At 43.0% G+C, this 144,179-nt stretch overlaps 8 protein-coding genes and 2 long non-coding RNA genes across 11 annotated transcripts in view; 3 read left to right on the forward strand and 7 right to left on the reverse strand.

Moving 5' to 3' along the window:
- The first annotated feature begins 5,005 nt into the window (after positions 1-5,005).
- Positions 5,006-8,619, forward strand: tsen34 (TSEN34 tRNA splicing endonuclease subunit). Its single transcript, XM_055879364.1, has 5 exons — positions 5,006-5,089; positions 5,313-5,609; positions 5,905-6,043; positions 6,134-6,418; positions 6,618-8,619. Exons 2-5 carry the CDS (start codon positions 5,313-5,315, stop codon positions 6,818-6,820), a joined length of 924 nt encoding a protein of 307 aa, XP_055735339.1. The 5' UTR covers positions 5,006-5,089; the 3' UTR covers positions 6,821-8,619.
- Positions 8,620-15,759: 7,140 nt separating this feature from the next.
- On the reverse strand, positions 15,760-64,528 carry mindy4b (MINDY family member 4B). Of its 2 annotated transcripts, XM_055879365.1 has the most exons (13): positions 64,379-64,528; positions 48,078-48,181; positions 47,891-47,918; positions 39,578-39,757; positions 36,249-36,368; positions 34,765-34,862; positions 32,621-32,786; positions 32,208-32,273; positions 31,984-32,054; positions 18,357-18,429; positions 17,906-18,082; positions 17,004-17,184; positions 15,760-16,613 (listed from the first exon to the last, which is right to left on the reverse strand). In XM_055879365.1, exons 2-13 carry the CDS (start codon positions 48,179-48,181, stop codon positions 16,471-16,473), a joined length of 1,407 nt encoding a protein of 468 aa, XP_055735340.1. In that variant the 5' UTR covers positions 64,379-64,528; the 3' UTR covers positions 15,760-16,470. The 2 variants fall into 2 exon arrangements, with proteins under 2 accessions (XP_055735340.1, XP_055735341.1); XM_055879366.1 differs by lacking the exons at positions 47,891-47,918; positions 48,078-48,181; positions 64,379-64,528 and adding an exon at positions 46,505-46,696.
- Positions 64,529-64,978: 450 nt separating this feature from the next.
- Positions 64,979-80,167, reverse strand: clrn1 (clarin 1). The gene is made up of 3 exons (XM_055879367.1): positions 79,606-80,167; positions 67,631-67,810; positions 64,979-66,200 (listed from the first exon to the last, which is right to left on the reverse strand). The coding sequence occupies exons 1-3, from the start codon at positions 79,856-79,858 to the stop codon at positions 65,935-65,937; spliced, it is 699 nt and encodes a 232-aa protein (XP_055735342.1). The 5' UTR covers positions 79,859-80,167; the 3' UTR covers positions 64,979-65,934.
- On the reverse strand, positions 72,536-74,601 carry LOC129821748 (uncharacterized). The gene is made up of 3 exons (XR_008754401.1): positions 74,533-74,601; positions 74,234-74,369; positions 72,536-73,732 (listed from the first exon to the last, which is right to left on the reverse strand). It is a non-coding gene; the product is annotated as an uncharacterized LOC129821748 (long non-coding RNA).
- Positions 80,168-96,644: 16,477 nt separating the features above from the next.
- Positions 96,645-98,428, reverse strand: gpr171 (G protein-coupled receptor 171). Its single transcript, XM_055880986.1, has 3 exons — positions 98,216-98,428; positions 97,653-98,061; positions 96,645-97,494 (listed from the first exon to the last, which is right to left on the reverse strand). Exons 2-3 carry the CDS (start codon positions 98,024-98,026, stop codon positions 96,864-96,866), a joined length of 1,005 nt encoding a protein of 334 aa, XP_055736961.1. The 5' UTR covers positions 98,027-98,061; positions 98,216-98,428; the 3' UTR covers positions 96,645-96,863.
- Positions 98,429-98,826: 398 nt separating this feature from the next.
- LOC129822620 (P2Y purinoceptor 14) lies at positions 98,827-101,841 on the reverse strand. Its single transcript, XM_055880987.1, has 2 exons — positions 101,035-101,841; positions 98,827-100,487 (listed from the first exon to the last, which is right to left on the reverse strand). Exons 1-2 carry the CDS (start codon positions 101,472-101,474, stop codon positions 99,749-99,751), a joined length of 1,179 nt encoding a protein of 392 aa, XP_055736962.1. The 5' UTR covers positions 101,475-101,841; the 3' UTR covers positions 98,827-99,748.
- Positions 101,842-113,947: 12,106 nt separating this feature from the next.
- On the reverse strand, positions 113,948-124,494 carry LOC129821749 (P2Y purinoceptor 14). Its single transcript, XM_055879368.1, has 3 exons — positions 124,177-124,494; positions 122,414-122,484; positions 113,948-119,027 (listed from the first exon to the last, which is right to left on the reverse strand). Exons 2-3 carry the CDS (start codon positions 122,480-122,482, stop codon positions 118,092-118,094), a joined length of 1,005 nt encoding a protein of 334 aa, XP_055735343.1. The 5' UTR covers positions 122,483-122,484; positions 124,177-124,494; the 3' UTR covers positions 113,948-118,091.
- Positions 124,495-133,011: 8,517 nt separating this feature from the next.
- LOC129821750 (transmembrane 4 L6 family member 1) lies at positions 133,012-138,856 on the reverse strand. Its single transcript, XM_055879369.1, has 5 exons — positions 138,680-138,856; positions 138,223-138,291; positions 137,620-137,774; positions 137,214-137,406; positions 133,012-137,049 (listed from the first exon to the last, which is right to left on the reverse strand). Exons 1-5 carry the CDS (start codon positions 138,854-138,856, stop codon positions 137,035-137,037), a joined length of 609 nt encoding a protein of 202 aa, XP_055735344.1. The 3' UTR covers positions 133,012-137,034.
- A 3,332-nt stretch (positions 138,857-142,188) lies between these two features.
- LOC129822621 (uncharacterized) lies at positions 142,189-143,357 on the forward strand. The gene is made up of 2 exons (XR_008754494.1): positions 142,189-142,435; positions 142,932-143,357. It is a non-coding gene; the product is annotated as an uncharacterized LOC129822621 (long non-coding RNA).
- A 43-nt stretch (positions 143,358-143,400) lies between these two features.
- LOC129821751 (uncharacterized) overlaps positions 143,401-144,179 on the forward strand; it is an 8,191-nt gene continuing 7,412 nt past the window's right edge. Inside the window, exons 1-2 of the mRNA XM_055879370.1 lie at positions 143,401-143,579; positions 143,813-144,179. The exon at positions 143,813-144,179 is cut by the window's right edge and continues 7,412 nt beyond it. The gene's annotated coding sequence lies outside the window, so the exon portion shown is untranslated. The remainder of the gene's footprint in view (positions 143,580-143,812) is intronic.

Here is a 144,179-nt window from a genome sequence, read left to right on the forward strand (position 1 = left end):
TTGTTGGGGAAGACGTTTGCTAGGGTACATAGTGGGGTTACTTTGGATGAAGTATATAAGCAATGCAGGTGTGAGATTAAAAATGCTCATGTTAATGTGTATAAGAAAAGGGATACTGTTGACTCTTCTTTGGATGCTGTTTTCACCATACATGAGATGCGTTCAGCCTTAAAAGGCTGTGGATACACAGCACCAGGTCATGATCAGTTGTGCTATGTAATGTGTAAGCATCAACCTGATGAGGTCATACATGTTCTCCTGGGATTATTTAATACGATTTGGAGTGAGGGGGTTATACCTTCTGTTTGGAAATGTGCAATAAAGCCTGATCACCGACAACGAGGAGACAGCCTACAGGGAGGAGGTCAGAGACCTGGCAGTGTGGTGCCAGGATAACAACCTCTCCCTCAATGTGATCAAGACAAAAGAGATGAACGTGTCCACATCACCAACGAACTATCATGCTCCAAACACACCAAGAGAGTCTTGAAGAATCCCTCAGGAGATTTGGCATAGGTCCTCAGATCCTCAAAAAGTTCTACAGCTGCACCATCGACAGCATCCTGACTGGTGGCATCACCGCCTGGTATGGCAACTGCTCGGCCTCCGACCGCAAGGCACTACAGAGGGTAGTGAGTATGGCCCAGTACATCACTGGGGCCAAGCTTCCTGCCGTCCATGACCTCTATAACAGGCAGTGTCAGAGGAAGGCCCTAAAAATTGTCACAGACTCCAGCCACGTTAGTCATAGACTGTTCTCCCTGCTGCCGCATGGCAGCAAGCGGTACCGGAGCGCCAAGTCTAGGTCCAAAATGCTTCTTAACAGCTTCTACCCCCAAGCCATAAGACTCCTAAACCGCTAACCAAATGGCTACCTGGACTATTTACATTGAACCCCCACACACACACACATTTGCTGTTGCTACTCTTTGTTTATTGTCTATGCATAGTCACTTTACCTATACCTACATGTACATATTACCTCAATTACCTCAACTAACCTGTGCCCCCGCACATTGACTCTGTACCGGTACCCCCTGTATATAGCCTCGTTATTGTTATTGTATTGTTGCTCTTTAATTATTTGATATTTTTCTATTTTCATATTTTTTTTTTTCATTTCACTTTTTTTTTTAAATCTGCATTGTTGGCTAAAGGCTTGTAAGTAAGCATTTCACTGTAAGGGTCTACACCTGTTGTATTCGGCGCATGTGACAAATAAAAGGAGATTTCATATTACCTTTTGTAAAGCCTGGTAAGGACCCTTCATGTGCTGATAGTTATAGACCAATAGCACTGACCTCTAACTTGTGTAAACTGGTGGAAAAGATGATAGTCAACAGATTGTCAAATTTCCTGGAACATAAAGGTTTATTGAGTCAATGTCAAAGTGGATTCCATAAAGGTAGATCTACTTTGGATGCATAATTAAAGGTGAGCAATGAAGTTGAAAAAACCCTGGTCATGAAAGATGTAATGGCTGTTTTTTTTATATTGAAAAGGCATACAACTCTATGGAGAGAAGGCCTACTGATTAAAATGGAAAGACTTGGTATTGGTGGGAGATTATATAACTGGGTTTTGGCCTTATTTAATCACTATTTTTGACTTAAAATAGGCTAAGTTGTATCTGATGCCTATGGAGTTGACAATGCCATTTGTCAAGGCAGTGCTATCAGTCCTATTGTGTTCAACATTATGATTAACAATGTGTTTTCGGCCTCCCGGGTGGCGCAGTGGTCTAGGGCACTGCATCGCAGTGCTAACTGCGCCACCAGAGTCTCTGGGTTCGCGCCCAGGCTCTGTGACGCACAATTGGCATAGCGTCGTCCGGGGTAGGGAGGGTTTGGCCGGTAGGGATATCCTTGTCTCATCGCGCTCCAGCGACTCCTGTGGCGGGCCGGGCGCAGTGCGCGCCAACCAAGGGGGGGCCAGGTACACGGTGTTTCCTCCGACACATTGGTGCGGCTGGCTTCCGGGTTGGAGGCGCGCTGTGTTAAGAAGCAGTACGGCTGGTTGGGTTGTGCTTCGGAGGACGCATGGCTTTCGACCTTCGTCTCTCCCGTGCCCGTACGGGAGTTGTAGCGATGAGACAAGGTAGTAATTACTAGCGATTGGATACCACGAAAATTGGGGAGAAAATGGGATAAAATTAAAAATAAAAAAAACAATAAAAAAAACCAATGTGTTTTCGAATGTAGGTAGGGGTATTGGGGCTTCCCTATATGCTGATGATGGAGCTATTTGGAAGAGGGGAGGAATGTCTCTCGTGACCAAATCTATTCAACAAGCTATAGTGGATGTGGAAAGATGGTCGATCGACTAGGGTTTTAAATTGTCAGTGGCGAAGTCTTTCGGAAATAGGAAGTTGCTGATAATATACAGTTGTTTCTCTATGGACAGCTTATGGGGAGGGTTTCTGAGTACAAATATTTGGGTCTATGGTTCAATGAGGGATATACATGGAAAGATCATGTCATAAATGTTGAAAAAGTGTAAAGAAGGTGGAGAATCTTATGCGCTCGGTCTCAGGTTATGAATGGGGTACTGACAAACAATTGTTGATGGATATTTATAGAGCTCTGATCAGGACGGAAATTGATTACGGGTGTATAGTTTATAGAATGGCGGCGAAGACATGGCTTCAGAGGCTGGACAGAATCCAGTATATAGCTTTAAGGATATGTATTGGTGCATTTAAATCAACATCTGTATGTGCCTTACTAGTGGAGGCAGGTGAGATGCCTTTGGATATACGACGTAAAAAAGTGTCATTACCTTATTAGGTTAGGCTGAAAGGCAGTGAGGTTGACCATCCCACTGCTACTGTTCTAGATGACTGTTGGGAATATACTAGTAGACATGGTTTTGGTTGGACAGTTGTAAAGCTTGCTGATGAGAGTGGTTTGAGGGAGTTGGAGGTTGACCCTTCTGTGGTGATAGGGGATGTTCCTCCACGGTTACGCCCAGATCCTGTTGTTGATCTAACCTTGGCAGAGAAAAGGAAAGATTGGTCAGAAGTCAGGGATATAGGGAAACTGGTTGATAATTACAATGGTAGAAGTTTTTATGCTTTTTTCTGCTTTTCACAGATGGATCCACAGGAGCACAGGAGCAGGCGTTGACGTTCCTGAATTTAATGTGCAGATATGTAGAAGACTAACAGATGAACTGTCAGTGTACAGTTGAACTGTTTTCGATAGTAGTTGCCCTCTAGTGGGTGGAGGACGTACAACCTGTCAGAATTATAGTAGGCTCAGATTCCCTGTCTGTATTGAATAGTTTATCATTTGGCAAATCTAATAGGAGTGACATACTATTGGAGGTATTAATGTTATTATGGAGAATTGAGAGACTGGGTGTAGTAGTGAGATTCTGCTGGGTCCCAGCCCATTTGGGTGTGGAAGGGAATGAAATTGTAGACCATTTAAAATGAGATATATAAATAATATTAATGTTCCACTGGGTAAAGGTGAGGGCAAAAGTAAGATCAGAGCCATTTTGATAGTGTGGCAGAAGAGATGGGTCATTGAGGTTGGGGGGTTAGGAAGGGATTTGAGGGATGGGGTCTATTAAAGGTTAATAGGGCTGTTTTTTATTTTCCCAGTAGTACTGAGTTAGGTATGAGGATTTAATATTGTAAACCGTGATTGACCACACACTCCAGCACGGCATGCACCTTTAACGTTTGTTTGCGGACTGCAATCATATAATAGAAGAAGGTTTTTCCCACACAAAAGGCTTTGCCCAAGTCTTAGTCTTAAGTAAATTCTAGTTGCATATAATAAACGTTGTTGTGGTGAATTCTAGTAATTGTTCTAGGAGGTGATCCTGCGGGGTTCGTGCTGATTGTACAGAGATTGTGACAGCCGGTTAAATGGCGTCCCTTGAGAAAGCAAGAACAAGATATATGTCAGGAGAAGTGCAGTATTATCATAAGGAGTCGTGTACTTGGAATACGGAGGAGGAATGGACGGGAAAAAGAGAGGCAGAGGAGGTCTAAGAGAGGGAGAGAAGAAGATGGTCGGTTAAAAATGGCAGAAGAATGGTAGGAAGTGTAAGCAGAGGGAGCTGAAGACAGGAGGAGGAATGGAAGTGAATGAGGTCGAAGTATCAGAAGTGGTAGGTGTGGTGAAGTTCTCGGAGCCCGAGGCTTGCACCGAGGGTCAGGATAAAGATGAGTCTGTGACAGTAGGAGTGAAGTTTTGGGAAAAAGGGCCTTTTGGCTGATCCATTTGTGGTTTCAGGGTGGGTGAAAACAGATTTGGGTATTGTAACCAGAAGAGGTCTTGTGATAGTTTGTGTTTCTGCTGATCAGAGGGAGAAGGTGCTCGGCATTAAACAAATGGGGGCAAGAAATGAGAATTGTTTCGCTCTCAAAGGGCGCCATTGAAAGGAGTGATTACAGGGGTAGCAGTAAATGTTAAAGTTGACCAACTGAAGGGGAAGATTCCTGTTGTTTGTTGTGCTCGTTGTTTATTGTGTGACGCAGACAGGGTGGCAAGAGTGGTGAAACAGAAGAGACATTGTCTGTTATTTTGAGTGAAGAAAGTAGAGGAAGATGGTTCAAGGTGGAGGGATCCTGAGAGGAGTGTGTGACTAGTAGATCTGTACCAGTACAGAGGGATAGGCCAACAAGTGATATATGTTTCAGTAAGATTGGATTTTTAGCATTTATAGCAATGGTTATCAATTGTACTGCAGGGATGGAATGTAAGTTGCAGAAAATTGAGGTTGTGGTGGCAGCTGCAGAGAGGTATTTGGGTGTATGAGACTTGACATCAGAAGAGTTACATGGTGTGTTAAGAGGTGATGTCCTATCCTATCAGGTTGTTGGCATGAGGTAGGTCTAAATAGATTTAAATAGTGGAGTATTTATTCGGTGAATAAAAAAATGTGAGTGTAGTGTTAGATGGTAGGGTATTTATTTATTTTACAAGCAAAGTATAAGAGAGTTGTACTCCAGTCTAGTAGGTGGCGGTAATGCAACATATTGGATGCCATCCGCCGTTAAACCTCATCGAATAAGAAGTTGTTCCCACACAACAAGGAAGTACCGGAACTCACCCGCACTAGAATTGCACGTAAGGTACGCTCAATATTTAAGAGATTGTCTTGTCGTTTCTCTCGATATTACTGTTGCAAATAGCTTCTTAAACCCAATGAATCATTAAATGATTGTGCTTTTCAGCCAATACGCATCATGATAACTCATGTGGACACCACCCTGGTGTATGCGACAGTTAAGTGCGTGAACATTTAATTCAAAATCGAACTCAAAAGTATCATATGTTTGGGTATGCTACATTCAGATGGATTCGCCGGAGCAAAAGATAACGAAAACTGTGTCCAGAGAGGACGCGAGTAAAGAAAGCATGGCGAACAGCCGGCATGTCATCGGAATACATTTCTGTGGGCCCACGCCTCTGGTGTGGCGTGCGGACGAGTTGAAATCGGCCCGTGAACTGGGTATCATAGGGACCCTGGTGGGGTCTCTGGCCCGACAACCTAGGCAGAACACCCGGCTGGGGAGACCCCTCGAGCTGCTGCCGGAGGAGGGACGACTGCTGGCGGACATGGGGAGAGCTGCAGTTATTCCTGACTCGACAGTAAACACTTTTTTTCACTTGTTCAGTACTTTCAAGTGTAGTGGTGATGCTATAATAATTAATTGGCTGTAAATACTTTGACATTACGATCTGTACTGTATAAATAAAGCAATTGGTGGTTGGGATTGTAAAATACAGATCTAGCCACTTAGTGAGCATAGTATAGCCTCTGCCAAAGACATTTATGGCACAGGGGGTAGTGTCTTACCATATAACTGGGTTGTGGGTTCAAACCCTAATCCGGCGTTTCCCCCTCAAGGCCTTCACGCTCAGTTTGGTTAATTGATCCTTACAGAATGAGGATCCCGAGGTGAATCCAGAGCAAGTGGAGCAGTACCATGCAGGACTGGAGAACAGCTTTCAGGAACAGGGTGCCATGGCCTTGGCGGACAGGAAGACAACATTACTGAGAGTAATGACTGAGAAACATAACGGTGAGTGGACATCATCACTCACATACAGGCATTTGTGCGAGACAAGTGAATCAAGTGTCCTGGCTCTGATGGCGCTATGTTTTCTCTTAGAGGATTCTGGAAGCCAGGTGGATTCAGACGGTGCGGTGAGAGACCGTCTCGAAGCTCTGGAGCACGGCTTCTCATTCCCTCGCATGGCCATGGCGGTGCAACTGTGCACAGCCCGAGCAGGACTGTCTCACTGTCCGGAGGTGCGCCGTTTCCTGGCCGCAGACTGGCCCACACCACGGGACGAGAGGTCCGAGACCCGGTTCCGAGTGTTCAGGGACCTGAGGCGCCAGGGCTTTTACCTCACCTCGGCCGGGAAGTTTGGGGGAGACTACCTGGTGTACCCAGGTGAGCTCCGTACTTCAATCACATTGATCTATGGTTAAATTTGATTGAGCTCAGCTGAGTGCACGATTCCAGTAGTTTCAAAGTGGCTTTTTTTTTGGTCCCATCTTGCCGACTTGGGTAGCCTATCATTCTCTACAAAACAGAACCTATGGTCGTGTCAGTCTTTCTGTTCCTCTCTTCTGTATCCCCTTTCTCTCAGGTGACCCCCTCCGTTTCCACGCGTATTTCATTGTCGTGTGCATCTCCATGGACGAGTCGATGCCCCTGTGTGACGTTCTGGCCATTGCCAGGCTAGGGTCCAATGTGAAGAAGACTGTCCTCCTGTGTTCGTCGGGGGAAAGCCAGGAAGATGACAGGGAGGAGGTGGTGTACACGTCACTACAGTGGAGTGGAATGGTGTAGGATCACAGTTGGGAACTATAGGTGGAAGCAATATGGCGACATCTCTCATCTAGCCAAGAGGCTACACGTCACTACAGTGTAGTGGAATGTTGTAGGCAGCACCACAGTGGGACACTATATATGGCGATATCGTTCACCTAGCCGGAAGTTGTCATAATGCTTATATCTTTCAAATTCATTCAACACAACAGGAGTGCCAAGGGTGTAGAGTCTAGGGTTCGTTTGTAATTTCAGCCACTGAACAGGTGGGACGGTTACAGACAGCAGGGGTTGTATTCACTAGGAAGCAAACGGGGCGGAATTTATCTGAATTTGTCCAATAAGAAACTTGTTTTCGTTGCAAAACATTTAGCTAGTGTCCACTAATGAATACACCCCCGGTGCGTTGCTCTCCAGTCCAGTGGGGAGGCTACTATTATTGTACAACAATTAGCAGCGGTACAGTAGGAGTTTGTGAATAAGAGTTTATGATTTTGGTAAAGTAGCTTGGTTTTTTATCAAAAATGAAAAGTCGATAATACTGCCAACGGTCATGGCTTGGCTTGAGTGGTGGGGGGGGGGGGGGGGGGGGTTCCTTGGAAAAATATTTACTTTGAAGTGTGTGTGGATTGTAATGTGACAATTGTTGAAAATATATTTGAAGACGATTCACTTTTGTGTAACCATTGTTTGAGTGCCGATTTGTGTTCAGAAATACCTGACAGAGAGTTGCCACCACAGAAGAAAAGGAAAGCACTTGCATTAGGAAATGCAATTGAAAACATTTTGTGGTGGAAAGCAAAACAAAAAATGAGTGTTTCTTAATGAACGCTCCAGGTAGTCCCAGTTTCAGTTCGGTTTTCTTTTTGGTGCTTAATGAACACGACCTTGGACTGCCCCACATAAAACTGTTGGCTTCTTGGAGAATGGTCAACGGTGTGAAAAAGCATGTATATTTACTGTACATGACACCAAATAGATATGACCAAACATCCACGTTAGAACAATACATCGTAATGTGATCAGAGGAAGGGGACCGGTTGTCCCAATTCAACCAGAAATGCTCTCCACATTTTGCTGTTGGCTTGTATTCAAAATTGATTAAATAGATTTTTCTCACCCATCTATCAACAATACCCCATAATGACAAAGTGAAAATATGTTTTGGACATTTATTGAAAATGAAATATAGAAATATCTAATTTACACAAGTATTCACACCTGAGTCAATACATGTTAGAATAACCTTTGGCGGCGTTTACAGCTGTGAGTATTTCTGGTTAGTCTAACAGCTGGTCTAAGTCTAACAGCTTTGCACAGCTGGATTGTACAAAATTCTTCGAGCTCTGTGAAGTTGGTTGTTGATCATTGCTAGACAGCCACTTTCAAGTCTTGCCATAAATTTTCAAGACGATTTTAAGTAAAAACTGTAACTGCCACTGGAACATTCCATGTCGCCTTGGTAAGCAACTCCAGTGTCTATTGCCTTGTTTTAGGTTATTGTCCTGCTGAAAGGTGAATTTGTCTCCTAGTGTCTGATGGAAGGTAGACTAAGTAAGGTTTTCCTCTAGGATTTAGCCTGTGTTTAGCTCTATTCCATTGTATCCTAAAACACTCCCTAGTCCTTGGCGATGACAAGCATACCCATAACATGATGCAGCCACCACCATGCTTGAAAATATGAAGTGGTACTCAATGATATGTTGGATTTGCCCCAAACATAACATAATTTACATAATTTGTTAGTATTGTGGAGTAACTACAACGTTGTTGATCCATCCTCAGTTTTCTGCTATCAGCCATTAAACTCTTAACGCCAACCTTTTCTGAAGAAAAGTAATTTCAACGATTTTACTGAGTTACAATTCATACAAGGACATCAGTCAATTTAAATAAATTTATTAGGCCATATTCTATGAATTTCACATGACTGGGCAGGGGCACAGCCACGGGTGGTTCTGGGAGGGCATAGGTCCACCCGCTTAGGAGATAGGCCCAGCCAATCAGAATAAGTTTTCCCCCACAAAAGAGCTTTATTACAGACAGAAATATTCCTCAGTTTCATCAGCTGTCCGGGAGGCTCGTCTCAGATGATCCCGCAGGTGAAGAAGCCAGATGGAGGTCCTGTGCAGGCGTGGTTACACATGGTCTACGGTTTTGAGGCCAGGTTGGAAGTAATTCAAAATTGTTTTAAACAGTGTTGGAGGTGGCTTATGGTAGAGAAATGAACATTAAATTCAGCTCTGGTGGACATTCCTGCAGTCAGAATGCCAACTGCACGCTTTGGCAAAACTGGAGATTATCTTGACAATGGAGAAATGCTCGCTAAGAGGGATGTAAACACATTTCTGGCCAAAATTTGAGAGAGAACTTTTCAAAATGTGCGTATGGAACATTTCTGGGATCTTTTATTTCAGCTCTTTACATGTTGCGTTTATATTTTTGTTTAATATAGATTATTTAGCTCTTAGCTTTTTTTGGGCCAATCTCCAGTCTTACATTCTTAAGCAATAAAATTAGTTTTCAAACACCTAAATAATTTTTTATGTTCCAACTTTATTTTGGAAAAATTCCAGTCTGGTTTTTGGGCCCACCACAGCACAGAGACAGCCTTCGTTAAAGTGGTAAATGATGAGCTCTCTGTCCTTGTACTCTTGGATTTAAGTGCTGCATTCGACACGGTTGACCATGATGTCCTTCTAGACAGACTGAAGAGGTGGGTTGGCCCCCAGTCCAGTTCTAAATTGGTTTAGGGCCTATTTAACCAGTCAAGAGTTTGTAACTCTTTGTGAACATAACTCAGAGGAAATACATATCACGTGGCATTTCACAAGGTTTGATTTTGGGTCTAGTACTGTTCAGTTTATATATGTTCCCTCTAGGCAGCGTTATCATAAAGCACCGCATTGATTTTCACTGCTACGCAGACGATACACAACTTTACATTTCTGTGTCAGCATTTTAGCTCCACGGATAAATTATTAGAGATTTAAATACTTGGATGGCTCACAACTTCCCCCAGCTAAATCAAGACAAGACTGAGGTACTTATTGTTATAGCAAAGCACAGAGAGAGAATCTAGCAGAACATTTTAATTTACGGGCAATAAAGATAAAACACCGGGTAAAAAAACAAGGTGGTATTTTAGATTCTGAACTCAATTTCGATTCACACATTAGAAATGTGACCAAAATAGCTTTTACCACCTGAGGTGTGGCCGTTTCTCTCTCAGGCTGATACAGAAAGACTCATCCATGTTTTTATTACAAGCAGGCTTGACTACTGTAATGCTCTCCTGTCTGGTCTACCCAAGAAAGCCATTGGTCAACTGCAAAACATACAGAATGTTGCAGTATTACACTGGTTTTAAGGTGTGTTGGGTAATTTTGCTGTTGAAAAACAAATGATAGACCCACTAAGCCCAAACCAGATGGGATGGCTGCAGAATGCTGTGGTAGCCATGCTGGTTAAGTGTGCCTTGAATTCTAAATAAATCACAGACAGTGTCACCAGCAAAGAACCCCCACAGCATACCACCTCCTCTTCCATGCTTTACAGTGGGAAATATACATGCAGAGATCATCTGTTCACCCAAACTGCCTCTCACAATGACACAGCGATTGGAACCAAAAATCTCAAATTTGGACTCCAGACGAAAGGACAAATGTCCACCGGTCTAATGTCCATTGCTCGTGTTTCTTGGCACAAGCAAGTCTCTTCTTATTATTGGTGTCCTTTAGTAGGGGTTTCTTTGCAGCAATTTGACCATGAAGGCCTGATTCACACAGCCTCCACTGAACAGTTGATGTTGAGATGTGTCTGTTACTTGAACTCTGTGAAGCATTTATTTGGGCTGCAATTTCTGAGGCTGGTAACTTTAATGAACTTATCCTCTGCAGCAGAGGCAACTCTGGGTCTTCCATTCCTGTGGCGGTCCTCATGAGAGCCAGTTTCATCATAGCGCTTGAAGGGTTTTGCAACTGCACTCGAAGAAACTTTCAAAGTTCTTGAAATGTTCCATATTGACTGACCTTCATGTCTTAAAGTAATGATGAACTGTCATTTCTCTTTGCTTGTTTGAGCTGTTCTTGACATAATATGGACTTGGTCTTTTACTAAATAGGACTTTCGTCTGTATACCACCCCTACCTTGTCACAACACAACAGATTGGCTCAAATGCATTAAGAAAGAAAGAAATCCACAAATTAACTTTTTAAGAAGGCACACCTGTTAATTGAAATGCATTCCAGGTAACTACCTCATGAAGCTGGTTGAGAGAATTCCAATAGTGTGCAAAGCTGTCATCAAGGCAAAGGGTGGAAGAATCTCAAATCTCAAATATATTTAGATTTGTTTAACACTTTTTTTGGTTAATACATGATTCCATATGTGTTATTTCCTAGTTTTGATGTCTTCACTATTTTTCTACCATATAGAAATAGTACAAATAAAGAAAAACCCTTGAATGAGTAGGTGTCATAAAACTTTTGACCCGGTAGTGTATTTCGACATAACCTGAAAGGTCGCTCAGCAAGGAAGAAGCCACTGCTCCAAAACCACCATAAAAAAAGCCAGACTATGGTTTGCAACTGCACATGGGGACAAAGATCGTACTTTTTGGAGAAATGTCCTCTGGTCTGATGAAACATAAATAGAACTGTTTGGCCATAATAACCATCATTATGTTTGGAAGAAAAAGGGGGAGGCTTGCAAGCCGAAGAACACCATCCCAACCGTGAAGCACGGGGGTGGCAGCATCATGTTGTGGGAGTGCTTTGCTGCAGGAGGGACTGGCACTTCACAAAATAGATGGCATCATGAGGAATGAAAATGATGTGGATATATTGAAGCAATATCTATAGACATTAGTCAGGAAGTTAAAGCTTGGTCGCAAATGGGTCTTCCAAATGAACAATGAACCCAAGCATACTTCCAAAGTAATCAGAAGCTTCTAAAGCCATGACATCATTTTATGGAATTTACCAAGCTGTTTAAAGGCACAGTCAACTTAGTGTATGTAAACTTCTGACCCACTGGAATTGTGACACAGTGAGTTATAAGTTAAATAATCTGTCTGTAAACATTTATTGGAAAAATGACTTGTGTCATGCACAAAGTAGATGTCCTAACCGACTTGCCAAAACTATAGTTTGTGAAGTGGTTGAAAATCAAGTTTTAATGACTTCCACCTAAGTGTCTATAAACTTCCGACTTCAACTGTAAATAATAGGACGAGCAATGTCATCGTGGCATTGACTAAAATACAGTAGAATAGAATACAGTATATACATATGAAATTAGTAAAGCAGTCTGTAACATGTCTATATTGGGCAGCAGCCTCTAAGGAGCAGGGATGAGTAACCGGGGGGTAGCCGGCTAGTGATGGCTATTTAACAGTCTGATGGCCTTGTTTTTCAGTCTCTCGGTCCCAGCTTTAAAGCACCTGTACTGACCTTGCCTTCTGGATGGCAGCGGTTGAACAGGCCGTGGCTCGGGTGGTTGATGTCCTTGATGATCTTTTTGGCCTTGCTTTGACATCGGGTGCTGTAAGTGTCCTGGAAGGCAGGCAGTGTGCCCCCGTTGATGCGTTGGGCAGACCACACCACCCTCTGGAGAACCCTGTGGTTGTGGACGGTGCAGTTGCCGTACCAGGCGGTGATACAGCCTGATAGCAGGCTCTCAATGGTGCACCTGTAAAAGTTTGTGAGGGTCTTAGGGGCCAAGCCGAATTTCTTCAGCCTCCTGAGGTTGAAGATGCGGTGTTGCACCTTCTTCACCACACTGTCTGTGTGGTTGTACCATTTCAGATTGTCAGTAATGTGTACACAAAGGAAGTTGATGCTTTTCACCTTCTCCACTCTCGCCCCGTCGATGTGGATGGGGGCGTGCTCCCTCTTGAAGTACACGATCTTGAGGGAGAGGTTATTTTCCTGGCACCACTCTGCCAGGGCCCTCATCTCCTCACTGTAGGCTGTCTTGTCATTGTTGGTAATCAGGCCTACCACTGTTGTGTCGTCTGCAAACTTGATGATTGAGTTGGAGGCGTGCGGGGCCACGCAGTCATAGGTGAACAGGGAGTGCAGGAGGAGGCCGAGTACGCACCCTTGTGGGGCCCCTGTGTTGAGGATGAGCGTAGTGGAAGTGTTGTTGCCTACCTTCACCACCTGGAGGCGGCCCATCTGGAAGTCCAGGACCCAGTTGCACAGGGCGGGGTTCAGACCCAGGGCCCCGAACTTAATGATGAGCTTGGAGGGTACTATGGTGTTGAAGGCTAAGCTGTAGTCACTGAAATGGCATTCTTACATAGGTATTCCTCTTGTCCAGATGGGATAGGGCAGTGTGCAGCTCGATGGTGATCGCACCAACTGTGGATCTATTGGAGCGGTATGCTAATTGCAGTTGGTCTAGGGTGTCGGGAAAGGTTTCACTTTTTTTTATTTTAATTGAATCTTTATTTAACTAGGCAAGTCAGTTAAGAACAAATTCTTATTTACAATGACGGCCTACCCCGGCCAAACCCTAACCCGGATGACGCCAATTGTGCACCGCCCTATGGGACTCCCAATCACGGTCGATTGTGATACAGCCTGGAATCAAACCAGGGTCTGTAGTGATGCCTCTAGCACTGAGATGCAGTGCCTTAGACCGCTGCACCACTCGGGAGCCAACGTACTTAGCTCACGTTATTCCATTGTAACCAGGATGGTTCAGAACCACACTTGTGCGACAATTGTTTAGTCTCCCCAAGTTAATGCCTTCAGGCTTTAGCTCAGTGGGCTAATACGCTCTAGTGGAGTGCAGTAGACCCAAGGGGTATACGACAAAGCAGGATCAATGAGTTAGCCAACCATCTTTGATAAACAACCATAAATAACTATTTATTTTCTGGTTCAATAAGAAAGCTAGACGTATGTGTTTTCGGTTGATGAGTCAATTAGACCATGTCAATTTCATTTTTTTTGTTTTGTTTAAAAAAAAAAAAAAAAATTCTCCCCAGTTTTCGTGGTATCCAATCGCTAGTAATTACTATCTTGTCTCATCGCTACAACTCCCGTACGGGCTCGGGAGAGACGAAGGTCGAAAGCCATGCGTCCTCCGAAGCACAACCCAACCAAGCCGCACTGCTTCTTAACACAGCGCGCCTCCAACCCGGAAGCCAGCCGCACCAATGTGTGGGAGGAAACACCGTGCACCCGCCCCCTCGGTTAGCGCGCACTGCGCCCGGCCCGCCACAGGAGTCACTGGAGCGCGATGAGACAAGGATATCCCTACCGGCCAAACCCTCCCTAACCCGTACGACGCTTAGCCAATTGTGCGTCGCCCCACGGACCTCCCGGTCGCGGCCGGCTGCGACAGACCTCCCGGTCGCGGCCGCCCCACGCCCTCCCTAACCCGTACGACGCTAAGCCAATTGTGCGTCGCCCCACGGACCTCCCGGTCGCGGCCGGCTGCGACAGAGCCTGGGCGCGAACCCAGAGACTCTGGTGGCGCAGCTAGCACTGCGATGCAGTGCTTTAGACCACTGCACCACCCGGGAGGCCGGACCATGTCAATTTCAAGCTCATTATTGCAGAATATTTAGGCAAGTTTGCTGGTTGACTCATTGATCCTGCTTTGTAGTATGTCCCTCTGGGTTCGACACTTGTTGATCACACCATTATCACTATCAGGAATCATTTATTGCTGTTATTGTTGCAGTTCCACTGTACCTCAAAATACTAACAGAAGAACAAATGCAAAACACAAATGCATTGAACATTCATTCTGTTCATCCTCCTCACTGAGGGTGAGAGGGAAGCATACTGGATACACACCTTGAAATTGCACCGTGGATGCCACTTTCCTCCATGGCCAGGTTCCGGATGTTTGGGGTGAGTGAGCCCCTGCACATCGAGCAGCTGCTCAGCTTCTGCCGACATTGGTTGCAGACTAGATGGTCAGCTCGACACTGCAGGATCAGAGATAGAACATAGTCGAAGCTGCAGGGACACTGCACCCTGTTCAGGGATGAGGCCCGCCGAGGTTGCCGTTTGGTTGTATCGTCTGGGTGGCCGGTGAGGGCGAGAGATGCTCTTTGATGCAGGTCTTGGCACGGGTACTATAATGGACGGGCCACTCATCGTTGGTAAAAGAACTCCCAAAGTTGCTACTGATTTGGCTGACAACCATGAATATCTAAATCTACAGTCAGGAGACTACTGATATCACTCACTCAGCTGCGCGATTCCTTATTAAAATCACCAAGGACATGAAAATTATATTGCAATAGCGTCTAATTTCGTCAATATCGTCATCTTTCTCATGATTATGGTGGACATATTTAATTCCCAGGTTGTACAGTATTTTCTCTCAATGGACTTCCACGGCTGCGTTTAGACAAGCAACCCAATTCTGATCTTTTTTTTATTTTTACGTATTGGTCTTTTGACCAGTTAGATCAGGCCTGAAAAACATCTGGTGTCAAAAAATCTGATGTGATTGGTTAAAAGACCAATTAGCGGACAAAAAAGATCTGAATTGGGCTGCTTGTGTAAACAAGGCCCACGGCACGAGGATTACACAAGAAAGTAGGCCTATAGTTTGAGTGTGTACAGTCCCCGCCCAACAGTTAGGCCTATTGTGTTTGTGTAATGAAATGTAATGTAAAATTGCAAAGTAAGGGATCATTTTCTTTCAATATTTTGTAGCCTGGTTATAGACCTATTGACATACAGAGTAACAACATTGCAAATATTGTCAGATTCACTGTCTGACAAGACTGGATAAAGGGAACATAGTACACATACAGTATACCCTACAATCACTTTTTTACCTTTAACATACAGTGCTTTCGGAAAGTATTCCGACCCCTTGACTTTTTCCAACTTTTGTTACATTACACCCTTATTCTAAAATGGATTTTAATAAAAATCCTCAGCAATCTACAGACAATACCCCATAATGACAAAGCGAAAACAGGTTTAGACATTTTACCAAATTTATTACAAATAGAAAACAGAAATACCTTATTTACATAAGTATTCAGACCCTTTGCTATGAGACTCGAAATTGATCGTCCTTGAGATGTTTCTACCACTTTGATTGGAGTACACAGTTAAATAAAGGTTAAATAGAAAAAAAACACCTGTGGTAAATTAAATTGATTGGACATGATTTGGAAGGGCACACAACCGTCTATAAAAGGTCCCACAGTTGACAGTGCATGTCACAGCAAAAACCTATGATGGTCAACAACATTGAAAGTATAGTTCTATTTTACAGAACATCTTGTAAAAAAGTACAATAGAATGCCTGACAAATCATACACAGTAGGAAATTCTTTACATTGACCTCTTATCTTTCTATGACCGGGATCCGATCGCGTTTTATCGATAACGCTCCATTTAAAGGTAATTTCCGATTAAGCTGACATACTGTATATGCAGTGTTTACTGTGAACGCAGGAATATAGCCATTAAATGGTGCATTTACGCAAAGCATGATAGGTTGAATCCCGGCCTAAGCTGTAAAAGTTGCAAACACACTTTTTGTGTTTTCGGCTGGAACTGAACATTTAGTTGCTTTCTTAAATGGGTTGGTAGCATAAGGACGCCTTCAAACCAGACAAACGAATGCATTAAAAAAATGATTAGAAATCCAGAACATTACGATCATCAAGTATCTTCCCTGGTCAGAAAAAAGGCATGGTTCCGTTCCAGTCGATGGCAGCTCCCTCCCATTTGGTCCTAATGGCCATCTCTACAGAGGGAAACCTCTTCTCTGGGTCTCCCTGGGTGTCCTTGATCCCTACCTCCCAGTGGTGGGAGTGAGTGTCTGTAACAAGAGAGGTGTTAATTAACAGTAAAGACACGAGTGCTGAATCCCAAATGAACCCCTAGCCCCTAACCTCTAGGCACTTGTATAGATCTGAGAGGATTGAATAAGCTAATAATAATATATTATATAATAGTATATATATAATAGTATTAATAGTAAGCAGGGAATAATTCTGGGCCCTATGCCCATTGTTATTTGTGAGATGACACTCAAGCCATCATTTAGCTTTGATAAGCAAAAGTGTAATCACTTAGACCTATAGATTATTAAGATGCAATAAAATTCACATCACACATTATATTATACTCAATATTGATACTGAGGGGTACATGTATGTGAATATATCAAATGGTAGTCAGAGATACAGGTACATGTAGTCCACCCTACCGATGGTCAGCAGGGCTGTGCTTTGTTGCGATGGCTGGCCATTGTAGAAGTACATGTGGAACAGGTGCTCCATCTTCCAGTCAGAGAGCAGGGAGCGGTTGGGACTGAAGAGGACGCTGTAGGTGCCATTGATACTGCACACCCAAATTGGCAACCTTGGTGTTTTCAGCATGCTTCCAACCTAGAGGGCGCCATAGGGCACAGATGAGAGATCTACACCTGGACCCATATTTACAAAGCGTCTCAGAGTAGGAGTGCTAATCTAGGATCAGGTCTCCCATGTCCATGTAGTCTTAAGCTTTGTTTAAATTGGGGAGACCTGGTCTAAAAAGGCAAACTTGATCCTCGATCAGCACTCCTACTTTGAGACGCTTTATGGATATCGGCTTAGAGCAGTGCATCTCATCCTTTTTTGGTGCAAGGGACCAGCAAGCTATGATGCTGCCTCTTTGGAGGACTGTAGATCAAAATGAACACTGTAGAACTGACAAAATCAGTGTCAACTAAGCATCTGGGGTTCCGATTAGCAACATCCTAAGGACCGGTGCCGGGCCATGGACCAGGTATAGAGAAACACTGATCTAGGAGATCTATTGAGTCATTTCTAGTAGCTCAGCCTCAGCCCTTAAATGACTAATGAAATATCAAAGGACGGGCTAAGAAAGCATGGACAGTTTAGTGCCTGTGGGACCACCATGTTAACTTTGGAAGAGTGATGCTGATCAACAGATCAAAGATTGACAGGCAGGCAGACAGGCTGTAGAGCTGTAGATGCAGTGTCAGCAGCAGGTTAGTGTCTCGTGACAAAATTAATAATTAGCTGGCGAGTGCGCACGAGATTCGGTTCTGGGTGCTGAGATTAGCAGCAGTTACGAAAAGACAGGAAGGCACTGTTACTGTACCATGGGCAGCTTTGTACGTTCCATCAGCTCGCGGCTCCAGTGCAGGTAGCCTACGGCGCTGCGAGCCAGGACCCCGTGTAGAGGCTTCTCCAGAGGGCTGCCGTCATCACCACACTGCAGAGTTCCATTGAATACATTGGGACTGGCTCGGCCCGTTAGCAGCAGATTCATCAGTGCCTGGTGAATACATAGGGACACAGCAGACGCATGATGCTTGTGTGATGGCTAAGCCTTATTGCAATACAAAGCAACAGCAATTTACTGTATATAAAGATATAATGGAATCCGTTTTTGCACAATAACACATTTATGCCAGGAGGTCTATCTTGAGGGAGGTCATAAAGTAGGCTCCTTTAAACTGCTGTGCAACTGTTGATAAAGCAAGGTGTTGTTTCTACATGAAGCCCACAAGCAAGAGTATGGCCCACAAATAAACACTCTTCACACTTACCTGACGACACACAAAGTTGCCAAGGCTCAAATGGAGCAAGTGAGAGGTGGTACAGTCAAGATCCTCCCTCAACCTTTCAAACAAGATGCCTTGATTTAGTTAGTGAGTTAAGTCTTTTCTCTCCAAAAAATGAGATTAATAGAAAATGTCAAGATTAGTCAATTATATTGTTGTCAGGGTGGTGTGTAACGCCACAAAGTCTTTCTTACATGGAACATACTGTATTAACTAACTATCTTTACATTCCCTGAATTATTCACAAACCACGATGCACCTATCATTAAATGGTTGGTGCATTGTGGCTGTTGCTAAGGAGTCGCAAGTGTCAAACGCACGTTAGTTTGCAATTTCGTCATGTAAAAACTGGCACACTAGCATTTTTCACCCCTTACACCAGGCTCGGCAATTTACCTGTAACATCAGGGCCCAGATTCACAAAACTCTATACTTAAGAAGAAACTTGGAAATATGTGAGGTGTGACCTTAAAAATGTGCGCCAATATGCCAATTTCAGTCAGCGCAACTAGGAATATTTAAGGTCGACCAGAAGCTGGTCTTAGTGGTAACGCAATAAGGTTAAAGCATTGATTTTGCAAGAGGAGGCGCACACAGTAGCCTTATGTACCCATTTTATAAAAACATCACAACATCACAAGCAGCAAAACAGTTTGCATGTACCTTTTTTACTTATATTGGACATTCATATTTGTCCAGCTTCTGTGAAAAGTTTGGAGTCATAATGTGTGATACCCTTTGCATGAAATGTGTCAGTGACTGCACTATAAGAAGCCTGTTTAGGAACATCAAGTTATTTAAAGAGACTGCATATTGTTTTTCATTTATCATTTTGTAAAAACAAATGCATCTTCCACTTTCCTCTTTTGGACCTACAGTAGCTGGCAAATTGTGGGAATTCCGATCGCTGTCCGTGGTGCTGAATCCACTTGTAGGCTATATTTGCCTGTTTGTTTACCTTTCATGTGGTAAAGTCATTACTAGCCATATCAACGCCGATGTTAGGCTATACTGTATATTTATTTGGGAGCAGTATAATGGGGAGTGTACATTACCCCTTTAGCTTGGATATTTTTCCAGCTCCTGTGAAAAGTATGGATGTGCGTAAAACCCTCCATAGACTAAGTTGTCTTAATATTATATGCCCACGGAGAGCCAATATGGTGCCTGAAACTGTATTTAGACATAGCCTATTTAAAAAGTTGTTTCATTTTATTAGTGAATGATTCTGTCTTTTTAGGTCTTATTAATAGTGAATTTAATCTTGCTTATTGAAGTTAGGCATGTCCATGGCTCAGACATAATTGTCCTGTTAAAATATACACACACACACTACCAGTCAAAAGCTTTAGAACACCTACTCATTCAAGAGATTCTTCATTTTTACTATTTTCTACATTGTAAAATAATAGTGTAGACATCAAAGGAATGAAATAACACATATGGAATAATGTAGTAACTAAAAAAGTGTTAAACAAATCTAAATATATTTTATATTTGAGATTCTTCAAATAGCTACCCTTTGCCTTGATAACAGCTTTGCACACTCTTGGCATTTTCTCAACCAGCTTCACCTGGAATGCTTTTCCAACAGTCTTGAAGGAGTTCCCACATATTCCCATATGCACTTGCTTTTCCTTGACTCTGTGCTCCGACTCATCCCAAACTATCTCATTTGGGTTGAGGTCGGGGGATTGTGGAGGGCAGGTCATCTGATGCAGCAGTCCATCACTCTCCTTCTTGGTAAAATAGCCGTTACACAGCCTGGAGGTGTGTTGGGTCATTGTCCTGTTGAAAAACAAATCCCACTAAGCCCAAACCAGATGGGATGGCGTATCGCTGCAGAATGCTGTGGTAGCCATGCTGGTTAAGTGTGCCTTGTAACGGTATGACTTGAGGTTATTGTTTGTAGAGGTGCCAGGTAGGTTGTGCTTACCAGAGAAAATATTGATTTCTCCTTTTGATTTGGGAGGGAATGAGTCCCGTCTGGTCTGTCAAGTCTACACCAATACAAAGGACTCTTGTAAAAGTCAGGACGGACATACACTTTTCATAAACACTTAAAACATTGGAAATAACTTCAAAACAACTGTATTATTTTGCATGGGTTGTATTAGCAACATAAATGATCACACACACACAATAATATAACAAATAAATGAGCTCTGGTTCCTCCAGAAAAGTCCTGTACCTCAGGCCTAAAAGAGTCCAGACCGGTAAAGGAGTTCAGGGAACTCAAGTGACCTTAGTCACCCAATGTTTGTCCATTCATAAAAGTATAGCGTAAACCCAGTCTCAATCCTACAATCAAAATATTTTACCACACAACCATAAAGAGTATCAAATCTCAAAACGCCTTCAACTACAACTGACCACATAAATCATCATGGTATACATCACACTAAAACAAATGAAATACCGTATGCAAAAAACGTGTAGTCAGTCGGTCAGTCAGACAATCCAATTCGCCAACAGAGGGGACAGGCCATGAAGAACCAGCGGAGACCAACTGAGATGTGTAGTCCAAAAGGAAGCAGTGAGTGGATCCGATCCTGGTTAAACTTGAGACAAGGCTGCAAAGCACACTTTTAAATACAACAAAACAAACGGAGTGAAGAAGCTTCGGAAGTGAGGGTTGAACACATCCTCATTCTCACCACCATCACAAAACGCACTTTTGCGCAGCTGATGCTGGCTATTTAATTGGGAATTAAAGGGGAAGCCTCCTATTGAAAGGAGAAGCACTGAGACGGTTCAGACAAATTTAGGGCCGTCACAGCATTGAATTCTAAATAAATCATAGACAGTGTCACCAGAAAAACACCCCCACACCATAACACCTCCTCCTCCATGCTTTACAGTGTCAAATACACATGCAGAGATCAACCGTTCACCCAAACTGCGTTTCACGAAGACACAGACGTTGGAACCAAAAATCTCCAATTTGGATCCAGAACAAAGGACAAATTTCCACCGCTCTAATGTCCACTGCTCGTGTTCCTTGGCCCAGCAAGACTCTTATTCTTATTGGTGTCCTTTAGTAGTGGTTTCTTTTCAGCAATTCAACCATGAAGGCCTGATTCACACAGTCTCCTCTGAACAGTTGATGTTGATATGTGTCTGTTACTTGTCTGTTACTTGGGATGCAATTTCTGAGGCTGGTAACTCTAATGAACTTCTGGGTCTTCCATTCCTGTGGCGGTCCTCATGAGAGACAGTTTCATCATAGCACTTGATGGTTTTTGCTACTGCACTTGAAGAAACTTTCAAAGTTCTTGAAATGTTCCGCATTGACTGACCTTCATGTCCTAAAGTAATGATGGACTGTCGTTTCTCTTTGCTTATTTGATCTGTTCATGCCATAATATGGTCTTGGTCTGTTACCAAATAGGGATATCTTCTGTATACCCCCCTACCTTGTCACAACACAACTGATTGGCTTAAACACATTAAGAATGAAAGAAATTCCACAAATTAACTTTAAAGAAGGCACACCTGTTAATTGAAATGAATTCCACGTAACTACCTCATGAAGCTGGTTGAGAGAATGCCAAGAGTGTGCAAAGCTGTCATGAAGGCAAAGGGTGGCTATTTGAAGAATCTCAAATATAAAATATTTGATTTGTTTAAATAAATTGGCTTACTACATGATTCCATATGTGTTATTTCATAGTTTTGTTGTTTTTACTATTATTCTACAATGTAGAAAATAGTAAAAATAAAGAAAAACCCTTGAATGAGTAGGTGTTCTAAAACGTTTCGGTAGTGTATATATATACACATACACTACATTTGTTGTTGTTTCTCTCTAATACTTCTAGCCACCTAGCAATTTATGAAGTTGGCTTTAGTTAGCCCAGATAGGTTCCCATTCTCCCAACCTCCTCCAATTTCAGGCTATCAATCAAGTAAGTTAGACAGACTAGCTACTCTATCTTAAATCAAATAACATTTTATTGGTCACATACACATGGTTAGCATATGTTAATGCTAGTGTAGCAAAATGCTTGTGCTTCTAGTTCTGACAATGCAGTGATATCTAACAAGTAATCCAAAAAATTCCTTATACACACACAAATGTAAGGGATGAATAAGAATATGTACATATAATATATGGATGAATGATGGCCGTGCGGCATAGGCAAGATGCAGTAGATGGTATAGAAAAGTATATACATATGAGATGAGTAATGTAGGATATGTAAACATTATTAAAGTGGCGTTATTTAAGGTGGCCAGTGATACCTTTATTAAGTCCATTTATTAAAGTGGCCAGAGATTTGAGTCTATATGTTGACAGCAGCCTCTCTGTGTTAGTGATGGCTGTTTTAACAGTCTGATGGCCTTGAGATAGAAGCTGTTTTTCAGTCTCTTGGTCCCTGCTTTGATGCACCTGTACTGACCTCGCCTTCTGGATGGTAGCAGGATGAACAGGCCGTGGCTCGGGTGGTTGTTGTCCTTGATTATCATTTTGGCCTTCCTGTGACATCAGGTGCTGTAGGTGGCCCGAAGGGCAGGTAGTTTCCCCCCGGTGATGCGCTGTGCAGACTGCAATACCCTCTGGAGAGCCTTGCGGTTGAGGGCGGTGCAGTTGCCGTACCAGGCGGTGATACAGCCCAACAGGATGCTCTCAATTGTGCATCTGTAAAAGTTTATGAGTGTTTTATGTAACAAGCCAAATTGATGTTGCGCCTACTTCACCACGCTGTCTGTGTGGGTGGACCATTTCAGTTGGTCCGTGATGTGTATGCCGAGGAACTTAAAACGTTCCACCTTCTCCACTACTGTCCCGTTGATGTGGATGGGGGGTGCTTCCTCTGCTGTTTCCTGAAGTCCACGATCATCTCCTTTGTTTGGTTGACGTTGAGTGAGAGGTTATTTTCCTGACACCACACCCCGAGGGCCCTCACCTCCTCCCTGTAGGCCGTCTTGTTGTTGTTGGTAATCAAGCCTACCACTGTAGTGTTGTCTACAAACTTGATGATTGAGTTTGAAGAGTGCATGGCCGCGCAGTCATGGGTGAACAGGGAGTACAGGAGAGGGCTGAGAGCGCACCCTTGTGGGGCCCCAGTGTTGAGGATCAGCGGAGTGGAGATTTTGTTGATTACCTTCACCACCTGGGGGCGGCTCGTCAGAAAGTCCAGGACTCAGTTGCACAGGGATCCAGGGTCTCGAGCTTAATGACGAGTTTGGAGGGTACTATGGTATTAAATGCTGAGCTGTAGTCGATGAACAGTATTCTTACATAGGTATTCCTCTTGTCCAGATGGGATAGGGCAGTGTGATGGCGATTGCATCGTCAGTGGACCTATTGGGGCGGTAAGAAAATTGGAGTGGGTCTAGAGTATCAGGTAGGGTGGAGGTGATATGCTCCTTGACTCGTCTCTCAAAGCACTTTATGATGACTGAAGTGAGTGCAACGGGATAGTCATTTAGTTCAGTTACCTTAGCTTTCTTGGGAACAGAAACAATGGTGGCCATCTTGAAGCATGTGTGGACAGCAGACTGGGATAGGGATTGATTGAATATGTCCGTAAACACACCAGCCAGCTGGTCTGCGCATGCTCTGAGGACGCGGCTAGGGATGTCGTCTGGGCCGGCAGCCTTGCGAGGGTTAACACGTTTAAATGTTTTACTCACGTTGGCCACGGAGAAGGAGAGCCCACAGGCTTTGGTAGCGGGCTGTGTCGTTGGCACTGAATTGTCCGCAAAGCGAGCAAAGAAGTTGTTTAATCGATGTCCGCGACGGAGCTGTTTTTTTTTTGTAATCCGTGATTGACTGTAGACCCTGCCACATACGTCTCATGTTTGAGGTGTTGAATTGCGACTCTACTTTGTCTCTATACTGATGCTTTGCTTGTTTGATTGCCTTGTAGAGGGAATAGCTGCACTGATTGTATTCGGTCAGGTTTCCAGTCGCCTTGCCATGATTAAAAGTGGTGGTTCGCGCTTTCAGTTTTGCGCGTATGCTGCCATCAATCCACGGTTTCTGGTTAGAAAATGTTTTAATAGTTGCAGTGGGTACGAAATCTCCGATGCACTTGCTAATAAATTCGTTCACCGAGTCAGCGTATACATCAATGTTGTTGTCTGAGGCTATCCGGAACATATCCCAGTCCACGTGATTGAAGCAATCCTGAAGCGTGGAATCGATTGCTCAGACCAGCGTTGGACAGACTTGAGCACGGGCGTTCCCTATTTTAGTTTCTGTCTATAGGCTGGGAGCAAAAAAATGGAGTCATGGTCCGATTTGCCGAAGGCAAGGAAGTTAGAATAGCAATGATCCAGAATGCTAGTAGCCTGTGTCGCGCATTCCATATGCTGATAGAATTTAGGAAGTCTCGTTCTCAGATTAGCTTTGTTAAAATCCCCGGCTACAATAAATGCAGCCTCCGGATGTCTGGTTTCCAGTTTACATAGAGTCCAGTGAAGTTCTTTCAGGGCCGACGAGGTATCTAATTGGGGGGGATATTCACGGCTGTGACTATAATCGAAGAGAACTCTCTTGGAAGATAATGCGGTCAGCATTTGATTGTAAGGAATTCTAGGTCAGGTGAACAAAAGGACTTTGGTTCCTGTATGTTGTTGTGATTACACCATGAGTCGTTAATCAGAAGGCAGACACCCCCGCCATTCTTCTTACCAGAGAGATGTTTGTTTCTGTCAGCGCGATGCATGAAGAAACCCGGGTGGCTGTACTGACTGACAACATATCCCGAGTGAGCCATGTTTCACAGAGAATGTTGCAATCTCTGATGTCTCTTTGGAAGGCAACTCGTGCCCTAATGTCGTCCACCTTGTTATCTAGAGATTGGACATTGGCGAGTAATATGCTCGGGAGCGGTGGATGGTGTGCTCGCCTTCTGAGTCTGACCAGTAGGCATCTCCGTTCTGCTTCTCCTGCGGCGACTGCGTTGTTTTGGGTCGGCCTCTGGGGTAAGATCCCATGTCCAGGGTGGAGGTCCGAACAAAGGATCCGCTTCGGGAAAGACATAGTCATGGTCGTAATGTTGGTAAGTTGTCATCGCTTTTACAGTGGGGCAAAAAAGTATTTAGTCAGCCACCAATTGTGCAAGTTCTCCCACTTAAAAAGACGAGAGAGGCCTGTAATTTTCATCATAGGTACACTTCAACTATGACAGACAAAATGAGAAAAAAAATCCAGAAAATCACATTGTAGGATTTTTAATGAATTTATTTGCAAATTATGGTGGAAAAAAAGTATTTGGTCACCTACAAACAAGCAAGATTTCTGGCTCTCACAGACCTGTCCTTCTTTAAGAGGCTCCTCTGTCCTCCACTCGTTACCTGTATTAATGGCACCTGTTTGAACTTGTTATCAGTATAAAAGACACCTGTCCACAACCTCAAACAGTCACACTCCATACTCCACTATGGCCAAGACCAAAGAGCTGTCAAAGGACACCAGAAACAAAATTGTAGACCTGCACCAGGCTGGGAAGACTGAATCTGCAATAGGTAAGCAGCTTGGTTTGAAGAAATCAACTGTGGGAGCAATTATTAAGAAATGGAAGACATACAAGACCACTGATAATCTCCCTCGATCTGGGGCTCCACGCAAGATCTCACCCCGTGGGGTCAAAATGATCACAAGAACAGTGAGCAAAAATCCCAGAACCACACGGGGGGACCTAGTGAATGACCTGCAGAGTGCTGGGACCAAAGTAACAAAGCCTACCATCAGTAACACACTACGTCGCCAGGGACTCAATTCCTGCAGTGCCAGACGTGTCCCCTTGCTTAAGCCAGTACATGTCCAGGCCCGTCTGAAGTTTGCTAGAGAGCATTTGGATGATCCAGAAGAAGATTGGGAGAATGTCATATGGTCAGATTAAACCAAAATATAACTTTTTGGTAAAAACTCAACTCGTCGTGTTTGGAGGACAAAGAATGCTGAGTTGCATCCAAAGAACACCATACCTACTGTGAAGCATGGGGGTGGAAACATCATGCTTTGGGGCTGTTTTTCTGCAAAGGGACCAGGACGACTGATCCGTGTAAAGGAAAGAATGAATGGGGCCATGTATCGTGAGATTTTGAGTGAAAACCTTCCATCAGCAAGGGCATTGAAGATGAAACGTGGCTGGGTCTTTCAGCATGACAATGATCCCAAACACACCGCCCGGGCAATGAAGGAGTTGCTTCGTAAGAAGCATTTCAAGGTCCTGGAGTGGCCTAGCCAGTCTCCAGATCTCAACCCCATAGAAAATGTTTGGAGGGAGTTGAAAGTCCGTGATGCCCAGCAACAGCCCCAAAACATCACTGCTCTAGAGGAGATCTGCATGGAGAAATGGGCCAAAATACCAGCAACAGTGTGTGAAAACCTTGTGAAGACTTACAGAAAACGTTTGACCTCTGTCATTGCCAACAAAGGGTATATAACAAAGTATTGAGATAAACTTTTGTTATTGACCAAATACTTATTTTCCACCATAATTTGCAAATAAATTCATTAAAAATCCTACAATGTGATTTTCTGGAATTTTTTGTCTCATTTTAGTCTGTCATAGTTGAAGTGTACCTATGATGAAAATTACAGGCCTCTCATCTTTTTAAGTGGGAGAACTTGCACAATTGGTGGCTGACTAAATACTTTTTTTGTAACGGCTTTCTTCCTGGGGTGAAGGAGAGGACCAAAATGCAGCGCGGCTAGTGTTCAACATGATTTAATAAAGAAGAGACAATAACGTGAACACTATACAAAATACAAAATAACAAATGTGAAAACCGAGACAGTCCTATCTGGTGCAGAACACAAAGACAGAAGACAACCACCCACAATCCCCAACACAAAACAAGCCACCTATATATGATTCTCAATCAGGGACAACGATTGACAGCTGCCTCTGATTGAGAACCATATTAGGCTGAACACAGAAACAGACAAACTAGACACACAACATAGATTGCCCACCCAGCTCACGTCCTGAACAACACTAAAACAAGCAACACACATAAGAACTACGGTCAGGACGTGACATTTTTGCCCCACTGTATATCCAATAGATCTTCCCAGGTGTATGTAATAACACTTGAGATTTCCTGGGCTAACAATGTAAGAAATAATACGTAAAATAATACATTAAAAAACAAATAACTGCGTAGTTTCCTAAGGACCTGAAGCTGGGCGACCATCTCTGTCGGCACCAAGCGCGTAACGTCTTTGTTTCCTCTGCACGAAACAAAAAAGCTGGCAAGGTTAGTACGCTTTAGAAAAGCAAGCAATTACTAAATGTACTAAATGTCCTTTCAATCTTTTACCCAGACTTTAGCAGAGATGCGGAGAACCATTTTTATTTCATTTAGACAAACTAGCCAGCTCAAGAGGTATGCAGAGAAATATACAGATTTTTTTTTTTACATAGAATTAAGTATAATAACTATGGCTCTAGATTGCAGGAAAAGTGGTTTCAGGTGTTTTAAAAATGCTAAATTCTCCAATTTCCACCCGCCCAGCCATCATCACGTACTTTCTCCCCCCTCAGATTTTTGCCCGAGTGGGAATGCCAGTATATTTCCATTATGAAGCCATGCAATTATTTAGAATATGCAATTATTTAGAATAATGTGGACCACAAATATGTTCAACATGTTTAGCAAATATGGGACAGGCCTACATTTTGTCATTTCGAATTGGAGTTGATGTCACACCCTGGCCTTTGTATTCTTTGTTTCTGTAATATTTTGGTTAGGTCAGGGTGTGACAGGGGGGATGTTTTTGTATGTTTTGTCTCATCTTGGGTGGTTGTATTGTATAGGGGGTTTTGTTGAGTGTATGGGGTTGGGTTTAGTATAGTTGTCTAGGCAAGTCTATGGTTGCCTGAACGGTTCTCAATCAGAGACAGCTGTCATTCATTGTCTCTGATTGGGAGCCATATTTAAGGCAGCCATAGACGGTAGGCTTTCGTGGGTAATTGTCTATGTCTATGTTGCATGTGTGCACTTAGTTCGTTTTAGCTTCACAATCGTTTGTTAATTTGTTCGTTTAGTAAGTGTTTGTTTTTCTTCATTAAAAGAAGATGTCTTTTTTCCACGCTGCGCCTTGGTCCACTCATTCGTCTTATAACGATCGTGACAGAATTACCCACCTGCCCAGGACCAAGCAGCGTGATAAACAGCAACAGGAGCAGCGCATACAGGATTCTTGGACTTGGAAGGAGATACTGGATGGAAAGGGACCTTGGGCACAACCGGGAGAATATCGCCTCCCTCGTGAAGAGCTGGAGGCAGCTAAAGCCGAGAGGAGGCGATATGAGGAGGCAGCACGGAAGCAAGGCTGGAAGCCCGTGAGTAAAACCCAAACATTCCTTGGGGGAGGCTACAAGGGAGTGTGGCGAAGTCAGGTAGGAGACCTGCGCGTAACTCCCTATGCTTACCATGGAGTGGGAGAGTATGGGCAGACACCGTGTTATGCAGTAGAGCGCATGGTGTCTCCTGTACGTGTGCATAGCCCGGTGCGGGTTATTCCACCTCCCCGCACCGCCAGGGCTAGATTGAGTATTGAGCCAGGTGTCATGTAGCCGGCTCAACGCGTCTGGTCTCCAGTGCGTCTCCTCGGGCTGGCATACATGGCACCAGCCTTACGCATGGTGTCCCCGGTTCGCCTACACAGCCCAGTGCGGGTTATTCCACCTCCCCGCATTGGTCGGGCGACGGGGAGTATACAACCAGGTAAGATTGGGCAGGCTCAGTGCTCAAGGGAGCCAGTACGCCTGCATGGTCCGGTATATCCGGCGCTACCTCCCCGCCCCAGCCCAGTACCACCAGTGCCAACACCACGCACCAAGCCTCCTGTGCGTCTCCAGAGTCCTGTGCGTCCTGTTGCTGCTCCCCGCACTAGCCTTGAGGTGCGTGTCCTCAGCCCGGTACCTCTAGTTCCGGTACCACGCACCAGGCCTACTGTGCGCCTCAGCCGGCCAGAGTCTGCCGGCTGCCCAGTGCCGCCTGCACTGTCCGTCTGCCCAGAGCCGTCAGAGCTGCCCGTCTGCCCAGAGCCGTCAGAGCTGCCCGTCTGCCCAGAGCCGTCAGAGCTGCCCGTCTGCCCAGAGCCGTCAGAGCTGCCCGTCTGCCCAGAGCCGTCAGAGCTGCCTGTCTGCCCAGAGCCGTCAGAGCTGCGCGTCTGTCCCGAGCCGCTAGAGCCGTCCGCCAGACAGGATCAGCCATAGCCATCAGCCAGAGCCGTCCGCCAGACAGGATCAGCCAGAGCCGTCCGCCAGCCATGACCAGCCAGAGCCGTCGGCCAGCCATGACCAGCCAGAGCCGTCGGCCAGCCATGACCAGCCAGAGCCGTCGGCCAGCCATGACCAGCCAGAGCCGTCGGCCAGCCATGACCAGCCAGAGCCGTCGGCCAGCCATGACCAGCCAGAGCCGTCGGCCAGCCATGACCAGCCAGAGCCGTCGGCCAGCCATGACCAGCCAGAGCCGTCGGCCAGCCAGCATCTGCCAGAGCCGCCGGCCAGCCAGCATCTGCCAGAGCCGCCGGCCAGCCATGACCAGCCAGAGCCGTCGGCCAGCCATGACCAGCCAGAGTCGTCGGCCAGCCATGACCAGCCAGGATCCGCCGGCCAGCCAGGATCCGCCAGAGCCGCCAGCCAGCCAGGATCCGCCAGAGCCGCCAGCCAGCCAGGATCCGCCAGAGCCGCCAGCCAACCAGGATCCGCCAGAGCCGCCAGCCAGCCAGGATCCGCCCCTCAGTCCGGAGCTGCCACTCAGTCCGGAGCTGCCCCTCAGTCCGGAGCTGCCACTCAGTCCGGAGCTGCCCCTCAGTCCGGAGCTGCCCCTCAGTCCGGAGCTGCCCCTCAGTCCAGTGGCGCCCTCTGGGATGGTATTCAGTCCGGGACTTGCCGTTCCAGAGGCGCCACCAAAGCGGTTAGTGACTATGGTGGAGGGGGGTCCAAGTCCCACACCCGAGCCGCCACCATAGGAAGGCCCACCAGGACCCTCCCCTTCTGTGTCAGGTTTTGCGGCCAGAGTCCGCACCTTTGGGGGGGGTGTACTGTCACACCCTGGCCTTAGTATTCTTGTTTCTGTAATATTTTGGTTAGGTCAGGGTGTGACAGGGGGGATGTTTTGTATGTTTTGTCTCGTCTTGGGTGGTTGTATTGTATAGGGGGTTTTGTTGAGTGTATGGGGTTGGGTTTAGTATAGTTGTCTAGGCAAGTCTATGGTTGCCTGAATGGTTCTCAATCAGAGACAGCTGTCATTCATTGTCTCTGATTGGGAGCCATATTTAAGGCAGCCATAGACGGTAGGCTTTCGTGGGTAATTGTCTATGTCTATGTTGCATGTGTGCACTTAGTTTGTTTTAGCTTCACGATTGTTTGTTATTTTGTTCGTTTAGTAAGTGTTTGTTTTTCTTAATTAAAAGAAGATGTCTTGGCCGCGACCGGGAGGTCCGTGGGGCGACGCACAATTGGGCTAGCGTCATCCGGGTTAGGAAGGGTTTGGCCGGTAGGGATTTCCTTGTCTCATCGCGCTCCAGCGACTCCTGTGGCGGGCTGGGCGCAGTGCGTGCTAGCCAAGGGGGCCAGGTGCACGGTGTTTCCTCCGACACATTGGTGCGGCTGGCTTCCGGGTTGGAGGCGCGCTGTGTTAAAGAAGCAGTGCGGCTTGGTTGGGTTGTGCCTCGGAGGACGCATGGCTTTCGACCTTCGTCTCTCCCGAGCCCGTACGGGAGTTGTAGCGATGAGACAAGATAGTAATTACTAGCGATTGGATACCACGAAAATTGGGGAGAAAAGGGGATAAAAATTTTAAAAAAGAAGAAAAAAAAGAAGATGTCTTTTTTCCACGCTGCGCCTTGGTCCACTCATTCGTCTTATAACGATCGTAACAGTTGATGACACCGCAATACTTGCCTAGTTAAATAAAGGTTACATTAAATAAAAAAATACATAAAAGACCATAAATACAGAACTTGAAGCAACCACATATTTAGCCATGGAGCATGTTCTGATTAGTCATTGAGGGGTCAAGCCTCGACACACCTACAACTTTTCCTCCATCAAAACCGAGCACTTTCGTGCCACTGCCAGCTACTGCACCCATAATTCAGGTTGTGAAAATAGCAAAAGAAATTCTGATACACCCCCAAACCTATAACGCTACTGCCAGCACTAAGATTTACCATTGCGTTAGGTTTCTTAAAATAGAGCCAAGAGTGTAATCCACTCTTTGGGTTAGAAATGTTAAACTTGCCAATATTGGATACATTCTAATGGGTTTTGGATATAAAATGCTATAGTCAGTGGTTGGCAGTGCTTGCCCCGGGCAGGAGCGCACCGGTACTGAATATTGGCACCTCAAATGTTTTACTGCTTGATCTCCTGCACATCTGATCAAATATTAGCACAACATTATTGTGGAGCTCCTGCGCCTAAATATAAACAGTACCGGCAACCAAAATGAGTACCAGCGCCTATTTCAGCCCTTGTCAAGCACTGGTAGCTAGGTAAACAAATCCAAAGCATGGATTGCGGTCTCTCCTAGTCCATCAATTGCTTTCAGGGTGAAGAAACAAATGAGTAATTTTGTAATGTGGGTGAACTATCCTTTTAAGAAGCTCTGGTGTATTGGACTGGTGGTTGTATACCTGGTGATGGTCCTTGAAAGGATTAAGCTGTAGAGAAACAAGATGACTCCATGACTCCCCTCATCTTCAAACTGCAGGCAGGAGGGGGAAAAAAGAAACATGACACTACCCAGTCACCATCCAAAACAGGTTATTTTTGTATTGGTCCAGAAACTTTGGAATCTGGGCAGCCAGTACTAGGAAGTGTTACCCACATATTAGCTAAAAATGACTTGTTTACTCACACACTGGATGTGCTCATAGACAAATTTCTTGACATCCTCTTTCTTGTTGAAACTAAAAAGCTGTAACTGGAAATTAAGAATGAAAAACAAATTCTCAGTACACAGGATGGATGTCACTACACACTAGAGACATTTGCCAACTTTTGTCCAGCAGAAGGTTAGGTAATGGTAAAAACTAGAACAGTCATGATACATGAATAAAGGCGTTCCTATGTTCCTAGATGACCACAGGCTATTTCAGGTCTGGACCACTATTCACAAAGTGTCTCTGAGTAGAATCGATTTAGGATCGGTTTTGCCATTTAAATCATGATGAATAAGAGGGAGGACCTGATCTTACAATCAGCATTCCTACTCTGAGACGCTTTGTGAATCATGCCCTGGCATGCAACTTATGACAATGGAGGCCATACTCTCTCAGTGAAGTTGTCCAGTTTGTAGTCCAGGTGGGGGGTGAAACAGTAGTCTGATGTCACTAAGGAGATGGTGGCGCTCCTTTCCTCACCAGCTGCCCACAGAATGTCAGTCAGAGCGACGACTAGAGCCCTCTCCTGCTCCTTTTCGCCCACCTCACTCAGACTGGGCAGGAGCAGAGACGGCGGGAGAGAGCACAGTCAATGCCATGTCTCTCCACTTTTTCCCCCTTTGTCCTAATAATCTGTACTTTCTCCCCAAGTGTGTACTCGTTCACTCCTCCTCACACATTTACAGTTGAAGTCGGAACATACACGGTTGGAGGTTTACATACACTTAGGTTGGAGTCATTAAAACTAGTTTTTCAACCACTCCACAAATTTCTTGTTAACAAACTATAGTTTTGGAAAGTCGGTTAGGACATCTACCTAAGTGCATGACACAAGTAATTTTTCCAACAATTGTTTACAGACAGATTATTTCACTTATTCACTGTATCACAATTCCAGTGGGTCAGAAGTTTACATACACTAAGTTGACAGTGCTTTAAACAGCTTGGAACATTCCAGAAAATTATGTCATGGCTTTAGAAGCTTCTGATGGGCTAATTGACATCATTTGAGTCAATTGGAGGTGTACCTGTGGATGTATTTCAAGGCCTACCTTCAAACCCAGTGCCTTTGCTTGATATCATGGGAAAATCTAAAGAAATCAGCCAAGACCTCAGAAAAAAATTATAGACCTCCACAAGTCTGGTTTATCCTTGGGAGCCAAATGCCTGAAGGTACCACGTTCATATGTACAAACAATAGTACGCAAGTATAAACACCAGCCATCATACCGCTCAGGAAGGAGACGCGTTCTGTCTCCTAGAGATGAGCGTACATTGCTGCGAAAAGTGCAAATCAATCCCAGAACAACAGCAAACGACCTTGTAATGATGCTGGAGGAAACAGGTACAAGATATCTATATCCACAGTAAAACGAGTCCTATACCGACATAACCTGAAAGGACACTCAGCCAGGAAGAAGCCACTGCTCCAAAACCGCCATAAAAAAGCCAGACTACGGTTTGCAACTGCGCATGGGGACAAAGATCGTACTTTTTGGAGAAATGTCCTCTGGTCTGATGAAACAAAAATAGAACTGTTTGACCATAATGACCATCTTTATGTTTGGAGGAAAAAGGGGAAGGCTTGCAAGCCGAAGAACACCATCCCAACCGTGAAGCATGGGGGTGGCAGCATCATGTTGTGAGGGTGCTTTGCTGCAGGAGGGACTGGTGCACTTCACAAAATAGATGGCATTATGTGTAAGGAAAATGATGTGGATATATTGAAGCAACATCAAGACATCAGTCAGGAAGTGACCCCAAGCATACTTCCAAAGTTGTGGCAAAATGGCTTTAGGACAACAAAGTCAAGGTATTGGAGTGGCCATCACAAAGCCCTGACCTCAATCCTATAGAACATTTGTGGGCAGAACTGAAAAAGTGTGTGAGCAAGGAGGCCTACAAACCTGACTCAGTTACACCAGCTCTGTCAGGAGGAATGGGCCAAAATTCACCCAACTTATTGTGGGAAGTTTGTGGAAGGCTACTCAAAACATTTGACCCAAGTTTAAATTGTTTAAAGCAATGCTACCAAATACTAATTGAGTGTATGTAAACTTCTGACCCACTGGGAATGTGATGAAAGAAATAAAAGCTGAAATAAATCATTCTCTCTACTATTAGTCTGGCATTTAACATTCTTAAAATAAAGTGTTGATCCTAACTGACGTAAAACAGGGAATTTGTACTTGGATTAAATTTCAGGAATTGTGAAAAACTGAGTTTAAGTGTATTTGGCCAAGGTGTATGTAAACTTCCGACGTCAACTGCAAATGCAATGTATTGGTGTAAGACAAGTTTCATCCATATTTCTTATATCAGTCCTTTCTTTTTAAGGGAAGAAGGGAAGAGAACAAGTGCACGCTACGGTAAAAATTCCTTTTGAGACGCAGGACTAAGACTATGGCCTCTGACCCATCCATGTCGAAGGAGCAGGCATAGTGTGAAAATGTATTTTACTGTTTCTAGTCGGGTGACGTTCGATTGGGTATAATTTGACTTGATTTAGTCAAATTTGAGCCATTTTCTCACCTTTGCAGTGTGCAACAGTCTGAGTTGGTCTGGCGGGTGAAGAGCAAGTATTTGATAATGTTCGCTTGGACCACCATTTGAATGGCACGGGATCCTCCCTAAAGAAACAAAATATGCTGATTCAATTAAACTACTGTTGAACGAAATGTCTTGAGTTTGGCCTTCAGGAAAAATAAATGAATCATGACTTTAGGAACTTTCCCTACAACGAGTTCCCTGTGTGAGGAAGATCCGTTACAGTATCGCTAATTGACCTTCCGAGTCATGGTTTATGTCTCGTTCCTAATCTTGTACAGGCAGCCATTTAACGTTGAGTCACCTTTAACACTAAACATTAAAATCACCTTATTATGCGAGACCAGACACCTTGACACATTCTGAGATAATGGTGACACTGATCTATAATTAAGTCTAACAACAACTAGCTAATGGTGTAACCGTGTTGATTTCACACCCAGAAAACAGCTTAGCAGTCTATCTCAGTTAATTGGTTTGGGCTAGACTCTAGTCTAGAGGGTCTCGACATCCGACTCACTGGAATTGGACAAAGAAGCTACATATCCCATTACCCAATGAGTCTGTTTAAGGTGGAACCTAATCCTACTACAGTTAAGTAAGAGATAGGGGTAGGGGTACATTTGATTAATGAAGACATGTACGTGTAGCAGTATGGGTCTTAGGACCGAGGAGTCACAAGGAGGGGGACGGCATTATTTCAGAACTACAGATAAGACCCCGGTCTCCGATTACAACGGTTATATAACGGTCTGATCCTTTAAGCTTGTAGGAATATCACCTGTCGATCCTCTATCTGAGATAACAACTGTGTCATCATCACATTTATTTGACAGGGATAACTATCTCTTAAATTAAACTCAGATTGGGGAAGATTAGAGGGCGTGCCATTGCAATTAGTTAATCACCTTAATGAGGCCCTTATGAAACCATCTACAATGCTTCCTACGGCTCTGTAATTCTTTAAATAACCGCATTTGATTCTTCTGGGTATATGTAAAAAAGGTAACATATCTACATTGTTAGATTGATAGTAAACAACATACAGTGCTGCCATTTCATTCATACATTTTCTAAGTTTGTTAGCTGGTTATTTAGCAGCCTCCAGAATCTCCTGGCTAGCATTTTTACTGGCATTAAATGTCATTATTTTCACTATGATGACTAGAAAATGATATATAATTAGTGTTTTTAAAAAACGACTTGGTTCTTCTGTAGGGGCTAGTTTTACTAGTCTATTCAACAATTATCCTTCAGTCAATTATCCTTCAATAATCAAAAGTCCACACTGCTACTCTTGACCAAAGTCTCTCCGCCCTGTTTCAAAGTTCCCCTCCTCAACACTGGTTGTAGCCCAATAAATCGGTCCTTTCTTCTGAAGTGTGCACTTGTTTGCTTCATAGTGAATGAGTGCACACTTCAGGAAGAAGGGGAGATTATTGAGACACACACACTGTTTGTTTACTCACTCTTTCTGCCTCCAGGGCATAGGACAGGTTGGAGTAGGGCTCCCTGAATTTGAAGAAGGACTTCTTCCACTCATAGTTGAAGACGTAAAAAGTATTGCCGAACAAAATCTTCCTTAGGTTCTGAAAGACATAAAAACACATATCCTCTACCAGAGCTTGACATCTATTTTATATCTGAATATTTCTAATCAAAACTCTACCTTTGTAATTCAACTCTGGGTAAATGTCTACTTATTTAGAGAGACAACAGTCAAAGGACAGTTTTGACAAATGTCAGATGGGCTGGCCCATCTTTCGCCCAGTGGGCCTGTCTCAACTGGGGTTTTTGTGCAAAGTGATCATTATTTGGCAAATAATGGGTTAGGGTCAAGGAAGAAAATAGGCCAATGTGGTGGCTTTGAGGACAACAAAAAAATGGGCCTATTAGAAATGCCAGGCCTTTTTCTGATCCCTGTCCATCCATGCAAGATTCACTTTGGTTTTGACTAGAGCTGTTATGGTGACCGTATTACCACCACACTGGCGGTCACGAGTCATGACCACAGTCAAATTCCACATGACCGTTTAGTCACGGTAACTAGGCTACTCCAAGCTCTGATGCTGCTGATGGTCATTAGTAGCCTAAAAAAACTTGATAGACACTCTGATAGAGCTCCATAGTTCCTCTGTGGAGATGGGAGAACCTTCCAGACGGTCAACCATTTCTGCAGCACTCCGCCAATCAGGCCTTTATGGTAGAGTGGCCAGACGGAAGCCACTCCTCAGTAAAATACACATGAATGCCACGCGTCTGTCCTAGAGGAAACCTGGCACCATCCCTACAGTGAAACATGGTGGTGGCAGCATCATGCTGTGGGGATGTTTTCAGCGGCAGGGACTGGGAGACTAGTCAGGATCGAGGGAAAGATGAACGGAGCAAAGTACAGAGAGATAATTGATGAAAACCTGCTACAGAGTGCTCAGGACCTTAGACTGAGGCGAAGGTTCACCATAAGCACACAGCCAAGACAACACAGGAGTGGCTTCGGGACAAGTCTCTGAATGTCCTTGAGTGGCCCAGCCGGACTTGAACCCGATCTAACGTCTCTTGAGAGACCTGAAAATAGCTGTGCAGCTACGCTCCCCATCCAACCTGACAGAGCTTGAGAGTATCTGCAGAGAAGAATGGGAGAAACTCCCCAAATGCAGGTGTGTCAAGCTTCATATCCAAGAAGGCTGTAATTGCTGCCAATAGTGCTTCAATAAAGTACTGAGTAAAGGGTCTGAATACTTTTTTTATTTTATTATACATTTGCAAAATTTTCTAAAAACCTGTTTTTGCTTTGTAATTATGGGGTATTGATGACGGGAAAAAAATGTATAATATTTTTTAATAAGGCTGTAAAGTAACAAAATGTGGAAAAAGTCAAGGGATCTGAATACTTTTTTTTTTTAATTATACATTTGCAAAATTTTCTAAAAACCTGTTTTTGCTTTGTAATTATGGGGTATTGATGACGGGAAAAAAATGTATAACATTTTTTAATAAGGCTGTAAAGTAACAAAATGTGGACAAAGTCAAGGGATCTGAATACTTTTTTCCCCTTGCCCCTGTACCGAGACTCATGCATGATAATGGTCCATTGAAAACGAATATCACACATACAGCATATTATTTAGTAGGCTATAGTCTGATCGGTGACAATATAAGCCTATCACTTGTGAATGATGTGTTATCACTTGCGTTTTATTCACAGCTTGTGCAGTAAAGCAAGAAACAGTGTATGCCTTTTGTTGCGACTTTTCCAATCATAGTCACACACCTCATGTAGCCTAGCTCATAGGCCTATATGTTTTGATAAGGTTTGTATCACAACTAATGTGGCCAAATAACAGCTTAACTGGCATACGTAGGCGGCGTGTGAGTTTCAAGTTTGGGGAAGAAAATGTTCACCATAAAAATGCACCTTTATAATAAAGCATTTGCAGTCACTTTTGAGAACACCATTTTCCCGCTAATTGATTGCATTTTGGGACGTTTACACTTATAGCCTACTGCCGTGTGTGCATTGCTGCGCTTATAATATGAAGAAATAGACTAACAGTTTATCAGCATTTTAAGCTAAACATTCTGATCTGTTGCATCAGCCTCATTGCTTTTAAACATTTTTTTGATGCGAGAAGTTGTGTTAATTTGGAATCTATCGCATCCCACAACTGTCCCAGAGTGTGTTTGGAACATTTATTTATCGCACAGAAGGACAAGTTGAGCAATAGAATAGGTCAACTTTTGTATTATAAGGTATAGTAGTCTAGTGCATTTGCTGTTTGTTAGGTCTACTCGTCTTGTTGGCTGACAAAATGTAAATGTGGACAGTGCTTCTAACATCTTCAATATGCGCCTTGGAATTCGATAAGAGGGACGCTCACAGTTGCATCATGCAGATATGAATGCATTAGAATGTATTCAAAATCAAAACATATAGCCCAACGTTTGTATCACAATTAAATAACTATAAATTAAGCATATAGGAGGACATGTTTCTTTGTTAACCGCTTAACACCGATTAGCCGCATGTGCGCACTCCCTCGGAAATCGTTTGGAGAAAATATCCTTTCTTTTTTATTCAGCTATGTTCAATTGTATTATTCATACTATAAAATAATGCTACAAAATTCTAATCAAATCTTTTTTGCTAAATTAACTAGTGTAGCTCACAGCCACATGGCATAGCCAGATCAGGCCCTAACATAAGGACAACTCCGTATGCTAATCTGTTCTTCTGAAATAGACTACATTTTCTTCATATCATAATGTTTCTTTAGCCCCTGTCTAAAATAATGGGTTTATTGTGATGGTGTAGTCTATATTACATGGATTTTTTTGACTTTTTTAAAAATGTAGATGTTTCGAAGGTCTGCATCAGTGGCTTGTAGGATATGCGTGGAAACCAGGAGATGCTAAACGCCTTTATGTTAATTAATGGTTAATTACCGTGAGACCGGAAGTTATTTGCTCGACAATTACCAGCGGACAAAATGTAATGACCTCCACAGTCCTAGTTTTGACAGATGTCAACAGAGACTGTACAGAAAACAACTACTCAAAAACAGTTTCCAGATCATTTGGCTGTAGTAAAAAAAAACTTTGTTAACTTGTTTTCAGATGACCACACTTGCTAACTCAATCCATTGCTTAAGAGGACCATGAATAAATAAGGTCTCTGTATTGCTGCTCTTTTGTCTCTGGCACACACACACACACACTCACACACAGTGAAACACACAAACACAGCAACTGGAAGCAGCAGGTGTCAAGTGACCAGCTCATGTTGCTAGTGCAGACTCACCCCAGCTAACTCGGGTGTGATAGGGAGCCCTCCTAGGCTAGGAGAGACAGTCAGGGCCAGGGGGATAGAGTAGGGCACTGTCAAGAGGTTGGCGTTTCCACGAGGCGGCTGTGCCGTGGACGGTGGCCTGCCTGTGCCATCCTCGCTTTCCTCCTCAAGCTTAGTCCTCTCCAGAGGCCTCTGCAGAGAGACGTGACAGAGACCGTCAGAAAGATCCCACCTTATCGTTCACAATGTCCCAAATATTCCAACAACACACAAATCCTCTTCTTTGAGAAAGCCCCACATTCTTTAAAAGAGGTCCAGGCTAGGTTTCAATCCGCAGCACCCTATAACAGACTTTTAAAGGTAAATAACGATTGAGTTGACACGCACAGCCTTTACCGTGACTGCGATCTCTGGGAAAATACCTTATAAAAGGTACATTATTAGCAGTCTAGTTTGCTGCTCTATAACACTTGTTGAATTGAGTCGTGACATTCATCCAATCAACAAGAACCTGCAATATGATAAGGTTACATGGATGAGATGATGGTAAACAAATGGTTGAACTCTCTGCCGCTATGTGTCTCTGTCTCCATCTCTCAGCCCTCGTGGCTGTTTTGTTTTCCATTCAGTTTGGACACGGTGGCACATATACAGTGCCTTCAGAAAGTATTCAAAACCCTTTACTTTTTCCACACTAAATTTAAAAGAGATGAAATTTAGATTTTTTTCACTGGCCTACATACAAAACCCAAAATGTGAAAGTGGAATTATGTTTTTTGAAATGTTTACAAAAAAAAAAAAAATGAAAAGCTGAAGTGCCTTTAGTCAATAGGTATTCAACACCGTTGTTATGGCAAGCCTAAATAAATTGAAGAATAAAAAAAGTGCTTAACAAGTCACATAATACGTTGCATGGACTCATTCTGTGTGCAAAAATTGTGTTTAACATGATTTTTGAATGACTACCTGTAACGGTCCTGACCTGTTTTATGTTGGTTTTTATGTGTTTATGGTCAGGGCATGTGTTTTGGGTGGGCAGTCTATGTTATCTGTTTCTATGTTGGTTTTGGGTTGCCTGGTATGGCTCTTAATTAGAGGCAGGTGGTTTGCGTTTTCCTCTAATTAAGAGTCATATTTAGGTAGGGCGTTCTCACTGTTTGTTTGTGGGTGATTGTCTCCTGTGTCGTGTAATGTATGTACCATACGGGACTGTTTGGCTGTTCGTTTTCGTTTCGATGTCGTCTGTTTCCTGTCCGTGAGTTTACGTGTAGTTATGTAAGTTTATGTTCAGGTTTCGTTGACGTCGTTTTCTTGTTTTGTAAAGTTTGTTAAAGTGTTTGTTTTCGTGTGCCGTAACAGAATCACCCACCACGCTAAGACCAAGCGGCAAGGGAATGCTCTACGGAGCAACAAGGACTCCTGGACTTGGGAGGAGATCCTGGATGGTAGAGGACCTTGGGCTCAGCCAGGGGAATATCGCCGTCCAAAGGAGGAGTTGGAAGCAGCGAAGGCTGAGAGGCGCTGGTATGAGGAGGCAGCGCGACGACGCGGTTGGGAGCCCGTGAGTCAGGCCAAAAAAATTCTTGGGGGGGGGGCACACGAGGAGTGTGGCAAAGCCGGGTAGGATACCCGAGCCAACTCCCCGTGCTTACCGTGGAGGTAGAAGGCGTCGTACTGGTAAGACACCGTGTTATGCGGTAAAGCGCACGGTGTCCCCAGTACAGTGCGGGCTATTCCACCTTGCCGCACTGGGAGGGCTAGGTTGGGCATCGAGCCGGATGTCATGAAGCCGGCCCAACGTATCTGGCCTCCAGTACGTCTCCTCGGGCCGGCGTACATGGCACCAGCCTTACAGGTGGTGTCCCCGGTTCGCCTGCATAGCCCAGTGCGGGCTATTCCACCTCGCCGCACTGGCAGGGCTACGGGGACCATTCAACCTGGTAGGGTTGGGGAGGCTCGGTGCTCAAGAGCACGTGTCCTCCTTCACGGTCCGGTAGACCCGGTGCCACCTCCATGTACCAGTCCTCCGGTGGCAGCCCCCCGTACCAGGCTGTCTCTCCGGGTTCTCTCTCCAGCTGTTTCCTCCTCTCCAGCGCAGCCAGTGCCTAGACCACGCACCAGGCTGTCTCTCCTTCTCCTCCCTACAGAGCCGTCCTGCCATGACCAGCCAGAGCCGTCCTGCCATGACCAGCCAGAGCCGTCCTGCCATGACCAGCCAGAGCCGTCCTGCCATGACCAGCCAGAGCCGTCCTGCCATGACCAGCCAGAGCCGTCCTGCCATGACCAGCCAGAGCCGTCCTGCCATGACCAGCCAGAGCCGTCCTGCCATGACCAGCCAGAGCCGTCCTGCTATGACCTGCCAGAGCCGTCCTGCTATGACCTGCCAGAGCCGTCCTGCTATGACCTGCCAGAGCCGTCCAGCCGGGACCTGCCAGAGCCGTCCAGCCGGGGCCTGCCGGAGCCGTCCAGCCGGGACCTGCCAGAGCCGTCCAGCCGGGACCTGCCAGAGCCGTCCAGCCGGGACCTGCCAGAGCCGTCCAGCCGGGACCTGCCAGAGCCGTCCAGCCGGGACCTGCCAGAGCCGTCCAGCCGGGACCTGCCAGAGCCGTCCAGCCGGGACCTGCCAGAGCCGTCCAGCCGGGACCTGCCAGAGTCCCTCAGCCGGGACCTGCCAGAGTCCCTCAGCCGGGACCTGCCAGAGTCCCTCAGCCGGGACCTGCCAGAGTATAGCAGCCGGGACCTGCCAGAGTATAGCAGCCGGGACCTGCCCCTTGTCCCGGTGCTGCCCCTTGTCCCGGTGCTGCCCCTTGTCCCGGTGCTGCCCCTTGTCCCGGTGCTGCCCCTTGTCCCGGTGCTGCCCCTTGTCCCGGTGCTGCCCCTTGTCCCGGTGCTGCCCCTTGTCCCGGTGCTGGCCGTTTATTTAGGGGATGTTAGTTTTAGGGTGGTCATTGGGAGGGGAAGACAGAAGCGGGGAGTGACTATGGTGGTGTGGGGACAGCGTCCAGAGCCGGAGCCACCACCGTGGTCAACTGCCCACCCAGACCCTCCCCTGGACTTTGTGCTGGTGCGCCCGGCGTTCGCACCTTGAGGGGGGGGGGGTTCTGTAACGGTCCTGACCTGTTTTATGTTGTTTTTTATGTGTTTATGGTCAGGGCATGTGTTTAGGGTGGGCAGTCTATGTTATCTGTTTCTATGTTGGTTTTGGGTTGCCTGGTATGGCTCTTGATTAGAGGCAGGTGGTTTGCGTTTTCCTCTAATTAAGAGTCATATTTAGGTAGGGCGTTCTCACTGTTTGTTGGTGGGTGATTGTCTCCTGTGTCGTGTAATGTATGTACCATACGGGACTGTTTGGCTGTTCGTTTTCGTTTCGATGTCGTCTGTTTCCTGTCCATGAGTTTACGTGTAGTTATGTAAGTTTATGTTCAGGTTTCGTTGACGTCGTTTTCTTGTTTTGTAAAGTTGAAAGTGTTTTGTTTTTCGTGTTGCCATCATCATCGTGTTAAATAAAAAGATGGCTTATTTCCCTGAAGCTGCATTTTGGTCTGATGATCCTTCTCTCCTCTCCTCGTCTGAGGATGAGGAGAGCGACAGTCGTTACACTACCTCATCTCTGTACCCCACACATACAACTATCTGTAAGGTTCCTCAGTCAAGCAGTGAATTTCAAACACAGATTCAACCACAAAGACCAGAGAGGTTTTCCAATGCCTCGCAATGAAGGGCATCTATTGTAGATGGGTAAAATAAAAATAAAACAGACATTGAATATCCCTTTGAACATGGTGAAGTTATGAATTATATTTTGGATGGTGTATCAATACACCCAGTCACTACAAAGATACAGGCGTCTTTCCTACTTTAGTTGCCAGAGAGGAAGGAAACCGCTCAGGGATTTCACAATGAAGCCAAAGGTGTCTTTAAAACAGTTAGAGTTTAATGACTGTGATGGAAAAGGCTGGAGGCTCTGAGGCTGGATCAACAACATTGTAGTTTTACTCCACAACACAAACCTAATTGACAGAGTGAATAGAAGGAAGCCTGTACAGCATTCCAAAACATGCATTATTTTTGCTTTAAGGCACTAAAGCAATACTGCAAAAAATGTGGCATGGCAATCAACTTTTCATCCTGAATAGAATGTGTTATATTTGGGGCAAATGCAATACAAACCATTACTGAGTACCACTCTCCATCTCCATATGTTATGGGTATGCTTGTAATCGTTAAGGACTGCGTAGTTTTTCAGGATAAAAAAGAAACGGAATGGAACTCCGCACAGGCAAAATCCTAGAAGAAAACCTGGCTCAGTCTGCTTTCCACCAGACACTGGAAGATGAATTCACCTTTCAGCAGGACAATAACCTAAAACACAAGGCCAAATCTACACTGGAGTTGCTTATGTAACCGATGTGAAATGGCTAGCTAGTTAGCGGTGGTGCGTGCTAATAGCGTTTCAATCGGTGACGTCACTCGCTTTGAGACCTTGAAGTAGCGGTTCCCCTTGCTCTGCAAGGGCTGCGGCTTTTGTGGAGCGATGGATAACGATGCTTCGTGGGTGACTGTTGTTGATGTGTGCAGAGGGTCCCTGGTTTGCGCCCGGGTTGGGGCGAGGGGACGGACTAAAGTTATACTGTTACATTGATGCTGTTGACCCGGATCACTGGTTGCTGCGGAAAAGGAGGAGGTCGAAAGGGGGGTGAGTGTAACCGATGTGAAAGGGCTAGCTAGTTAGCAGTGGTGCGCGCTAATAGCGTTTCAATCGGTGACGTCACTCGCTTTGAGACCTTGAAGTAGTGGTTCCCCTTGCTCTGCAAGGGCCGCGGCTTTTGTGGAGCGATGGGTAACGATGCTTCGTGGGTGACTGTTGTTGATGTGTGCAGAGGGTCCCTGGTTCGCGCCCGGGTCGGGGCGAGGGGACGGACTAAAGTTATACTGTTACATTGATGCTGTTGACCCGGATCACTGGTTGCTGCGGAAAAGGAGGAGGTCGAAAGGGGGGTGAGTGTAACCGATGTGAAATGGCTAGCTAGTTAGCAGTGGTGCGCACTAATAGCGTTTCAATCGGTGACGTCACTCGCTTTGAGACCTTGAAGTAGTGGTTCCCCTTGCTCTGCAAGGGCCGCGGCTTTTGTGGAGCGATGGGTAACGATGCTTCGTGGGTGACTGTTGTTGATGTGTGCAGAGGATCCCTGGTTCGCGCCCGGGTCGGGGCGAGGGGACGGACTAAAGTTATACTGTTACACTTACCAAGAAGACAGTGAATGTTCCTGAGTGTCCGAGTTACAGTTTTGACGTAAATCTACTTGAAAATCTATGGCAAAAACTGTAAATGGTTGTCTAGCAATGAACAACAACCAATTTGACAGAGCTAGTGTCTCGTATACTCCCCCTCCAGCCTCTAGGTCATCAGGCTGCTGATTATCCCGCACACCTGTCACCATCGTCTCGCGCACCTGCGCCTCATGACACTCACCTGGACTCCATCACCTCCTTGATTATCTTCCTTATATCTGTCACTCCCCTTGGTTCTTTCCTCAGGTGTTATTGACTGTTTATGTTGGTTCGTTGTTCGTGTTACTTGTTTATTGTTTCATTTATTTATTGAAACACTCACTCTCTGAACTTGCATCCTGTCTCTCGGTGCACTCATGACAGAATAACACCTCACCTAAGGGAAGCATCAGGGAGTGTTTTTTGATTTTATTTTTGTGTCAGAGTAATGACGTTGAGTCCGGGAACTGCTACAGGCTCTCATGCCTCAACCAGATCGCCAGGCTCCCCTGCCTCAGCCGGCTCGTCGGGCTTTCATGCCTCAGCCGGATCGCCAGGCTCCCCTGCCTCAACCGATCTGTCAGGTTCCCGCGCCCCAGCTGACTCGACAGGTTCCCGTGCCTCAGCTGGCGCGACAGGTTCTCGCGCATCAGCTGGCGTGACCGGTCTGCTCCTGGTCCCCGGGTTCGTCCCCTTTGACGGCGTCCTGCGGCTGGAGCCGCGTGTCAAGAGGGGGTACTGTCAAGTATACTCCCCCACTAGCCTCTAGGTCATCAGGCTGCTGATTATCCCGCACACCTGTCACCATCGTCTCGTGTACCTGCGCCTCATGACACTCACCTGGACTCCATCACCTCCTTGATTATCTTCCCTATATCTGTCACTCCCCTTGGTTCTTTCCTCAGGTGTCATTGACTCTGTTTTCATGTCGTTGCATTGTTTGTGTTACTTGTTTATTGTTTCATTTATTGAAACACTCCCTGAACTTGCTTCCTGACTCCCAGCACACTCGTTACACCTAGAATAACTTTGAAAATAATAACTGGCAAAGCTTTTAGACTTACCATGAAACACTCACAGCTGTAATTGCTGCCAAAGGTGCTTCTACAAAGTATTGACTCAGGGGTGTGAATACCTATGTAAATTAGATTTTTCTGTATTTCTTTTTCAGTTAATTTACACAAATGTCTAAACATGTTTTCACTTTGTCGTTATGGGTTATTGTGTGTAGATGGGTGAGATTAAAAAAAATAATAATAATTGAATTCAGGCTGTAACACAAAAAAATATGGAATAAGTTAAGGGGTGGGAATACTTTCTGAAGGCACTGAACGACCCAGTCCTATAGCCTATCGTTGTTTTGCCATGTGACTGGATGGGGCCATACACATACTCTCTAGGAGTCTATACACGCTCTCTACATGTAGTCGCCAAAAGGTATGCTGAGAGAGGAATGGAAGCAGAGAAGGACAGACAGAGACAAATATGTTGTGGAAAAGTTATGCTGGCTCCGGAGGGGACCAGCGCAGCGATAGCGGAGGTCAGGGTTGGGGTCAATTTAATTTAAATTCCATCAATTCACATCCTGAATTGACTTTATTGCCAATTTGCGTTCTGAACTGAAACTAATTGGCCCCAACACTGCCGGAGGTATCTGTCATCACTCACATCCTGGTTCCTCTTTACCTCCTCTTGAAGGATCTCGATGTAGCCAAGTCTGGAGGGCTGCAGATCCCGGATGGTCTGTAGGAGCTCCTGGTAGTCTGTCATCACGCCACGGGGCCTCGACACCCTTAACCCTAACTACAGCACGACGATACCTATACTATACACACTCTCCACATGAAGTCGCCAAGAGGTGTGTTAGACAGGGAGATATATAGGGAATATTCAAAGAGGGAAAGAGAGAGGCAGAGAGCGAAGGATACAGAGAGAGATAGACGACAGAGGGAGAGATAGAGTAAGCCTTGCTGGGTGAGCAGTAAACGTATATGCCCCACCCAGTTCTCTCTCTTTTTCTTCTCTCCTCTCTCCGCCCCTGGTCTTTCCGAGGCAGATCAGGTTCAGTGACGAAAAGCCCTCCACACACACTGCACCACGTTGTCTGATTGGATAGGAGGGACATGTGGTTATCTGAGAAGAGCATCTGCATAGGATCAGCTATCACACTGAAAATGTAAGCTTTAAGCTAACTGACTTATGCAAGAAGTGCAGGTGAGATGGGAGATGCAGGTGTGCAAGTGCTTATGGTCACAATACGTGGTTATGGATTCACGAAGAGAATGTCATAAAACTAAGAACCTCTTTTAAATTGATTTATATTTATAAGTAGGCCACTGAGTGTACAAAACATTAAGAACACCTTCCTACTATTGAGTTGCACCCCCCCCCCCCCCCCTTCCTTGCCCTCTGATCAGCCTCAAATCGTTGGGTCATGAACTCTACAAGGTGTCGCAAAGCACTCCGCAGGGATGCTTGCCAACGTTGATATCCAGTGCTTCCCACAGTTGTGTCAAGTTGGCTGTATGTCCTTTGGGTGGTGGACCACTCTTGATGCACACGAGAAACTGCCTTGAGCGTGAAAAACACAGCAGTGTTAAAGTTCTTGACGCAAACCAATGCGCCTGGCACCGACTACCATACCCTGTTCAAAGGCACTTAAATCTTTTGTCTTGCCCATACAATCTCTGAACGGCATACATACACAATCCATGTCTCAACTGTCTCAAGGCTTAAAAATCCCTATTTAACCTGCTCTTCCCCTTCATCTACACTGACATCAATAACGGGTCATAGCTTTCACCTGTACTCACCTGGTCAGTCTGTCATGGAAAAAGCAGGTGTTCTTAATGTTATGTACACTCAGTGTATATCTAAAACATTTTTTTCAATGTTTATGTATTTCAATGTATTCAACAAAATCACATTTCTATTCATTGCATTGGTGAGCAACGAATCCACGCAGAGGCCTTTTATGGGAATGAAATCCAGATTCAAGAAAGTTTACTTGGGTATTTTCAAGTTATTTAATGTAAAAGAAAACATACAACTTACTTTAATGATACAATCTTGTAATTCCAACCTGTAAATAAATATGATCTGATAAGTTTAAAGTAATGTGCATGAGCTTGCTTGAATATATCTTTATGCACTACATGTGTTAAGGCTATAAAACAGCATAGACTTCTCATAATTACTGCACAGGCCTATGGAATGACCCAAATTGACTTCTCCAACTTACCCACGGGAGTTGAAGATGTTTCTCCATTTGTCCAGCTCTGATATTTGTCTGAGGATGTCATCCAGCTCGGTGTTGCGGTTCACAATGTCGGGATCCTCTTCCATCTGCAGCGAGGGACATAATAAAGCAACCAGTTGTGAACCCTGACGACTAGAACTACTGCCCTTGACATCTGGCTCCATGATGTGTTGGAGGGAAATATTTAGGAGAATGCTGGCTCTGTTCCAGGGCATTAGTGTGCGTTCCTCTATACTGACGGGACCAGAATGCCAGCAGCGAGAAAGGTGTGCAAAGGCCAATTGACCGTGCTCCATCTTGACCCCCCCATGGCTTCTGTTATCCTGTCAGTAGCAGTGACGTCATTAGTCCTGGGCTTCTAGGACTTCAGCCTTTGTTCGTACCCCGCAAAATTATGATTTCTATTTCCGTCTGATGAGTTCCATCACTGCGCTATGCAGTATTACACAATAATGACAAAAATAAATAATACAACATACTGCGCTAGGCAGTAGCAGACACTGCAAGAAGCCCCTGGAGTGACGTGGTGCCTGCTGTGATTGGTCGAGCATATAGCACAGAGCAAATATGGATATTCGGGAACATCTTCCGAAAGCAGTGGCAAAAAAAGCGAGCAGGTTGAGCAAGTTGAGGCAGCTGTGACTGAGGTGGAGAGGGCATAACAGCCAGAAAGTCAAAGTGCAGCAGAAGCAGCAGAGTTAGCCACAGGCTTGTGCAGGGTTGGTGGTCGCTAACTAGTTAGTCTACCTCAACATAAAGGTTGGCTAATGCTAATAAGCTAGCATTAGCGCTCAGCATCCTTAAGCTTTTGAGTGTCACTCAGTTATTTAACAGTATATTCAGTGAATGGGCAAGCTAAGGATGTTGATATAAGTCATGATATTAGGAAAGTGTTTATTTCCAGCGAGTGTATTTGATTGGTTTCATTTCTGTAGCTAGCTTGACTGGCTAGCCACATCGGTAGCTACTGGCTGGCTAGCTAGCTGAGACCGAAGAGATGATATAACTTTTTTCTGGCTGAAGGGCATATCTTCTGACAGTGACACAGAGGCCCCCTGTTGACTGAAGCTGAACTACAACATAATATTTAATGGGTAGGTAGCATAAACGTAACCACATGTAACATATGGATTTGCATTAGTATACGCTTCAAAAGTCCCAATGCAAAGTTACACCTCACTTTTCAATTTTTTTTAGTTATTACATCAAACCGATTAGAATTCTAAAGAATGCCGAAGTCACGTCGGAAAATGTTTTTCCGGGGTGTGATGTAAAATGGTGGACCCTGCAATCCAGTTTATTGCCTATAACATAACCTCCAACACAAATAACTTAAAATGTAACATTTCAAATTAAAACAAATAATTTGCACTCAGGACAACTGGTTTCAATTACATTTTCAGCAAATTTACAAGCAAATACTTTATGAATTTGTTACAAATCAACTTGCAAGGTTACTAGCCTACTAACGTTAGCCTTACCAGCCTGCCAACATTACATTAACACTGAATAAGTCATCCAGTTGCTATCAACACATACAGTTGAAGTCGGAAGTTTACATACACCTTAGCCAAATACATTTAAATTCAGTTTTTCACATTCCTGACATTTAATCCCAGTACAAATGTGAAATGTCAGAATAATAGTAGAGAGAATGATTTATTACAGCTTTTATTTCATTCATCACATTCCCAGTGGGTCAGAAGTTTACATACACTCAATTAGTATTTGGTAGCATTGCCTTTAAATTGTGTAACTTCGATCAAACGTTTCGGGAAGCCTTCCACAAGCTTCCCACAATGAATTGGGTGAATTTTGGCCCATTCCTCCTGACAGCGCTGGTGTAACTGAGTCAGGTTTGTAGGCCTCCTTCCTCGCACAAGCTTTTTCAGTTCTGCCCACAAATGTTCTATAGGATTGAGGTCAGGGCTTTGTGATGGCCACTCCAATACATTGACTTTGTTGTCCTTAAGCCATTTTGCCACAACTTTGGAAGTATGCTTGGTGTCATTGTCCATTTGGAAGACCCATTTGCGACCAAGCTTTAACTTCCTGACTGATGTCTTGAGATGCTGCTTCAATATATCCACATAATTGTCTACCTCATGATGCCATCTATTTTGTGAAGTGCACCAGTCCCTCCTGCAGCAAAGCACCCCCACAACATGATGCTGCCACCCCCGTGTTTCACGGTTGGGATGGTGTTCTTCGGCTTGCAAGCATCCCCCTTTTTCCTCCAAACATAATGGTGGTCATTAAGGCCAAACAGTTCTATTTTTGTTTCATCAGACCAGAGGACATTTTTCCAAAAAGTACGATCTTTGTCCCCATGTGCAGTTGCAAATCGTAGTCTGGCTTTTTTATGGCGGTTTTGGAGCAGTGGCTTCTTGTTTGCTGGGCGGCCTCTCAGGTTATGTCGATATAGGACTTTCTTTACTGTGGATATAGATATTTTTGTACCTGTTTCCTCCAGCATCTTCACCAGGTCCTTTGCTGTTGTTCTGGGATTGATTTGCACTTTTCGCACCAAAGAACGTTCATCTCCAGGAGACAGAACACGTCTCCTTCCTGAGCGGTATGACGGCTGTGTGGTCCCATGGTGTTTATACTTGCGTACTATTGTTTATACAGATGAACGTGGTACCTTCAGGCATTTGGAAATTGCTCCCAAGGATGAACCAGACTTATGAAGGTCTACAATTCTTTTGGCTGATTTCTTTTGAATTTCCCATGATGTCAAGCAAAGAGGCACTGAATTTGAAAGTAGGCCTTGAAATACATCCACAGGTACACCTCCAATTGACTGAAATTATGTCAATTAGCCGGTCAGAAGATTCTAAAGCCATGACATAATGTTATGGAATTTTCCAAGCTGTTTGAAAGCACTGTCAACTTAGTGTATGTACACTTCTGACCCACTGGAATTGTGATACAGTGAATTATAAGTGAAATAATCTGTCTGTAAACAATTGTTGGAAAAATTACTTGTGTCATCCACAAAGTAGATGTCCTAACCGACTTGCCAAAACTATAGTTTGTTAACAAGAAATTTGTGGAGTGGTTGAAAAACAAGTTTTAATGACTCCAACCTAACTGTTTGTAAACTTCAGACTTCAACTGTAGCTTACACCTACATTAAGGTAAACAACATTTTGGAAATAGATAACATAACGACTTCTAACCAAATATAAAAAATGTTAGCTATAGTGACTTCGGAAAGTGTTCATACCCCTTGACTTTTTTGGAATGAAATAAACTCCCCAAATACAGGTGTGCCAAGCTTGTAGCGTCATACCCAAGAAGACTTGAGGCTGTAATCGCTTGCAAAGGTGCTTCAACAAAGTACTGATATGAGGTATTGTGTGTAGATTGATGAGGGGAAAAAAGCAATTTTAACAATTTTAGAGGCTGTAACGTAACAAAATGTGACCCGATTCTTGAACTAGGCGTATGTCGCAAGTCACGACTTCACAGGAGAGCCATTTGAACGTACATTTTTTTAAAATCAAAATGTGTTTTTTGGCAGAAATGCCTTCTCGAACATGTGAACTTTCATGTGCCTTAATAACAAACATGCATGCCATCTGTAAATACGAATAAAATGGTAAAGTTACAAACCTTGTTGGTTAAGTAATAGAAAAAGTAGCAACCTTCCCAGTAGGCATGATTGACTGAGATAATGAGTGGGCTGGACATGCCGAGAGAGGAGTTCGGATTGGTCTGCCATATTGAAAGTTTCTGTCTATTTGAGCTGGTCAGTCTGAGTTGGTAATCCTGTTGAATGCAACTCTTTTTGAATGTATTGTGTAGTGGAGCTGCATAAGTGTTGCTCTCCATTTTCTGGAGGATCATGTTTGAAATCAGTGGAATTAGACTATGATAGCTAAAGAGATGACGAAAACACCCGTCTCTGGATTACATCTTCAAACTAAGGGCAACCGTGGTATGGCATTCCTGACAGGTTAGATGCATGATGATGCATGATGATGTATACAGGTAAGATAGTCTAGCGTCGTATAGCTACATTTTCAGATTCACATTTCAAATTTTGACCGAAAGTGGTTTAATTTCAAGCTAAAGTGTAATGTTTGCTAGCTAGCTAATGTTAGCTGGCTGGCTCCCTAGCGGACGTTATTATTTGTTTCCCCGAGCCGTTTGCTTTTCTAGTTAGAGCCTAATGTTAGCTAGCTAACATTGAACTTGGTTGGTTAGCTCCCAGCACTGTGGCATTGTTGCCACTTTGTTCATTGTTGCTTAACTAGCTAACGTTAGCTGGCTGGGTGGTTAGCTAATGTTTCGTGAGCTGTGTACAACACCCGTTGAATATGGCCAGTGTCAGTAAACGTCTGCAAAAAAGTGTACTAATTGTTGCCAGCAGAGCTGGTTAGGATGTTTTCATGTTATCCAGAGGTAATCAAATCATCGGCCAGAGCGCCAAGTGTGCGCTCCGAGAGCGAAACGAGATCGGTGGGACTAAAGCTTAAGAGGGTGTGAATTACGCTGAATGGGTGTAGACAAAGAAGAGCTCTTCACTAGATACCAAAACATTCAAAGGCGATTTACTTTCCCATTGTTCCTCAAATGCAGTGTATGATATACAATTTTGTAGCTCTGAGTCTATACTTCTTGCTACATAAGACCGAATCCAGGTGGTGAGTCACAAATGTGGAAAAAAGTCAAAGGGTCTGAATACACTGTATATGCAGTAGAGGTCTTTACGGGTCCACCCGAACCTGATTACCTGGGGCCAAACCCGGGACCCGAAATTCTGTAGTTTGGGTCGGGTCTGATTTGATTGTCACGGGTATGTGTAATAACATTATAAACCCGACTGCAGCAGGAGAGAGGGAGAGGGAGAGAGAACATTGTCTCATTTTTTTATTTAACCAGGAATTATTTAACCATGCTTTTGTCACTTCTAGATTAGCCTACTGCAATGCTCTACTTTCCAGCTACCCGGATAAAGCACTAAATACACTTCAGTTAGTGCTAAACACGGCTGCTAGAATCTTGACTAGAACCAAAACATTTGATCATATTACTGTTAAGGCTGATTTAAAGGTTGTACTGCTAACCTACAAAGCATTAAATGGGCTTGCATCTATCTATCTTTCCGATTTGGTCCTGCCGTACGTATCTACACATACGCTACGGTCACAAGACGCAGGCCTCCTTATTGTTCCTAGAATTTGTAAGTAAACAGCTGGAGGCAGGGCTTTCTCCTATAGAGCTCCATTTTTATGGAATGGTCTGCCTATCCATGTGAGAGATGCAGACTCGGTCTTGACCTTTAAGTCTTTATTGAAGACCCATCTCTTTAGTAGGTCCAATGATTGAGTGTAGTCTGGCCCAGGGGTGTGAAGATGAACGGAAAGGCACTGGAGCGACGAACCACGGCCTACAGGGAGGAGGCCTTGCTGTCTCTCCCTGGCCGGTTCAAATCAAATCAAATCAAATGTTATTTGTCACATACACATGGTTAACAGATGTTAATGCGAGTGTAGCGAAATGCTTGTGCTTCTAGTTTCGACAATGCAGTAATAACCAATGAGTAATCTAACCTAACAATTCCACAACTACTACCTACTACCTTATACATACAAGTGTAAAGAGATAAAGAATATGTACATAAAGATATATGAATGAGTGCTGGTACAGAACGGCATAGGCAAGAAGCAGTGACATAGTGGAATAAATACTACATAAAAGTGGCATAGTTTAAAGTGGCTAGTGATACATGTATTACATAAAGATGGCAAAATGCAGTAGATGGTATAGAGTACAGTATATACATATACATATGAGATGAGTAATGTAGGGTATGTAAACATTATATTAAGTGGCATTGTTTAAAGTGGCTAGTGATACATTTTTTACATCAACTTCCATCAATTTCCATTATTAAAGTGAGCTGGAGTTGAGACAGTATGTTGGCAGCAGCCACTCAATGTTAGTGGTGGCTGTTTAACAGTCTGATGGCCTTGAGATAGAAGCTGTTTTTCAGTCTCTCGGTCCCTGCTTTGATGCACCTGTACTGACCTCGCCTTCTGGATGATAGCGGGGTGAACAGGCAGTGGCTCGGGTGGTTGATCTTTTTGGCCTTCCTGTGACATCGGGTGGTGTGTCCCTGTCCTCGAAGGCAGGTAGTTTGCCCCCGGTGATGCGTTGTGCAGACCTCACTACCCTCTGGAGAGCCTTACGGTTGTGGGCGGAGCAGTTGCCGTATCAGGCAGTGATACAGCCTGACAGGATGTTCTGTAAAAGTTTGTGAGTGTTTTTGGTGATAAGCCGAATTTCTTCAGCCTCCTGAGGTTGAAGAGGTGCTGCTGCGCCTTCTTCACCACGCTGTCTGTGTGGGTGGACCATTTCAGTTTGTCCGTGATGTGTACGCCGAGGAACTTAAACATTTCCGCCTTCTCCACTACTGTCCCGTCGATGTGGATAGGGGGCTGCACCCTCTGCTGTTTCCTGAAGTTGACATTGAGTGTGAGGTTATTTTCCTGACACCACACTCTGAGGGCCCTCACCTGCTCCCTGTAGGCCGTCTCGTCGTTGTTGGTAATCAAGCCTACCACTCTAGTGTTGTCTGCAAACTTGATGATTGAGATGGAGGCGTGCATGACCACGTAGTCATAGGTGAACAGGGAGTACAGGAGAGGGCTGAGAACGCACCCTTGTGGGGCCCCAGTGTTGAGGATCATCGGAGTGGAGATGTTGTTACCTACCCTCACCACCTGGGGTGGCCCGTCAGGAAGTCCAGTACCCTTTTGCACAGGGCGGGGTCGAGACCCAGGGTCTCGAGCTTAATGATGAGTTTGGACGGTACTATTGTGTAAAATGCTGAGCTGTATTCGATGAACAGCATTCTTACATAGGTATTCCTTTTGTCCAGATGGGTTAGGGCAGTGTGATGGCGATTGCGTCGTCTGTGGACCTATTGGGGCGGTAAGCAAATTGAAGTGGGCCTAGGGTGTCAGGTAGGGTGGAGGTGATATGGTCCTTGACTAGTCTCTCAGTGCACTTCATGATGATGGAAGTGAGTGCTACTGGGCAGTAGTCCCTAGGTTCCTGCCTTTCTAGGGAATTGTTCCTAGCCACCGTGCTTCTACATCTTCATTGCTTGCTGTTTGGGGTTTTAGGCTGGGTTTCTGTATAGCACTTTGTCACATCGGCTGATGTAAAAAGGGCTTTATAAATACATTTCATTGATTGAAGTATAGGCTACAAAGACCAAGAGCCAACAGGTAGGCTGCTACTTAATACTTTAAAGGGAGTTGTTGTTGTAATTGTGTAGGATGGGGGAAAGCTCAGCCTATTAGCCTCAATTAGCCAACCCAGCTAGCTATGTACTATGTAATCAGATTGGGTCATAAATAACCTAGCTTTGGCAGCTAGAAGTTAGTAACTAGTGCAAGTTGGCTTGGTTGATCTCCCTCCTCCTTGCGCCACTCAGCCACATACACACACCGCAAGGCATGGCGCCTACTGCTAGCTTCTTTGTTCCTCTCTCCCTCGGTGCATGCATTAACAGCTTCAGTTAATAACGTAGCTAAAATATATGTTTTCTGTTGCTTCCCCCACTTGGATCGGATCAGACTGGGTCTGAACCTGACCGGGTCTATACGGGGCCAGGTCTGATTGTCCTCGGGTCTACATATTTTAAAAATGTATTTATTTGGGTAGGGTCCTGGGAGGAAATCGGAACGGACCCGAGAAGACCTCTAATATGCAGCTATATTAGCCAGCCAGCTAATTTTAGCTATATAGTCAACTAATGTTATGAGCTATTAGCCTAGCCAACCTTGCCAACCAGCACAGCGATGGTTGGCATGCTATAGCCCTAATACTTGAGACCAGTTTGAACACAACATAACTAAAAGATAACCACAGATCAAAAGAGCAGAAACTTACAGATTAATGGCTCGGTTACCATCAGGGTCAGTGTCAGGGAAAATTGAATAGCTATAGTGAGAAAAATCCATAATAGATAGATTCCAGATGTCAGTCAGCTAGCGTGCTAGCATTAAGCTAAGGTGTAAAAGTAACAAAACTCCCGTAGCCTACATCACAGAGAACATGCAGAGAAATTGACAAAACAAAAAGGAAAACAGACGAGGTAACAGAATTTTGTTTTGAGCCCACGGCAAGAAGGCAACAGAGCCTGCAAGTCCATGAAGAGCATGACGTGTGGCTAACGTTAGGCAGTTTGAGCTAGCTACCGAGCTAGCATACGAACTCGATAGCACAAAGCAGGTCCGGCATATGACCTTGAAAAATAGTGCATTAGGGGTAGTTCCAAAGACATCCGGAAATAAGTGAATAAATATGTTAAAAAAACTAAACAAACAGTAACTATGTTTGTAGTTATAGGTAACCAGATCGTGATATTCCTAAATCTTTGCCAACACATTGTGTTGTTTTTTTATTGGTCTGTTAACCTATTCCATTCTAAAGGTAAACATGCGTGGCTAATGTCTGTTATTTCCATATAGGTTGTGTAACTATTCGTAAAAAAACAAAAACATTATTGAATTGGTGAAATTATTTCATTGAGATTTTACTTTATTACTCTTTTTATTGAGATAGCTACTGACTTTTCTATTGTTCTTGCATTGTTGAGAGGTTAACCTGCAAGTAAGCATTTCATTGCACTGTGTACTCCATGTATATCATGTATATATTGGGATGGAAATGTTATACATGTGCTTTTCTTATAACTAATTTCTGTGTTCTATTCATGTGCTGTTCTAATAACCAATTTCTGTGTTTATGCAAGGGACTGATTGAACGAATCCTTGGCAGTACACCCACACCTTGTTTTGAGAACGAAAGACATCTCAGTTTCAAGGTCTCAGCTTAGAGAGAAGAAGCCTTGTGAGGTATTGGTCTGTCACATGTTATGAACCAGTATTGGTCGGTTACATGAATGAAACAAAATGGTAATGATGAATGAATTATACTAAATCATGCAAAAACAACTTGTCTGTGTATAGCCTTATATAAGACAACTGCTGGGACTGCCCCAGTAGAGCTTCTGATTGATATCTGTACTATGGTGCATGGCGTTGGTTGGAAACTCTCCAGTGCGCTGATAATAAAGGATGATTCATTTAGATTGACTTAGAGCGACCCTGTGTAAGAATTGCCACAACAATTTGGCGTCAACGAACAGGATCAGTGATTCCACCTGTGGATCATCCCAGTGAAGGTCTGCATGGGAGACAGCGGTGCCGCATTCCTTAGTGGGAAAGCGTAAGGTAAATCTGACCAAAGACTACGTGGACCCGCCCAGACCAGACTTTTACTGAGAGATGCCTGGGGGAAGATACCTGATCTATGAACTTCTGAGGGACACGTCTTCTGAATTTCAGTAAGTCAATTTAAATGACAAAAAAAAAATGAAAGCGAGTAACACATAAAAAGGTACCCATAGTCTTATAGAGAGAAGACTATTCACTGGTTTTAAGAGAAGACTAGAGCGAGGGCATAATGATACCATGGAAAGCACCATGGAAGAAGAAGAAATGTCTATGTGGTCTGCAGTATTTTTTCATACGGGGTGTTATGTATATGTATAGCAAGTAGCGACAAGAGAATCGTTGATGATGCACATAGGGTAATAAGGAGATTACCGAGAGTGTTTGGGAATAGTACTAAGTGAATGTGGATGTGAAAGTTGTGTGAATATGGAGAGGATATGAACTGAGTTTTCAAGTTCTGTGTGAGCTGATTTTTCCAGTTCTATGTGAGCTGATCTATAACTGTCTGTCTACCTTATCTACAGGTAGAGAATAACATGTCTCAAAAATCTCATTTGAGATAACATGTCTCAGAGGATGTCTCGATTAGTAACAAGGATAACGTGATTACATGTCTCGTTAGTGACGAGGATAACATGTCTCTGAGGGTAACATGACTCATTTTTTGTGATTACATGAGGATAACATGACTCATTGGTGGAGTTTGATGTATAACGTTATTATGTATGTGGAGTTATGAAAGAAGAGAGTACTATTCAAAAAATATGGTGTTAAATAGACCAACTAGTCTAGGTATCTAAATACCTGTATGAATAGAACATTAGTGTATGAGAGAACTTTGTTAAGGCAATGTAGGAGTATTGTGTGCTTGACTCATTTACTGAACAGGAGATTAGCTCCAGTGTGAAAGCTGTGTTTTGATTTAAAAAAATCCCAAATGCTTTAAATATTGGTAATGGACATAGTAAGAGCAGGAGGGACGATCCAAACTGGGAACCAAGGGGGCTGCGTAAAATAATGGCCAATACATTTAGTAGGGGGTTACTGAACCAAACAGAAGAAGCCGTCCCTTCTCCTGAGGGAACCCTTTCATGGGGCCCCCCTGGTATCCACCACTGCCGAATCCTCCACCAGCGGACTGAGTTTGTGGTCTCCCACACCATCAGAACCCATTTGTGGGTGGCCAGGTGCCCGGTGGAGGAGCGGGAGGTTTAGCAGCTGTTGGAAGAGCTGGAGAGGGTGCTGGAACGTAATATAGAAGGCTACGAGCAAAAACAACAGGAATGGAAGAGAGAGAGAGTGAAGAAGTAAGCACTAGAGGACCTCAGAAGAGAATTGTAGAAATGTAAGAGACAAAAAGAGAAGAGAGAATGTAGAAATAAATAAAAAAATTAAGATGCGCAAGCAGCAGGAAGAATGTCAGTAAAGAAAGTTGCCAATACAAAAAAGATGAAACAAGCAGCAGTGAGGACAGGAACGAGGACAAAAACCCAGAAAAGTTAGGAGAAACAAGAAAAAGCCTCCCCTGGGAATATATGCCATAATATGCTACCCCAACCCCAATGATGGTGGTGGCATGTTGGAACTGGAGAGACTGTGGGATGTTGATGAAATTAAAGAGATAGGGGGTGACGTCACTGACCCAGCTGATGCTGTAAAGTTCGAAGAAGAGGTAAAAACAATCATCTCCATGTACAACCCCACAACCATAGAAATTGAAGAAATACTCTGCCGCTGTTGGAAATGTAAGGAGTATAAACATATGTGGGATCGCGATGTATTAGTGGCTGATCGTTGTGTCCTGCTGGATGCAGTGTTTACAGCTATAAAGGCTGCTTTCCCTAAACACACAGACTGGCAGAAAATCCATTCTACCAAACAGGTAACTGATGAAAAATTGAGTGACTGCATGGAAAGAGTAGAGAGAGTCTTCCTCCAACACTCAGGCCTGACGCCTGACCAAGACTAATACAGCAGCCTATTGTGCCAGGCTGTGGTGACAGTACGGAGACAAGATTTGAAGACCGCTGTAACGACAACTTGTATCGCATGGGAAACAAAACCACTGCCTGAAGTAAATCCATACATACGATTTAATTAAAAAATATCTATATTTACAGATGAGCTATGTAAGCACCAGCTACCAGGAGCTGCTCTGGTAGCTGGTGCTTAAAGCTAGTGAGGGAGGTAAGAGTCTCCAGCTTCAGAGATTTTTGCAGTTTGTTCCAGTCATTGGCAGCAGAGAACAACAAGGAGAGGCGGCCAAAGGAAGAATTGGCTTTAGGGGTGAGCTGTGATATATACCTGCTGGAGCGCGTGCTACGGGTGGGTGCTGCTATGGTGACCAGTGAGCTGAGATAAGGCGGGGCTTTACCTAGCAGAGACTTGTAGATGATCTGGAGCCAGTGGGTTTGGCGACGAGTATGAAGCGAGGGCCAGCCAACGAGATCAGGTCGCAGTGGTGGGTAGATCAGGTCGCAGTGGTGGGTAGTATATGGGGCTTTGGTGACAAAACGGATGGCACTGTGATAGACTGCATCCAATTTTTTGAGTAGAGTGTTGGAGGCTATTTTGTTAATGACATCGTCGAGGATCGGTAGGATGGTCAGTTTTACGAGGGTATGTTTGGCAGCATGAGTGAAGGATGCTTTGTTGCAAAATAGGAAGACGATTCTAGATTTAATTTTGGATTGGAGATGTTTAATGTGAGTCTGGAAGGAGAATTTACAGTCTAACCAGACACCTAGGTATTTGTAGTTGTTCACATATTCTAAGTCAGAACCGTCCAGAGTAGTGATTGCTGGACGGGCGGGCAGGTGCGGGCAGTGATCGGTTGAAGAGCATGCATTTAGTTTTACTTGCATTGAAGCTCATCTGGAGGTTAGTTAACAGTGTCCAATGAAGGGCCATAGGTATACAGAATTGTGTTGTCTGCGTAGAGGTGGATCAAAGAATCACCAGCAGCGAGAGCGACATCCTTGATGTATACAGAGAAGAGAGTCGGCCCGAGAATTGAACCCTGTGGCACCCCCATAGAGACTGCCAGAGGTCCGGACAACAGGCCCTCCCATTTGACATTCAGAACTCTATCGGAGAAGTAGTTGGTGAACCAAGCGAGGCAATCATTTGAGAAACCAAGGCTGTTGAATCTGCCAATAAGAATGTTGTGATTGACAGAGTCGAAAGCCTTAGCCAGGTCGATGAATACGGCTGCACAGTAATGTCTCTTATCGATGGCGGTTAAGATATCGTTTAGGACCTTGAGCATGGCTGAGGTGCACCCATGACCAGATCTGAAACCAGCAGAGAAGGTAAGGTGGGATTCGAAATGGTCGTTAATCTGTTTGTTAACTTGGCTTTCAAAGACCTTAGAAAGGCAGGGTAGAATAGATATAGGTCTGTAGCAGTTTGGGTCTGGAGTGTCTCCCCCTTTGAAGAGGGGGATGACCAATCAGCTTTCCAATCTATGGGAATCTCAGACGATACGAAAGAGAGGTTGAACAGGCTAGTAATAGGGCTTGCAATAATTTCGGCAGATAATTTTAGAAAGAGAGGGTCCAGATTGTCTAGCCCGGTTGATTTGTAGGGGTCCAGATTATGCAGCTCTTTCAGAACAATTAAAGGACAGAAAGACACTGAAGAAGGCACAGCTGATGTACTACTCTGGAAGAGGAAGAGAACATCAATGAAATTGTGGTAACTGTGGAAACTGAAGAGACAGAGGAAGAGGTAGAGGCCGAGGGGCCCCTGCTGGAGCTGACGCAAAGACGGACTGGAGCTGTGGGAAGTTAGGGCATTTCTCAAGAGATTGTCCGGAAGGAGGAGAAAAACAAAACGATTGCCCTTCCCCATCTGGTGTACAGGTAGACAACCCATTTGGAAGAGGAGGAGGGCGAGGGGGCTACCAAACAGAGGATAAGGTGGAAACAGAAGAAACAAATGAATTAAACAATGAGGAAGAAGCAGAAGAAACCTGTCAAATGTTAAAATTGACCACCTTGTCAACCCAAAACCCCCTGATCAACATTTTAGGTAATAACCATAAAATTTAATTTTTGGTGGACACTGGGGGCACGGTTTCAGTGTTGAACATGTCTGCCCTCTCTGTTTTCCCCTCAAAGGAAACAATGCGCACAGTTGGAGCGTCTGGAATTCCCTCTGAAGAATGTTTGACCTTTCCCTTAGATGTGGTGGAAATGGAAACACCAATTCCTATATTCATCTGCCTGACTGGTAAATGTATAAGTAAGAGATTTGATGTGATGTGTGAAATGAATTTATCTGTTGCATGTACTGAAGGAAGATTGTCATTGATTGTCATTGGGATCGAGAGAAAATGGAATCTCCCTCTGCCTAATGAACTGTTAATATGCTTGGCATTTGAATGATCAACATGTTGAGGGACAGATTCAGAGAGCAATCCCTCTATTCACCATTGCATGCTAACTGGGAACTTTCTGAACATTGTACATTGTACTGCTGCTGTTCCCTCATTTGAAAGAGACCCTGAATACCAACAGAGATGGTTAAACCAAAAAGAGAAAGTTGAGATAACCATGAATTTGATATACAGAGGAGAAGACTTTGTAGCAGCTGGAGTGTTGTTGACAGATACTAAGAGAAGTCTGTATGAAGTCCCTGGCTCTGTTCCCCACTATAGTTTATCAAAAGCTCCTGGAAAGCAATGGAAAGATGTGGGTGTTAACGAAACTGCACCAGTTGTGGTCGTTCCAAAAAGCACCCACAGACCTTACAAAGCTCAGTACCCTCTTAGCAAAGAAGCTGAAAAGGGTATTACTCCAATTCCCAGTTAGTTGAAAGAGGCGCTTTGATTCCCTGTCTGAATTCACCCTGTAACGCACCAATTTAACCTGTTGGGAAACCAGCTGGTGATTATCGTGTTGTGCAAAACCTTAGAATAGTAAACGATGCTGTACATGCTAGAGCACCCCTGGTGCCTAACACTGTTACCATTTTATCCCAGGTGACTCCAGGTAGTTGTTGTTTTTCACTAATTGATTTGGCAAATAATTGGACGGTAATGCCCCAGGGTTATGTTGAATCACCGTTGAGCTTTGCCCAAGAAATGGCTCGGAAGCTAGAGGGTTTTGTTGCCCTTGCTGGAAGCATTTTGGTTCAATATGTTGATGATTTGTTGGTTTGCCCACAGTCAGAGGAGAGATGTCACGAGGACACTCGAGCATTGTTGATTTTCTTAGCAGAAAATGGTCATAAAGTTCCCCCAAGTAAAATGCAGTTATGCTGGACCTTATTTAAGTCATGACATTACTTCTGAAGGTCGCACCCTCTCCAAAGATAGATTAGAGACAATTAAAGTTTTGCCTAAACCTGTTACTAAGCAAGCACATGATGTCTTTGTTGGGTGTGGCTAGTTACTGCCGTCCTTGGTTGAAAGACTATGCAGAGATAAAGACAATCCTGTTATGTTTGAACTATGGGAGAAAGATGGAGATGAGGGAAATTGTGGTGTGGACGGATGAGACTGAGACGGCATTGGTAAAATTGAAACACACTCTGATGTCCGCCCCTTGCCTGGGCCTGCCAGACCATACGAAACCTTTTCATCTGTTTGTTTCTGAGAAGGGTGTGTTTATGTCAGCAGTTTCGACACAGTATGATGGTGTGGGTTATAGACCGTTTGGTTATTATTCTAGACAATTCAAGGGAAGGGTCTCCTGTTTGAGATCGGTAACGGCTGCTGCTGAGTCTGTTTTGGCATGTTCTGATATTGTGGCTATGTCTACCCTAACCATCCATGTGCCTCATGCTATGCACGCAATTATTACACAGGCAAGAACGGCTCATTTGACACCTGCGAGACTGCTAGACTATCAGAACATTCTGTTGACAATGTCCCATGTTACTCTGAAATGATGCACAATTCTTAACCCTGCAAATCTTCTCCCCAGACACAGAGGCCAGTGAAGACCATGATTGTGACTTAAAAGCAGTTTGCTCGGCTAAAGCCTCCACCACTCCCCTCAGGTAAGACACCTTACCGGCCTGTCCAATATGAAAGTAAATACAGAATGTCTTGTGGGGCTAAACAAGGAAACAGAAACGGTACACTTCTCTGTCACTACCCCCCTCTTACTGAATTAACGAACCAGTCACTGGAGTTTTGCACCTGCAGAACTTAATGAAATATTATTGTTAAACATGGTCTACGGTAGTACCCCTGTATGATGAAGTGTCATTGCATTCAAAGCACGTGTGAATGCGACAAGAAAAATAACAAGATGTGCCTCGTCCCTTACCACATATGGAATATTTTGTATCCCAATAAAACAAGTAAACGCTATTGTGCTAAATTATAGAACTAAAAAGATTTGTTCTGTAAACCATCAGGTCAGATAGTGTGAAATCTTTGAAAGCTAACCAGGACCTGTACAGTGTTATATTTCCACTTGAAACATTGAAGTGTTTTGCGGTTTAGTTCAACAATTTTCTCGAGGAGTTGCAACCAGTTTTATTTGTCATACCTAGTTGAATTACCATAATTAAAATGCCACTAGGATACACTCCAAAATCTAAGTTTGTCTGATGTTTTCAGACCTCAAAAGTGGTCTTCTGTTGAGAAGTCAACGTCCTAGGTAATCTGTTTTGTAGCTCCAGTCATGTCCCACAATCCAAAATTAATGGATTAGATAAACACCACATACTTTTTTATGTGCATCTTTCCATTCATTTCGGGTTGAGGGGAAATGGGCATATAGCTGGTACGTGGATTCATCTTGACATTAGACTACTTTAATTATTGAATCTGTTGTTTAATGCAGAATATCTCAAAATCTGAGTAATTAAAAATCAACCATGAAAATCTGACACCCATTTTTCAGTAGATACTAAGTCAGAAAAAGATTATTCACTTCACGCAGCTCAATTTGAAAGTGCAATGAAGTCAATGCAATGATTAGGCTCTATTAAGATGCAATTTAGCATTCATGAATTAAACATGGGAAAAACTTGCACCCAATTGAATACAGAATAAGAAAAACTTACCTTGAGTCTCAGTGCTACTATGTAGACTTAAAACAGTTAGGTGAGGAAGGCTCTAGGACAGTCTATTTGGGCTGCTTTTGTAGAAGCTTGTTGCTGGGGAAGAGTCAAGTTGAATGAAGCCTTTGAAGGTTTTCTGTCAGAAGGCCAACCTGGCAGTTTTTATAGGCACCTGTTGCATATTCATGACCACGTAGCCACAGCCCCCATAGAAAACAACTTAGAATGGTGTTTAAATCTTATTTGGACACTATTGCACTGTTTGGCACTGATGGGAGTGGCTTCTCTTTGAATGCGCTCGTGTATGTCAATGATGTCGAATGTGCTTCAATGCAACATTTTTGTGCTGTATTGTATTATGCACAGAAAACAACCCTTTGCTTTCACTGCAGCTGTTGTCATACACATTTACTGTCCTATTTGTTAAATTCCATTTTCAGTTTTAACTTAAGATTTGGTCTGTCTACCGATGTACTTTATAGTGTATGTAGATATTGCCACGTTGTGGGATTAAGGGAAAGAAATTTGTAATTTTCTGAAACTCAACTGATTTAGAATAATCCGGAACCTTATAGTGCTGATAAAATGTACTCACACATTTGATTAGTTTTTAAATATTTAGTGCCTTAGAAAGATGCTAAATAGTTTAATACAATGAATTGATCAGTCAATCAAAAATAGCTATAATTCAAGGAACATTTACACAGATACTGTAGGTGGACATGAATACAATTGTTCTTCCTACGACAGAGAATACATATACCTCGGACTTACACCAATAACAGCATATAAATCTACAACAAATCTAAATAGCTCTACACATTTCATAAAATCAATGTTGTGTTAGGAATGGTCATCATTAAAATCATAAAAATTGGCACATCACATGATTCTGAATACATCATACGATCAAACAATGAAGCAACATCTAAATCTGAGTAAGTAAAAACCAATATGAAGCACAAGGGATAAAGAAACTGCTATGTTTACTATATACTGCTGTGGTCGTTCAATACATTTCGGGGTCAAAATTGATAGGCTACGATATAGTCAATCCATAATACACATGGTACCTATTCTGGTCAATCAATCGTGACACACTGTTGAACGGTCCACCTTCATTGATAAAGCTTTGGACTGCCAAGGGAGGGACTGCCAATGCACGTAAAAACATGATGGAGTGGAACCAACCAAGTCTCTGCTTTTCAACAGCCGAGTGAAATCCTGGCCTTTAATTGGCCCACCACCTAACGAAATACAACCAATTAACAATGGAAAGAAAAACAAGACCCACTCACTCAAAGTTTCAAAACAGCTTCCCTAACAGAGATGGCCAGGGACACGTCTCCAGTTGTCGTCTGAAGGACTGACAGCTTGTCACTGGAAGGGGAAAAGAAGCAGTTTAGGAGGGTCACATTTGCTTAGACCTTTCAACAGCACATGGGCACATAAAAGCTATGGCCCCAAGTCTCCCATTGAGACACGCTAATAGCCGAGGCTCAGTGTCACTATAGTGGGGGGGCCCGGCAAGCGGCCACACAAACAAACAAAAGCCCTGGTCAGTACATGAGATCTGATGCCCCGGTGTTCACGTCCGACTCTTTGGCCTCCTGGAAGGGGAACTGGATGCCAGCCACACGGATCAGCAGGATGTTAAGGCCATGGATGAGAAAGGTAAGGAAGATGAGCCAGAAGGAGTGGTCAAATTGCTCTGTGTGCGTCTTGTACACAAACGTGCCCTCGTTGAAGTTGGCGATGTGGTCGGACAGGCGGTGGAGCTTCACCTCGGAGGCAAACAGAATCATCACCAGGCAGCTGCAGACGCCTATTCAGACAGATGGGCAGACCCACAGACAGGCACGCACACACACATACACACAACAATATTACACTATTACAGTTGACAACACTGGGAGTTCAAATAAGAAGTAAAAGGCAGCCAAATGATCGGTTACTGTAAACACGTTCATATAAGGCAGAATACTACTTCCCGCCCACGACACATTAAAATGAAATGTGTGAACGCTACAGTAGTTGCAATCCCAAGCAGGTTACCAAAACAATTAACCTTTGGTTATTCACTGCTGCGAGAGATTAATTATCATGTGACATGTTTTACATCATCGTAAATATAGGTTCACTGATCAGATGAATCCAAACTTGCATTCTAGTGTATAAAAATGTTTGCCCCTGAAACCTGGTAAGCGGTTTTGATTTAATAGGCCCGCTAAGGTAGAGTCTCAGTCTCTGATATGCATTTCTAACTAATGCTGAAGGACAACTTTGTTGGACCCCGATCATGTTCTCTATAGCAGAGTACCAGTAAGTGTAAGTAAGTGTATGGTCGCATGATTCTTCTCAAGTACCCCCAAGGGGTACGGCTGTCCCGCGTAGCTCATTTGGAAGAGCATGGCGCTTGCAATGCCAGGGTTGTGAGTTTAATTCCCACGGGGGACCAGTATGAAAATGTATGCACTCAATACTATAAGTGGCTCTGGATAAGAGTGTCTGTTAAATGACTAAAATGTCAAAATGTACTAGTACCCCTGGTTGAGAACCACTGCTATATTGCCCCGTTCATACCTGGGGCTAACATGCATCCTGATCTTGTCCACATTCTGATTGGGTCCACAATTTTCAGAAATGAGTCTACACACTGTGTCCACATCGTGACCAGAATTCCTGATCCCTTCCTGTATGCAAATTATTTCACAGCTTTTCTTCGAAAATAATATTTCTTTATTTAATGACACAATGGTGCCACCTGTCAATGATTTGAGGGCGGGAGAATGATTATTTAAATTATTTCAATGTCCAGATCCGGCTACACATATGCGTGCCTGACTACATCCGGAGGTGGTCAGGAAGATCAGATCACAATGCATCTTTTAATTGTCTACACCTGTCTGAAAATGTGGGCACAAACAGAATGTGGACAAGATCGGAACAAAGGACACATGTTAGAACCAATAAACGTGGCTCCTGTGTAGCCTACTGCAAGCTATTTATATCTGAAGATGGAATGCACGTGTGTAAGAGAGCTGTTTGCCTACATCTACCTGTGATGTGAGTGGTGTGCTAGATGTTGTGCTTATGTCGCAGAGTATGGGGTCTTGTGCTTAGCCAATGTTCACAGTAGGCAGCTGGTTCAAAGCCTAGAAGGGGATTCCACATGAAGGATAGGACAGCACTCTAGAAAGAAAAGGTTAAGCTGTTTAAAAAAATATATGAAATTATGACTTTTTTTGTGCTTACAGCAGACGAAGTTCCAGAGGTAGAGTCCAAGGGGTCCGTGCAGAGTCTCATAGGGACTACCAAAGGCATTGTACATAAAGAAGCCTGTGGCCACAGATGAGAAGCAGATGAGCACTACGCAGAAGAAGATCACAGTGACGTGAAGACTGGCTGGGATGACTTCCACCAAGTTCGGAAAAACTACAAGGAGAGGGACAATATAGAGAGGTGTGGGAATGTTCTATAATTATTATACAGTAAATAGTATTTTTTCCCCCCACAACTTTCACATGATGAAACACATGAAACTGTATTCTATTTGTTTAACGTGCAAGGCAGATGGAACAAACAGTCAGAGAACAAATCGTTTTTTGTTCATCTAAAAAGGCCTCACCATGATTAGTAAGCCTGCCGGTCAAGCGAAAAGATAATGTGTGTGTGTGTGTGCCAAATCTCATTAGTGAAAAATTGCTGATGATGCATTGCTGCTGATTCACTCCATTGTGCTTGTGTAGGATTTTTTTCTGCATTTACTGCTATTTAGTGCTACTTGCTGAGTTATAAGAGATGCCCTCTTATGAATGGCCAATTAACCTAGTTGAAGGCAGTTGGGTTTCCCCTGTAAGGCTAGCCTTCATAATTTTGATAACAGGTTTCTCTTTCCTCCCTTTACATTTCTCCTGCTTTGTTTGATTTGAGTTTGTTGTTAACACTCAATAACAATGGTCTTCTGACATTTCAACATTTGTCAACTTCATATTCATCGTATGTGAAAACGGGGGATTTCTATGAAGACCAGATGAAAATAAAACATTTCTGTATGTTGTAATTTAAGGTTACCAGTAGTTTTGACATCACTTTTACATCATCTGTCGTAACCTTTTATCATGTGATTTTAACCAACTATGAGTTGGCAAAGGTTAGTAAAGTAATGTCAAAAATGTTTCTGGATAATGCGCCATTTTCACATGCATTGATATTGGGGTAGTGCTGTAGATGAATATGAAGTTTAAAAAAATATTCCTTTAGGTATTTCTACCCCCTGCGAGGGTAGGCTATGTGCACATTTACACGTGGCCATGTCTCCATGACCCACATTTGTGTACAGGCTTACTGTATGTGTAGCCTAGTCTAGTCTCAGACGTGAATGTTCAATACATTTTTACAGCAGCGTTATGCATCTCTGCAGCCTGTAAAACCATTATCATAAAACAGGTTGTTTGAATCCAGGATTCTGATTGGTTGATAGCAGGGAGTTATAGCACCACCGTCCTATATTCTCCTGGTAATGCCTGGTAACAGTTCCATTAGTCCCATGCCACTAGGCTAACATTTGTGACCAGATCTAGTATTTTTCTCCTACTGTCACAGTAAAGTGCAGAGCGTCCGATTAGCCTGCTGCTGTGGGGAAAAGAGACCCCCATTTAAGGGATTGTTAAACTGTTAAAGAAAAACTGCACCCAAAAACTATCTTTTAGTATTCGTTTCATTAGTCCATTGTTGACATAGTCCCAAAATGTTTTGCTTGTCAGCAATCAAGTTTAACACCGCCGTGGTATATTGGCCATATACTACAAACCCCCGAGGTGCCTTATTGCTAAGATACTGAACAGAAATTAACACAACATTCATCAATTTCAGAACTTTACTGAGAACTTTACTGAGTTACAGATCATATAAGGAAATAAGGAAAGGAAAAAAAAATGAATTAGGCCCTAATCTATGAATTTTACGATCGGGAATACAGATGCATCTATTGGTCACAAATACCTTTAAAAAAGTTTGGGGCATGGATCAGAAAAACAGTTAGTATCTGGTGTGACCACCATTTGGAGTGCAACACATCTTCTCATAAAGTTGATCTCGCTGTTGATTGTGGACTGTTGAATGTTGTCCCTCTTCAATGGTTGTGCAAAATTGCTGGATATTGGCGGGAACATGCTGTCGTACACGTCGATCCAGAGCATCCCAAACAGGCTCAATGGGTGATATGTCTGGTGGGTATGCAGGTCATAGAAGAACAGACATTTTCAGCTTCCAGGAATTGTCTACAGATCCTTGCGACATGGGGCCGTGCATTATCATGCTGAAACATGAGATGATGACGCCGGATGAATGGCACGACAATGGGCCTCAGGATCTTGTCACAGTATCTCTGTGCATTCAAATTGCATTCGATAAAATGCAAATGTTTTCATTGTCCGTAGTTTATGCCTGCCCATACCATAATCCCACCACCACGGGGTACTCTGTTCATAACGTTGACATCAGCAAACCGCTCGCCCACATAACGTCATATACAGTCTGCAGTTGTGAGGCTGGTTGGACGTACCGTCAAATTCTCTAAAATGACATTGGAGGTGGCTTATGAGTTCTGGTGGACATTCCTGCAGTCAGCATGCCAATTGCATGCTCTCCCTCAAAACTTGAGACATCTGTGGCGTTGTGTTATGGATTATCTTGGCAAATGAGAACAGCTCACTAACTGGGTTGAAAAACAAATTTGTGCATGGAAAATTTCTGGGACCTTTTATTTCAGCTCATGAAACATGGGACCAACACTTTACATGTTGCGCTTATATTTTATTCAGCGTATGAACTGGTTACCAAGGTAATTAGAGCAATACAAATAAATGTTTTGTACAGTCTGATATACCACGGCGATCAGCCAATCAGCATTCATGGCTCGAACCACACAGTTTATAATGAGTCTTCTGGGGCAACAAGTAATGACAGAAAAGAAGCTGCATGTATCTAATTATAGACAAGTTGACAAACAAATAGCCTACCAAAATGTCGGAAATAAACGGAAATATATCTAAACTAGGCTTTAAAACAATCCTGAACCCCTAGTCAAAAAATCTGTTTCGCCATCTCTGCCTCGGACCCAGAGTTGCATTTTTAAATTAAGACATATATTAACATTGCTTCTCGTGCAATGTGTTCATCATTATGTGACTTAACAGTTTATTGCAACTTATGCAATGCGGTTGCAATATGTGTGATTAAAATTGGTGCTGCGACTTTGATTAGCTAGAGTTCATTGATTTGATGTCAATATTACCAGAGATTTTATAAACATTTTTTTTTATAGTTATTCAATAGGGGCGGTTTGTGAGGCTCTGACTTCACTCACTTGGGGGCGGTGACTACTCACTTGTTTTAGAAACAATTTCCTCTTATAGTTTCTAAGATCACATCCTTCTCTTAACAAAAACACTAATCATTTTTCATACACAACATAGAGAATGGAGACTTCGTACCTGTGGTGTATATACACTTTTCAATTTACAGTATTTCCTTTTACATTTTTAATGCATCACAAAATAACAACCGAAATGACATCAATTTCTTTAGATCGTCTGAACATTCCCCACGTTCTGTTAGAAATATTGTTCCAGTATTCACTTTAGAACATGTTAGAGTTTCAGCGGGAAAACATATGTGAATTTGGAGAGGGAGATGGCTGAAAGTTCCAATCCGTGATTTACAACTGTCAACCCCCCACCAGCTCCCCTCTCTGTGGGGGAGAGGGAGTCTGGCCGAAGTCAAATGATATTTAATCAAACAAAACTTATTGTGAACTCTACAATGTTTCCACTCCGAGAATGAGAACGGTAAATGTAAATGTAGACCTAATTAATACATGCATTAACCTAAATTAATGCCACCAAATTTACTACTGGTGACATACTGTATGTAATAGGGAATTGATACAAAAATAAATCTTAAGGACAAACAATTAACACAATATGCCAATATCTTCACCACACACCCCTCCCCTTCTTCTCGCAACATTTCAAATTACTGAAGACACATTATCGTCACACGTGTTTCAGATGCATTGCTTTTTCACTGACAGCCGCAAATTACGGGCTTCCCAACTAGTCATATAGGCCAACATGCTTGTGATTTGAAACAATCCACAGCTTTGAAAGAAACTAAATGGTCCTCTGTCTTGCTTGTCTTGTATTACTTTACTCATTTCTATATAGACAGGAGTAATTATAACATTTTGGCAAATTTATTTAAATTTTACTTTAGGCATCAGTGACTACTTAATCTTGTCCTATGCTTAGGTTACTACCCAGTGTGCAAACTCTGGTTGAAAATGTATTTTTATGACGTCTTATTCTGGTCGCAAACGGGTTGAAAAAGGACGTTTTTTTAAACATATTTTTACTGACCAGGATATGACATTTTTCTGACCACCATTACACCAGTTGGTCATAACTGTGACTTCTATCTGACCAGCTGGTCATTATTCTGACCACTATATTATGTGCTATATTATGTAGCCTACTGGTCATAGTTAAGACCTCATCATAACATGGTACTAGTTAAATCATTTTGTAGGCTGTGATTGTAAATAAGAATTTGTTCTTAACTGACTTGCCTAGTTAAATAAAAACAATAATGACTACTTGACTACAGTTTATTACCTACATTCGTAGAAAAAAGGGTCTCAAAAGGGGTCTTCGGCAGTCCCCAAAGGAAAAGCCTTTTTGGTTCAACGTATAACCATTTTGGTTTCCATGTAGAATCTTCTGTGGAACGGGTCCTACATAGAACCCAAAAGAGCTCTACCTGAAACAAAAAGGGTTCTACTTGAAACCAAAAAGGGTTCTTCAAAGGGTTCTCCTATGGAAACTGCTGAATAACCCTTTTAGGTTCAGATAGCGCCCTTCGGGGAAAAACGTGCTGTAAAAAGTATTGCAGATAGTTGGATATTGAAAACATTGCTCGTTACATTTCTGATTGTTTCCATAGTCACCGATTAAAGTTAATCTAACATATTCTTACATTTAAAATAGATCAAGAAATGTAAAAAACGAATCTACGTTAATTTTTCATACATCTAAATACAGTAATTGTTTCATAATTCAACCACAGACATTACATGCATAGAAAGAATGGGACACAGACTATACAAAGGCCCATTGTTTTATTTGATTAATAATTAATTAGAGTGGTGTGATGGGGTAGATCCTCATCAAGTACCGCTGAGCACAGAAAGAGATCTGGAGCGTAGTGACCCTCTTGAAGAGTCGTTTGATGGGTCAGATCTGCAGTGAAGAGAATCAGTGCATTACCAATTTGAGATTTTAAAAGCAAACTAGAAAAGGACATTAATTGAAGAATATTTGTGGACTCAGTTAGCTAAAATGATTTCCATGGTACTAGTTGAATAATTTTGTGGCAGTTACAGCCTAGAGATGAAAAAAAGAGAAAAAAAGAGAAACTTGCTGATGTACAAACTTTGCGTTGTCCTCCACCACAGCGGTCAGGGGCATATTTTAGGACTTTCGAGAGGGCTCACAACACATCAACCTCCTGAATTTTCTGGCTTTTTCATGACACTTACTATAAGCATTAAAATACAAGAAAATAAATTAACAATTGGCATAATTTTATTTTTTAAATAACCTTTATTTAACTAGGCAAGTCAGTTAAAAACAAATTCTTATTTACAATGACGGCCTAGGAACAGTGGGTTAACTGCCTTGTTCAGGGGCAGAACGACAGATTCTTACCTTGTCAGCTTGGGGATTCAATCTAGTAACCTTTCGGTTACTGGCCCAATGCTCTAACCACTAGGCTACCTGCCGCCATATAATGTGGGCCTGCAGGACACGTCAGAACAGTAATGCAAAGTAAAATATCTTAAACAGTCAGAATCTACTAAAAGTGGTAGCAAAGGCATGTTTGCTCTTCTGTCCCTTCATATCGGTCATCAATTTGCTTAATCCTAATACACGTTGTAATATTCAAACAACTATTTATAAAACACACTGCTCCATAATCCTGAGGACGTTGTCCCGGACAGAATTTCCCCCAATTGAGGACAGCTTGCAGTCTTTAAAAAAGAACGCTAAATGCAACAATTCAAGTATGAGTAAAGAGGCAATATTATCTTGTTCAAAAGTTGTGTCTGTCTTATCACTCCTGCAACAAACATTGTTAGGAATGGGTGTAATCCGCAAATCGCTTCCTCTTCTCTGCAACTGCACACGTGTGTGAGTTTGAGTGAGTGACAGGGAGAATGAGCAAGAGAGAAATGGAAGAAACTGTATATGACTCACCAACTTTACATGACTCTGAATCAGGACAAGGGTTTCGCACCTGAAAAAAAGGCCAGTTAAAATAGGATTTTATTTGCTTTACCAACTTATATTAGAAGCGGTTCTATTTCAATTGGATCTAATTGCATTACACTCTTAGAATTTTTTTTCTCCAAAAGGGTTCTCCGGCTGTCCCCATGTAGAATAGAAGCCTCTGTGGAAAAGGTTCTACATGGAACCTAAAAGAGTTCTACCTGGAACTAAAGGGTTCTATCTGGAACCAGAAAGGGTTTTCATATGGGGACAGACGATTCACCTTTTTAGGTTCTAGATATATTTTTTTCTAAGAGTGTAAGACCAGGCAATAATGGGCAGCTGAATAGCATGTCCCTTGGGGTATCCAGTCTCAGTGAGACCTGATGCAATGAAAAAAAGATAACGACCATCAGCATAGCTAGTACAAACCTAGATCTTACAAAGCTGGTTAGTAGGAATTATACACACTGAATGTCAGAGTATCAAACCGAAAAATAAAAAAAATAACATTTTGCACACAACTTACTGTCATGGATTTATGGAAGAGTGGTTCTGCTGTCTCCTTTCCCTGGGATGCGGCAGAATAGGTCACTGGGAACTGAGTGTGGTGGCCAAGCACTCCTGTAGAGGCCATGCATCAGGTCATTGACATGTTTCAGGAACTGTAAAGACAGATGAATCATGATTAACCAATACCTAAAGTCTCCACAAAGTTAGACTTAGACTAGCAAGTACATTGACTATGTTGCCCCTCAGCAATCTGGCAGTTAGGCTCTCTCTCTTCGCCTGTCTGCCTATGTTTTGCTGTCCATTTACATTTCTTACTCAGCAGAATGGATTACTTCTATACTCATTCCCTTTGATCCTTCCTCCATCCAAGCTAGAAGATTCCTGCAAAAAATGAGAATCAAGAATTGAAAAAGGAAGTGGAGAGGTGTAACTTTAGAATGAGTGTTGAGGGGGAGCAGGGATAGGCAAAATGTATTGTATTCTCCAATAGAAAATACAAGGAACTCCGATGAATCAAGAAAATCTTCACATTCATTTTGGGGGTACACGTTTCAAGAATTAGGATAGTTTACTGTCTCACACACACAATGTTTCCTATGTGTACCAATCTTTTCTGTAAGTTATTGTGATTATAATCATCGTCATATCTCTCACAGAACACCGAGCACACACACATAGCTAGCAGGACAATGTTGACATGACAATGTGTTCAAGTTATTGTGATCATCATCTCACACACATTTACTATCATTAACTAAACCGATATCAAAATGTTGACTAGCTAGAACCAACACCTACAAAAGGTAAACATTTTAACTTACCATGTCCATGGAGGATTAGCCAGCGAGCTAATGTTAAATAGCTAGCAAACTCCAACAAACTTCCGCTTTACTTACAAAAGTACAACAAGAATGCAGGAGAACAGGGACTACCATTTAGCAGTCAAATATACAATTTTAAAACATTTTAAAACATGGTTTACAGAAACTGTCTGTGTTTTCCAGCTGTGTCTGTTCCAACTGCCATATGCAATTTTGACCAACGCGCTGGAGCAGGCTGTCTGCACGCAGAGATCGATTGCTGCTCATGAAGCACAGATTCCAATCGAAGTTTTAGCTGGAAAGGATATGCCTACCTCCTAATTTTAATCCCAGTCCCCGTCCCCGCAGGAGGCCGTCATTGTATACAGGAATTTGTTCTTAAACTGACTTGTCTAGTTAAATACAGGTTCAATTTTTAAAAATGTAGCCAATGATATTAAATACAATTACCGGACACATTATGTTAATTGCTTGAAAGCTTTAAGGAAAAATATAACATTCATATTTTCAGGTGCAATAATTCAACTAATTATTGATGGAAATAAATGCAACTCAGCAAAAAAAGAAATGTCCCTTTTTCAGGACCCTGTCTTTCAAAGATAATTCGTAAAAAAATAAATAACTTCACAGATCTTCATTGAAAGGGTTTAAACACTGTTTCCCATGCTTGTTCAATGAACCATAAACAATTAATGAACATGCACCTGTGGAACGGTTGTTATGACACTAACAGCTTAGGCAATTAAGGTCACAGTTACGTAAACTTAGGACACTAAAAGAGGCCTTTCTACTGACTCTGAAAAACACTAAAAGAAAGATGCCCAGGGTCCCTGCTCATCTGCGTGAACGTGCCTTAGGCATGCTGCAAGGAGGCATGAGGACTGCAGATGTGTCCAGGGCAAGAAATTGCAATGTCCGTACTGCGAGATGCCTAAGACAGCGCTACAGGGAGACAGGACTGACAAATGATCGTCCTCGCAGTGGCAGACCACGTGTAACAACACCTGCACAGGATCGGTACATCCGAACATCACACCTGTGGGACAGGTACAGGATGTCAAGAACAACTGCCCAAGTTACACCAGGAACACACAATCCCTCCATCATTGCTCAGACTGTCCGCAATAGGCTGAGAGAGACTGGACTGAGGGCTGGTAGGCCTGTTGTAAGGCAGGTCCTCACCAGACATCACTGGCAACAACGTCGCCTATGGGCACAAACCCACCGTCGCTGGACCAGACAGGACTGGCAAAAAGTGGTCTTCACTGGCGAGTCACGGTTTTGTCTCACCAGGGGTGATGGTCGGATTCAAGTTTATCATCGAAGGAATGAGTGTTACACCGAGGCCTGTACTCTGGAGCGGGATCGATTTGGAGGTGGAGGGTCCGTCATGGTCTGGGGCGTTGTGTCACAGCATAATCGGACTGAGCTTGTTGTCATTGCAGGGAATCTCAACGCTGTGCATTACAGGGAAGACATCCTCCTCCCTCATGTTGTACCCTTCCTCCAGGCTCATCCTGACATGACCCTCCAGCATGACAATGCCACCAGCCATACTGCTTGTTCTGTGTGTGATTTCCTGCAAGACAGGAATGTCAGTGTTCTGCCATGGCCAGCGAAGAGCCCGGATCTCAATCCCATTGAGCACGTCTGGGACCTGTTGGATCGGAGGGTGAGGGCTAGGGCCATTCCCCCCAGAAATGTCCGGGAACTCGCAAGTGCCTTGGTGGAAGAGTGGGGTAACATCTCACAGCAAGAACTGGCAAATTTGGTGCAGTCCATGAGGTGGAGATGCACTGCAGTACTTAATGCAGCTGGTGGCCACAACAGATACTGACTGTTACTTTTGATTTTGACCCCCCCTTGGTTCAGGGACACATTATTCCATTTATGTTAGTCACATGTCTGTGGAACTTGTTCAGTTTATGTCTCAGTTATTGAATCTTGTTATGTTCATACAAATATTTACACTTGTTAAGTTTGCTGAAAATAAATGCAGTTGAAAGTGAGAGGACTTTTTTGCTGAGTTTTGTAGGATAGTGGTGGTTGCATCACTGCCTGGTATGGCAACTGCTCGGCATCTGACCGCAAGGCACTACAGAGGGTAGTGCGTATGGCCCCGCACATTGATCCCCTGCATATAGCCTCACTATTGTTATTTTACTGCTGCTCTTTAATTATGTGTTACTTTATTTTTTACTTAGCAGGTATTTTTCTTAAAACGGCATTGTTAAAGGCTTGTAAGTAAGGTCTTTAAGGTCTACCACCTGTTGTATTCGCCACATGTGACAAATACAATTTGATTTGAAATAAGAGACTATGGTGGAAAATTGCAAGATGATGTTATAATACTTTTATTGCATCCAATGGCTCTTTTATGCAATAGAATACGGGGTTGTTAGAACGCTAATCTGTGTGTGTAACACTGACAGGAGATTTATGCTCTCTTTTGGGTGATAAAACCTAAAGAAACCGGATTCCAGAGCATGAGTTAATGTTTCCGTTCTATATGGTACCAGGGAGAGATGACCCCAGGGCCAGACCCTGGTCTGTAGAATGAAAGATAACTGTTGACACAACAGATACTGTCTTCCATACAAATCTTAACCTTGTGACCCATTCTAAATATCTGTTGTTCGTCATGTAGGTTGAAAGGGGTGTATATTGGCTATAAAAAGACCTTTGTACTTTTTGTCTCGGGCTCTCAACGAATCATCTGAGCGTGAATCGTCGACCAGCCATCATTATCGTAGAGTACTCAATCGATTGACTTCATGTGCGTGTTGTATTGACTTGCTCCCTTATAAGTGATTAAAGATTTAGTTTAAGTATAACTCTGACTTGTGTGATACGTTTGTCTCTCCTCAATTGATAGTACAGAAACGAACCACCATAAGAAATAGGTGGCCTACATGTTATTTGTTCAATTCTGAAATCAAATTTAGTTAGTCATAATAGAACATCAAAACAGCATTTCAGTGGAACAGAAGAAAATGTGCAGCACAATAAAACAGTGCAATTAGTTAACACAAGCAAACGATTACCATCAGAAGCCACACAGCAAGCCAACAGATATTCTTCATTTAAAAAACCTTATTTAATTGTACTGCAGTTTCACTGCATTTTAACAGCAGTGCATTTTTTTGTACGGGTATCCTGTGTTATTGTGCATGCTTATCTTACATGCTGGTAGCCTAGAACAAATGTTATGGAAGTGAATGTCCACTTTTCAATTGGGTGGACTGCAACTATGAAAAACATAGCCGGTAGTAAAAGCAAAAGCATTTATAACATCGGAGATTCTCTAAATTACGGACCATCTCTGATAACTATAGGATTCATTCATTTGAGCTTTTAATGACCTAGCAAATTTGATGACTTGGAGGTGAAATATCACATTTCTTTGTTTAAAAGAAATAGGCATTTCATCACTTGACGAATTAAAACCTCAAAATGGCCCTATTCCTGAAAAAGTCAATCGGACCGGATAAACTGAAGACTCAGCCGAGTACCTTTAGCCGGAGCCCAGAGTAATATGATTCTGCCAGACTCGGGAAGAGCTCGGCACGCATGAAGCCCCCTGAGACCGAGTCCCCTGGTACTCAAATGGAATGGGTCTGAGTCAAGTGTGTTGACTGCACAGGAGGCTATTGAGCGTAGAAGGGCTCATAATAATGCCCAGAACAGAGCAAATGGAATGGCATCAAACACCTGGAAACCATGTGCTTGATACCATTCCACTAATTCTGCTTCAGTCATTAACAGGAGCCCATTCCCCCCAATTAAGGTGCCACTAACCTCCTGTGGTTGACTGGATACAGTATGCCACGAGATCCTAACCCGCTTTGGTGCATTCTGCCAGCTGTTTGCCAAATGTGCTAAACTGAATCATGAAATCCCTGCTGAAAAAGAACATTACTCAAATTGTTATATAATTGTAATGGTTCTTATGGTCTTATATACAATGTGTGCATGGCCCACCAAGACTATGCACATGTTAATATAGATTGGTTTCTATTAATTGAGTAACATTTAGATATGTTTTTTGGTTGAACTCCACACCAGTTATCAACCAAAATAAGACGTATTTTGCATTATGTCAAAAAGACATCATATAGAAGACGTATTAATCTGGTCATATAATGTCCAGAACGGATTTCAACCAGTAAAATACGTCTTTATCACGTCGTATGCCCACTGGGTAATCACATTATGTATTGTATTTTATTGTTAGCCTGCAAATACTTTATTATAAAAAGTATTTTTTTCCCCCAACACCCAATAATTAGGCTATATATTGTGCCAATGCTACCAAGATAATTTATGCTGAACATTCCATTTAATTTAGTAAAATAGATCCTTACGTCACAGGGAAAGGACTTCAAACAAGGGTGTAGGCTATCTATAGTCATTTGAATTATTAATGTGGTGGTTGACTGCTCGTCTCATTGTTATTCAAATTTCATAATAGATGCGCAAATGAGAATGCCGTTTCAACCCAGCAGTAATATTTAAATACACCGGTTTTCACAAACCTTTCATGCAATTCACAGGGTCTTCTACTCACATGAAAATCTGAAGGGTCTTCCACCAAGTCCACATTGCTTAACTCTCTGTCCGTGAAAGAGACCATAGTTAACCCTACCGACAAATTTATCCAGCTCTTGTCCTGTGGCATTTACAAGTTGCGCCCCGGTTGTACACAGAACAGTCCCCTGGACCCAAAACTGCGTCCCCATCGCGGCCGCAATAATGAGGACGCATCCGAAACTCAACACTCCGGCAACAGAGAATATAATTTTCTTTTGACAACTTGGCATGGTGAGTCTGAAGTGTGGAAAAATAATTAGTCTGACCAGTCCATGGTGTTCAATTCATCTCCAGTTGGTAGCCAACTCCCAAATAATCCAAAACCAAGTTGCTAATTATCTGTGTTAGGCTATTATGACAAGTGTCATTGAAATAGCTAAATGTGTATACTGTAGTGATGCTGTTCTAAAATGGCCGTTGCATATTAAATTACATTGATCGTATTTCCCCCTTGCTCATTATCTCCAAGTAACCAAGGTTCTACATGTGGGAGAGTGCTTCTCGCTATCTTCGAGAAGTTTCTAGCACAATGACTTCTCAAATCCCGCCCACACATTTTTTTTCTCAGCATTTTTCCAAACGTCAGAGGGAATGAAGAATATATATCGACTTAATCTGTAGATGTAGGAACCCTGTTTGTACAATATTGGTTTTACTGGGGGAGGTCGGGTAATGTAATTATGTCCACGAGCACAGAAGACCACATGTGTCATTTTAATCCAGTCCGATTCTGCCATGTCAGTAGTTGTTACACGTTTACAACAATTCAACCCAGAGGCGCAACTTTGGTTTTAGAAGTGGGGGGACATTATATATATATATATATATATATATATATATATATTTGGAAAGTATTCAGTCGATATTTATTAAGTCTATATTATTTTTCCACATTTTGTTACGTGACAGCTTCATTATAAAATGTATTAAATAAATAATAAATAAATAAAAATCCTCATCAGTCTAAACACAATACCCCATAAGGACAAAGCGAAGACAGGTATAGACATTTTTATAAATATATACAAAAAATACCTTATTTATATATTCAGACCCTTTGCTATGAGACTCAAAATTGAGCTCCGGTGCATCCTGTTTCCATTGATCATCCTTGAGATGTTTCTAAAACTTGATTGAAGTCCACCTGTGGTAAATTCAATTGCACACTGCCAAGTGTCAGCTGTCATCAAGGCAAAGGGTGGCTACTTTGAAGAATCTCAAATATTAAATATATTTTGATATATCACTTTTTGGGTTAATACATGATTCCATATGTGTTGTTTCATAGTTTGTTGTCTTCTCTATTATTCTACAATATAGTAAAAAATAAAGAAAAACCCTGGAATGAGTATGTGTGTCCATACTTTTGATTGCTACTGTATATATTTTATCCATATATTTTATCCAGTCAGATAAACACTTCAAACAGCCTACTCGACCGTTCGGAGGCCTCCGCATGGTCCTAAAGCACACCCGTGCCTATTTTTGTATCACATTCCAATGATAAAACTGAGGGGGCAAAAATGATATTTCAGAATGTGGGGGGAGACATGTCCCCCTTTCCCCAGTGAAAGTTGCGCCCCTGCCCAGAATAACCTACTGTTGGCAAATCCAAAGTCATCCGATAATACTAGTCCTGTGCGAATCAACATCCCTGTGTTTTGTGAGAAATGTCTCAGTTTGACAGGTATTGCTCGTGGTGAAATAAAATCTAAAGTGAAATAAAACAATAACTAAACGAAACAGCAGAAGACAAGGCATGTTGACATTAGAGAAATGCATGTGTAACCGAGTGATCATAGGGTCCAATGAGCAGCAATAGGTGAGTCAGGGAGCCGTTCGGTAGGCGCTACTATGCTAGGCGAGCGGGAAGCACGGCATTCAGAATGCTAGCAGGCCGGGGCTAGCAGATGGCTCTTCGGCAACATCACAACGGAAAAGTCTGAAACCACATCGGACGATCACATCGACCAGTTGTGATGGATCGGCGGGGCTCCGTGTCGGCAATAAAGGGTCCGGGCCAATTGGCAAAAGAGGTATTGTAGCCCATAAATTAGTTAGCAGGTATACCTCTTCGGCTAGCCGGGAGATGGACCTAGCTCGAGGTTAGCTCAAGGCTAACTGGTGCTTGCTTCGGGACAGAGGCGTTAGCCAGCAGTAGCCACTGGGTTGCAGCTAGCTAGCTGCGATGATCTGGTGTAATGGCCCAGAGTTTGCGCCAGGAATCCAGTGATGTGGTGGAGAAAAGCAGTCCGATATGCTCTGGGTTGATATCGCGCTGTGTAGACTGGCAGTTATTGACCGAGCTAAAGCTGGCTGTTGTCCGAGCTAAAGGTGAAGACCGCTAGCCGTGGCTAACAGTGACTACTAGCTAGTAGCTAGTTAGCTGGCTAGTTCCTGATGGAGGTTCCAGTTATAACGTATAAAAATAGCAGATCCGTACCACATTGGGTAAGGCGGGTTGCAGGAAAGTATATTTAGATCATAGGTGGAAAGTGAGATAAAAAATATATATGAAAAAAGTGACGAAACCAACTATTTACATGGAACAAGACAAACACATGTCTGACTGCTACACCATCTTAGATTTTTTTTACATTTTTTTTTACATTGTTTGCAAACTGATGTGACACGTATTAATGCCAAAATAACATGCAAACCCCTGCAATATTTAAATATATAGATTTTTTTTTTGCTAAAGATGTGGGTCTCAAAACCGGTGGGGCTCTGCCTGCCCTTAGTATCTCTATTCCACTGCTCCTGCCATCTCTGCACCACCACTGTCCATATCAGGCTTTTTCAATCTGGCTTGCTCATTGACACTACAACATCAACAACCCCACTATCAAGTGCTTGTTTAGCCAGAACATCAACTGCCTCATTCCCCTTCACACCTAAATGGGCTGGGACCCAGATTAAGCTTGTCTGTATACCCACCTGTCTACCCCTGCAATTGGACTGCAGACTCAACACTGCACTTGAATTAGAGCAAATAACTACTATGTATGACTTGACTTCCTCCACCCACTGCAAGGCCAACAGTATGGCCATCCGCTCCGACGTATATACAGCCAGATGATCCGTAATACATTTCTTGACTGCCACCCCACATTCCTGCACTGCAAATGCTGACCCAGTATGTCCTGTCCTTGGATCTTTTGAACCATCTGTGCAAATGGCCACAGAATCCTGACATACAGTATCCAGACGTCTATTAAACAAATCCGATGGATCAACACCCTCTCTATCTTTCCATAATCTCCCCAACACCGCTAGACTACTGGAGGCGGGAGCAGCCATGGTGGATTCACAGGAATAGCTACCGTTGGACTAAACTCCCTTCCATACAGTCCCATCTCTCTCATCTGGGTATGACTCACCCACCCAAAGCTCGTGTTCTGTCCTCGCTCATGTTCCCAGCATGCCTGTAAAATCCCTTTCACAGGATGAGACACCCCATGTCACTGTAGGTTGACCCAATAATTAATAGCCTGGAGAGGTAGAACTGGCAATCTCAGGTTACAAACACCAACTCATTCTATGGAATGCAGTCACACTCACACAGAAGATAGAGTAATCATCAAAGCTATTCGAAGCATAAAGAGTATTATAACATAATCTTGTAATTTTTCTACCATAGGGCTGCCGGACCATACGCTATACTGCCATAGTCTATTAAAGATCGGATCAATGCAACATACATGGCCCTCGATGAGGAACGCCCAGCTCCACACTCCTTCCCCGTAAGACAGTTTATCTTATTTAGCACCTTACACTTTCCCACCACTCTCTCAAACTGTTTTGCCCAGGTCAGCCTAATGTCAAAGTACACCACGAGGAACCTGAGGGCCCCCACCCTCTCCAAGTTTATCCCATATAACTTAAATCGTACCTCATCTCCCACCTTCCTCCTGGTAAAGAACACTGTCAGAGTTTTCTCTACAGAGAACCTGAATCCCCACATTAATGCCTACCGCTCTACCACATCAATTGCTTCCTGTACTTTCCTGACTACAGTATGTATGGCACATTTCTTCCCCTCTTCCATGACCCCATCATCTGCAAATAATGACCTCCCAATATCCGTCCGTACCTGAGAGTAAACCTTATTGATCATGATTGAGAACAACCGAGGACTAATCACACTCCCCTGCGGTGTACCGTTATCCACTAGGTAGCTGCCTGACAGAGACTTCCCCACCCTCACCTGGATAGACCTTCCAAACAGGAAGTCCTTTATCCAGTTGTACGTTGCTCCTGGGTCCATAGTTCCCTTCCCCTTCCTGAACCCACTCTGATTTTATTGATAATTTCTTAATTTTTTATTTAACCTATTTAACTAGGTAAGTCAGTTAAGAACAAATTCTTATTTACAATGACGGCCTACCCCGGCCAAACCCAGACGACGCTGGGCCAATTGTGCACCGCCCTATGGGACTCCCAATCATGGCCGGTTGTGATACAGCCTGGAACCAGGGTCTGTCGTGACGCCTCTAGCACTGAGATGCAGTGCCTTAGAATGCTGCACCACTCGGGAGCCTCTGAGCCCCTGATGTGGCGATACTAACCCCCTGCTCTCCAGGAAATAAGTAAGTCGCTCTGTAGTAATATGTTCCATAATCTTACATGCATGTGATGTTAAAGCTATTGGCCAATAGCTTGTTGGCCTCTTTGGGTCGTTCTCTGGCTTCCAGATTGGTACCACTACTGCCTTCTTCCAGCTGCCTGGTAGTTTCCCTTCCTCCCACACTCTGTTGTACAACACCAATACATTATCCAGTGCCTCGTTACTAAGATGGGCCAACATAACATAGCACACCTCATCTTTCTCAGATTAAGTTAACCCAGCCTTGCCTATTACCCTTTTCATCTCTCCCATGATAAATGGTGCATTCAACGCGTAGTTTACATCCTCCCTCCTATCCAGCACTCCAGGGTTCTCCCTCCTCGTTCTCTCTCTGCCCCTCTGACAAATTTACCGAGCTATGCACTTGGAAAAATGCTTTGGCCATCATCTCTGCCTTCTCCTCATCTGTTACTACCATATCCTCCTCACTCGTCAACACTGGATAGTCCCACTCCCTTCTGACCCCACTCATCCTCTTAATCATCCCCCAAACCTCTCACACAGGTGTCGCCCTCCCAATGGTGTCACAGCACCAACGCCAACATGACCTCTTAGTTCTCCTCACCAGGGCCTGGGTGTGCTTATACTGAATCAGATGTTGGAAGTTATGCGTCCTTTTCAGCACTCTAAATATCCTGTTCCTACTCACCATTGCCCCACACTCCTCCGTCCACCATCAGACTGCTTTCCTCCTCCTCCTGCCTGAACTCTTAGGTATATCCTCAGTAGCTGCCCCCACTAAAGCTGTTCTCACCCAGTTATTCATAGTATCCACATACCCTCTTATATCCACGAGTCAACACCTGCTCACTCATCAGCTCCTGAAACTGGTTCCACTTTGCCCTTCCAAACACCAACCTGCCTACTCCATCCACTGACACCTCCTCCCTCCGGGATAAGGATCACTCCCTACTGTCGACTCCTCCCATACCTCCCACACACAGATTCCTGCCGTTGCACTAGATACCAGAGTGAGGTCCAACGTAGACTCTTTCCCTGTGGCTACATCAATCTTGATCTTTCATTTAAATCAGATTTTACATCACTTGGCTATTTCCATCTATTAGTTTACCTCCCCAGAGTGTGTTGTGGGCATTAAAATCCCCACACCACATTACCTTACTTCTATCCTGGCCCTCCACCCTCTCCAGCACTTCCAGGTCCAATATCTGATAAGGATTATAGTAGTTCACTAGAACCCCTCTCAGCCACATCTCCACCACCACATGTTCCTGTTCAATGCCTTTGCCTAGCATCTTGTAAGGCAGTCCTTGCTTTATGAAGGTGGCACCCCCCCCCCTACATCTCTGTCCATTACGAACCACTACATAACCTGTACGATAAACTCTGAAGTCGGCTTAGCTGGCTTATCCACAACAAACTGCTGGAACTACTGCCGATTAGCCAACAAGCTTCGAGCATTCCATGCCATTGTAGTATTACCACCATAACTAACATCCAGTAATACATTGAGGTAATCTCAAACCTCTTCCCATGTCGTATCCCCGCCCACCTGCCCCGTTATCCCCGGTCTAGATGCGCCTACCCATCTCTCCCTTGAACATTTGCTTGACTCTGAGAGATATAAAATTATAAACTTGGATTTGCTAACACAATGTGCCATTGGAACACAGTAGTGATGGTTGCTGATGATGGGCCTCTGTACGCCTATGATATTCCTCTGTACGCCTATGATATACGCCTATGATATTCTAGATATTCCATTAAAAATCAGCCGTTTCCAACTACAATAGTTATTTACAACATTAACAATGTCTTCTTTCAAAAACAAGGACATTTCTAAGTGACCCTAAACTTTTGAACGATAGTGTATATACTAGGCGTGTCAGAGGAAGGCCCAAGAAAATGTCATGACTCCAGTCACCCAAGTCATAGACTGTTCTCTCTGCTACCACACGGCAAGCGGTATTGGAGGGCCAAGTCAAGGACCAAAAGGCTCCTTAACAGCTTCTACCCCCAAGCCATAAGAATGCTGAACAATTTATCAAATGGCCACCTGGACTATTTGCATTGATACACCCCCCTCCCCCCCTTTGTTTTTGCACTGCTGCTACTCGCTGTTTATTATCTATGCATAGTCACTTTAACCCTACCTACATGTACAGTGGAGAATGACACAAATATTAATTTCCACAAAGTTTGCTGCTTCAGTGTCTTTAGATATTTTTGTCAGATGTTACTATGGAATACTGAAATATAATTACAAGCATTTCATAAGTGTAAAAGGCTTTTATTGGCAATTGCATGAAGTTGATGCAAAGAGTCAATATTTGCAGTGTTGACCCTTCTTTTTCAAGACCTCTGCCCTGGCATGCTGTCAATTAACTTCTGGGCCACATCCTGACTGATGTTAGCCCATTCTTGCATAATCAATGCTTGGAGTTTGTCAGAATTTGTGGGTTTTTGTTTGTCCACCCGCCTCTTGAGGATTGACCACAAGTTCTCAATGGGATTAAGGTCTGGGGAATTTCCTGGCCATGGACCCAAAATATCAATGTTTTGTTCCCCGAGCCACTTAGTTATCCGTTTTGCCTTATGGCAAGGTGCCCCATCATGCTGGAAAAGGCATTGTTCGTCACCAAACTGTTCCTGGATGGTTGGGAGAAGTTGCTCTCGGAGAATGCGAGGCAAAATTGTGAGTGAGCCCACCAAAATTGTGAGTGAGCCCATCCCATCTTGGTCTCAAGATGCTTTACTGTTGGCATGACACAGGACTGATGGTAGCGCTCACCTTGTCTTCTCCGGACAAGCGTTTTTACGGATGCCCCAAACAATCGGAAAAGGGATTCATCAGAGAAAATGACTTTACCCCAGTCCTCAGCAGTCCAATCCCTGTACCTTTGGCAGAATATCAGTCTGTCCCTGATGTTTTTCCTGGAGAGAAGTGGCTTCTTTGCTGCCCTTCTTGACAGCAGGCCATCCTCCAAAAGTCTTCGCCTCACTGTGCGTGCAGATGCACTCACACCTGCCTGCTGCCATTCCTGAGCAAGCTCTGTACTGGTGGTGCCACGATCCCGCAGCTGAATTGAATTTAGGAGACGGTCCTGGAGCTTGATGGACTTTCTTGAGCGCCCTGAAGCCTTCTTCACAACAATTGAACCGCTCTCCTTGAAGTTCTTGATGATTCGATAAATGGTTGATTCAGGTGCAATCTTACTGGCAGCAATACCCTTGCCTGTGAAGCCCTTTTTGTGCAAAGCAATGATGACGGCACGTGTTTCCTTGCAGGTAACCGTGGTTGACAGAAGAAGAACAATGATTCCAAGCACCACCCTCCTTTTGAAGCTTCCAGTCTGTTATTCGAACTCAATCAGCATGACAGTGATCTCCAGCCTTGTCCTCGTCAACACTCACAGCTGTGTTAACGAGAGAATCACTGACATGATGTCAGCTGGTCCTTTTGTGGCAAGGCTGAAATGCATTGGAAATGTTTTTTGGGGGGATTCAGTTCATTTGCATGGCAAAGAGGGACTTTGCAATTTATTGCAATTCATCTGATCACTCTTCATAACATTCTGGAGTATATGCAAATTGCCATCATACAAACTGAGGCAGCAGACTTTGAAAATTAATATTTGTGTCATTCTCAAAACTTTTGGCCACGACTGTACAAATTACCTCGACTAACCTGTAACCCCGCACATTGACTCAGTATTGGTAGTCCCTATATATATATATATTGCCTCGTTATTGTTTTTTTGGGGGGGGGTTTTCCGTTTATTTAGTAAATATCTTCTTAACTCTATTTCTTGAATTGCATTGTTGGTTAACCTCTACAGTTGTAGAGTTGTTACACATACACTGCAGCCATTTAGTGTCCAAAATCTAAATTGCGCCTGGGCTGGAAACATTATGGCCTTTCTCTTGCATTTCAAAGATGATGATACAAAAAAATAATTAAACGCATGGTTTTTTCTTAGTATTAGCTTTTACCAGACATAATGTGTTATATTCTCCTATATTAATTTCACATTTCCACAAACTTCAAAGTGTTTCCTTTTCAAATGGTATCAAGAATATGCATATCCTTGCTTCAGGTCCTGAGCTACAGGCAGTTAGATTTGGGTACGTCATTTTAGGCGAAAAATTGAAAAAAAGGGTCTAATCCTAAGGGCTTGTAAGTAAGCATTTCACAGTAAGGTCTACAGGATCGGTGGGGCCCACACAGGACGGTTTAGCTAACGTGGGCTAATGCAATTAGCATGAGGTTGTAAGTAGCAAGAACATTTCCCAGTTTTCGGCTCATGTGACAAATAACATTTGATTTGCTCATTGACAACGCACTGAGGGAGGGTGTCATCGGTGGAGTTTGTGGGAAGCGTCATTATCAATTGGGGAGTAGATAGTCTAACACAACATGCACCTATGACTGACAACAAAAACATGCCCATGTGGTTAGGTCATACAAAGTTTAGAAAACTGAGGCCAGCCAGCAAAACATAAAAAAGTGGACTGCAGTGATCTTAGTACTACACCTATGAACCTTGTTTAAAAATATATATAATTTGCACCTTACTTTAAATGTCACTCTTCCGTTGTGTCTGTTTGTTTGTTTTCAGCTGAGACACCAAAGTCACTGTCTGTTTAAAATGACATTACAGGAAGTGGTGAACACTGAGTTTCATGTTCAAATTCTTTAGCGTAAATGCCCAGATGACACATCCTAGACAGTCAGTGACCGGTAGAAGGAAGCCATACAAGATTTCCATTCTGAATCTCACCATTTTGTAGTTTGAAAAACAGTCTAACCCTTTATTTATGTTTATCTCACTGTACCTAAGGAATACGTTTCCTTGACAGTATCTCACCATTTGTACATTCGATTGAAACAAGTCCTATTTTTGGTTGAAATGTCCTATTTGACAGGTCTATTTAGCATTAGAAACTGAGATATAATCTAACGCTTTAAAAGAGGATGCACTTTAATTGCATATTTTATATTTAGGTGTTACTATTTGCTACAATATTGTTTTGGCATTCTGTATGTTGGACTTCCTCTTGCAAAAGCCTTCTTCATACCACACAAAAACAAAAGCTTTTAGCTACATATCAATTCTATTTTGTTATGCTTTTAAGGTTTTACATTTTGAGGACATGAAAGTCTGTGGTGGGTTTCGGTGGTCTGCTGTCTGCTACAGGAACGGATGCACCGAAATAAGATGTGAACTGATGTACAGAAATAAGATGTGAACTGATGCACAGAAATAACAGGAACTGATGTGCTCAATAGAGAAGTGTCATTACCTGTTCCCTAATCTGTGCTTTTGATCACACATGGAAAATAGGACAGGTACTCATTTCCAATGTGTATCATTTATTGGAGCTTGCTACAAATACATAAGACATGAAGTGCACAGACACTAACCCCTGGGGTTTTTGTCTGGCTGTACATGTAGCCAGGATTTGATTGATTGAATGCACAATGATTAATACTGTGCTTTTGTCAACGACAATACTATAGCCATTGACTAAGAGGACAATGAGTGTGCAGGTAGGTTGAATAGAGAGTTTGGGGACAGAAACAAGGCCAAGCAGTATATTTCTCTGTCTAAATCACTAAGGTTGCATATAGTCAGGTCAAGCTGTGCTCTGAGTTTGTTATTATGGGGAAAATTACGTCTGAGGTCTAAGCTCTCAGCAGGGCAAATAGGCAAATGTATGTTCTATCTAGACCAAAGGGTGCCCATTGGTAACCAATTTCATATTCTGTATTGAGTAGGGAAATCACATTTTTAGTTAGCCAATTTTAACCTCAAAATAAGTATTTTATATATAATATACACTGCTCCAAAAAATAAAGGGAACACTTAAACAACACAATGTAACTCCAAGTCAATCACACTTCTGTGAAATCAAACTGTCCACTTAGGAAGCAACACTGATTGACAACAAATTTCACATGCTGTTGTGCAAATGGAATAGACAACAGGTGGAAATTATAGGCAATTAGCAAGACACCCCCAATAAAGGAGTGGTTCTGCAGGTGGTGACCACAGACCACTTCTCAGTTCCTATGCTTCCTGGCTGATGTTTTGGTCACTTTTGAATGCTGGCGGTGCTTTCACTCTAGTGGTAGCATGAGACGGAGTCTACAACCCACACAAGTGGCTGAGGTAGTGCAGCTCATCCAGGATGGCACATCAATGCGAGTTGTGGCAAGAAGGTTTGCTGTGTCTGTCAGCGTAGTGTCCAGAGCATGGAGGCGCTACCAGGAGACAGGCCAGTACATCAGGAGACGTGGAGGAGGCCGTAGGAGGGCAACAACCCAGCAGCAGGACCGCTACCTCCGCCTTTGTGCAAGGAGGAGCAGGAGGAGCACTGCCAGAGCCCTGCAAAATGACCTCCAGCAGGCCACAAATGTGCATGTGTCTGCTCAAACGGTCAGAAACAGACTCCATGAGGGTGGTATGAGGGCCCGACGTCCACAGGTGGGGGTTGTGCTTACAGCCCAACACCGTGCAGGACGTTTGGCATTTGCCAGAGAACACCGAGATTGGCAAATTCGCCACTGGCGCCCTGTGCCCTTCATAGATGAAAGCAGGTTCACACTGAGCACATGTGACAGACGTGACAGAGTCTGGAGACGCCGTGGAGAACGTTCTGTTGCCTGCAACATCCTCCAGCATGACTGGTTTGGCGGTGGGTCAGTCGTGGTGTGGGGTGGCTTTTCTTTGGGGGTGCCGCACAGCCCTCCATGTGCTCGCCAGAGGTAGCCTGACTGCCATTAGGTACCGAGATGAGATCCTCAGACCCCTTGTGAGACCATATTCTGGTGCGGTTGGCCCTGGGTTCCTCCTAATGCAAGACAATGCTAGACCTCATGTGACTGGAGTGTGTCAGCAGTTCCTGCAAGAGGAAGGCATTGATGCTATGGACTGTTTTCGCTGTAAAACATTTTAAAAATCGGACATGTTGACTGGATTCACAAGATGTGTATCTTTCATTTGCTGTATTGGACTTGTTAATGTGTGAAAGTTAAATATTTCAAAAAAATATTTTTTGAATTTCGCGCTCTGCCTTTTCAGTGGAATGTGGGAGGAGTTCCGCTAGTGGAACGTTGGGGCTAGACAGGTTAACAAGTCCAATACAGCAAATGAAAGGTACACATCTTGTGAATCCAGCCAACATGTCCGATTAAAAAAAAATGTTTTACAGCGAAAACAGCACGTATATTTATGTTAGCTCACCACCAAATACAAAAAAGGACAGACATTTTTCACAGCACAGGTAGCATGCACAAAGCCAACCTAACTAACCAAGAACCAACCAAACTAACCAACAAACAACTTCATCAGATGACAGTCTTATAACATGTTATTCAATAAATCTATGTTTTGTTCGAAAAATGTGCATATTTCAGGTATAAATCATAGTTTACATTGCAGCTACAATCAGAAATTGCACCGAAAGCAGACAGAATAATTACAGACACCAACGTCAAATCCCTAAATACTCATCATAAAACATTTCTGAAAAATACATAGTGTACAGCAAATAAAAGACAGGCATCTTGTGATTCCAGACAATATTTCCGATTTCTTAAGTGTTTTACAGCGAAAACACAATATAGCGTCACATTAGCTTACCACAATAGCCAGAAACACAAGCCATTTCCCAGCAGCAAAAGTTAGCGATCGTAACAAATCAGCAAAAGATATATAATTTGACTAACCTTGATATGCTTCATCAGATGACAGTCCTATAACATCAGGTTATACATACACTTATGTTTTGTTCGAAAATGTGCATATTTAGAGCTGAACTCAGTGGTTATACATTGTGCTAACGTAGCTACTTTTTCCCACAACGTCCGGATATTTTTCTGACACTTTTTCTGACACACATATTCTGACCAAATAGCTATTCATAAACATAACTAAAAAATACATGTTGTATAGGAAATGATAGATACACTAGTTCTTAATGCAATCGCTGTGTTAGAATTCTAAAAAATAACTTCATTACGACATACAGCTTAGGTATGGCGAGAGAGTACCCAAAAGCTGGGCGCAAACGACTAGTTCACATGTTCGACAGATATATGAAATAGCATCATAAAATGGGTCCTACTTTTGCTGATCTTTCATCAGAATGTTGTACAAGGGGTCCTTTGTCGGGAACAATCGTTGTTTGGATTTAGAACGGCCTTTTTCCCTCTTGATTTAGCAAGTACACTTGCCAAGTGGCGCGAATCTCTCCATGTCAACAAACGGAAGAGAACGGAACACGGCAAAACTCCCGAAAAAATTTCAATAATCTGATAAAACTATATTGAAAAAACATACTTTACGATGATATTGTCACATGTATCAAATAAAATCAAAGTCGGAGATAGTAGTCGCCTATAACGACAGCTTTTCAAAAGGCAATCCCCGGTTCCTTCTTGCACCTTCCTGAAAACAGGAAATGGGTGACACGTCATTCCAAGAGGATTTATTCCATCTCAGACCAAGATAAACACTCAATTTCTTCTCTCACTGCCTCTTGACATCCAGGGGAAGGTGCATGTATACTAATACGTATCATGCCCATTTATAGGCAGGACCTAGAACAGAGCATCGATTTCAGATTTTCCACTTCCTGGTCAGGAAGTTTGTGCCAAATGAGTTCTGTTTTACTCACAGATATAATTCAAACGGTTTTAGAAACTAGAGAGTGTTTTCTATCCAATAGTAATAGTAATATGCATATTGTACGAGCAAGAATTGAGTACGAGGCCGTTTAAATTGGGCACGATTTTCCCCCAAAGTGAAAACAGCGCCCTCTGTCCTCAACAGGTTTCAACAAACTATAGTTTTGGCAAGTCGGTTAGGACATCTACTTTGTGCATGACAAATGTAATTTTTCCAACAATTGTTTACAGACAGATTATTTCACCTATAATTCACTGTATCACAATTCCAGTGGGTCAGAAGTTTACATACACTAAATTGACTGCCTTTAAATAGCTTGGAAAATTCCAGAAAATTATGTCATGGATTTAGAAGCTTCTGATAGGCTAATTGACATCATTTGAGTCAGTTGGAGGTGTACCTGTGGATGTATTTCAAGGCCTACCTTCAAACTCAGTGCTTCTTTGGTTGACATCATGGGAAAATCAAACGAAATAATCCAAGACAAAGCAAAAAAATATTAGACCTCCACAAGTCTGGTTCATTCTTGGGAGCAATTTCCAAATGTCTGTACAAATGTCTGTTTATCTGTACAAACAATAGTACGCAAGTATAAACACCATGGAACCACGAAGCCGTCATTACTGCTCAGGAAGGAGACACGTTCTGTCTCCTAGAGATGAAAGTACAATGCTGCGAAAAGTGTAAATCAATCCCAGAACAACAGCAAAGGACCTTGTGAAGATGCTGGAGCAAACCGGTACAAAAGTATCTATATCCACAGTAAAACGTGTCCTATATCGACATAACCTGAAAGGCTGCTTAGCAAGGAAGAAGCCACTGCTCCAAAACCGCCATAAAAAGTCAGACTACGATTTACAACTGCACATGGGGACAAAGATCGTACTTTTTGGTCTGATGAAACAAAAAATAGAACTGTTTGGCCATAATGACCATCGTTATGTTTGGAGGAAAAAGGGGGAGGCTTGCAAGCCGAAGAACACCATCCCAACCGTGAAGCACGGGGGTGGCAGCATCATGATTTGGGGGTGCTTTGCTGCAGGAGGGACTGGTGCACTAAACAAAATGGATGGCATCATGAGGGAGGAAAATGATGTGGATATATTGAAGCAACATCTCAAGACATCAGTCAGGAAGTTAAAGCTTGGTCGCAAATGGGTCTTCCAAATGGACAATGACCCCAAGCATACTTCCAAAGTTGTGGCAAAATGGCTTAAGGACAATAAAGTCAAGGTATTGAAGTGGCCATCACAAAGCCCTGACCTCAATCCTATAGAACATGTGTGGGCAGAACTGAAAAAGTGTGTGTGAGCAAGGAGGCCTTACAAACCTGACTCAGTTACACCAGCTCTGTCAGGAGGAATGGGCCAAAATTCACCCAACTTGTTGTGGGAAGCTTGTGGAAGTCTACCCAAAATGTTTGACCCAAGTTAAACCATTTAAAGGCAATGCTACCATATACTAATTGAGTGTATGTAAACTTCTGACCCACCCTGAATGTGATGAAATAAATAAAAGCTGAAATAAATCATTCTCTCTGCTATTCTTCTGACATTTCACATTCTTAAAATAAAGTGGTGATCCTAATTGACCTAAGACAGGGAATTGTTACTGCGATTAATTGTCAGGAATTGTGAAAAACTGAGTTTAAAAGTATTTGCCTAAGGTGTATGTACATTTAACTTCCGACTTCAACTGTACACGATATCTCTGCCCACCTGCCCCGTTATCCCTGGTCTAGATGCTCCAACCCATCTCTTCCTTGAACCTGTATCTCTCTGGACCTGGAGCTCCCTCACCGCCTCACCATATGACACCCTTCTCTCACTTGTTGCACCTCCAATGCCTGCTTCATTGCCTCACACCCACCATACACCACACTATGAGCACCCCCACAGCTGCAGCACTTTGGTTGTACACCCTCCCCACACTTCCCATACTCATGCTCCTCTCCACACCTGGCACACCTCTTTCTCTCTTTACAGGCTGTTGCCACATGCCCAAACCTCTGACAGTTAGAACCATCTTAAAGGCTTGGGTACATGAGCCCTCACATAATAACTCATATATCCTGTGGTTACTTTATTTGGCAGTATCCTGTCCGTGAAATGTAACAGAATAGACGGGCTATCTACCCTCACTTCATCCCTTGTTGCTTGCCATCTTTGAACATTCACTGGAACGCTTCCTCTCAAATTGTCACTTACCTCTTTAGTGCTAACACTCACAGGCACTCCTGTTATCACCCCAATGCTTGATCAGTCCAGCTGCTCCACACCACCTCACAGTTCCCTATTTGCTTCACTCTGAGCTTTTTGCCTCCGCCCCATGTCTTTGCAGAACACCAACAAGCTCCCATCTCTTAACCCTTTTGTATTGACAACTTCCCCAATCAACTCTTTTATCACAGCCGTCAACCTTATCGGACTCATTGCCCCAACTCCCCCTTCCTCCCTAAACTTCAGAATCACTTTATATGCTCCTCCTGACCTCCATGTTCCCCTCGCAACTTATCTTGCCCTTCCTCCTCGGCACTCTCTACCACTGAACTGCCTCTGACGTTGGAAACTCTGTTGCTTTCCTCAATCATCCTTTTCTTCATATCCTGCATAGACTTCTTGCTCCCCTTCAAAACCCAACTCCCTTTCTCTCCCGCTTTGTTTAAATTTTTTCCTTCTCTCCCTTTTTATTTGTCCGCTATGCTCGTACTTGCTATGCTTTCTTCTCAGTCACTGTCTCCTACCATCTCTGACCCAGTTACAGCACAGCTGCCATCACACCGAGTAAAGTTTGATTGTTTGTCCATTCCCCTTCAATCGAATTGCAGTTTCTCTCTGCTACCACCCCTGCCAATACTTCTCCAGACATGTTCTCATGTGTTCTTCAAGCAGAGTCATGAATGTCAAGTTGATTACGCTTGATTTTTTTGATTGATGAAAGTTAATTTGACCACATGACACACTGCACAAAAGCAGGGCCAGGTTACTTAACCAATAGTGTGCAACTGCAGTCTGCAAATCGGAGAGTTCCTGAAAGGCTCCCTTACTGCATCTGCAGGAATGCCTCCCTTGAGCATCCAATTGGTTCCTGCATGAATGCCTCCCATCAAGCACGACATCTTCATGCTTGTAACACTTTTGAATGTGGGTTTAAAGGGAAATAAAAGTATTAACCAGTAGACTGTGTCATTCGCTCCCACCTGCCAAACACCTGTCCCCACCTTTGTTGACAGAACTTTGGCGAAAACAGGTGGCGAAGGACACTGTCTACCGGAGGCTGGGGCGACACCATATGCTAGCTAACTAGCTATCTAGTTAGCAACACTTTGTGCTAGCTTTTAGTTAGTTAGTACACGGTGTCGCCCACACCTCCCGTCTGCTGCATACCGGAGAAAACCATGCCAGACAGGTGGGGGCAAAGGACACTGTCTACCGAGAGGCTAGAGCAACATTGTGTGTTAGCTAACTAGCTAGCTTGCTAGTCAGGGACACCGTGTGCTAGCAAAATATGAACAAAAGCATGAGATGAGCTATAAAACTGGGGGGATCCTGCCCCATAACAAAAAAGTGTAGAATTGCAGGAAATTAGCTTAAAAACTGAAACATTTTCTCTAAATCTAATGATAAAATGTGTAGAATACCATTATAAAACTTCAAATTTTTCTCTGCACTATGTCAAAATGTGTTGAAATGCAGGAATTTTGTGAAAAAATAAGCAATCATCTGTTACTTTTATTCAGTGTGATCATGCAACAATGAAATATAAAACAATGCAATCATAACATCTAACAGCGAAGAATAATTTTTGTCTAGGCCTATAGGCTACTCTATTGGAAAGTGGTTGGTAAAACATTGCCGGCACATTTTTCATGCCATGGTCATTCTCTCTTTCTCTCTCTCTGTTTCTTTCTCTTTGTCAACCCCTCTCGCTCTCCTACTCCTTGGCAGTTATTGGCTACAGCTTCAAGTCTTCAGCTGCAGGGTCAGGTGTTGGGTTGGTGTTCGAATCCCGCCTGCTCCTCCTACTCCTGAACACCTCCCTGACCCTCTGTCTGAATGCCTTGGAGAAGTAGTAGTAGAGCACGGGGTCCAGGCAGAGGTGCAGCACCACCAGCAGTAATGTGGACTCCTTGGCCAGGAAGAGGTGCCTCTTGGTCTGGCAGTCTGGAGTGATGACCTCAGTCTGGGCTAGCGTATAGGGCGTCCGTACCACATGGTACGGCACGAAGCACACCACGTACGCTGCCGTCACCGCCGTAACATTGATGGTGGCACGGCGAGCATGGCACCACTGGTCAGGGTCATTCCTGCTCGCCAGCAGCCTCTTTAGCACCAGACCGTTGGAGATGAGGACGGCCGTGGACGCGTTGAGGAACAGGATGGTACAGAGGAAGACTGCAAGGCCGTGCCAGTGGAGTCCCACCTCTTGCTTCAGCTTGGAGCAGCTCAGGAATTCCCTCTCTTGGATGTCCTGGATGGGCAGGGCCATGTTGGGCACCATGATGAGGAGCACAAGTAGCCACACCACCACTGACATCAGCCTGGCGAAGCCCACTTCCTGTATACGGAAGAGTCTGGAGCTCTGGCTGGTCAATCAATCAATAAATCAATCAATCACTGTTTAACGTGCCTCTAATTCTAGCAAAACATTTGACCAAAAAAATGCTAATAAACCTTACACAATAATTAACAATAGTACAACATTAAAATAAGTTCAAAGACAGTTTCAAAACCATAATAATACCTGATCTGTATGTAGCAGTCAACGCTGATGAAGGTGAGGAAGAAGATGGACGCATACATGCTGATGTAGACTACCACGGCGCTCACCTGGCAGTGGAAGACCATGAGGCCCCAGGTCGCCACACCCAGGTCTTTGGCCAACTTGAAGGGCAGGGCCAGGGTGAGCAGGAGATCAGCGGTCAGGAGATTGACCAGGTAGACATTGATGCTCTTCTTGGCATTGTAGCTGTGTACGAACACCCACAGAGCCACCAGGTTGGCAGCCATGCTGATGAGAAAGACCAGGGTGTAGAGCACGCTGAAAGGCTCCATCTGGTCATTGACGACGCACTGAGGGATGGTGTCATCGGTGGAGTTTGTGGGAAGCGTCATCATCAATTGGGGAGTAGATAGTCTAACACAACATGTACCTTTTGACAGACAAAAAAAATCTGTGTGGTTAGGCCATACAAATCATCAGTTTAGAAAAGTAAGGCGAGCCAGCAAAATATGAAAAAGGGTACTGCAGTGATCTTAGTACAACACCTATGAACCTTGTTTAAAAAATAAATAATTGAACCTTACTTTAAATGTGACTCTTCCGTTGTGTCTGTTTGTTGGTTTTCAGCTGAGTCATTGACGTCACCGTCTGTTTAAAATCAGACATTACAGGAAGTGGTGAACACTATGAGTTTCGTGTTCAACTTCTTTGGCGTATACACCCAGACTACATATCCTAGACAGTCAGTGACCGGTAGAAGGAAGCCAACAAAGTATTTCCATTCTGAATCTCACCAATTTGTAGTTTGAAAAACAGTCTAACCATTTAAAAAAAACATTTTTTTTATCCCACTATACCCAAGGAATACGTTTGCTTGACAGTATCTCACCATTTGTACATTCGATTGAAACAATCCTATTTTTGGTTGAAATGTCCTATTTGACACGTCTTTTTAGCATTAGAAACTGAGATATAATCTAACGCTTTAAAAGAGGATGCACTTTAATTGCATATTTTATATTTAGGTTTATTATTTGCGACAATATTGTTTTGGCATTCTGTATGTTGGACTTCCTCTTGTAAAAGCCTTCCTCATACCACACAAAAACAAAAAGCTTTTAGCTATATTATGTTATGCTTTTAAGGTTTTACATTTTGAGGACATGAAATTCTGCAGTGGGATTCTGCGGTCTGCTACAGGAACTGATGTACAGAAATAAGATGTGCTCAATAAGGAAGTGCATTTTCTGTTCCCTAATCTGTGCTTTTGATCACACATGGAAATTAGGACAGGTACTCATTTCTAATGTGTATCATTTATTGGAGCTTGCTACAAATACATACGAGACAAAGTGCACATACACTAATTCTTGTGTTTTATCTGGCTGTACATGTTACCATGATTTGATTGATTGAACGCACAATGATTTAATACTGTACTTTTGTCAACAACAATACTAGACATTTATTAAGAGAGTGTGTGTAGGTAGGTTAAATAGAGAGTTTGGGGACAGAAACAAGGCCAAACAGCATATTTCTCTGTCTAAATCACTAAGGTAAACCCCAGGTCACATATAGTCAGTCAGGTCAAGCTGTCGTCTGAGTTTATCATTAAACGAAAATGTAAGTCTGAGGTCTAGGCTCTCAGCAGGGCAAAATAGCTGTACAAGGCAAATAGGCAAATGTATGTTCTATCTAGACCAAAGGGTGCCCATAGGTAACCCATTTCACATTCTGTATTGAGGAGAGACATCAAATTAGCAAATTGTAGCCTCCAAAAGAAGTATTGACATTCTAGGCAGTTCATCTTTTTTCCCCAAATACAAAGTTCTAATAATTTCTAGGTGTGCAGAAGAGCTGCTTTAAAAATATATACAGACATTTTACATTTTTTACATTTTAGTCATTTAGCAGACACTCTTATCCAGAGCGACTTACAAATTGGAAAGTTCATACATATTCATCCCGCTCCCCCCGTGGGAATTGAACCCTGGTCCCCCCGTGGGAATTGAACCCACAACCCTGGCGTTGCAAGCGCCATGCTCTACCAACTGAGCCACACGGGACCAAGATACAGTAGATAGAACATGTACCAGAGGAGGGCAGTGCGGTGTGTCCTAAATGACACTGGCCCGTCTCAACATACTTAACGACGTCCTTGTCTGGGTGCGTGGCAGGGTGGTCAGGTTCCCCTGGCTAATTCTCCTAGCTCCTGGCGGTGGGGCTGTACTGTCTGGCTGTTCCATTGACGTACTAAAACGCCTCTGTATGCCCAGCTGGGCCCTGAAGGACTTACAGAAGATGAAGTAGATGAGTGGGTCCAGGCAGGCATTGAGGACTGACAGGAGCACGGTCAGCTCCTTCATGTAGTAGAAGGCCTGATGCCAGTAACAGTTGTGCAAGAAGGGCCGGAGGAAGGCGTAGGGCAGGCGCACCAGGTGGTACGGCACGAAGCACACACAGAACACAGTGACCAGAACTAGCATGTTTCTCTTGGAGCGGCTGAGGTTGCTTCCGGATCCACAGGAAAGATGTTTCTGCTGGTTCAGCTGTGCTTGCCGCAGCCTGAGGATGGTGCCCCAGTAAAAGAAGAGGAGGGAAAACAGAACAAAGAGGAAGATGGCCGCCGAGAAACTGTGGATGATCTTGTAGAGCAGTTGAAGCTGGGTGCTGTGGAGGGCGTCGCAGCCTATGGTCCCGGGGATGAGATCTGCACCCCAAGTGGTGAGGAGGGATACGGTCAGGTACGCAGATGACGAGGCCAGAAGGGTGACCCAGGTTGCCATGGAGATGTAGCGGGCGGCGCGCACCCTTTGCAGGGTGTGGGTCTCCAGAGGACGGACGATCTTCAGGTACCTGTAGGCAGTAGGATGACTTAGCAGGGGTGAGAGGAATTGAGAACCGACTCATTACTGAGTCTTGCTGATGTTGTATTCATGAACATGGCTGCCAACCTGAATGGTGTCAGTGAAATGTGCACCTTTTTGAATGTGAAATGTGCAACAAAAAAAAGGATACATTTGAAGGGTAGCTAGCACTGATGACACGCAGCATCACAAGAAGACTATTCAACTTGATTCACATATCCAAATCAAACAAGATTGCTGTAGTTGTGTCACTGGATGTGGTAAAGGCATTTGATAGGGTCAGCTGGACTTTTTCTCTTTACAGTCCAAGAAAATTAAATGGATAAAGATTAAATATACACAACACCTACAGTATCTGTTGTAAACAATGGGAAAATGTCTCAATAATTTATGCTGGCTAGCAGGTTCATTTCCATTCATTTTTCCCACTGCTATTTCCCTCTTTATAGAACCTCTTGCCTGTGCTATCAGACAGAACAACCAAATCCATGGCATACAGGCTGACAGACATGGACACTTCAGTTATCAATAAATACCTGTTGGCTGCGATGTAGTCCATGAAGAGGATGCTGGCGTACATGTTGAGGTAGAAGGCCGTGGCTCCAAAGTTGCAGTAGACGTGGCGCATGAGGGTCGAGTTGTAGGTGGCGTAGTTGGCAATGCGGAGCGGCAGACACAGGCTAAGTAAGAAGTCTGCCGCAGCCAGGTTCTGCAGATATACTGTCACGCTGGATTGGTGGCGCTGGGCTCGGCAGAAGTACACCCGCACCGTGAAGCCGTTGAGAACCAGGCCCACCAGGAAGATCAGGGAGTAGGTTACGGTGAAGAATGGGTGGGCGGAGACCTCCATCAAGCCGCAAGAGGCCGACTCGGAACCATTCCCCACAGTGTAGTTCATGGTCTGTACAGAGGATGTGTTGAAATAGCTGTCCATTCCTCCCACTCCTTTCACTGTGTATGCAGCCTGGCTATCCATTTGTATTCAGGTTTATACATAGAGAGCAGAGTAAAGAGGAGTGATTTGTTGTTAGCTTTTGTCTCTAATATTTGTTGTTTGAAATGATGTTGATCTGCAGCACACGGTGTTCTCTCATCAAACGATAATTCCTGTGCTTGCTTTAAGTTTGAAACAACAGGATTTCTTTATAGAGAACTAACTCAGACAATATCCCCCCCAAAATCTCTAAAGTGCCTTGATCGTTCCCATGATCTTCCCATCTTGAGGTTAAATGAAAAATATACTGTAGTAAGTGCCTATTAAGTGTCAAATAAAGTAACAGGGTTGACCGTAACAGGTTTGACGATTTCATCTTAAATCAGCCATAAATCCCTTGTGACGGGGAATAGAAGCTTGTTGTGTGCCACAGGGAGGGGCAATTGAATTCAAGCTTCACCAAAAAAATGGAATCGTTAAAACATTTCTAGCTCGTCTATCTATGGGTAACAGGGTTGACGTGTTATGCTTGACGTGCTCAGTTTTCCACCACAAAATGGCCAAAAAGAGGAGAACCAGCTTTTTATTTAAAAAAAAAAGGAATAGATGCACCATATTAAAATGGGAGGCCAGTTCACGTAACAAGGTTGACCTTAAATTGAGGGACAGGCATTTTAAGATTATTTATTTTATGTGATTTAGTGATTCATCTAATCACATGAATTAAATAATAATCTTCAGAAATGACTTTGTCAAAGCAATAACACAACTAGGGCTTTACAATAATGGTGAAAACTTGGAAAAAGTCTGGTGTAAGGGTGGTTAAAAATCTTCCTAGAAGTCGCAGAGGGTGCACAGAGGGGCATGTCAAAATTATACATTTTGCCACTTTAGCAAGTCATTATTCATATAAAAAAATATATATATTTATTGAATTTTCCATGTGGTCTATGTTCAAATTAATTCAAATATCAAAGGGACACATGTCCCTCTATTCGTGGAACAACCCTCCTATCTATCTGTTATACAGATCCTCGAATATCAACTTTCTTCTGCCTCACTTCCTTACAGCATCTTTGTCAATCTGCAACTATTAATTAATGATATTGGTTAAGCTTTGTAGTAGTCATCAATAAATCATTATAAATGCTTATAAGTAATACTATACATTTGAATAAAAGTAATAGTATACATTTAAATAAAAGTAATAGTATACATTTGAAAATACAAATTTATGAATAATATGTAAACCATAAGTCATTTATTCATGCTTATGCATGAAAGTAGTACTAGCATGATATGTAAAATACGCATTAACTGACAGGGAAATAGATATGCTTATCTTCATTGCTCCACTATTGCTCTCGTAAGCTGTTACTTTAAAAAATAATCGTTCACTAATTTGTTGCATAATTATTGTTATCACTATGTAATAGAGAATGTTGTTATGGATATATCCCTTACCCTTTTTTCTGTTCCAAAGGTACAGTATGTCAGCTGGACCGCCTGTTCTCTATATTCTCTACAACTTCCTTTTTCATAAGGAAGAACGTCACTGTATTTGTATGAGCTAGTGTGAATGCGTATGAATGTGTGTGTGTGTGTTTGTCATAGACAAGAGAGCGAGAGTGAGAATGTCTGAATGCAGGTGTGTACATGTGTGTGAGCGTGCATGTGTTCTAGAGACAGAGGAAGAGGGCGCATGTAAATATTTTGTCTCGTCAAGAAACAGTGATGTAGTGATAGCTAAATAGGTCGTCACTCAATACTATAAATGCAGGTCTCAGATACTGCATTTGGAAGTCAAATCAAGAGGTCGCTTGACAAATATGATTTACCTTTTTGCCCCGTGGCAGTTCTCCTCACTGAATTGAGTTCATTCCGATGGTGTAATAAGGTCATCTGGAGCATCCACAGAAACATCACTTCTTGAATTCCCTACTTGGCTGTGTTCCAAACAAGTAAAAGTCACACCCTCTCCCCTCAGCCGTCAAATTAAGTGGACAGTTCTGAAGACGTATCATGACGTATGAGGAATTGACACTTGCAGGGCAATGGGTGAGGGAGGAATAAATTCCTTGCCCGGAAATTCGTCACTCGTTCGTCCCACAGTTGTGTTTTCAGTCATCATGGAACCACCCATAGCTGCTGTGTGTGTTTTATATGTGGTACAGTCAATTATGATTGTATTTCATATATTGGCTAGAAGACAATGCATCCGCAGACATCGAGTACTAGCCATTCGACAATATCTGGTGAATCAGAAATGATGTCAGGGAAGGTTTTATGCGCTAGCTAACGTTTCCAAAAGCTAACCAAACAAAAACATCCTTACGTTTACGATACGTGTTTGTGCCGTCATATGCATTAGTAGCATAACTTATTTACATTTGTTTTTTATTTACACTTGTATGTTGACTTCTCCATATTGATGTTGGTTTTAAGTTTTGTCTGACTTTTCTTAGCGGATGTCCGTACAATTATTGCAAATTGAATTATGGGGTGTTTCAGGCCACGGCGTGAACAGAATTGTACATTCAATCACAAACGAGGGCTGAGGGGCTTACATTGCCAACTTCCCTTGCTTGGCTAATTGTTTGGACCGACGGGGGAATCCCGTCTTCAAACACGTCTTTTACGTGTTTGAAACGCAGCCCTTGTCTGTGCAGTTTGATACAAACAAGCTGTAGCACTGCCTGGAGTTGTCATCCACTCACACACATCCAACAAATACATTTAATTCAGTAAGAACCACATAAATACTCCAGTGGTAGATCAAGCTAGCAGGTTATATGTTTTTATTTCCCCTTATACAGCAACTTAAAGGTGAATGGGGAAATTAGTGACAGTGAGGAGGATGATACGGCACCGACAAGCAGTTCCAGGAAGTGGATCCTCAATGCTTGGAACCCGTTGTGATAATAAATATTAGCGATAGCGATATTACTGTGCAACATTCTATTTTCTCCCGAGATTGCAAGACCGCTCGTATGTTGAAGTAGTGAGCCTTGCGAATTGTATTGTCCAATCACAGAGCAGATACAAGCAACGTGATCCGCCAGCGAACACATGACGGCAGCTGACAGCAGATCACGTGACTTGCATCTGCTCTGTGACTGGATGACACATACCTCAATGCTGTATGGGATAAGTCGTTTTTTCCACCCAACACCGGTATGTACAGTCTTCAACTCTTGACTTTTTTTCTTCTTATATCACTTTTTTTTTTATTCAACGTTAACCAGCATGTTGTTGAAATGTATATGCTAAAAATGACTGGCCATGTCGTTTCCGGAACCACAACCATGAAATGAGGGGCGCGGCCCGTCAGAGCCCTACGGAGGAGTTGGTGGCTGCCTGGTACTCTGGAATCCTGTTGTTCACGCCTCTAGTTTCCTAAAACATCCTCTCTTCTAGACATTCCTCCAGCCATGCAAATGTAGCTCTATCTATTACAACCACAGAGGAGATTTGTTTGTGTGTGTGTGTGTGTGTACACTGCCCCCATGTGATTAAACCATTTTTCAATTTTCTTAACTTGTATTTTTTACTGCAAAATATCCATATACATGTGTATATATATATATATATATATATATATATATATATATATATATATATATATATACACTGAAAATAGCAGACATTCAAGATGCAGTACTGTTCTCTGGTTTGAGTGACAAAACAATGTACTGTATACAGTGCATTCGGAAAGTATACAGACACCTTGACTTTTTCCACATTTTCTTACGTTAGTCTTATTCTAAAATGTATTACTGTGTGTAATACCCCATATTGACAAAGCAAAAACAGGTCCATTTTTTTTGTACATTTATTTAAAAGAAAAAACAAAAGAATTACATTTACATAAGTATTCAGAGCCTTCACTCAGTACTTTGTTGAAGCTACAAGCTTGACGCTACAAGCTTGGCACACCTGTATTTGGAATCTCTGTACTTTGCTCCGTTCATCTTTCCTTCGATCCTGACTAGTCTCCCAGTACCTGCAGATGGAAAAACATCCCCACAGCAATATGCTGCCACACCCATGCTTCACCGTAGGGATGGTATTGGCCAGGTGGTGAGCGGTGCCTGGTTTCCTCCAGATGTGTTTCATCAGACCAGAGAATCTTGTTTCTCATGGTCTGAGAGTCCTTTTGGCAAACTCCAAGTGGGCTGAGGAGTGGCATCCGTCTGGCCACTCTACAATAAAGGCCTGATTGGTGGAGTGCTGCAGAGATGGTTTTCCTCCTGGAAAGTTCTCCTATCTCCACAGAGGAGCTCTAGAGCTCTGTCAGAGTGGCCATCGGTATTTGGTATTTTATTAAGATCCCAATTAGCTGTTGCAAAAGCAGCAGCTACTCTTTCTGGGGTCCCCACAAAAAAATAAAAATGACATAATACAGAACATCAATAGACAAGAACAGCTCAAGGACAGAACTACACAAATACCGCAGGTGCCGTGTGTGTGTGTGTGGTGTGTGTGTCTGTGTGTGTCAGAGCTGTGTGTAAGTTCACTATGCAAACAATTTGGGATTTTCAACACTTTAACGTTTCTTATTAAAAGAAGTTATGCAGTCAGTCTCTCCTCAACTGTTAACCAAGAGAGACTGGCATGCATAGCCTGTCTGGCTCCGGCGTTCCGCTAGCAGAACTCCTCCCACATTCCACTGAAAAGGCAGAGCGCGAAATTCAAAAGATATTTTTTAGAAATATTTAACTTTCACACATTAACAAGTCCAATACAGCAAATGAAAGATACACATCTTGTGAATCCAGTCAACAGGTCCGATTTTTTAAATGTTTTACAGCGAAAACACCACATATATTTATGTTAGCTCTCCACCAAATACAAAAAAGGACAGACATTTTTCACAGCACAGGTAGCATGCACAAAGCCAACCTAACTAACCAAGAACCAACCAAACTAACCAAGAAACAACTTAATCAGATGACAGTCTTATAACATGTTATACAATAAATCTATGTTTTGTTCGAAAAATGTGCATATTTGAGGTATAAATCAGTTTTACATTGCAGCTACCATCACAGCTACCGTCAGAAATAGAACCGAAGCAGCCAGAGTAATTACAGACACCAACGTCAAATACCTAAATACTCATCATAAAACATTTCTGAAAAATCGATGGTGTACAGCAAATGAAAGACAAACATCTTGTGAATCCAGCCAATATTTCCGATTTTTTAAGTGTTTTACAGCGAAAACACAATATAGCATTATATTAGCTTACTACAATAGCCTACCACACTACCGCATTCATTCATCAAGGCACGTTAGCGATAGCAATAGGCACGTTAGCGATAGGGAATAAACCAGCAAAAGATATTAATTTTCACTAACCTTCATAAACCTTCATCAGATGACAGTCCTATAACATCAGGTTATACATACACTTATGTTTTGTTCGAAAATGTGCATATTTAGAGCTGAAATCAGTGGTTATACATTGTGCTAATGTAGCATCTTTTTCCCAGAATGTGCGGATATTTTTATGACACTCAACTATTCTGTCCAAATAACTATTCATAAACATTACTAGAAAATACATGTTGTATAGGAAATGATATATACACTAGTTCATAATGCAATCGCCGTGTTAGAATTCTAAAAATAACTTAATTACGACATCCAGCTTAGGTATAGCGAGAGAGTGCACAAACTCTGGGCGCCAACGACTATTTCACATGTTCGACAGATATATGAAATAGCATCATAAAATGGGTCCTACTTTTGATGATCTTTCATCAGAATGTTGTACAAGGGGTCCTTTGTCGGGAACAATCGTTGTTTGGATTTAGAATGTCCTCTTCTCCAGTCAATTAGCACGGAAAGCTAGCAAAGTGGCGCTAAGCTCTCCTTCCTGAACAAAGGCACACAACGCAACACGCCTAACGTCCCGAATAAATTTCATTAATCTAATAAAACTATATTGAAAAAACATACTTTACGATGATATTGTCACATGTATCAAATAAAATCAAAGCCGGAGATATTAGTCGTCCATAACGACAGCTTGTCAGAAGGCAAATCCAGGTCCCTTCACGCGCTCTCCAGAAAACAGGAAACTGGTGATACGTCATGCCGAGAGCTATTATTCGACCCCAGATCAAGTTACACACTCAATTTCTTCTCTCACTGCCTGTCGACATCTAGTGGAAGACGTATGAAGTGCATTTATTCTAATAAATATCAATGACATTAATAGGCAGGCCCTAGAACAGTGCATCGATTTCAGATTTTCCACTTCCTGTCAGGAAGTTTGCTGCAAAAGGAGTTCTGTTTTACTCACAGATATAATTCAAACGGTTTTAGAAACTAGAGAGTGTTTTCTATCCAATAGTAATAATAATATGCATATTGTATGAGCAAGAATTGAGTACGAGGCCGTTTAAATTGGGCACGATTTTCCCCCAAAGTGAAAACAGCGCCCTCTGTCCTCAACAGGATAGTATTTATAATAGCCCTCAGATTACAATGAAGAGCAAGACGTACCTCTCTGTTCTGGGCCAGCTGCAGCTTAACTAGGTCTTTCCTCGCAGCACTCGACCACACAACTGGACAATAATCAAGATAAGATAAAACTAGAGCCTGCAGACTTGCTTTTTTGAGCGTGGTGTCAAAAAGCGGAGTATCTCTTTATTACGGACATACCTCTCCCCATTGTTACAATCATTGAATCTATATGTTTTGACCATGGCAGTTTACAATCTCAGGTAACACCAAGTAATTTAGTCTCCTCAACTTGTTCAACAGCCACACCATTCAATACCAGATTCAGCTGAGGTCTAGAACTTTTAGGGAATGATTTGTACCAAATACAATGCTCTTAGTTTTAGAGATGTTCAGGACTAGTTTATTACTGGCCACCCATTCCAAAACAGACTGCAACTCTTTGTAAGGTTTTCAGGGACTTCATTAGCTGTGGTTGCTGATGCGTATATGGTTGAATCATCAGCATACATGGACACACATGCTTTGTTTAATGCCAGTGGCAGGTAAAAATAGAAAAGAGTAGAGGGCCTAGAGAGCTGACCTGCGGTCCACCACACTTTACATGTTGGATATTAGAGAAGCTTAACCCTTTGAGTTCTTTTAGAAGGATTGCTCTGAATCCACACTATGTGACTCGTTTCAGGAAACTAGGCGTATGTCGCACGACACTACTTCACAGGAGAGGCATTTGAACGTGAACATTTATTTTTCATCAGAATGCGTTTTTTTGGGGCAGAAATGCCTTCTCGAACAAGTGAACTTTCAAGTGCTTTAATAACTATTGTATTCCATCCATAAATATAAATATATATTTTTAATTACGAGCCTAGTTGGTTTAGCCACTGAAAAATACAGGAACCTTCCCACTAGCCATGATTGGCTGAGATAATGGATGGACTGGACATGCCGGGAGATGAGTTTGGATTGGTCTGCCATGTAGCATGCTTCTGTCTATAATGTGAGCTGTTCAGTATGTGTTGACAGTCCTTTCTTTCTAGCTTGCTGGCTCGCTAGCTAATGTTACGTGTATGATCTATGTAGTAATATTATTTAAATCAGAAATCCATTTGTATTGCTAGTTATAGCCTAATTTTAGCTAGCTAACGTTGAACCTAGTTTGTGAGCTTTAGCTACCTTCAGATTCATACTACAGCTATGATAATGTTTGTATTGGTAAAAATATGAGTTGGGATGATTCCAGTTTATTGTTTAGCTAGCTACAGTGGTTCCTCCTTTAAAAGTTGCGAGCTTACCCCGTGGGACTTACATGCTGACCAGACCGGACATGTCGCATGCGCGAGCATTGCAAAATAAATTTAGAAATCCACGTTATTCAACTATTGCACCCACACTGCTTGCGCGCGCCAATGAGCGTCTGCGAGGGCTAAAATAGAAGTCATTCCTATTTCTGACGCAGATCTCGCTGAAAGTCATCTCCTCATTGGTTTATAGAAGCAGGTACCCACGTGCCATCTCCTCATTGGTTATACCCACGTGGGTGATTGAAAGACGAACTTTGTTGCCGGTTGTCCTGGTAATACAATGAAAGTTTAGATGCAATCACCATATAAGTTCAAAGATGAAAAAGCCTGGAAGGAGGAGAGATGACTAGAAGTGATTCGGTTGGCCGTTTTATGTGTGGATTAATTGTCGGAGGTAAAATAACAACTCAATGTTTATATCCCAGGGCAAATTAGCTCGCAACAGCAAGCTAGCTAAATAGGACAAATGAACGCTAGCTAGCAAGTGCAAGCTAACTAGCTAAATTGCCACACATGTTTAATGCTTTTCGACTTGTCCCCAAATTAATGTCATTGGTTCAGAGTTTGTTTTGATATTTTAACCTGTGTGTCGTGATCGCGTTTGGTGTGGGGGGGAAAAATAAATGTATGCACGATAGCGCACGATGGGGCACGCGCGCAGCCGGTTTGGGTTCCGTGTTAGAGGTACCCAGTGTCACGGATTCATTGCTCCAGACCACCACAAGGGGGAGTTAGAGCACTCATTATGCATTTGGGTCCCAAGGTTTTTACATGACCAATCATATCAAGTGGTTCTAATGATGAATTTGAAACAGCCATCCGTCCCTGGTGACTTTCTTCAGCAAAGATGGCTTGCAAAACATTACGGGAGAAGCAAATGTAAGAAGTTATAACGTCATAACGTGTCAAGCTAAACATGTACAATTGAGAGGAATATGTAAGACAAAGACAAACAATTGTGCATATCTTTTTGACATAGTTAATTTACAAAAATCGCTATTTAGCAAGTTAGCTGACTAGCTAACATTAGCCAGCTAACGTAAACTAATGTAAACTCACGTAAACTCGTACATCGCCTTGGTCCGTACAATTGCCCTTAGTTTAGCGCCCCAAAAAGATAATACTTCCAGATCAACTGTACTGTCAATACCATTGTAAAGCACAATTTCTCCCCTTTCCAACAGAATCATTTACATGACATAAACGCTGCCCGTTTCTGCATAATTCAAGCAGGCAATGAGCCCCGTTGGGTCTTTTTAAAAATGGCGGGTGGGGAAGCGAAACTAATGCGTGATAGTAAGAAGGAGAGATGTTGTGTGGGAAGTTTGCTTTTTTTCACTCGATCTGTCCAACTTATCACCTTATCGCCTCTAAAATGTAAATAAAACACTATAAAGAGTTTATATAATGTGTCATTACATACCTATTTGAAGGTTTGTGTCAAATATGAATCGGGTTTTTAGGGCGGTGCTAAAGTGATCTTAGAAGTAAACAGCGGCTTTGAGAATGATGATCGTATGCAATGATGACGCAAAAAATGACTAGGTATCCCCCCCTTACCCCCGTCACTGTCCATTTCTTGTTTTTAAACGATGAGAGAAGTGCTACACCTGGTGGAGAGAGATTGTAAGACAGAAATAGTTGCTTTATGCGTGCTGTACGTTATGACATGACACGCCACGATGTAATGGAGGGTCAGTTTTTTCTACTTTTCTCCAATACTATAGAGCCATTACCATGTCGATCAACGCTTGAATAGAAACCTAGTTCACACCCCCGATTTTGAAGTCAACACAGTCGCTACAATCCCATTAGTTTTCTTTGTAGCCTCGTTTGAATGTTGCGGTTGCGCACATTTGTACGGAATGGGGTGAGTTTACGTTAGCTGGTGTAATGACATGAGTATGACATTATAATTCGTGTTGTTTAATGTTTTAGGGACTCCTGAGAAAACCAGCAAACCAGGCTGTCGTCTTGGGAAACATTGGATGTAAAGAATCTAGCTAGCTAAAGCCTTTACTGCAAATTGTATGTACAATTGTGTAAGCTTTCTTTGCCGTGCAATGCAGCTGAAGTAACATAGCTAGCTAACTATTTACTTGATTATTGTGTAGTGGAGGATAAAAATAACTGTATGCCTATGGATGTGTAGCTAGCTACGGTATGTAGCCGATCTGTGTATGGACCCTAAAATGTTAGGTTCTGAAATAATAGTCATACCAATCTATGAACCTAAGCTATCATAGTTGCTGTATCAACTTCAAGTCTGAATGGCATTAATGAAGCCTATGGATTGAGTACAATGTAATAACTTTATTGTGCCAAGGATGCAAGTCCTATATACATGTACTGTAGTTATTACCATGCATGAGATCCCCACATTGTACATTGATTATATTCACTGATCATGTACTCTTCCTTGGCAAATAAAGGTGTGGATCAGGTATGAATCTCTGTGAGACATAATTTTTCAGTCATATCCAATACTAGGTGTATCAAACTCCATTCTAAGAATGATGCGGTGTCTGCGTGTATGTATTACAATTATACAATTCAACAGTGTTTACCACTCCTGCTCCTGGGACAGCAATGATTACACATTGTAACTTTGCAATAGACTAGAAACATGATTTAAGTAAAGGCTGATTTGTAATTCATATATACAGAAAAAGAACTATGCATATCTAACTCCCTTCATCAGCATTAATCTGAGGACACAGGATAGTATTTCAATGAGATACTTCATTTCAACCAGTGGAGAATGTGAAACGCTTTACTGAAACTAGTTCATTATCCAGGTGTTATAAATACATAATACATGCATTGTAATTATGATAATTGTAATATTATATTATAAATACAAGTTCAATCTGTACTTCAATGCACATGTGGTGTGCATTATAAAACAAGGAAGAAAGACGAGGTGGGGAGAGAGGTGTACGAGACAGAAAGGGAGAGCGATAAGAACAGAGGCAGACAGCATATGATTAATGAATTACAGTGCTACACTAATATTCTCTCAGTTCATCACAACTACAGTGTCTCTAGCGATGTCTCCTAACCAGTCTTGGGCCCCCAGTTGGCCCGAAGGTTATCTTAAGAGCGGGTGAGGTGGAGATGACGGGACTGGCTTCCTCTCTCACATCAAAACAGACCTGCAGACGAGAGAGCATGATTAAGCCTTGTTTTTTAAATTCTAACACGGTCAGTCATCATAATCATCAGTTGATGAAATGAAAAACTGACCTTGGATCATTAACTCTGGGACTACTACATCTCTATCTGTATTTCAATGTAAAGTATCTCTTTAATAATACTTCCTGTTAACCCGACCAAGTGACCTCTCACCTACGATCATGCTGTGGCCTCTGTGCCAGCCAGTTCAGATGCGGGAGGGGTTCACCAACACAGCTGATATAACCTAGAGGATTTCGGGAGAACGGGGAGAGGGATGATGTATTACATACATACGGTATGTATGTATGAAATATAGTACAATGTTATGAAGCGACACTGAATCGTAGGAGCTAACTACTAACTATGAAAAAGTTGGATGGAAGAACGCCCAGTGCTGCTTACCTGAGATGCCATCATCACACAGTCCTTCTTCGTAGGTGTCCGCTATGACTTTCTTTATGTCGGAAAGAAAGGCTGAGCAGTATTGGTTGTAGCCAAACGGACACTCAAAAAATTGCCAAAATGGAGGGTGGTTGATAGTGAAATTAAATTGGAGTTTTGTTTTCAAATACATTTTTTGTTCTCTAAATATTTTGGGGGAATAAAATGCATACAAATTTGCGCTCTCTTACAAAATATTTGATTGCGAAACATTTTTACTTTGAAGCCTCGTTTTTGCTTTCAAAACTATTATTTTTGATTAAAAATAAAAAAGTTGCTTTCAGATTATTATTTTTTTAAATTGAAAATAAAGTTTTTCTTTCGACAAAAAGACATCCATTTGTTGCAAGTTGGGGAGGGGGCTAATAGCTGAACAACAAACTATTCAACCTTTACTAAAGAATAGCCTAATAGCTGAGCTAGGTGTGAAAAAAAAACGTCCTATCACAGACCAGATTTGCCCTAACAACCAAGGGGGAGTTAGAGCACTGATTATGCTTTTGGGTCCCAATGCACTAAGGTGTCTCTAACTGACAATGAATGGGCAATATAAACCAAATAATGAACTGATAATTGTGCACGACTTCAAATTAAACAAGAGGGAGCAGGTTTCGAACCCTCAACCTTCTTGCCCGAAGTCCAGTGCACTATCGACTGTGCACCAAAAGCGTGCTCAAGCCACAGAGTCGATAGAGCGCGTCCTCGCGGTAGCTTGCTACTCAATGGAATAAAGTAATGACTTTTCAAATAAGTTACCTTGCACGTTATGTTGGCTGATAATATGTTAGCTACGCTGTCCTTACGAACCACACAGCATTTCATTACAGCAGTATGTACTGGTATGTTAGCTATCTACCTAACGTTAGTAATTATACATCAAACTTGACAGTATATTAACTATAGGCTATCTAACTACCCAATGTTTATTGACTTGATTATTCCCGTCCCGTTCCCATTCTTAGCTTAGCTAAATGGTATAGTCGTGCGTTCTCAATGGACATTCGGCTACTTTTGTAAATTCACTGTGGCTATCTACACCGATTTCAGAGCACTCTTCTCTGAGTACCAGAGCGCAGAATAATGAATTTACGAGCGCTCAACACCCGTTGAATATGGCCAGTGTCAGTAAATGTTGGTAAAAAAGCGTAATTAAATTGTTTCCAGCAGCACAGTTACAGTCAGCAACGCTTTGGATAACACGAAAACTGCCTAACCAGCTCTGCTAGGGTGAGTAAAATGGTCAGAGTGGTCTCATTTGTGTCTGGAAGTAGCTAGCAAGCTAGCCAATGTTAGCTTGGATGCTTGACTGCCGTTGTAAGGCCAGAACGCTCAAATCAACCCTACAGCGTGAGAGTGAAACTGTCTGAATTTAGAAACTGACAATCTGACAACACTCTGAATTATTAGCGTCACGTTGTACAGCGCCATATTTCCCTTTCCATCCTAACAGAAACCCAGAGGGTTTTTTGTTTTTCATTGAAATAGAAACACCATAACATTAATCAAATTAATTAAGCAAGTACCAGTCAAAAGTTTGGACACACCTACTCATTCCAGGATTTTTCTTTATTTTTACTATTCTCTACATTGTAGAATAATATTGAAGACATCACAACTATGAAATAACACATATGGAATCAGTTAAGAACAAGTTCGTATTTACAAGGACAGCCTACTCATTCCTCCCCGTCGGGGAATTGAACCCTGATCTCCCGCGTGCCCTCCCCATCTCTGGTAATGCCAATATGGAAGACCTATCAAATGCTTCTCAAAGATGCCCTCTGGTGGTCAAACTAGCACTAACTTGCAGTAACAGAAAAAATGGCTGACAATTAAATGACGTGCCACAGAATGCTGCGGCAGCACGCAAGATGTGCCGCAGTTTGACGCAACTTTTAAAGGAGTAACCACTGTACATGTCTAAACAAAAGACTCCACTTCAGCCGGATTACATCAGCCACCAATCTAGCCAGGTGTGTCTGGGGGTGATTACGGCCATCTATTATATTTCATGAACATGTGTACATGTCTAGACAATAGTGACCCATCCACTTGGCTGGGGGGTGGTTATAGCATTTCCTTCACATGACCCATCAATTTAGATAAGTGTGTTGGGTAAGAGTAATCTAATAATGATCAAATATTTATAAAATATTTTTATCTGGACACTTTCTGTTTTTGATAGTGCTACTATGCAAATAAAATCAAATGTTATTGGTCACATACACATGGTACGCAGATGTTATTACGAATGTAGTGAAATGCTTGCGCTTCTAGTTCCGACAGTGCCGCAATATCTAACATGTAATCGAACAATTCCACAACAACTACCTAATGTACACAACTATATGTAAAGGAATGGAATAGGAATATATACTGTACATATAAATATATGGATGACAGAGCGGCATAGGCAAGATGCAATAGATGGTATAAAATACAGTATAAACATATGAGGTGAGTAATGCAAGATATGTAAACATTATTAAAGTGACATTACTAAAGTGACTGGTGTTCCATTTATTAAAGTGTGCAATGATTTCAAGTCTGCATGTAGGCAGCAGCCTCTCTGTGTTAGTGATGGCTGTTTAACAGTCTGATGGCCTTGAGATAGAAGCTGTTTTTCAGTCTCTCGGTCCCAGCTTTGATGCACCTGTGCTGACTTTGCCTTCTGGATGTTAGCAGGGTGAACAGGCAGTGGCTCGGGTGGTTGTTGTCCTTGATGATCTTTTTGGCCTTCCTGTGACATCGGGTGTCCTGGAGAGCAGGTAGTTTGTGAGGGTTTTAGGTGACAAGCCAAATTTCTTCAGCCTCCTGAGGTTGAAGAGGCACTGTTGCGCCTTCTTCACCACACTGTCTGTGTGGGTGGACCATTTCAGTTTGTCCGTGATGTCTACGCCACCTTCTCCACTGCTGTCTTGTTGATGTGGATAGGAGGGTGCTCCCTCTGCTGTTTGCTGAAGTCCACAATCATCTCCTTTGTTTTGTTGATGTTGAGTGAGAGGTTGTTTTGCTGACACCACACTACGAGTGCCCTCAACTCCTCTTGTAGGCTGTCTCGTTTTTTTGGGTAATCAAGCCTACTACTGTTGTGCCGTCTGCAAACTTGATGATTGAGTTGGAGGCGTGCGTGGCCATGCAGTCATGGGTGAACAGAGAGTACAGGAGGGGGCTGAGCACACACCCTTGTGGGGCCCCTGTGTTGAGGATCAGCGAAGTGGAGATGTTGTTTCCTAACTTCACCACCTGGAGGCGGCCTGTCAGGAAGTCCAGGACCCAATTGCACAGAGCGGTGTTGAGACCCAGGGCCTCTAGCTTAATGATGAGCTTGGAGGTTACTATGGTGTTGAATGCTAAGCTATAGTCAATGAACAGCATTCTTACATAGGTATTCCTCTTGTCCAGTTAGGATAGGGCAGTGTGCAGTGTTATGGACCTATTGGGGCGGTAAGCAAATTGAAGTGGGTAAGGTGGAGGTGATATGATCCTTGACTAGCCTCTCAAAGCACTTCTCAATGACAGAAGTGAATGCTACGCGGCGATAGTCATTAAGTTCAGTTACCTTTGCCTTCTTGGGTACAGGAACAATATGGCCATCTTGAAGCATGTGGGGACAGCAGACTCGGATAGGGAGAGATTGAATATGTCCGTAAACACACCAACCAGCTGGTCTGTGCATGCTCTGAGGACGCGGCTAGGGATGCAGTCTGAGCCGGCAGCCTTGCGAGGGTTAACACGTTTAAATGTCTTACTCACGTCGGCCACAGAGAAGGAGAGCCCACAGTCCTTGGTAGCGGGCCGCATCGGTGGCACTGTATTATCCTCAAAGCAAGCAAAGAAGGTGTTTAGTTTGTCTGGAGGCAAGACGTATGTGTCCGTGATGTTCAACTCATCACTTCACTGTACCATTTACACCTTCTGTATCCTGTGCATGTGACAAATAAACTCAGATTTTATTTGATATAGCGTGTGTTTACCACATGGCCTCAAATGTGAGTCTTTAAAGAGATAGGTGGGGCTAAGGCTTAAGAATGTGTGAACGATACTGAAAGGGTGTTGGCAAATAAGAGCTCTCCAGTAGATGTGCCAAAATATTCAAGGGACATTTTCTCAAAAGTTCATCAACTTTCAAAGCAGAATTACTTTCCCATGTTCCCCAACTGTAGTGCATGATATACCATTTTCTTGCTCTGATTATCTACTTTTATCCAGTGTAACAAACACCATTTTAAATGTTGCTACATAAGACCGGATCGAGGCGGTCGGTCACATATGGCAGAGGTTGAAAAGCTATAACTCTGGAATCTGTTGTGAACAGAGTCGACACATTGTTTTGGACTTTACCGTTTGCCAAAGTTTTTTTTAAATGCATTGTTTAGGAGTGCGAAGCCAAATTGAGGTATTGCACATGCGCACTTCAAAGACTAGGCATTCCCTTACGGAAATATGCAAATGTGACTAGAACGCACCAATAGGATCTCGCTAGCATGATAGGGCACGGACTAGCGGTTCCACATGGCTGTGGTTGTAATAGATAGAGCTACATTTGCATGGCTCTATCTATTACAACCACAGGGGAGCTGTATCTGTGTGTGTGTGTGCGTGTGTGCGTGTGCTTAAGCACAATGCCCCCATGTGGGGATTAAACCATTTCCATGGTTTTTGCCCTAGCACTGCACAGCTGATTCAAATAACTAACTCATCATTAAGCTTTGATTATTTGAATCAGCTGTATAGTGCTAGGGTAAAAAACAAAATGGGGGGGCAGGTCTGAGTTAAGGAAACTCTGATCTGTGTATCATCTATCATCTTTAAAACCAGCACCAGAATAAGGTTTCAATTTCAACTTTCAATTTCAATTATTCACTTTTACAGACGCTGTATTAAATGAAACCTCCAAACAACATTGACATGATTAAAGCAAAAAATATTTGTATTAAATCAAACCTCCAAACAACATTGATATGATTTAAAGCAACAACAAAAAAAAGTCTTAACCCATGTCTTATCCTATGGCATCAGTAGCAATGAAATGTAAGCATTTTTAATACTGTAAAGGTGTTTTCTACAAACAAATGTCTGTTATCATTTCTAATGCAGACATGTCTCCAGCGGAGTCCATTACAAAAGGGTCAGTCGAACTCCCTGCAATATATAAACACATACTGTATCTAGTTTTAGAATTCTTGCCTTTTGCTGGTTTACTATTTTTCCACATATGCTTCTTCTTTCAACTCACCTGTTCTCTCTCCTCTCCCTCTTCTCATCACATATTACTAACAGTCTGTTCTGTGGTAAGGGAACATCTCTTTGGCCCTCCCTTGCCTCTGGGCAGTTTCTTCAGTAGTGACTCGCGGAACTTAGTGCACATCAAGAAGTAGATGACGGGGTCCAGGCACACGTTGAGTGCTGACAGGAAGAGGGTGACCTCCTTCGCCTGGAACAGCATATAACGGCTGTGCCAGCTGAAGCCGGAGCCGGGTAACTGGCTTTGGGTGTAGGTCACGCGGCAGATGTGGTAGGGCACGAAACAAATGAAGAACACGACCAGGAGGCTGAAGATACTGCAGTTGGACTTGCTGTACACCCCGCTGTCGTCCTGGCGAACGCGGCGGTACGACTTGTAGAAGTGGTGGGCAATGGAAGAGTAGCAGAAGGCTAGAACCAGTACGGTGGCCCAGAACAGGGCCACACCGAAATACGAGGACACCTTGTGCCACTGCTGACCCAGGGGGGTCTTTAGCTGCACACAGTGTCTGGAGCTCTGCTCGTCCGCAGGCTTGCTGGTCAGCACAACATTGGGGAAGACGGAAAGCAGCAGCAGGCTCCACGTCAGCAGGGCCAGGACCCGGGTGAACCCCACTCGCGACAGGAGGTGTGTGCAGGAAGAGGAGTGTCCTACGACCTTGACGTAGCGCTCCAGGCTGATGAGGCCCATTAAGATGATGCCCACGTACATGGAGGAGTAGAAGAGCACGGCGCTGTAGCGGCACACGGCCACGCGGACCTGCCAGCCGCCCAGACCGAGCTCGCTGGCCACGCGCCAGGGGAAGGTGAGCAGCATCAGCAGGTCGGCCACTACCATGTTTTTCAAGTAGACCACCATGCCTGAGTCGCTGGGCACCCGGAAGAAGATCCAGGCAGCCAAGCTGTTGAGAGCCAAACCCACACCGCCGATCAGCACGTAGAGAACTGGGAGCACCTGGTGGGGAGAAGCAGGATGAGAGTCTGGCTGGAGAATACAAATAGAGAGGTGGTTGATGCATAAAAATAGGATAACACAAACACATTTGTTGAAGAAGCTTATGCTATGTCTCAGCATCAGTGTAAGTGTACTGCACCTATACACCCTTAGAAAACAAGGGTTTCAAAAGGGTTATTCAGCTGTCCCCATCGGAGAACCCTTTTTTGTTCCAGGTAGAACACTTTTGGGTTCCATCTACATTGCCTTGCAAAAGTATTCACCCTTGGTATTTTCCCCATTTTGTTGCCTTACAACCTGGAATTAAAATTGATTTTTGGGGGGTTTGTATCATTTGATTTACACAATATGCCTACCACTTTGAAGATGCAAAATATTTTTTATTGTGAAACAAACAAGAAATAAGACAAAAAAACTGAAAACTTGAGCGTACATAATTATTCACCCCCCCAAAGTCAATACTTTGTAGAGCCACCTTTTGCAGCAATTACAGCTACAAGTCTCTTGGGATATGTCTCTATAAGCTTGGCATATCTAGCCACTGGGATTTGTGCCCATTCTTCAAGGCAAAACTGCTCCAGCTCCTTCAAGTTGGATGGGTTCCGCTGGTGTACAGCAATCTTTAAGTCATACCACAGATTCTCAATTGGATTGAGGTCTGAGCTTTGACTAGGCCATTCCAAGACATTTAAATGTTTCCCCTTAAACCACTTGAGTGTTGCTTTATCAGTACGCTTAGGGTCATTGTCCTGCTGGAAGGTGAACCTCCGCCCCGGTCTCAAATCTCTGGAAGACTGAAACAGGTTTCCCTCAAGAATTTCCCTGTATTTAGTGCCATTCATAATTTTTTCAATTCTGACCAGTTTCCCAGTTCCTGCCGATGAAAAACATCCCCACAGCATGATGCTGCCACCACCATGCTTCACTGTGGGGATGGTGTTCTCGGAGTGATGAGAGGTGTTGTGTTTGTGCCAGACATTGCATTTTCCTTTATGGCCAAAAAGCAAAATTTTTGTCTCATCTGACAAGAGTACTTTCTTCCAATATGTTTGGGGAGTCTCCCACATGCCTTTTGGCGAACACCAAACATGTTTGCTTATTTTTTTCTTTAAGCAATGGCTTTTTTTCTGGCCACTTCCGTAAAACCCAGCTCTGTGGAACGTACGGCTTAAAGCGGTCCTATGGACAGATACTCCAATCTCTGCTGTGGAGCTTTGCAGCTCCTTCAGGATTATCTTTGGTCTCTTTGTTGCCTCTCTGATTAATGCCCTCCTTGCCTGGTCTGTGAGTTTTGGTGGGCTGCCCTCTCTTGGCATGTTTGTTGTGGTGCCATATTCTTTCCATAAAATAGATTTTGTTCCTATTTCTGACGCAGATCGCGCTGCAAGTCCTGCCTCTCCCATCTCCTCATTGGTTTATAGAAGCAGGTACCCACGTGCCATCTCCTCATTGGTTTATAGAAGCAGGTACCCACGTGCCATCTCCTCATTGGTTTATAGAAGCAGGTACCCACGTGCCATCTCCTCATTGGTTATACCCACGTGGGTGATTGAAAGACGAACTGTTTTACCGGTAGTCGTGGTAATACAATGAAAGTTTAGATGCGATCACCATATAATTTAAACAATGAAAAAGCCTGGAAGGAGGAGAGATGACTAGAAACGATTCGGTTGGCCGTTTTATGTGTGGATTAATTGTCGGAGTAGTGTAACGGTGTTCCTCCTCCTCTTCATCCGAAGAGGAGGAGCATGGATTGAACCAAGGCGCAGCGTTGTGAAATGACATATTTTTAAATTAAACAAGACGGGAAAAACACGAAACGAAAACACTTGAATAATTAACAAAATAACAAAACGAATGTAGACAAACCTGAACAATACGAACTTACATAAAACACGAAGAACGCACGAACAGGGAAAAATAGACTACACAAAAAGAACGATGTACAAACAAACCGAACAGTCCCGTATGGTGCGACAAACACTGACACAGGAGACAACCACCCACAACAAACCATGTGAAAACACTTACTTTAATATGACTCTCAATCAGAGGAAATGAAAAACACCTGCCTCTAATTGAGAGCCATATCAGGTCACCCTTAAACAAACATAGAAACACATAACATAGACTACCCACCCAAACTCACGCCCTGACCGTAAAACACATACAAAATAACAGAAAACCGGTCAGGAACGTGACAAGTAGAGATCCTTGTGCATTTCAGGTAAAATAACAACTCAATGTTTATATCCCAGGACAAATTAGCTCGCAACAGCAAGCTAGCTAAATAGGACAAATTAACGTTAGCTAGCATGTGCAAGCTAACTAGCTAAATTACCATACATGTTTAATGCTGTTCGACCTGTCCCTAAATTAATGTCATTGGTTCAGAGTTTGTTTTGATATTTTAACCTGTGTGTCGTGATCGCGTTTGGTGTGGGGGGGGGGGGGGGGGGGGGGGGATACATTTATGCACGATAGCGCACGATGGCGCACGCGCACAGCCGGTTTGGGCAAGGTGTAAGAGTGTATGTATGTCTATACAGTACAAACATTTTAGTGTACATGTAGCTATCAGTCATTCATATCGTTTTCTTACACATAACGTTCGCTTTTTAAACTTATAGCTGTTTTCTTTGAGCCAGAGCCTCATCGCAGATATGAGAAAAGGAAACCAAAAGTGATCAGACATCAGTTCAACTTCTAGTTTTGATTTACATTGGTTTCCAACTAATGTGAATTCAACATGAAATCAACAAAAGATGTCACCATTTAGGTTAAATGTTTGGTGGGGAAAAAAAACGAAATGCCCTTACGTTGATGACTTTTTAAAGTTCAATCAGTTTTCTACGTTGATTCAACTTAATCACATAGATTTTGGGGGTTTAAATTTTGTGGAAACAAGGTTAATTCAATCAGTTTTTACCTAGTGGGAGGTAATCAACCACATACCTCTACCCTGCCACCCCATATTTCACAACATTGAACATTTTCTTTGGCCTTACGTTAGATTAAGGCATCCACCTAGCTGACAAATTTGTGCCATGACGATTAGCAAAGCCCACTTGTCAGTATAGCCTGACATGTAAGCCAAGATCATTTTTACTTGGGGTGGATAGGACTAGGGGTGGGTAACAGCCTATAATGTCTTATAATATTCTATGTTTCTATGTTTCAACTTTTCATCTGATATTATAACTGGTATTATTGTCAGTATTTAGTCAGGATCAATATGAGATTATTATGAGAGGGCATATAAATGATAGGCTTAGGGTATTATAAAATATTTTCATTTTCAATATCTAAATAATTTCATTGTATTCTTGTGTGGTATAAACATAAAAGCACAGGTGCCTTATGTTACTGCATCATCAGCGCTGTACCTGGTGAGTGAACACGCTGCCGAAGTCTGTTGTCTGATTGGACGGGCCAGTGATCCAGTTGCCGGCCATGCCTGAGAGAGACAGTGTATATTTCAACATACATACAGTCTCGTAAAATGCTGTCACTAGAATTTGGTTACAGATGTGCCTCTTTAGTGCAGAGAAAGTCAATAGCTGTAAATATGGATAACTGGTGGTCAAAGAAAACCAAATCAAGGTAGAACATTTTTACATTCTGTAGCATTTGTACAACTTCACCCAAGTATGAACTTATAAACGGCCGAAACCTACTCGTTTTTTGTGTTTGTTTTTTAAAATACATACAACTTAAAACAATAGGCTTAGTAAGAATGATTCAGCCAAGTTATTCAGCCCACGCCTCTTTTACACCTTGCATCAATATGTATTTCGTGATCTGAATAATATGATCCAATCCATAGAGATCCTATTAAATTACCAAAGGGGCTATGTCATAAACCCTCAAAGTTCCAGAATGTGGTGAAAATGGCAGCTGTATTGGTCAGGGACAAATCCAAACCAGTCTAATTGGAGTTAATGGCAGTAGAGGCATAAAATAGTCATATAATTACAAATACAGTTCATATGGGTTTTATACAAATGTTCTGTATAAATAGCTTCTAAAATATATGTATACCGGCCATAAATGTCTACATTTCTGTTTTCTTGGGAAGCTGTGAGTGCTATTATATGATACAATATCAATATTTGTTGCATTTACAACTTGTCTAAGTCCTATCCTCAACTGATTTCAGCCAGTGTATGGCTGTGGAATAAATGCATTGTTTGAATGGAATGATGGCATATTGGCAGGTCATTTGAATAATTCCTCTAAAGTTGTCTGGCTAGCTAGCTAGCTAACAAACATACAGTGCAGATAAATTCATTAAATGGATTAATTTACACTATCTTATCACAGTACTGGCAAACCATGGTTGATCAACTCCCTGACCAAAATGTCTGTCCTTTATCCCATCATAAGAAGGTTCATGTCCATTCTAGTATTCTAATTCCTAATTCTATGATCCAATCATTATCTGATCAAGGCTTGTCACGTCTACACATTGTATTAAAATCTTTGTCTTATCTGTTCAATGTGTCCGCATTGTGACCAGATTGGCTGATGTCTCCCTGTATGCAAATTATTTAACAGATTTCTTTCAAAATAATAGGAATTTTTTATTTTTTTTATTTTAAGAAAATTACTGATGCCATAAATCAATAGTGCTACCGGTCAATGATTTTAGGTGCCGGTATAATGATTTAAATGGTTTGACCATCCAGATGTGTTTATACTTGATTCATATCCAGACACAATGCGTGCCTGACTAGCTCCGGAGGTGGTTAGGAAAATGTGATGAAAATCAGATCACAATGTGTATTTTAATTGTCTACACCTGTCTAAAAATGTGGGCACAAGCAGAATGAAGACAAGATCAGGACAAAGGGGGCATGTTAGCACCAGGTATAAATGGGGCTATAGATGAGTAAAACTCTGTGAAACAAAGATGAAACATTGTGCACCGTGTCCGTGTGTAAAGTTAACATACAAGGGAACAATTAACACATTCCTTTTTGCATTTAGCTATGTAACAATTAGCACCTGCATACCTCTGTCATATGTACAGCAAAATTATGTGGAGTAGTACACATAGACATATCTCCAAACTATTATCTACAGTAGCTTCTTATATACAAATAGAAAGGTAGTTCCTATATATGTAAGTAGTCTGATACAGACTAACCTTCAGCAAGCAGGACAGATTCTCTGAGGGGAAAAGTGGTGGAGGTCTCTACCTCCTGGCTGTGTGATGAGAGGACACGGCTCCAGTCCTGTTGGATGGTAGAGTATCTCTGTCTGCCTGTCTGTCTGTGGGTGGATCTCTCTTACTGCTGACAACACAGGATGCTACTCAGACCTTGCACTGATGTTCCAACAACGGCCTTGTGTTCTCCAGTCTCAAGGGCTACCTTTTGTCGGACAAATACACACAATAAGTTTTCCCTGTGATGCTCAGGCTTTGTTGTCCCCTGTCTTACTCTCTCTCTCTTTCGCTCTGCATGTGTCCTCCTCCCACACGGCTCCTTCATGAGAATCGGAGGAAATCAGCGGGGGGTTGGGGGGGGGGGGGGGGGGGGTCTAGGCTAGGGCATTGCATGAAATGGGAAGTGGGGTGTCCTCGCTATCCTTCCAAATTTGAGGATCTGTGTTTTCTGTATGATTTGGTTCCCATTTTTACATTTGAGTCATTTAGTGAAGTTTAGTAGGGGAAATTCAATAACATACCACAGTCACTGCAAGAGGACCTTTCTTCGAAATATGTTTCAGAATATATCAGCAGAATGCAACAAACACAAAATGTTTCTCTTCACATTCACCGCCCGACACGTCACCCACTAAGGAGAATGCTGAGCTAGTCAAGTGACAGCTTCTAGATGGATCAAGTGATTATTTGATACAATGTTGCAATAGCTCGAGTCAAGACAGATAGAAAGGGAAGCAGACAGGCAGAGTAGAGAGATTAATGTGTTTGAAAGAACCAGACATTTCATCAGGATATTGTCTACTGTTTTTATTTGTCGGCTTTAGGTCTATTCGTTTGACTTAGTTGATGATGGAAGTTATAGGCTTACTCCTGTATCTCTGAGTTCTATGCGCTCTAGCCATTAATGGATCATAGTGTATCAATGTGTCCATCCATATGGCAAGAGGCTAGTGCTCTCACCATAGTTGAACTTGAACTTTTAGATTTGTATCATTTTACTTGGTATGATTAACCACGTGACAATGATTTTGAGAAAGGAGAACATTATTATTGAAATGAAACTGATCCACGGAAATGCGCATAAAAAAATACAACTGTCACGCAGATGGGTAGAAATGGCAAGATAAATTGTAATTCTCCCCAAACTTGAAACTCACTAGCTGCCTATGTTCTTTACTATTACAGCCATTAAAAAAATTGTGAACGTGCAAGCACCTGCACACATAGGAGATCCCTTAAAAAAACATGCTCCCCTTTGGAAATCAAAGACCATCCAACTGATTCGTTCTGGCGCCGGGTCTGGATGAGAAGAGCGACATAAGCGAGAGAAGAGAAAGAGAAGACCGGAAGGTAGCAGGAGAGAGGGAGGGTGATGCATGATGCAGGAGGAAGAGGACACAAGGCAGACAGAACTAAAGACTGAAAAAACAACAAACAGAAAAAGCTGAAACAATGGAGATACTAGTAGCTAATAATAACACGACTGCAATCTGATGTCTGATGGATTGTGTCTGTTCATATTTCCAATGGTAAAGGTCTTGGGACATTGAGAGGAAACACAGTCTAAATTCTTTATGAACTCACTTTGAAAGGCTCTGTGTAGTTTTTCCATCATTTTAGCCAGTAGTAGCCAGTTGTAGTGCTCATGAGCTAAAACGGGTCACTAAAGTTAGTGTTGTATGTCATATTAGGCTGAGCATGTGCAGCTCTGCATAAAGGTTCACACAATTGGCACTAACTAGCCCCACTGTCATTAAGCGGATAATGTGCCCGACTTCCAGTTTTACCTTGCAACCTCATTAGACATGATTGCACCTGCCTATGAACATTGTTCATCAAATTATGTTGTTCTAGGCTACTATGGACTGAATGTACATCCCTTGAACATTGTGAGAATTTTGTGCAACTTCCGCCGCACGTTTACAGAGAACACTGAGGCAGTTTTAGACAGTAGCCAATAGGCTATTGAGGCTATTTGAGCATAATGTAGGCCTACCAACCAATAGAGCAAATCCCATAACATTTTCACATGGAAATAGCTTTGATTTCAATGACATAGCCTGTCTTGTTTTTCACACTTTGTACAAAATAATAAAATGCAGTACAACAGGATCTTTCTAAACGTAGCTCTTTATTAGCTAGCTATAACTGTCATGTTCATGTGTCTCCGGCCATGATCAACTGAAATAATTATCTCACGACCTGGGTGGTCTTAACCAGTCATCGCAGTATGATACGAAGGTAGAATACAACCAATTACAATTCAATATGTTGACACATATGGATATTACATCCCCCCTTAAAAATATATAATATACACTACCGTTCAAAAGTTTTGGGTCACTTAGAAATGTCTTTGTTTTTGAAAGAAAAGCACATTTTTTGTCCATTAAAATAACATCAAATTGATCAGAAATAAAGTGTAGCTGGAAACTGACAATTTTTTATGGAATATCTACATAGGCGTACAGAGGCCCATTATCAGCAACCATCACTCTTGTGTTCCAATAGCACGTTGTGTTAGCTAATCCAAGTTGATCATTTTTTTAAAGGCTAATTGATCATTCGAAAACCCTTTTGCAATTATGTTAGCACAGCTGAAAACTGTTGTTCTGATTTAAAGAAGCAATAAAACTGGCCTTCAGACTAGTTGAGTATCTGGAGCATCTGCATTTGTGGGTTCGATTACAGGCTCAAAATAGCCAGAAATAAAGAACTTAATTCTGAAACTCGTTTGTCTATTCTTGTTCTGAGAAATGAAGGCCATTCCATGAGAAATTGCTAAGAAACTGAAGATCTCGTACAACGCTGTGTACTACTACCTTCACAGAACAGTGCAAACTGTCTCTAACCAGAATAGAAAGAGGAGTGGGAGGCCCCGCCCCGGGGCACAACTGAGCAAGAGGACAAGTACATTAGAGTGTCTAGTTTGAGAAACAGACGCCTCACAAGTCCTCAACTGACAGCTTCATTAAATAGTACCCGCAAAACACCAGTCTCAACGTCAACAGTGAAGCGGCGACTCCAGGATGCTGGCCTTCTAGGCAGAGTTTCTCTGTCCAGTGTCTGTGTTCTTTTGCCCATCTTAATCTTTTCTTCTTATTGGCCAGTCTGAGATATGGCTTTTTCTTTGCAACTCTGCCTAGAAGGCCAACATCCCGGAGTCGCCTCTTCACTGTTGACGTTGAGACTGGTGTTCAAAAGCGCTTCTTTGGAATACATGCTCTGTAGTTTGAACTCAAGGTAAGTAACCATTTATACTGCATACTGCACCAACTGCATCAACATAAGACTCTGAAGCAATGATTCAACATACTGTCAGAACAAAGATTTCTCAGCAACTCAGCTTTTCACTGTAGCATGGACATCTCAACAATTCAAAAAATACAATACCAAAGCATTTCAATAACAAGTTTTTATTCTGGAACTCTTTTAGGGCAGGGATCCGCCTACACCCTTTGACATTTCACAGGTCTAGGACAGCTCTAGGCTTGACCTCTCTTCCTGACCTTGTGTGATATGAAGCTGAACATGCTTCTGTGTCAGTCAACAGTTCTTGTGGTGTTGCAGGTAAGTATGTTGTGTGTGTGTTTAGTCCATCACGTTCTCTTTCAGGGGAACAGTTCATCTCGTCAGTGTGTTGTTCTTTTGTGTTCAGTAGGTGACGACGATTGCGCCGGGACACCGCTCCTTCTGCGGTGCGGACGTGATACGAACTGTTCAGTGTCAGCTGACTGGATGACGACTGCTGGCTTCCAGTAGCCATGCTCCTGGATTCTCACTGACTCTCCATCGATCAGTGGTGGCAGTGGTCTAGCTGACCTGTCGTGGTATCGCTTTTGGTGTTGTTGTCTTGTCTCTGTGCACGTTTTGCATGCATTTCCTTGTAGCTGACGATGTCAGGTTGCAGCTGCTGGTTGGTGCTGGGAAGGATTGAGCGAAGTCTGCGGCTCATCAACAGCTGGGCTGGTGATTTGAAGTTGTCAACTCGAGTGTTGCGGTATTCAAGGAGACTGAGGTAGGGGTCTCTCTTGTCTGCTTTTACTTTGTTCATGAGTGATTTAGCAATCTGCACAGATTATTCAGCAAGGCCATTACTTTGAGGGTAGGGATTACTTACAATGGTAAGGATACTGGAGTGATAGAGTTATATACAGTATGTATCCAGGGGTAAGGTGAATAGGTATCAGGATATGATAAACAGAGTAGTAGCAGTGTATATGACGATTGATTGTATGTGTGTGCGCGTGTGTGTAGTCAGTAGAAATATGTGTGCAAGTTTTGTGAGTGTGCATAGAGACAGTGCATAAATACAAAGACAAGGGACTACTCAGATAGTTTGTGTAGCAATTTTGTTAACTATTTAGCAGTTTTATAGCTCGGGATAGAAAGCTATTCAGGAGCCTGTTGGTTTCAGACTTGATGCACCAGTACAACTTGCCGTGCGGAAACAGAGAGAACAATCTATGGTTTGGGTGGCTGGAGTCATTAACAATTTTCCGGGCCTTCCTTTCACACCGCCTGATATAGATGTCCTGGATGGCAGGGAGCTCGGCCCCAGTGATGCCATGTGATCGAGGGCGGTGCGGTTGCCATACCAAGCAATAATGCAGCCAGTCAAGATGCTCAACGGTGCAGCTGTAGAACTTTTTGAGGATTTGAGGGCTCATGCCAGATCTTTTCAACCTCCTGAGGGGGAAGAGGCGCTGTTGCGCCTTTTTCATGATAGTGCGGGTATGTGGACCATTAAAATAAATATATATTTCACCTTTATTTAACCAGGTAGGCCAGTTGAGAACAAGTTCTCATTTATAACTGTGACCTGGCCAAGATAAAGCAAAGCAGTGTGACAAAAACAACAACACAGAGTTACACATAAACAAATGTACAGTCAATAACACAAAAGAAAAGAAAAATAGAAAAATCTATGTACAGTGTGTGCAAATGTAGAAGAGTAGGGAGGTAGGTAATCAATGTATTTATTTTATTTTATTTTATTTCACCTTTATTTAACCAGGTAGGCAAGTTGAGAACGTTCTCATTTACAATTGTGACCTGGCCAAGGTAAAGCAAAGCAGTTCGACATATACAACAACACAGAGATACACATGGAGTAAAACAAACATACAGTCAATAATACAGTAGAATAAAAAATAAGTATATACAATGTGAGCAAATGAGGTGAGATAAAGGAGGTAAAGGCAAAAAAAGGCCATGGTGGCGAAGTAAATACAATATAGGAAGTAAAACACTGGAATGGTAGATTTTCAGTGGTAGAATGTGCAAAGTAAAGATAGAAATAATAGGGTGCAAAGGAGCTAAATAAATAAATACAGTAGGTGGGGAGGTAGTTGTTTGGGCTAAATTATAGATGGGCTATGTACAGGTGCAGTAATCTGTGAACTGCTCTGACAGCTGGTGCTTAAAGCTAGTGCGGGAGATAAGTGTTTCCAATTTCAGAGATTTTTGTAGTTCATTCCAGTCATTGGCAGCAGAGAACTGGAAGGAGACGCGGCCAAAGGAAGAATTGGTTTTGGGGATGACCAGAGAGATATACCTGCTGGAGCGCGTGCTACAGGTGGGTGCTGCTATGGTGACTAGCGAGCTGAGATAAGGGGGGGACTTTACCTAGCAGGGTCTTGTAGATGACCTGGAGCCAGGGGGTTTGGCGACGAGTATGAAGCGAGGGCCAGCCAACGAGAGCGTACAGGTCGCAGTGGTGGGTAGTATATGGGGCTTTGGTGACAAAACGGATGGCACTGTGATAGACTGCATCCAATTTGTTGAGATGGGTATTGGAGGCTATTTTGTAAATGACATCACCGAAGTCGAGGATTGGTAGGAGGGTCAGTTTTACAAGGGTATGTTTGGCAGCATGAGTGAAGGATGCTTTGTTGCGAAATAGGAAGCCAATTCTAGATTTAACTTTGGATTGGAGATGTTTGATGTGAGTCTGGAAGGAGAGTTTACAGTCTAACCAGACACCTAGGTATTTGTAGTTGTCCACATATTCAAAGTCAGAACCGTCCAGAGTAGTGATGTTGGACGGGCGCGCAGGTGCAGGCAGCGATCGGTTGAAGAGCATGCATTTAGTTTTACTTGTATTTAAGAGTAATTGGAGGCCACGGAAGGAGAGTTGTATGGCATTGAAGCTCGCCTGGAGGGTTGTTAACACAGTGCACAAAGAAGGGCCAGATGTATACAGAATGGTGTCGTCTGCGTAGAGGTGGATCAGAGACTCACCAGCAGCAAGAGTGACATCATTGATATATACAGAGAATTGAACCCTGTGGCACCCCCATAGAGCCTGCCAGAGGTCAGGACAACAGGCCCTCTGATTTGACGCACTGAACTTTATCTGAGAAGTAGTTGGTGAACCAGGCGAGGCAGTCATTTGAGAAGCCAAGGCTATTGATTCTGCCGATAAGAATGTGATGATTGACAGAGTCGAAAGCCTTGGCCAGGTCGATGAAGACGGCTGCACAGTACTGTCTTTTATCGATGGCGGTTATGATATCGTTTAGGACCTTGAGCGTAGCTGAGATGCACCCATGACCAGCTCGGAAACCAGATTGCATAGTGGAGAAGGTACGATGGGATTCAAAATGGTCGATGATCTGTTCATTAACTTGGCTTTCGAAGATTTTAGAAAGGCAGGGCAGGATGGATATAGGTCTATAACAGTTTGGTTCTAGAGTGACTCCCCCTTTGAAGAGGGGGATGGCCGCGGCAGCTTTCCAATCTTTGGGGGATCTCAGACGATACGAAAGACAGGTTGAACAGGCTAGTAATAGGGGTTACAACAATTTCAGTGGATCATTTTTGAAAGAGATCTCTCTTTCAGAACATCAGTTATCTGGATTTGGGTGAAGGAGAAATGGGGGAGGCTTGGGCAAGTTGATGTGGGGGGTGCAGGGGTGTTGACAAGGGTAAGGTGGCCAGGTGGAAAGCATGGCAAGCCGTAGAAAACTGCTTATTGAAATCCTCAATTATTGTGGATATATCGGAGGTGACAGTGTTTTCTAGCCTCAGTGCAGTGGGCAGCTGTGAGGAGGTGCTCTTATTCTCCATGGACTTTACAGTGTCCCAGTTTGTGCTGCAGGATGAAATTTCTGTTTGAAAAAGCTAGCCTTTGCTTTCCTAACTGCCTGTGTATATTGGTTCCTAACATCCATGAAAAGTTACATATCGCGGGGGCTATTTGATGCTAATGCCGTGCGCCACAGGATGTTTTTGTGCTGGTCAAGGGCAGTCAGGTCTGGAGTGAACCACGGGCTATATCTGGGGCATGCTTAAGATGGTGAGGGAGGTACTGTTAAAGATAGTACAACATAAATATATATATTATACACAAACTATATGCAAAAACTTTGGACACACCAACTCATTCCAGGTTTTTTCTTTATTTTGACTATTTTCTACATTGTAGAATGATAGTGAAGGCATCAAAACCATGAAATAACACATGGAATCATGTACTGTAGTAACCAAAAAAGTGTTAAACAAATCAAAATACTGTATATTTTATATTTGAGATTCTTCAAAGTAGCCACCCTTTGCCTTGATGACAGCTTTGCACACTCTTGGCATTCTCTCAACCAGCTTCATGAGGTAGTCACCTGGAATGTATTTAAATTAACTGGTGTGCCTTGTTAAAAGTTAATCAGTTGTGTTGAGGTTAACTGGTATACAGAAGATAGACCTATTTTGTAAGAGACCAAGTCCATATTATGGCAAGAACAGCTCAAATAAGCAAAGAGAAATGACAGTCCATCATTACTTTAAGACATGAAGTTCAGTCAATCTGGGAAAAAGTGCAGTCACAAAAACCATCAAGATCTATGATGAAACAGGCTCTCATGAGTACCGCCACAGGAAAGGAAGACCCAGAGTTACCTCTGCTGCAGAGGATAAGTTCATTAGAGTTACCAGCCTCAAATTGCAGCCCAAATAAATGCTTCACAGAGTTCATGTAACAGACAGATCTCCACATCAACTGTTCAAATGAAACTGCGTGAATCAGGCCTTCATGGTGGAATTGCTGCAAAGAAACCACTACTAAAGGACACCAATAAAAAGAAGATGCTTGCTTGGGCCAAGAAACATGAGAAATGGACAGTAGACCGGTGGATATCTGTACTTTGGTCTGATGAGTCCAAATTTGAGATTTTTGGTTCCAACCGCCGTGTCTTTGTGAGATGCAAAGTAGGTGAACGGATGATCTCCGCATGTGTAGTTCCCACCGTGAAGCATGGAGGAGGACGTATGATGGTGTGGGGGTGCTTTGCTGGTGACACTGTCAGTGGTTTATTTGGAATTCAAGGCACACTTAACCAGCATGGCTACCACAGCCTTCTGCAGCGCAACGCCATCCCATCTGGTTACTGGGACTATCATTTGTTTTTCGACATGACAATGACCCAAAACACACATTTAGGCTATGTATGGGCTATTTGACCAAGGATAGTGATGGAGTGCTGCATCAGATGACCTGGCCTCCACAATCACCCGACCTCAACCCGGTTGAGATGGTTTGGGATGAGTTGGACCGCAGAGTGAAGGAAAAGCAGCCATCAAGTGCTCAGCATATGTGGGAACTCCTTCAAAACTGTTGGAAAAGCATTCCAGTTGAAGCTGGTTGAGAGAATGCCAAGAATGTGCAAAGCTGTCATCAAGGCAAATGGTGGCTACTTTGAAGAATCCAAGATATTAAATATATTTTGATTTGTTTAACACTTTCTTGGTTACTACATGATACCATATGTGTTATTTCATAGTTGTGATGTCTTCACTATTATTCTACAATGTAGAAAATAGTAATAATCAAGAAAAACCCTTGAATGAGTAGATATGTCCAAACTTTTGGCTTGTACTATATGTCTATAAATATGGATGTGGTACACTTCCTGTGAAATGACCTAACGAAGATCCTTGCAGGATCTAAATGTTGTTTGTTTGTTGCTTTCCAGGGAGACATCTGGGATTGTAACATATTCTGTTTAACGGAAACATGGCTCTCTCGAGATATGCTGTCGGAGTTGGTACAGCCACCTGGATTCTCAGTGCGTCACGTCGACAGGAATAAAAATCTCTCCAGGAAGAAGAATGATTTAATGATTAATGACTCATGGTGTAATTGTAACAACATACAGGAACTCAAATCCTTTTGTTCACCTGACCTAGAATTCATTACAATCAAATGCTAACCATATTATCTCCCAAGAGAATTCCCTTCGGTTATTGGCACAGCCGTGTATATCCCCCCTCAAGCCGATACCTAAAGGAACTTCACTGGACTTTATGCAAACTGGAAACCAGATATCCTGCAGCTGCATTTATTGTAGATGGGGATTTTTCAAAAGCAAATTTGAGAACAAGGCTATCTAAATTCTATCAGCATATCGACTGTAGCACTCGCACTGGAAAAACACTGGACATTTGTTACTCTAACTTCCGCGATGCATAGAAGGACCTCCCCTGTCCTCCTATCGGCAAATCTGACCACGACACCATTTTGCTTCTCCCTCCCTATAGGTAGAAACTCAAAGAAGAAGTACCCGTGCTAAGGACTATTCAATGCTGGTCTGACCAATCGGAATCCACGCTTCAAGATTGTTTTGATCAAGCGAACTGGGATATGTTCCAGGTAGCCTCAGAGAATAATATTGACATATACGCTGATTTGGTGACTGAGTTTATAAGGAAGTGTATAGGAGATGTTGTACCCACTGTGACTATTAAAACCTACCTTAACCAGAAACCGTGGATAAATGGCGGCGAACCACCTTATTTAACCATGGAAAGGTGACTGGGAATATGGCCGAATACAAACAGTGTAGTTATTCACTCCAAGGCAATCAAACAAGCAAAATGTCAGTATCTATAGAGCAAAAGAGTCGCAATTGAACGAGTCAGACACGAGATGTATGTGGCAGGGTCTACAGACAATCCGGGACTACAAAAGGGAAAACCAGCCAAGTCACGGACACCGACTGTAGAAAAGGCCCATGGAGTTGGTGGAATAATCCTTTAATTCATGGCCACTTACTCAGCTGGGCCAGGGCACTTTAATTAGGTCAGGTGGCAATGACCGACAGATCTCATCCACATAAAAGGAGGAAAACGGCATCGCCTGATCTCGCTGCTTTCTCTTCCTTAACTCCGTCTGCTCGAAGTTCTGTGCGTCAATGAATCCACCACAGACTACTCAGTAAATATACCACTTTATGGTTAAAGGAATTTCTGCCTCAGTCTCATCCATTCCTCTGTCACCTGACACGTGACCACCTGTTCACCTTCACTGTCAGTCATCCTACTTGTCCAGCTACCCACACAGATTCCACTAATCTTTCACCGACGTCTTGCTTCCAGACAAAGTAAACACCTTCTTTGCCCGCTTTGAGGATAATACAGTGCCACAGACGCGGCCCGCTACCAAGGACTGTGGGCTATCCTTCTCCGTGGCCGACGTGAGTAAGACATTTAAACGTGTTAACCCTCGCAAAGCCAGACGGCATCCCTAGCCGTGTCCTCATTAAAACTCTCCCTATCCCAGTCTGCTGTCCCAGTCTGCTGTCCCCACATGCTTCAAGATGGCCACTATTTGTTCCTGTACCCAAGAATGCAAAGGTAACTGAACTAAATGACTATCGCCCCGTAGCACTCACTTCTGTCATCATGAAGTGCTTTGAGACTATTTTTATTTTATTTTTTTACACATTTTTCTCCCCAATTTCATGGTATCCAATTGGTAGTTACAGTCTTGTCTCATCACTGCAACTCCTGTACGCATTCGGGAGAGGTGAAGGTTGAGAGCCGTACATCCTCCAAAACACAACCCAGCCAAGCCGCATTGCTTCTTGACACAATACCCGCTTAACCCAGAAACCAGCCGCACCAATGTGCGGAAACACCGTACACCTGGTGACCGAGTCAGCGTGCATTGCGCCCGGCCCGCCACAGGGGTCGCTAGAGCACGATGGGACAAGAACATTCCTGCAGGCCAAGCCCTCCCCTAACCCAGACGACGCTGGGCCAATTGTACGCCGCCCCATGGGTCTCCCGGTCACGGCCGGCTGCGACAGAGCCAGGATCTCTAGTGGCAGAGCTAGCACTGCGATGCAGTGCCTTAGACCACTGCGCCACTCAGGAGGCCCACAGTAGGCTTGATTACCAACAACGACAGCCTACAGGGAGGAGGTGAGGGCTCTCGGAGTGTGGTGTCAGGAAAATAACCTCTCACTCAACGTCAACAAAACAAAGGAGATGATCGTGACTTAAGGAAACAGCAGAGGGTGCACACCCTATCCACATCAATGGGACAGCAGTAGAGAAGGTAAAAAGTTAAGTTCCTTGGCATACACATCACTGACAAACTGAAATGGTCCACCCACACAGACAGTGTGGTGAAGAAGGCGCAACAGCACCAGTCACCTAAAACCCTCAAACTTTTACAGATGCACAGTGGAGAGCATCCTGTTGGGCTGTATCACCACCTGGTATGGCAACTGCACCGCCCACAACAGCAGGGTCTGCACAACGCATCTCCGGGGGCAAACTACCTGCTCTCCAGGACACCTACAGCAGCACTCGATGTCACAGGAAGGCCAAAAAGATCATCAAGGACAACAACCACCCGACCCACTGCCTGTTCATCCTGCTACCATCCAGAAGGCTCGGTCAGTACAGGTGCATCAAAGCTGGGACCGAAAGACTGAAAAACAGTTTCTATCTCAAGGCCATCAGACTGTTAAACAGCCATCACTAGTACAGAGAGGCTGCTGCCTACATACAGACTTGAAATCATTGGCCACTTTAATAAATGGAACACTAGTCACTTTAATAATGCCACTTTAATAATGTTTATATATCTTGCATTACTCATCTCATATGTAAACACTGTAATCTATACTATGTTTTGCATCTTGCCTATGCCGCTCTGACATTGCTCATCCATATATTTATATATTCTTATTCTATTCCTTAACTTAGATTTGTGTGTTTTAGGTACTTGCTGTGGAATTGTTAGATATTACTTGTTAGATATTGCTGCACTGTCGGAACTAGAAGCACAAGCAGTTCGCTACACTCACAATAACATCTGCTAACCATGTGTATGTGAACAATAAAATTGGATTTGATTTGAATAAAGGTACGTGATTGAGCTTGAGTGTGCGGGTTCTATTTCTTTCATACCAACTTTTTTTTGCCCTGCACCCCACTAGAGGATGTAGGTTTGATCAAACTTCATGAAATTAGACTATGACAATAATATAATTAACAAAATGACTATATATAAGATCACAGCTTCACAATTGTTCAGCAGTACACACTATGTGCCTCTTAAATAATGTTTGCAATATAATAACGTGTACATACTGTCAACAGGAAGAGTGCCAACTTGCTGTCTGAATGGTATCATCTAGGTATATGAAACTTAAAGATGTTTTTTTGAAATCACTCAAACAACTTCTCCCCATCCCATCTACCTCTATCCTCTTCTAAATCTGCCTTTTTGTCTCCCTGTTTTACACTGTTAGCTTATCAAAACAAAATAAAATCATATTAAAAAATATATGCTATTTTAGGATTTTTTCTTTAAAGTGCAAGTCTGCTTCTTAGTTCGTGAAACGCTGACTGGTGACCAGAACCAATGTTTAGCGGTGGTAGAAGCTCCCTGTAGACATAGATCCAGGATCAGCTAAACCTCCGCAATCCTGATCTCATCCATTAGGGCGAAATATGTAAAACTGACCTAAGATCAGCATCTAGTAACTACAGTACTTCCTTCGGGAGGTCCTTCCTTCCTGCTCCTAATTAGGTTCCTGGATGATGTCCTCAAGCTGGACTGACCTGTAACACACATTCAGACACACAGTGAGTGAAAGGCCACACACACACACACACACACACACACACACACACACACACACACACACACACACACACACACACACACACACACACACAACACACACACACACACACACACACACACACACACATTCACACCTCACCTTGTTTTTGCAGAATCTTGGCCCAAATATTATGCCCAGGATAGCATTGATTGTATGTGCTGCACAAAGGACGGCCTGCAGTCCACTGGTTGCCATGAGAACAGAAAACAGCACTACATTCCATTGAACAACGTTCCGTGGCTCCTCGCAGGCCGCCGGCCATAATGTTCTATCAAACAGGTAGACGGGATCTCTACAAAGACAAGTAAGGTTCAACTAAATTGACATTCATAACACATATAACTAGTGAACACAAGCTGTGCAAAGTGTAGAAAATGATTACTGGTAATTGTGCAACTCAACAATTTGATCATTTTTGTTCTGCTTTTTAAGACCACACCTAAGTTTTCGAAACTGCTTTTGAGCAATTGAGAACACCCCTCCCCCCTCACACACACACACTCACCCGCTTTTCTGTTGTTTGAGTGGCATCTCCCAGGCCAGACCTTGTGTGCTGTTGTGCAGACACAGTGGTCCCTGCACCAGTCCTGTAGCGCTCACTAGGCAGCAAAAGGTTGCAGCAGCAAGAGCCACGCAGGAACAACCCACTTGGCACAGCATCTGGCCACAAGAGGGAGGAAGATCCATACTATTAAAACTTGATAGAAAGGGGGCCTGGGGTGGTTGCAAGTGGTTAGAGCACATCTCTGTAGTAGCACATGTAAACTGAAGTTGGCGTGTGTTCGATTCCGGCCAACTGCCCTTCAATGGAAAAACTCTCCTAACTATTCTGTCTCTCAGTCCGTCTATATCCAATAACCCATGAGAATTTGATAGAAAGGACAAAGCACTCCCAGACGAGTAATAATTCGTTCAGGATGTACACCACAACCAAGCAGGCAGGTCACATACGTACACGGAAGACTGTTAAAACTACTCAGAAAGAGGACATGAAGATGTAATGGAGGTGGATCGGTTGGTGAACCAGACTAGTTTGATTAGTAACCTCGCCCGAGCTAATGCGGTCCTGAGGTGCATAGATTTAGATGAAAACAAGCCACAGCCTCACCTCTATCCTGTATGCACAGCAGCCTTCCCTTGAGCTGCCAATCACAAACCCCCGAGCTCCAATAAGAACCTACAGACAAAAGAATAAAAGGCTGAATATTTCGTTTGACATGGAATCCCTTTTCAGTAGAATGCTACACATTCACTTCCCTCCAATAGTTGATGTTATTACAGTACTACTGTCAACAGTAGCAGAAACAACTTGCAAAAAATCCTAGCACTGTGACCGACTCTAAATTTAGCTTAAAAACAGACGAGAGACATATTAGACACATGACAATCCACCCTCAAACCACAATCTGCCTTTTTTTGGACAATGGGGTGTTTCAGGAATGAGTGACATGAGTGTCATGATGACTGTCATGTCCTTATTAGGAGAGAGAGAGAGACACACACACACACACACACACACACACACACACACACACACACACACACAGAGCGCATTGTTGTCTCACCAGGATTCCAGAGGCCCACAGGCCTGTGCCCCACCTGGCCTCTCTGGTCACGTGACCGTCCAACAGGTAGCGTGCCTTAAGGTCTGGCAACAGCAACAGGCCATTGGCCAGCATGCACACAAATGCCATGGGAACAAGAGACACACCCACACACCTGGAGCAGCTGGCGACACACATCTCTGTGGTAGACATCCGGCAAGGATGAAGAGAAGACAGTCAGAATAACTTCAGAGTAATTATTGTCTTGTTGTTTTTTTATCTTTAGAGTACCACTGTTCCTTATCTTGTAGCTCTTGAAACACAGAACAACCCTCTCACCTACAGAGAAGTTCTATTTCACTCAGAAAAACCGGTCTGAGATCAGTCAAGAGAATGAATAGGGTTATTAGCCAAGAGAATGACCACATAATGATTATTATCTTGAGTCTTACCTGATGGAGTGAGACAGAATAGCCTAGTGAGACCGAATGTGACAGAGAGGGAGAAAGAGAGATCCTGGTAACTGCGGCAGTACTGGATGAGGAACATAAACTCACTGCTTGACAAAACTTAAATAGGCTCCATGCAGTGACACATGCCCGCCCCCACAAATAGTATATATAAATGCCCCCCACCAACACACACACACATTACGTAGATTACTTTAAATTTATCTATAATCAGTGCACCCAACCCCCTCCTTGCTCTATTCCACAATATACCTGGTAATGGTGCAGGTAAGGTAAGACCAAGCTGTTAAAAGCCTGAGTCATGTTCATTAGGGTAGGCAATGGAAAGCGTGGTTTCAATCCATTTTCTTCCATTTTGTACCTAATAAACACTATCCTGGTCTGTGTTCTTCATCCTTTTTCATGTGTATTCTGTGTCTGGTAGTGGAGTTGGATGTGGATGCCAGGATGTGGGAAAAGTGAATCACTGCAGCTGTGGGATCCATTCCAAAATAGGAGCATATCAGCACATTATGGATCATTTTCAAAGGCACTAAGAAATAACAATAAAGCATTGTTGTAACACTCTGAAACCTTAATTGGCTAGCTTTTTTTATAGCCCCATTACCACTCATTTACATACATCAAATAGTAGTGCCACCCGCTCTGTTTGCACTTTTAGTCTACACGCAGTGCCACCTAGTGGGAAATGTGAAGGAATCCAATCCAAGCATAGGCAATTGTCAGGTGATCAGTCTGTCGTTCAAAATTTTGACGTTCTAATTTTGGAAAACATGGCGGCCATTTGTTTCCAACAGAAACGCCTGATCACACTAGTTTAGCATGTCTTGATCACACTAGCTTAGCATGTCATGGCTGCCAAGATAGCTATGATTGCCTTCAGTGCATACAGTGCAGTACCACACTCTAGTGAAGACATATTCAGCTACTAAAGAAACTGTCTTGAAGCTAATTTAAGTATTGAGATTAATCCCCTATAAAAGTCTGTCTGTTAAAGATAGAAATATAGGGCCTTCTGCATCTGCAGTAGAAAGTGTCAGAGCTACAGCGCTGTTTGTCAGACCAGAGGTGCGTTCAACAAAGCTTCCATTTGCAAACACTGGCAGCGAACGTTCCATTTCTGTTTGTTTCTGTTAACTGAAATGGACGCGGCAAGATGAGCTGCTATGCTTGCTGCAGCAATTGTGGATGATTTTTTTTTTTTTTTTTTTTTTTTGTCACTGGCCTACACGAGTCCCCATAATGTTCGAAGTGGAATAATGTTTTTTCAAAATGTTTACAAGGAGTCGCTAGAGCGAGATGAGCCAAGTAAAGCCCCACCAGCCAAACCCTCCCCTAATCCGGACGACACTGGGCGAATTGTGCCCCGTCCTATGGGACACCCGGCCACAGCCGGTTGTGGCACAGCCCGGGAATGAACCCGAGTATGTAGTAACACCTCTAGCACTGCGATGCAGAGCCTTAGACCACTGCACCACTCGGGAGACGCAATAATAGTGTTTAACATGATTTTTCAATGACTACCTAATTCTGTACCCCACACAAACAATTATCTGTAAGGTCCCTCAGTCGAGCAGTGAATTTCAAACACAGATTCAACCACAAAGAGCAGGGAGGGTTTCCAATGCCTTGCAAAGAAGGGCACCTTTTGGTAGATGGGCAAAAATAAAAAAGATGAAATTGAATATCCCTTTGAGGATGGAGAAGTTATTAATTACACGTTGGATGGTGTATCAATACAACCAGTCACTACAAAGATACAGACGTCCTTCCTAACTCAGTTGCCGGAGTGGAAGGAAACTGCTCAGGGATTTCACCATGAGGCCAATGGTGACTTTAAAACAGTTACAGAGTTAAATGGCTGTGATAGGAGAAAACTGAGGATGGATCAACAACATTGTAGTTACTCCACAATACTACCCTAATTGACAAAGTGAAAAGGAAGCCTGTACAGAATAAAAATATTCCAAAACATGCATCCTGTTTGCAACAAGTCACTAAAGTAGTACTGCAAAAAATGTGTCAAAGTAAATAACTTTCTGTCATTAATACAAAGTGTTATGTTTGGAGCAAATCCAATACAACACATTACTGAGTACCTACCACTCTCCATATTTTCAAGCATAGTGGTGGCTGCATCATATTATGGGTATGCTTGTAATCATTAAGGATTGGGGAGTTTTTCAGGGTGGAGCTAAGCACAGGCAAAATCCTGGAGGAAAACCTGGTTCATTCTGGTTTCCACCAGACACTGGGAGTTAAATTCCCCTATCAGCAGGACAATAACCTAAAACAGAAGGCCAAATCTTCACTGGAGTTGCTTACCAAGAACACAGTGAATGTTCCAGAGTGGCCGAGTTACAGTTTTGACTTAAATCTACTTTAAAATCTATGGCAAGACCTGAAAATGGTTGTCTAGCAATGATCAACAACCAATTTGACAGAGCTTGAAGAATTTTGATAAGAATAATGGGCAAATGTTGCATAATACAGAAGTGGAAAGCTCTTAAGAGACTTACCTAGAAAGACTCACAGCTGTAATTGCTGCCAAGGTGCTTTTACAAAGTATTGACTCAGGGATGTGAATACTTATGTAAATTAGATATCTATATTTAATTTTCAATAAATGTGCAAACATTTCGAAAAACATGTTTTCACTTGTGTGTAGATGGAGGAGACTTTCACTGGGGACATGACACCGAATTTAGTATATATCAATCAATCTGGCAAACCAGGCAACTCATGTTTTGGTTAGTTTATAGCTTGTTAGCTAGCTAGCTAAGATTAAGTTAGCTGGCTAGCCAGTTCAAATAATGATCATATCATAGTTGACAACATCTTAATTTTAGCAAATGTTTATTAATTATTACAGGAAAATAAACTTGCAAATAGGGATGAAACAGTGACCGGTTTCACGATAAACCACAGTAAAATTCCCGACGATTAGTATTACAGGTTCACATTTTAATTATCATTAAAACCGTGAATTTAACGTAAAACTGACGGTAAATACTGTCCAGCATCAACCAAAGTTAGCAACAGTCTGACGCAGGCGCAGCATGCAACGTGGGTTTTGTATCGTGTGAAAACAAGGCAGAAGGCAGTGAGATTTTTCAGCCTTCTAAGAGGACCAAATCTGAAGTGTAGTGTGGTTGTATTTTGGGCTTTACAAGAGTGCTGAGGGAAACTTCATCAAAAATGGTCACCCTTTCTGCAGAACATGCAAAACAAAAATCGCTGCGAAAGAGGGGAACGCTTCAAATCTCATGAGTTATCTTCATGACCACCACTTTATTGCGAATGCAAGGTAAATTCACGTTTAGATAAATGCATGAACTAGGGACTTCGGAATGGGGGAAAATATCATGGTTTGTCTGTAACTTGCTAATAGCTTGTCAATAATGTAAACTGAAGCTTTCGGTGTTACCTACTATTGTAAAAACACTACAAGTTGTTCTGCTGCTGCATGCATCGTGTGTCTGCAGACTCTCTTCGCCATTTGCACACGATAGTTATGTAGTTTAGTCACCCAACCAACATATTTTGTTCATTTAAAATCCGGCAGACTTCGACTTGGTTGTAAAAGTGTTCCAACAGGAGAAACACTATAGACTCCTAAACAAGACTCCTGTATTTATGTCAATTGCTATCACTGTCTAATAAAGACTCATTTGTATTTATGTCAATTGTGCATGGCGTCACTGTAAATACTGAAATGCAACACAGAAGATAGTCTGTGTGTGAGTAATAATAATAATGTAACACCAATAATAATAATACATGAGCTATTCCCTTGTTTACAGAGTGGGCGTGCAGCAGGCAAACCCAGTGATGCTACTGGTCCCTCCTCATCTACAGTTGTGACACAGACACTGAGCAAGCATTTAAAAGGCAGGCTGCATATGCACCTACATCAAAAAATGCTCAAGACCTTTCATATTACATTGCAAAGGACATGATGCCATTTAATATTGTTGAGAGGCCTGGCTTTCTGAGGCAGATGAAGGTTGCCGTGCCTCACTACAAAGTGAGTGCTGCTAATTTTATTTGATGTTTGTTTATTTGATTTGCTTACTGAAGGTTGTGTTCATTTAAACCTGCACTAGGGAAACTTACCTCTCACGGCCACATGGTGCCATCTTTAATGTTTAATGTTATTATTTTAATGTTTATAGTGCCGTGCTGCTAATTTGTTGTTTGTTGCTTTTCAATATAAAACCTGGTGAAATGATATCAGTGTGTGTATTAGTACTTTTAGAAATGTCCAGTGTAACAGGGTTTTATTGGTGATTCCCCTTGCCACTTTATTGTTAAGCCAATGGGTTTTTGGTTTTAGTTTTGTCTTGCCGTCACCTACTCAACATGGCATCTTATTGGCTGGTTTGCGTAGCTTGCTTACGAGGGAGGATGTTTCATTAGAATCGTCCCAGTGAACAAGCACCAAACCAGCGGTAAGTTGTTGGTTGCAAAGCACTGTACATCAAAAGTGATTTTTATACTCCCAAGTGATGATTTAAGTGTACAATTTATATACATTTGTTTGTAAATGTTATTCGAACATCACACATAAGATGCAATGTTTTTTGGAGAATATTGGTTGTGCATTTTGGTTGTAAAGAATTCCCGCCAGTACTAGCTAGCAACTTACTGTGTCTGGTGGGGGGGGTTCATATATTTTGTACAGTGCGTGAGTGCAGAGTTGGATGGTGAGCCGTGCATTGCATGACGTGCAATTTTGTGCTGTTCCTACCAGGTACATTGTTAAAGATATTATATTGTATATTGTAATTGTATTATTATGGTAACTACATGGCCCAGTGAACAAGCACCAAACCAGCGGTACATTGTTAAAGAATAAATCTCCATGACGGGTGCTACATGTTGGAATTCGTGTCGAGGATTGATTGTACACAACGCAAGAAGAGTACTGTTACAGTGGTGCCGTGACCGTTCTTCTGGATCGGATCATCCTTCGCTGGATTTCCATCTCAGAACTTCGCCGTGGTTGCCGTTGAAGAGCCAGATAAGACGTTGCTGGTGCAGTATAGTGC

This window comes from Salvelinus fontinalis, chromosome 24, assembly GCF_029448725.1.
Source record: "Salvelinus fontinalis isolate EN_2023a chromosome 24, ASM2944872v1, whole genome shotgun sequence".
NCBI lineage: Eukaryota > Metazoa > Chordata > Actinopteri > Salmoniformes > Salmonidae > Salvelinus > Salvelinus fontinalis.

Coding starts and splice junctions, on each gene's coding strand:
- tsen34 (XM_055879364.1), top strand. CDS start 5,313: ATGGATTCGCCGGAGCAAAAGATAACGAAAACTGTGTCCAGAGAGGAC. Junction 6,044..6,133: donor AATGACTGAGAAACATAACG/GTGAGTGGACAT, acceptor GTTTTCTCTTAG/AGGATTCTGGAAGCCAGGTG. Junction 6,419..6,617: donor AGACTACCTGGTGTACCCAG/GTGAGCTCCGTA, acceptor CCTTTCTCTCAG/GTGACCCCCTCCGTTTCCAC.
- mindy4b (XM_055879365.1), bottom strand. CDS start 48,181: ATGGAAGAGGATCCCGACATTGTGAACCGCAACACCGAGCTGGATGAC. Junction 39,758..47,890: donor TACAAGATTGTATCATTAAA/GTAAGTTGTATG, acceptor GTCTCTCTGCAG/AGGCCTCTGGAGAGGACTAA. Junction 36,369..39,577: donor TCACACCCGAGTTAGCTGGG/GTGAGTCTGCAC, acceptor TATGTCTTTCAG/AACCTAAGGAAGATTTTGTT.
- clrn1 (XM_055879367.1), bottom strand. CDS start 79,858: ATGCCAAGTTGTCAAAAGAAAATTATATTCTCTGTTGCCGGAGTGTTG. Junction 67,811..79,605: donor AAGACCCTTCAGATTTTCAT/GTGAGTAGAAGA, acceptor CTCTCCTTGTAG/TTTTTCCGAACTTGGTGGAA. Junction 66,201..67,630: donor CCTCTGGAACTTCGTCTGCT/GTAAGCACAAAA, acceptor CTGTCTGAATAG/GCGTCTGCAGCTGCCTGGTG.
- gpr171 (XM_055880986.1), bottom strand. CDS start 98,026: ATGATGACGCTTCCCACAAACTCCACCGATGACACCATCCCTCAGTGC. Junction 97,495..97,652: donor GACTGCTACATACAGATCAG/GTATTATTATGG, acceptor TTGATTGACCAG/CCAGAGCTCCAGACTCTTCC.
- LOC129822620 (XM_055880987.1), bottom strand. CDS start 101,474: ATGGATAGCCAGGCTGCATACACAGTGAAAGGAGTGGGAGGAATGGAC. Junction 100,488..101,034: donor GACTACATCGCAGCCAACAG/GTATTTATTGAT, acceptor TACTGCCTACAG/GTACCTGAAGATCGTCCGTC.
- LOC129821749 (XM_055879368.1), bottom strand. CDS start 122,482: ATGGCCGGCAACTGGATCACTGGCCCGTCCAATCAGACAACAGACTTC. Junction 119,028..122,413: donor GCAGCGTGTTCACTCACCAG/GTACAGCGCTGA, acceptor TCTCCCCACCAG/GTGCTCCCAGTTCTCTACGT.
- LOC129821750 (XM_055879369.1), bottom strand. CDS start 138,856: ATGTGTGTCGCCAGCTGCTCCAGGTGTGTGGGTGTGTCTCTTGTTCCC. Junction 138,292..138,679: donor TGTGGGCCTCTGGAATCCTG/GTGAGACAACAA, acceptor TTTTGTCTGTAG/GTTCTTATTGGAGCTCGGGG. Junction 137,775..138,222: donor GCTGTGCATACAGGATAGAG/GTGAGGCTGTGG, acceptor TCTTGTGGCCAG/ATGCTGTGCCAAGTGGGTTG.